This window comes from Vitis vinifera, chromosome 9, assembly GCF_030704535.1.
Source record: "Vitis vinifera cultivar Pinot Noir 40024 chromosome 9, ASM3070453v1".
Taxonomy (NCBI): domain Eukaryota; kingdom Viridiplantae; phylum Streptophyta; class Magnoliopsida; order Vitales; family Vitaceae; genus Vitis; species Vitis vinifera.
Window position 1 is genome coordinate 6,645,554 of NC_081813.1, and position 141,451 is coordinate 6,787,004.

General features: G+C 34.6%; 15 protein-coding genes, 1 long non-coding RNA gene, 1 other non-coding gene and 1 pseudogene across 25 annotated transcripts; 14 read left to right on the plus strand and 4 right to left on the minus strand.

Annotated features, from left to right (window-relative positions):
• Window positions 1-1,248: 1,248 nt before the first annotated feature.
• LOC100261053 (uncharacterized) lies at window positions 1,249-2,883 on the plus strand. Its single transcript, XM_002268199.5, has 2 exons — window positions 1,249-2,387; window positions 2,487-2,883. The coding sequence occupies exons 1-2, from the start codon at window positions 2,219-2,221 to the stop codon at window positions 2,714-2,716; spliced, it is 399 nt and encodes a 132-aa protein (XP_002268235.1). The 5' UTR covers window positions 1,249-2,218; the 3' UTR covers window positions 2,717-2,883.
• A 6,360-nt stretch (window positions 2,884-9,243) lies between these two features.
• LOC100250951 (uncharacterized) lies at window positions 9,244-12,800 on the plus strand. 4 transcript variants are annotated; one of them, XM_010656481.3, is made up of 7 exons: window positions 9,244-9,375; window positions 9,471-9,567; window positions 10,402-10,466; window positions 10,721-10,979; window positions 11,154-11,244; window positions 12,363-12,471; window positions 12,549-12,800. In XM_010656481.3, exons 3-7 carry the CDS (start codon window positions 10,410-10,412, stop codon window positions 12,600-12,602), a joined length of 570 nt encoding a protein of 189 aa, XP_010654783.1. In that variant the 5' UTR covers window positions 9,244-9,375; window positions 9,471-9,567; window positions 10,402-10,409; the 3' UTR covers window positions 12,603-12,800. The 4 variants fall into 4 exon arrangements, with proteins under 4 accessions (XP_010654783.1, XP_010654784.1, XP_010654785.1 ...); XM_010656482.3 differs by having other exon boundaries at window positions 9,245-9,375; window positions 12,405-12,471; XM_010656483.3 differs by lacking the exon at window positions 10,402-10,466 and having other exon boundaries at window positions 9,245-9,375; window positions 10,726-10,979.
• Window positions 12,801-17,713: 4,913 nt separating this feature from the next.
• LOC104880261 (uncharacterized) lies at window positions 17,714-21,697 on the minus strand. The gene is made up of 4 exons (XM_019222327.2): window positions 21,496-21,697; window positions 20,277-20,627; window positions 20,088-20,168; window positions 17,714-19,803 (listed from the first exon to the last, which is right to left on the minus strand). Exons 2-4 carry the CDS (start codon window positions 20,621-20,623, stop codon window positions 17,919-17,921), a joined length of 2,313 nt encoding a protein of 770 aa, XP_019077872.1. The 5' UTR covers window positions 20,624-20,627; window positions 21,496-21,697; the 3' UTR covers window positions 17,714-17,918.
• Window positions 21,698-24,644: 2,947 nt separating this feature from the next.
• LOC100266263 (26.5 kDa heat shock protein, mitochondrial) lies at window positions 24,645-26,074 on the plus strand. Its single transcript, XM_010656487.3, has 2 exons — window positions 24,645-25,093; window positions 25,188-26,074. Exons 1-2 carry the CDS (start codon window positions 24,799-24,801, stop codon window positions 25,592-25,594), a joined length of 702 nt encoding a protein of 233 aa, XP_010654789.1. The 5' UTR covers window positions 24,645-24,798; the 3' UTR covers window positions 25,595-26,074.
• Window positions 26,075-31,193: 5,119 nt separating this feature from the next.
• On the plus strand, window positions 31,194-32,203 carry LOC104880262 (EPIDERMAL PATTERNING FACTOR-like protein 8). The gene is made up of 2 exons (XM_010656488.3): window positions 31,194-31,533; window positions 31,670-32,203. Exons 1-2 carry the CDS (start codon window positions 31,431-31,433, stop codon window positions 31,903-31,905), a joined length of 339 nt encoding a protein of 112 aa, XP_010654790.1. The 5' UTR covers window positions 31,194-31,430; the 3' UTR covers window positions 31,906-32,203.
• Window positions 32,204-33,961: 1,758 nt separating this feature from the next.
• Window positions 33,962-37,193, plus strand: LOC100266397 (probable methyltransferase PMT11). The gene is made up of 2 exons (XM_002267798.4): window positions 33,962-34,255; window positions 36,857-37,193. The coding sequence occupies exons 1-2, from the start codon at window positions 33,988-33,990 to the stop codon at window positions 37,000-37,002; spliced, it is 414 nt and encodes a 137-aa protein (XP_002267834.1). The 5' UTR covers window positions 33,962-33,987; the 3' UTR covers window positions 37,003-37,193.
• An 836-nt stretch (window positions 37,194-38,029) lies between these two features.
• LOC100243938 (uncharacterized) lies at window positions 38,030-40,275 on the plus strand. The gene is made up of 3 exons (XM_002267703.4): window positions 38,030-39,048; window positions 39,442-39,614; window positions 39,860-40,275. The coding sequence occupies exons 1-3, from the start codon at window positions 38,458-38,460 to the stop codon at window positions 40,014-40,016; spliced, it is 921 nt and encodes a 306-aa protein (XP_002267739.1). The 5' UTR covers window positions 38,030-38,457; the 3' UTR covers window positions 40,017-40,275.
• Window positions 40,276-44,081: 3,806 nt separating this feature from the next.
• Window positions 44,082-45,976, plus strand: LOC100254327 (equilibrative nucleotide transporter 8). Its single transcript, XM_010656489.3, has 2 exons — window positions 44,082-44,654; window positions 45,058-45,976. Exons 1-2 carry the CDS (start codon window positions 44,156-44,158, stop codon window positions 45,819-45,821), a joined length of 1,263 nt encoding a protein of 420 aa, XP_010654791.1. The 5' UTR covers window positions 44,082-44,155; the 3' UTR covers window positions 45,822-45,976.
• A 478-nt stretch (window positions 45,977-46,454) lies between these two features.
• Window positions 46,455-49,837, minus strand: LOC100259444 (G-type lectin S-receptor-like serine/threonine-protein kinase SD2-5). 2 transcript variants are annotated; one of them, XM_019222407.2, is made up of 2 exons: window positions 49,618-49,837; window positions 46,455-48,854 (listed from the first exon to the last, which is right to left on the minus strand). In XM_019222407.2, the coding sequence occupies exon 2, from the start codon at window positions 48,826-48,828 to the stop codon at window positions 46,741-46,743; it is 2,088 nt and encodes a 695-aa protein (XP_019077952.1). In that variant the 5' UTR covers window positions 48,829-48,854; window positions 49,618-49,837; the 3' UTR covers window positions 46,455-46,740. The 2 variants fall into 2 exon arrangements, with proteins under 2 accessions (XP_019077952.1, XP_002265931.1); XM_002265895.5 differs by having other exon boundaries at window positions 46,455-49,837.
• A 4,376-nt stretch (window positions 49,838-54,213) lies between these two features.
• LOC104880263 (uncharacterized) lies at window positions 54,214-61,460 on the minus strand. Its single transcript, XM_059739550.1, has 4 exons — window positions 61,163-61,460; window positions 60,941-61,071; window positions 60,770-60,845; window positions 54,214-54,275 (listed from the first exon to the last, which is right to left on the minus strand). Exons 1-4 carry the CDS (start codon window positions 61,458-61,460, stop codon window positions 54,214-54,216), a joined length of 567 nt encoding a protein of 188 aa, XP_059595533.1.
• Window positions 61,461-69,450: 7,990 nt separating this feature from the next.
• LOC100264620 (uncharacterized) lies at window positions 69,451-74,405 on the plus strand. Its single transcript, XR_002030813.2, has 2 exons — window positions 69,451-70,009; window positions 73,920-74,405. It is a non-coding gene; the product is annotated as an uncharacterized LOC100264620 (transcript).
• Window positions 70,625-72,017, plus strand: LOC132254345 (putative ripening-related protein 2; annotated as a pseudogene).
• Window positions 74,406-79,683: 5,278 nt separating the features above from the next.
• Window positions 79,684-88,654, plus strand: LOC100249094 (methyl-CpG-binding domain-containing protein 11). Of its 3 annotated transcripts, none has more exons than XM_010656492.3 (3): window positions 79,684-79,922; window positions 80,088-80,156; window positions 87,491-88,654. In XM_010656492.3, exons 2-3 carry the CDS (start codon window positions 80,094-80,096, stop codon window positions 88,400-88,402), a joined length of 975 nt encoding a protein of 324 aa, XP_010654794.1. In that variant the 5' UTR covers window positions 79,684-79,922; window positions 80,088-80,093; the 3' UTR covers window positions 88,403-88,654. The 3 variants fall into 3 exon arrangements, with proteins under 3 accessions (XP_010654794.1, XP_002267149.1, XP_010654795.1); XM_010656493.3 differs by having other exon boundaries at window positions 79,757-79,956; XM_002267113.5 differs by having other exon boundaries at window positions 79,743-80,156.
• A 744-nt stretch (window positions 88,655-89,398) lies between these two features.
• LOC100252579 (glucan endo-1,3-beta-glucosidase 14) lies at window positions 89,399-91,712 on the plus strand. Of its 2 annotated transcripts, none has more exons than XM_010656494.3 (3): window positions 89,399-89,747; window positions 90,290-91,314; window positions 91,414-91,712. In XM_010656494.3, the coding sequence occupies exons 1-3, from the start codon at window positions 89,660-89,662 to the stop codon at window positions 91,501-91,503; spliced, it is 1,203 nt and encodes a 400-aa protein (XP_010654796.1). In that variant the 5' UTR covers window positions 89,399-89,659; the 3' UTR covers window positions 91,504-91,712. The 2 variants fall into 2 exon arrangements, with proteins under 2 accessions (XP_010654796.1, XP_002265779.3); XM_002265743.5 differs by having other exon boundaries at window positions 89,418-89,747; window positions 90,293-91,314.
• Window positions 91,713-119,733: 28,021 nt separating this feature from the next.
• Window positions 119,734-120,763, plus strand: LOC100254203 (cucumber peeling cupredoxin). Of its 2 annotated transcripts, none has more exons than XM_010656495.2 (2): window positions 119,734-120,058; window positions 120,268-120,763. In XM_010656495.2, the coding sequence occupies exons 1-2, from the start codon at window positions 119,908-119,910 to the stop codon at window positions 120,609-120,611; spliced, it is 495 nt and encodes a 164-aa protein (XP_010654797.1). In that variant the 5' UTR covers window positions 119,734-119,907; the 3' UTR covers window positions 120,612-120,763. The 2 variants fall into 2 exon arrangements, with proteins under 2 accessions (XP_010654797.1, XP_002266874.1); XM_002266838.5 differs by having other exon boundaries at window positions 119,745-120,088.
• Window positions 120,764-122,902: 2,139 nt separating this feature from the next.
• On the plus strand, window positions 122,903-123,963 carry LOC100245669 (cucumber peeling cupredoxin). The gene is made up of 2 exons (XM_002265607.4): window positions 122,903-123,176; window positions 123,356-123,963. The coding sequence occupies exons 1-2, from the start codon at window positions 122,996-122,998 to the stop codon at window positions 123,811-123,813; spliced, it is 639 nt and encodes a 212-aa protein (XP_002265643.1). The 5' UTR covers window positions 122,903-122,995; the 3' UTR covers window positions 123,814-123,963.
• Window positions 123,964-125,450: 1,487 nt separating this feature from the next.
• Window positions 125,451-126,889, plus strand: LOC100250809 (blue copper protein). The gene is made up of 2 exons (XM_002265568.4): window positions 125,451-125,838; window positions 125,929-126,889. The coding sequence occupies exons 1-2, from the start codon at window positions 125,649-125,651 to the stop codon at window positions 126,699-126,701; spliced, it is 963 nt and encodes a 320-aa protein (XP_002265604.2). The 5' UTR covers window positions 125,451-125,648; the 3' UTR covers window positions 126,702-126,889.
• Window positions 126,890-130,463: 3,574 nt separating this feature from the next.
• LOC109123114 (uncharacterized) lies at window positions 130,464-132,724 on the minus strand. The gene is made up of 2 exons (XR_002030787.2): window positions 132,514-132,724; window positions 130,464-131,519 (listed from the first exon to the last, which is right to left on the minus strand). It is a non-coding gene; the product is annotated as an uncharacterized LOC109123114 (long non-coding RNA).
• Window positions 132,725-141,451: the final 8,727 nt, after the last annotated feature.

Genomic DNA, 141,451 nt, shown 5'->3' on the forward strand with positions numbered 1-141,451 from the left:
TACCTCTTATCTGGTTTATGTAAGAATTATATTGTTTTGTATGGTGTTAATGTCAAATTTCTTCTGTTGTTGAATTAAAAGGCTTTCTTTCGAAAATTTCGGTTCTTCGGCTGTTGCTTTCAGGTGGTTAGGCCTTGGTCCACCCGCATTTGTGAAAAATAGTGTATAGTATGATCTCAACCTTCAACATGTCGGTGAATTATGATTGGAATTTGGAAATTGCAGGTATGTTAGGCGGAATGGGGCCCCGATCAAACAGGTCCTAACAACTAAGCCAAAACAGCGATCTCTGAACCATCCATGGTGCAAGCGCTGGAGTTGCTGGTTTGCTTTGGTGGAGGGAATCACATAAATGAGAGCATTGTTGACCCGCAAAACTAACCCGGATAGCGACATTGTCCTGGAGTATATCGTCCCATCTCCTCGTGGATAGGTGCTTTATATTTCAATTAAAGGGACAGTGACAGGAGATTTATTGAACACATGACCACTCGGTAGAGACACCCGTGGATTTCACATGCACACAACCCCAAAATAGTTGATCCGACGGCCCTCATTCTCTGATTCTGATTCGAACAGCGGCACCCATCTTCCGCGTGCACAACGCGTGTCTCTTTCCCCCCTGCCAGCTTCACTTTTCATTTTCATTAAGTCACAGGCGAGTTACGCTACCGGGGAGCTGAACGAGAATCACAACATTCACAGCCAGAAGAACAGGTGGCGGAAATCCAAGTGTGAATTCATGGTAACGTGCGAGGACGGATAAGGATATATTCATGTTCCCTGAGTTTTCGGATGACTGATAGAACACGTGGATGTCAGCAGTCGGCCTGTTATTTTCCACGTCCACGTCTTCAAAGCTCTAACGTCCACCTCCAAATTCCAATATAAGCTATAACTGAATTATATTAAAATAAATATAAATTATCTAAAAAAAATATAAATTAATTTAATATAAAATAAATATGTTTGTAAATAATAATTATAAATTATCATTTCATGCTTTACTTTAATATAAATTAATTTTATTATTAATATAACTAAATTATATTTCTAAAATTAAGCTATAAATGTCAGAACAAAAGGTATCTTCTAAAAAACTATATTTAAGGAAAAGTATATATAAAATAATTAATTTTAATTAATGCAATACTAAATAATAATTTTTAAATACGTGGTCAAGTGGACATTGTCTTTGTTTAGACGACTTGGTCTTCTCCTTCCTTCCTTGATTCTCTTTTTCTTTTTTTTGAATTGATAATATACGTGTTACTTGACTTTACGTTTGACCTATGAAATACCATAAGATTCCACCTTTTTTTTTTCTTCTCTCTTTTTTACCCATTACCAAATTAAAAAAATTGGTTTAAAAAACCCTAAATTTTAGGGTTGTGTTTAGTAAGTAAAATCGTTTTAAAAAATGGTTTTTAAAAACTATTTTTTTTAGAATTTGAAATATTTTTAAATATATTTAAAAATATTTTTTATGTTTAATACTTTATTTTTAGTGATTATATATTATTATTAATTTTAAAATAGCACTTAATAAATAAATAAATAAATAAAAATAATTAAAAAAAAGTTTTCTAAATTCTGCTTTTGAAAGCAAAAAATAGAAAATGGTTTTTGCCAAACGGGTCTTTTTTTCTTTTGAGAGAAAACCACTTTTCTTGAAGATAGTCGTCGAAATATAAGATAGAGTTTTTATTGATTTAAAATGAGAAAATTAGTAATAATGAAAAACAAATAAAGAAATAAATTAACCTCATTGCTGACGTCATCACTCCAAAAGCATCTTCTCCCTTCTTAATTCTTCCGTGAGGGCCCAATTCCCAAACTCAACTCACCCTCTTTCCAAAAAGTTTTCACCCATATCCCCATCCTTACCTCCTTCATTATTATTATTATTATTATTATTATTATTATTATTATTATTATTATTAAATTATTAAATTATTAAATTATAATAATAAATGTCTTGATTTTTTTCCTACATGTACTCAAATACCCATTAATTCTTCTACTAAAATGAAATTTCTGCCTCATAGACACATGTCCAATTCATGCTATGCTCATTAATTACAATTTATATTAATTACGGCATAATTAATCTCTCAATAGTCAATATATTTATCGTCATGCACCTCCCTCTTTTTCTCCCTCGCCAAACACCTTCTCCTCTGTTTTCTTTTCTTCTTCGACTTGCCTACACAGAAAAATGTCTTCTATTCTCTGCTCACAGGGGGTGGTCTTAGCAACGGCCATGGCAGTTTCTGGCATACTCTTTCTCGCTTTTTCCAGGCAAAAGAGTTTACCGTCTCCAGAATTTTCCGGGAATCCAAATTCCCAGGCCCCCAAGCAAATTCTACGCTCATGCCTAACCAACGGTACATATTTTCTCCGGCCTCTGTTTTTTTTTCTTTTCCTTTTCCTTTTCCTTTTCCTGGGAATTGTGAGTTCTGATATGTTCTTGTCGGGGTGTGTAGATGAAAAGAAAAGGGAGAGAAAGAAAAAGAGAGTTCAATTTGCAGAGAATGTGAAGGAGCCAAGTGGGAATGGCAAGGAATTCAGGCAAGAGCAGAGGAAAAAGTTTTCCAGAGTTCAAAGACCATGCAGAAATGAAATTCCCCAAATTCAAAAAGTGCCGGAAAATCAGGCCGCCTTGTACAATGGAATTCTCCGGGATCGCGTTCACCGGATGGCCTGCTCCTACTGATCGCTGCAGTTTTCGCCGCGGGCGGTGGCGGGGAGGGGCTCAAATGAAAGAAAATGTGAGAAATGTTGGTGGATTGTAAATATTTCGTATCTGTATAAATCTGTGGCTGTTAATTAATGAAAATTTGGGGCAAATTTTTTTTTGACCCAAATTTGTGTCCAGGCTAATTTGGATTCCAAAACTGGATGAATTTCTTGCCAATTTTTTTTTCTTAGACATTATTTAATTTGGATAATATTTTACATTTTCCCTGATTTGTTCCTCTGAATGGTTCTGGAATCATAGGAAAAAGAAAAAATCTAAAAATTTAGGCTATGTTTGGTTCCAGAAAATATGAGGGAAAAAAATATTGAGAAAAAGTAGAAGAAAATAAAAAAAAAATAAAAAATAAAAAATTTGAAAGCAATAAATTATTTTGTATGTTGCTTCAAATTTATTTATTTATTTATTTTTTTATATTTAAAGATTAAATAATTTTACAAAATATAAATTTTAATTATATTTTATTTTTATTTTTATTTTTTATGTTGAAATCAATGAGAAAATTAATATTTTTTTATTATTTTTTTATAACCAAACATAGCTTTAGAGTCAATTATTCTAAATTATTTGCCTTTAATTATTTTTTAAAAAATTGGTCAAGATAGGAGCAAGATACATGTGGAGTTTGATGTATGCTTATATGATGATGTTAGATGATGACCTTCTAGACACACCCACATGACAACTCACTCCATGCATCAAATTTCGAATTATTTGAGCCATGAAAATGAATGGACCACATCACATGTACATGTGATTTATGTGTCGCATCATGAAGAAATTCGTACATCATACATGGTCCAGTCAATAATTTTAATCACTCATAGAGATTTAAAATGGAGGACACGTGGCAAACAACGGTCAAAAGGCATAGAAGCAAAGAAGTAGTGTGGGTGAGTGAAATGTTCCAAGTAGATGCTTCTATGAAGAGGAAGAGGATGAGTGAACTCAAGTCAACTTATTGGCTATTTATATAATTATAAAAAAATGGTGGGCATACACTAATTTTCCTTTTTTTATTTTTATTTTTAAAATTATAATTATATACTTAATCCCCTCAATGGTTGCACAAGCACCCAACCAAACAAGACTTGGAAAGGAAGTTGACGCATGAGCAATATAGATATTTTTCTATTTAATATATTTTCTTTTAAGAAAAATATTTTTTTTTCCCCGATATTGGGTGTATTTTATATTTTATGCCGGCGCCCATTACGTATGCATTTTTCTATTTTTGTGCACTTTTTTTTTAATATTAATTTTTTTCATTTTGAATTTTTATTATTTTATTTTACTTTTTTGAAAAAATAAGTGGGAAGTGTGCTGTCCATCAATTTTTTATTTTTACTCTTTCTTGTTTGGTGACGTAAAAAGAAATCTAGAAAGTACTAGTCGTGGCCAAGTTCAACACAATTTTAAATTAATTATATGGAGTTAATTTGAATTTTGATAAATTATAATAAAAAAATGTGATTAAGAGTTAGAGTGATTTTAAGAAGCTTTTTAAGGTCAAAAGTGTTTTTGAAAAAAAAATCAAGTGTTTAACAAAATTTATAAAATGTTTTTAAAAATCTGAAAAATTATGTATAGTATTAAAAAAATTATTTTTGTATAAATACTTAATAAATGATTTTTTTAAAAGCACTTTCGAAGAAAACACTGTCACTAAAAATATTTCGAGTAAAATCACTATCAAACGGATTTTAAGAGAAAGATGGTAAGAGTCTACCTCCCTCTCCAAGACTAGACAAGATATATGAATTGAATAGATTTTCTTTCGTCAAAGTAAAAATGATCCAACAAATGAATATTTATAAAAAGACAAAAAATATGTTTTAAACTCGAACTTATGATATGTAACTCCAATATCAATTATCGAATCAAATTTTGATCATCTTATTTGAAAATTAAATTATATATATGGGTCAAAATTTTTATGATATTCAATATCACACACCATCTATCGTGGTCATATTTTAAACTCATCATTTGAGTGATCCATAGAAAATATTAGATCAAGTCACATAACCCTTAGTCATGACTTTTTGGGTGCACTGATTCGACAAGTCTAATAAAAAAAAATATGAAATTATGATAGGCAGAGCACATAACAAACACTCAATCATGACTTTTTTTGGTACTATCAATTTTTTTTTTCATTTTTCATTTTTATTATTTTAATTTACTTTTTTGGAAAGGTAAGTGGGAACTGGGAAGCATGCTGTCTATCAATTTTTTATTTTTACTCTTCCTTGTTCGGTGGTGTAAAAAGAAATCTAGAGAGTACTAATAGTTGCGGAATGATTCTAGGAAGCGTTACTAAGTAAGGGTGTTTTTTAAAAAAAAAATCAGGTGTTTAACAAAATTTGTGAAACACTTTTAAAAATTAAAAAAAATCATTTATAGTGTTGATAAATGATTTTTTTAAAAGCACTTTCATAAAAAACACCACCACTAAAAATACTTCAAGTAGAATCACTATTAGACGGGTTTTAAGAGAAAAATGGTAAGAGTCTTCCTTTCTTTCCAATAATTGACAAGATATGTGAGTTGATTGAATTTTCTTCCACTAAAAGTAAAAAATGATCGGACAAATGCGTATTTATAAAAAAAAAACAAAAAAAAAAAAAACGTTTTAAACTTGAACTTATGATATGCAACTCCAATATCAATTATTGAATCAAATTTTGACCGTCTTATTTAAAAATTAAATTATATATATCAACAATAAGTCAAATTTGTTATGATATTCAATATCACACACCATCCGTTGTAGTAGTAATTTAAACTCATCATTTGAGTGATCCATAGAAAATATTACATCGAGTCACGTAACCCTTAGTCATGACTTTTTGGGTGCACTGATTCGACAAGTCTGATAAAAAATATGAAATTATGATAGGCAGAGCACATAACAAACACTCAATCATGACTTTTTGGATGCATTGAGCCAATGAGACAGATGAAAAATATGAAATTATGATAAGCTCGTTGAAACCATTGGAAGGCAGTCGAGAGATGATATTTGTTGATTTCGCCTAGGCAAATGTCATTGTTGTAATAGACTTTGGTCCAATAATTGTACCATTGCCCAACTCTTTTTCTTTTATGGGTTATTTCAGAGTCTTTATGCTTAAAGTAATGTCTTTATCTACAAGTCTTAGAATACTCATTCTATTGCTTAAATTGAAAATCTACCATTCAAATTCAACAATGAAGCTTCGGCTTGACTCTCAAATTCTGGCTCATTTGTAAGATATTATTTTCAATATAATATGTTATTCACGAGACATGTTATGTTAGGTTTGTATTTGACTTTTTTTTTTTTAAAAAAAAAAAGGAAATGAAATGAAAACCTATTATATTTTAATATTTTATATTTATTTAAAATAAAAATTATATTATATTATAATATTTTTACAAAAAAAAATTAAATTTATCGCATGTTTAGAGATAGTAATGGGACATTTCAACATATTTCCATCCCACCCATTTAATTTTTTTTTTAAAAAAAAATTGTTTTCAATTTTTTAAAATGTTAATTACATTAAAAATAAATATTATAAATTTTTACAATTTATTTTCATGTAATAATTTTTAAAAACAAATTAAAATATTTTTTATTAATTACATGTATCTCTAACTTATTTATTATTTTCTCAAACTCATCCTATCGGGATAGGATGACAACTTGAAAAGACTCATCGCGATGACAACTTGAAAAGTCTCATCCCATTATCAATATTACTTATATTTAGTATTATTAAAAAATTGTTTAATAATTTAAAATTTAATAAATAATTTTTTTATTTGTTAATAATATTCATAATTAAAATATTTAAGTTTGCAAAATTATTTTTTATATTATATTATTCAATATATGATACGACCAACTTCGTTGCTTTTGTTTTGAGCATCTCACTTGAAATCCAATGCATTCTTTTCGATCTTGTACCTTATGTAGGTTTGCTTCGCATAGGCTACACAAGTTTCGGTGCGGTACACTGAACACCAATAAAACCGTAAAATCATTTGATTTAATTGATTTGAAGGGTGGTCGTAGATCAGGTTGATAGAAGACCAGAAGTGGTCGTAAAGAGGGCTGATCGAAGATTAAAAGTAGTTGTAGATAAGTGCTATTGCTTTTTAAAATATTTTAAATTACAAATTCAATTTTTTAATCAAAACTTTTTATTTTATCAAATAAATAATATTAAAATAGAAAAAAATATTTATTTATTCTTATTCCATCATATACTATTTCATGTCTTATCCAACCCATGTTCTATCAAACAATTTTATCCGCATAACCAAAGATGATAAATATTCTCAAGATTGTCTCCCTTTACATGGAAAGGGAGGATGATACACAACCCAATGAAATTCATTCTACTTCCTATGAGGGTTGGGAAGGTTCCAGTAGTAAAAATGGAAATTGATAGCCTATCCACTTTGTTGACTTTGAGTCTATGGTGGGACCTTTTGGGCTGCCGACAACTTCCTTCAACACATGGGCTATTGATGATCATCCAAATAGGCCTCTCTGCCCCCAAGCCTCCAACTTTAACCTTGGGCCCTGGCTCTAGTGTTTCACATGTTTCCTTCCAATTTCATTCCTTTTAACACCCTCCCTCTCTCTCTCTCTCTCTCCCTCTCCCTCTCTCCCTCTCTCTCTCTCTCTCTCACCACATTAGTATACAAATACTAAGTACCCTTGCATAAGAAGTAATTGAAAGAAGTTAGTTCAAGAAACTTAAACCTTTTCTAATTTTAAAAGGTAGAGTGTGTTCTTTCCATGGGGTTGCAGTGAGGGGTGAGGGGGAGAATGAAACATGTGCTCACACTAAAACTATGGGCACCAAACTTCCAACCAATCTTTCTTAAGTCCCACTGGATTATTAATAATTTATAGGTAAATCAATAAAAAATTATTCATCTTAATTTATGGGTTTCTCATAAATTATTGGCTTTTCCAATTTGGAAAAGGTAGATGGACTATTTGGCCTATAGTTGATATACTTGAACCATTGGAGATGATCAAGATATGGTGCACCTAAGTTTTAAGATAATAAATAATTAAAAATAAATTTATATATTTTTCTAGGAAAATGAAAAGGTTTATAATATAGTTATAATTTCATACTTTTCCTTGAAAGTTTAATAAATAAAATGAATATTATTATTAAAATAATATAAATTATAAAAATATTAACTTTGGGTACAAGTTAAGTTTATGTTGTCCAAATCTTGAACCAAGTTCAATTCAAGTTAAGGTTTAAATTCAAAAACTAGTCCAAGTTAAATTTAATTACTAAAAATGATTGTTTATAACATGGTCTAGTCTTGAAATGAATGAATATATTACATATTAATATATTATAAATAAAATCCGGACTAGTTGGGTCGAGTTAACCGTTAACCCAAGCTCAACCCATACAAAAAACTTATTTTTCCAAACCCAACATAGCATGAGGTTGAACCCAATTAGGCCCAACTCAAGCTTATTTTTCTAAGTGAACAATCAAAATTATGTGATATTTTCAAACTATTTCCAAGTGAACAATCAAATAAAATTAACACGTCTAAGATGTTTCTCAAAGTAACTTAAAGTTCACGACAAATCTTTTACATAATAGTAAAAGTACATATTAAAGTATAAATTAATTGTCCATAAAATCAAAATAATTAAAATCTTGGTTAATGCATCAACTATCTATGTTATGTCATTTATATTACATCATATTTGAATTAATTGCGGGTTGTCATTGTTTCGTCAAGCCTAATCCAAATCACATATTAAGTTATTTCAGTAAAAAAAAAAAAGTAGGTTGGGTTTGAGTTAGGTTAGTTTGAACTAATGTTTGTCTTAAATAAAATGTTTTAAACTTAATAATCATATTTGAACTAAGTTCAAGTTATCATTGTTTGGTTAAACTTAATCCAAATTACAAATTAAGTCAGAACTTAATAATTACATTTGAACTAAGTTCAAGTTGTCCTTGTTTGGTCAAACCTAATCCAAATTACAGATTAAGGGTGAGTTTGCGAGTAATTCTAAAAAGTGTTTATAGTATTTCTAATACTTGAATGATAAAAAAATTTAAGTGTTAAAAATATTAAAAATGCTTTCTAAAATCACTATTAAACAGGTTCTAAGTCACATACCCGATAAAAAATCAAGTTTAGATATAATTAGATTAGATAGAGTCGAAACCCTAATTTTAATATAATGTATGTGTTTCCTCGTGGTTAAAATGTTTTTGACTCCTCAATAATCGTAGTAAAGTTACTTAAATTGGACTTAAAGTTTAGACTCAATTTTTGAATTGAACTTTTAAAGTTGCTTAAATCAAGCTCCAACTTAAGTCAATTTTGTTGAGAACCGGGTTTGCTTTGAACAAGTCAAACCCTATCCACGAACCCACGGGAATTGGATCCGACCCATTGCCCCGTATGATTTCCATTCCCAATCATTTTACAATCCATTTGCCAATTTCCAGTAATTCCCAGAGAAGAAGGAAAGGACAACCCAAAAAAGGGCATAAAGAAAAGTTCGAGATAGGGAGGGCTATTGATTTCAGGAAGGAAAGGGGAAAGCCCTTGGAAGAGCTTCACAGGTCAGTAATTTTGGTGCCCTTGTCACAAAATGCCAATCTCCCCCTGATTTTCCTTCAATTTTCTAAGTTTTCTCGTTACGACTTTCCATTTTCAGGGGTTTTTGACATTTCCTTTCTGGAATCAGTTTTCCGTTGGATTTTTATTTTCCCGGGAAATCATTAGCCGAGGAGATCCGTACATTATTGGATGGGGTAAGTACTCCGGCTCCCGGTAGATTTTTCCGTTTGGTCCCCACAGAAAATGGAAGGGAAAAATAAAGAAGTTAGTGTTTTGGAAATTTGGGCTTTTCTTTCTGGTCAATTAAATGTAATGTAGTTGCTTTGTTTCAATGGATTTTTTTTTTTTTTTTTTTTCAATTTCTTGTCTTTTGTTTGTCTCTTTTTTCTTAGCGACCAAACGGAGGGTTAAAGGTTAGGAATTTCGAAAAGGTTTCGTGGGTGGATCTGTTTGTTAATATTAGTTTATTGCGTTTTTTTCCCTCTAAATTTGGTTGTATTTGAATTTAAGCTATATGGCTCGACTTGTAATTGAGCTGGAACGGTTTATTGCTCTGTTTGGTTGCTGAGAAAATATGGGGGAGATAAAAGAAAAAAAAAAAAGGAGTTTGAATTTTAGTTTTTCTACTATTTGGGACCTGAGAAAATGGCCAGTAATTTGGAATTCGGCCTTGATAATGAAAACAAAAGTAGTACTTCCCCATCTTTCTGGCAACTGTTTGTACTTTGGCCATAAGGAGCTCAAAATCTTGACTAAGATGCATAAATTTGTGTTTTTTGAATTTCCTAGTGAAATGCTTGAATTTATATTTCTTGAATTTTCCATTTTCTTGATTCTCTGATTATGTAAATGAGACCATGTTCACTTCATCCCCTCCATTCTCCACCATCAACCCGAAAAAAGGAAGGGCAGGCTGATACTTGTTTTTGTTCTTGGAAAGTATTTTCAATTTCCTCTTCTTTCATGTTGGTTTTTCAAATGCATTTCTTGTTGCCAATTTGCATATCCCTTTCCTTTCCATCTTGTAGCAAAGTTGATGGAGTGGCAGGACCTGCTTGTTCCCAGCTCTCTCCTCTCCTTTCCTTTGTTTATGGTATTCGGTTGTATCACATTGATCATGCTTTGAGTTTATGGTATCTCATCAAATAAGTAGAGATTGAAGTCGGTTTCGATTACCACTTATGTGAAGGATCATTTTTCCTTTTTAATGTTTTTGTAAAGGATTTTATGAGTAGTATGGAATGCAAAACTGGTGCTTGCAGTTTCGGTTCAAGGAGTAGGATTTTTTAAGCTATCACTTTTCAGTTAAATGATATTTGTAACAGAAGGATATGTGAATTGTAACAGAGCAGTAGTTTTCTTGCATGCTATCGTGAGCCCAAATTGATTAAGTCGCTGAATGAACCTTCAAAAGAATTGAGGATTCGAGGTCGGACATCAACTAAACCGAATATATCAGAAGACTTCTGGACCACGAGCGCTTGTGACATGGACAACAGTGCTATGCAGTCACAGGGAAGCATTTCATCGATTAGCACGTCAAACCAGATTCTAGTTCCTCATGGTGCTGCTGGTGCAAATGTTCCTTCTGAATTTGTAAACCATGGCAAGCTCTCGACCTACTTGGATTTTGGCTGACTATATCTGACAAAGCTTTAACATCTGAGGGGTGGTCACTGGTTTCTTATTGTATTATCTCATGTTTTCTTTGACATTGTATACTCTAAACCTAAAGTTGCGTTAATTAGGAATATGAATATCTTGGTTTTCATGGTTGCAGGTCTTCTTCTCTGGAATCAAACTAGACAGAATTGGATAAGGAATAAAAGGTCTGACAACCAGGCACAACAGATTCAAGAACCCAAAATAAAGTGAGTTTTCTGAATTAGTCAAACTAAAGAGGGCCTGTGAGTTGGACATGGGCATATAACCCTTAGACCTACTTACAATGCACGCAAGTTAACCTATCAGGTTTTAATCTAGGTGTCATTTTAGGCACAGCCGTCTTGTGCTGGCTTCCTTCAAATTCACTCTATCAATTGGGCACATGGCTTGCTTTAATAAGCAACACAACTAGTTCTTTGAATGTTTATTGTTTAGTAACCAAGAGACATGAAAAAAGGGAAAGTTTTATAAAGGAAAAGAAGTGTATTAGAAGCATGCGTTCATATTGTGTCATGTTGAACTGTGAATGATAAGACCAAGACATTCCAACCACCTTGGAGGGAGACAATCGCATGATTTGTATAGCAATACATCAGGCAGTAATATTATATTTCCCTTAGCCATTGGAATGGGAAAGATTAGACCAAGACAGTTTCTACTATTTTTGAGAGCTGGGCTATACTGTGATTCCATGCAAGCTAAAACATTTTTTTTTTTTTTTACTTTCTTCTGAACTTGATTATACAACCAAAGTGAGGTCTCTTGTGTACTTCTTCTTTTCTAGTTTTGCTTTTGCTTTTACTTCTCCCCTCCCACCCTCTCTGTGATGAATTCTTTCTTCTTCCACATTGGGCAACAAATCCAGAATGTTATGGACAATGAAATGAAAGGCTTCATTGTAATATTTGGAATGCTTTTTTCTAGTGCTTGAAATGAGTCCAATTTGTCATGTGTATGGAACCATTCTCTGGATTCCAAGAAATAACAACATTTTGAACTTACATTACCATTCCAAAGGCTATTCCTTTCTGATGACAATCCACTTTCTCCATTATCCTGAAACCTTGTATAGTCAGTCCTCTGTTAATCCATATTTATTGTGTTAGTTTGGCATCATGTGATTGCCATGTAATGAGGACTCTTGCCTTTGATGTCTAAATTCTTGGAATGAACCTTAATTTGGGCATGGCTGAGTACCTTTGTGATTAGGTTTCCTGGAAGCATTTGTGTGTAGAATCTAGGGAAATCATCTCCAAAACACATGCCTCTTCACCACAGAATTAAGCATTGTTTATTCATGAATTCGTTTCTTGTATCTTGTCAGAACTTATTGTCTCTCCATGGTTAAACATTTCTGGCTTTGCAGTTGGAATGCAACCTATGACAGTTTACTTGGAAGCAACAAGCCATTTCGCCAGCCGGTTCCTCTCTCTGTAAGTATCCCCACTGACAATAAGGTGGTTCGAATGAAACATTTTGCCTAACAGGAACCTGGTCTCAAATCTGACAGGAAATGGTAGATTTTCTGGTGGACGATTGGGATCGGGAGGGGCTGTATGATTGAGAATTTGAAGGCAAGCTGCATCAACTATTGTAACACGGGAAACTGCTTCTACAGAAAGAAGGCAATAAGGAAAGGAGGGGTTTGTATGTCAACTGTAACATCATTTTTCTAGTGCCTGCCCTATGGTTTTCAGTTCATAGGCCTCCAAGACATGTCTTGTATTGTTTTCAATGTTATATATACAGCAGCATTGGCTCAGAATTGTCTCAAACTGCACCCAAATTTCATATGAAAAAGGAACTCATGCATTATGAGAACCAATTCACTCAAGTCACAAATCTTTTTTCATTTGAAGACAACTAATTTGACTAAATAATATTTACCTAAAAAAATCATATTAAATTATGTTGCGGGGAACAAATGCATATGAGATACAAAAGGTGGAGAGGTTAGGTGAGAGGGGAATGGAGGCCTTTCTTACACTGCAATTATGCTTCTAATACTTTGCATAACCATGAAGCCACTAAATACAAGAAAGAATCAAATCTGCTCCATGCGTATCAATGGCTCGGTACAAACCATCCACATGGGGAAACCAAATAAACATCACTAACCAACAGGATAATAAGCTCAATTTGCTTGATAATCAGTGATTTCTCCTTTATTTGAATTCAATTGATCATAATACTGATATTGTACTATAATTACAATGAACCAGGAAAAAACAAAAGATGCTTGTCTATGAGTAGGTGTAAAAAAAACAAAATTGATACTCATAAATCATAACCAGCATATCGATTTGATTGTCGGTCTCTTCACAATAATTGAAGTCCAACAACAAGCAATTATTGGCAACCACATCCAGAAGATTGGATATGTCCAGTTAGGGACGTAGATGGGGATATACAATTTGAAATGAAAGGCATATATCATTCAAAGATCATGGTTCCATCCCTTTCGTCTACAATGAGAGTTATAATAATGAAAAAAGACAAATTGGGTCCACAAATTAATCAAAAGGGGATGGTTGATGTTGGCAATTCATTGAATGAATGAACCCTAAAGAACGGCCAGTCCAATTCCCAAAGGAGAATGCATGATAGGAATGTGGGTTACAGAATCCAATATTAACCCACCAAGCAAAACAACTGTTCAAATATGTATCTTATTGTACAGGTAATGCCTAAATTTTTCTTTCTATACACCCATCTCACACATTACCATAAGCTTTATCAGCAAAACAAAAACCACATTCAACACCTATAAATGATCAAACTAAATCTGTAGATGTAAAGCAGTTTTGTCATTATGTCTACGGGTCAGATTCAGTGTTGAAGGTCAAATTCAAGGTTAAATTATAATGAAATAAAACATATAAGGACATTTATAGAATGAGAACTCATCAACACCAAATAATACGTACTGATTTTGACTATTAAGAACCACTGCCAGCACTTCTTGTATTTACATCCAGTGAATACAGCATGCTCTGTTGCTCCTTTTTTTTCATATCTTTTTTATATGCGAATTTACCTCACATATTGCATCATGTTCAAATAGGAGGGAGTGAATGGTTTTTCGTCAGCCAAATGTTCCTCACCCAAACAGAGCAGTTGCATCTGGTTACAACCATTTCTGAAACAGATAATGTACCCATTTTTGGTATAACAATTCCAAATATTAGGATTATGTTGTTTCCAGCTAAAAATACAAAACAACCATAGATGTTAACCTAATATAAACCAAACTTACAAAGAAATGCCGAGAAAATTAAGACATTTTCTTTAGAAAATATATAAATGAAAATAAGGAGACAACAGAAAATGAAATAATAACAAATTTAAAATTTAAAGGAAGAAGAAAAAAACCCATCTCACTCTGTTATGGAAGGAAAACAAAGGATAAAATAATGATATATGAAAATTTTTGTTACTATTTTCCAGGCAACCAAACAGAAAAGAAGGAGAGTTTACCTCAAGTTATGGATCTATAGAGTTCAGTGTTGAGGAGAAGAGAGAACTGTTGGAACCAAATAAGGGTGAAGTAGGGGAGTCTAGCTCATACCGTGGAAAGTGGAGGAGGAGAGGATTGTGAAAAGGAAGGGGGCCTCGGAAGTCACTTTACAATTATTTTGGGTAATTTTAAATTTTTGAAAATTCATTTCTCACATGCTACTCCAAAAATCACTTCAAGTGATTTTTTAGATTTTCAAAAGTAATTTTTAAAATCTTACTAAATGTCTATTTTTTACCAAAAAAACGCTTTCAAGTACTAGAAAGGTTAAAAGCGCTTCTTAAAATCAATCTCTAAATATATTTCAAAACAAGGTATTGAAAAAAAAATGTTTTATGATGTATTTTTGTTGAAACTTTCAATTATGCACTTCTTAAATTCTGTTTTTTTTTTATAAGTAAAGAAAATTCATTTATAAAGAGACGCCAAAAGAGCGACTCTAGGTATACAACCTATGCAAGGTATACAAACCTATACACCCACCATCAAAAAAGCCAAAGACAAAGAAAGAGACCCAAGCACCCAAAAGGCCCAAAAACCTTACAATGATCCCAACCAATCTATAAAATTCACCAAAGTTTGAGGGCATTCTACTATAAACAGCTTTGCCTCAGACCAAAGAGAGCATAAAAAGGAATATTTCAATTTTTGTATTGATATTTTATCATCCTTGAAAGCTAATCGATTTCTCGCCTTCCACACCGTCCAAAAAATATGAAGGGGAGCCGCTCTCCTCACCTTCCTGTGTTTCTTGCCCACAGAAGAAATCTGCCAACTAAGCAGAGTCTCTCTAACTGAGCACGGCAATACCCAAGACACCCCAAATAAAGAAAAAAGCAACTCCCATAAGACCCTTATTTTTGAACAGTGAAGAAGCAGATGATTTATGGTCTCCTCCTTTTCCATACACATGAAGCATCTATTTGCCAATGACCATCCTCTTTTCTGAACAAGATCTAGGGTTAGCGCCTTACCCCATGCGGCCTCCCACGCAAAAAAGTTGATTTTGGGTTGTACCCACACCATCCAAATGCAACTAGATGGAAAAGAAGTAGGGCAGTCCGCTTCTAGAGCAAGATATAGAGACTTGGCCGAAAAAATGCCGCTCTTCGTTTCGGTCCAAACAACCGTATCATCTATGTCTCCAAGGACTCTCTTCCCGTGAAGATACCCCAAAAATAATTCCGCCTCCTCCACCTCCCAATCGTTTAGGGCTCTTGAAAAACAAGGGTTCCAACCCCCCTGCATCAAGGGATCCCAAACATCCGCCACCCAAGCTTCCTTTTCAATCGATAAGGCAAAGAGGGAAGGAAACGACTCACACAGAGGGGCATCCCCACACCATCTATCCCTCCAAAACCTCACCCTCCTCCCATTGCCGACACTAAAAGAAGTCCGCGCGCCCACCAAATCCCAACCCAACCTTATTCCTTTCCAAAGCCCGACGCCATGCGCCTCTCTCACTTCCTGAGTGCACCAACCCCTCTATCTTCCCCATACTTCCCTCTAATCACTTAATTCCACAAAGCCTCTCTCTCGTTTGCAAAACGCCAATTCCATTTAGAAAGGAGTACCTTATTGAGAATGGAAAGGCATTTGATCCCTAAGCCCCCGTTCTTCTTGTTTAAGCACACCACCTCCCATCTTACTAAATGTGGTTTTCGCTCCAAATTGCCACCGCCCCAAAGAAAATCCCTTTGGATTTGCTCTAGTCTTCGTCTAATTGAACTTGGTAATCTTAGGACAAACATAAAGTAAATGGGGAGATTTGACAAAGTACTTCGGATCAAGGTTGCTCTTCCTCCCTTAGATAAGTATTGTCTCTTCCACATAGTCAATCTTTTGCGGAAGTGCTCTTCCACTCCATCCCACACTGCCACTGACTTAAACAGAGCACCTAAAGGAAGACCCAAATAAGTGGACGGGAGACTACCCACTTTACATCCAAAGTCCAAGGCGAGATCATCAATATCCACTACCCTCCCTACTGGAATGAGTTCACTCTTCTCCAAGTTAATTCTCAGCCCCGAAACTGCCTCAAACCACATTAGCAGCCAACTTAGGTAAGTCAGCTGATCTTGGGAGGCTTGGCAAAACACCAAAGTGTCATCGGCAAACAACAAGTGTGAAATCTGAATCCCACCTTCATTCCTTCCCTTCACCTCGCAGCCCAAAATGTAACCATTATCCACAGCCCTTTTAAGGAATGAGCTGAAAACCTCCATGGCAATCACAAAGAGGTAAGGTGAGAGAGGATCACCTTGCCTTAAACCCCTTGAGCTTTGGAAAAAACCCTTAGGCGTTCCATTAATCAACACAGAGAAACTTGCAGTGGATATGCACCACTTGATCCACCCTAACCATTTCTCCCCAAAACCCATTTTCTGCATTAATGTAAGAAGAAAGGACCAATCCACATTGTCATATGCCTTCTCTATGTCAAGTTTGCACAAGATCCCATTTTCATTATTCTTTAGAATCGAGTCGATGGCTTCATTAGCTATTAGCACTGCATCTAGAATTTGTCTCCCCTCCACAAAAGCCTCTTGAGCCTTAGAAACCACCTTTCCAACCACCTTTTTAAGTCTATTAGCTAAAACCTTAGCCAACCACTTGTATAGGTTTCCCACTAAACTTATGGGCCTGAAATCCCTCAAATCCTCAGCCCCCATTTTTTTTGGGATTAAAACCAAAAAAGTTGTATTTAGCCTTTTAACAAATTTACTATGTTCATGAAACTCCCTAAAGAATCTCAACACATCTTCCTTCACAAAATCCCACGCAAACTGCCAGAAAGACATTGTAAATTCATATCAGTGATTCATAATGATAACAGTGGCACTTCTTTCTCCGTACCAGATCCTATTTCCCAACCCTCTAAGCAGCCCGCTATAGATTTATCCATACCCTATGTGAGATCATTTGATATACTGGATTTGAGTTTTCCGTAAAGTAAAATGGTGGAGTCAGAGGTATACATACACACATTCAATCTACCCAAGGAAAAAAAACACACACACACAGCATTTCAATTTCTGAATGCATACCTGGCAGTGAAGAATTTTAAGTTATTATCATTAAGAATCAAACCTCTGTAATGCACCTGAAATAAGTCATTTGATCAATCTTACAGTTGTTAGTCAAACACCAGTATCAGCTACACCAACTTCAAATTGTACCTAACCAAAACAGATTAATTTTGTACATTTCTATATCACTTTTGAGTACACAAAGTTGTAAGCAACTTAACAAACAAAAGGACCATACCAAAATGAGTTACCAATGACTGGAATGGAAGTTTGGAAAAGATAATCAACCCAGGTGTCCTCAACAGCTGGAATTCAAATCCTACAAATAATCCAATCAAGTAGTTGGATTCTTGCAGGTAGTACAATTGTGTCCAGCCCCGTTGCAGTGAGAACAAAATACAGTTCCTTTTTCCCTGAACTGGAATTTGTTTCGCTGGTGTGGGGGTCTCCCAATACGGCGTTTCATGGTAGGAGGATCAAGAGAAGCATATGTGACACCATTTTGGTCTTTCACATTTCCATCAGAATCAACTGTTGGCATGTTGTCAAAATCAAGTGGATGCAATATGCCAGAGTAAATCATTTCTTGCTTTGGCAAGTGGAACCACTCTTCAACAAATCCATAAACGTCTTGGTTCATCATCTGTATGACTGCACATGCATGTTCGCATGGGATTCCTAACATCTGCCAAGCTGAGCAAGTACAGGTATGTTGCTTCAAGTCAACACAATGACTTCTATCTCTAGTTTTGACCTTAAATGTATCTGTGTAGGGAATAACTGTAAATGCTTCAGCTTTGGCAATGTTTAGCAAGACTTTATCCTCAATTTTTGGGCTAATGAATCTCTTCCAACTCTGTGTTGCTGCTTTACATTCAATTAGCAAAGAGGCTAGCTTCTCCATGTGTTTGACAACAAAGTTAAATATGCTGTGATGCTGATCCTCATTGATCAAGTCATCAAACAATCCGGCAAGATTAGTATTCATTTTATCCCAACGCTTTTTAGAGAATTTAGACAATGCCCAATGTTCAGGACCGCTATCTTCAATCCACTTGGCCAAGTTAGCACTATATCTCCTCAAGTTCTCCATGGCACGAATGTAATCAATTTGTAACCTTGTATAGGCAATGGCATCAAGGAACATCAGTGCATCTTCTTTGCCTTTCCTTCCTTTAGTGTTCTTCTTTGTTAACTGGCAGCTGAAGCTCTCCTTTAGATGCTGATAGCAATATATATGATTTTCAACTCCAAACACCTCTGCAACACTCCTAACAATGTCAAGGTGCATATCAGAAATAATGACCACCTCCATTTTACCAACTAATTGCTTTAACTTTTGAAAGAACCATAACCAGTCATCATAAGTTTTTGAGCTTACAATGGCATATGCAATTAGAAACATATTGTCATCACCATCATATGCTGAGGCTGAAAGCAAAGTTCCCTTGTGTAGGCCACCCAATTCTGATGAATCAATAGATATAATTGGTCGACACCCTGTCAAAAACCCATGCACGCAAGCTCCATATGCAACGAACAATTGCATAAAATTGCCCTCATCCGAAGAAGTCCATTCTGCAATTGTCCCAGGATTAGATTTTGTTAACTGTGCGCACAACCATGGCAACAGCTTATATGAGTTGTCTGAAAGACCAAAGATTCTCTCTTTCACCTTCTCTCTATACTGCCAAGCTTGACCATAGGTCATTCTTATTCCATGTTGTCTTTCAAAGTCCTTACAGATTTGACGGGGCATACAATCAGGAGTAGCCTTTATCACGTCATTAGTTAGAACCGCCAGCTTGCATAATCGTACTGTAGGAAGTGGTGAAGAGTCCTCGTGTATAGAGTGGTTATGATTATTTTGAAATGTGTACACTCTCATCATTTTGGTACCCTTGACACCACAAGCAGCTATTTTCCAAGTGCATCCATCAACTGCACAACACACACTGACATAACGGGGACAATTCCTTTTAAATTTGTACCTGAATCGTCCAGCTAAGGACATAAGATATAATGCATTCCGGAATTCATCAGCATTTGCAAAGCTCTGCCCACTACCCAATATGGCATTCTCAGAGGTACTTGAAGCTGGTGGATCTGCTTCAAACTTTGTACATCTTGATGCCAACCCATGTTTCTGAATTGTATAATCATCATTCATGCCTTGAGATGATGATGGTGTTGATGCAGAATGATTTTCCACATTAACACTGCATAGTTAACAACTTCATGTCTGTCATCATAAAAATTAATACATAAAACTTATATGTAAATAAAGTCAATAGTGGAAGATAGTGTGCATGTGTGACTTATGGAGTGCTTTTTCTAGCTACAACTCCTTGTGCTGCTTCTTCTTTACAAGCTCTAAATACAAAAAGATTATCCACATTTACACTGCATAATTGACAAATTATTGTATGTCATCATAAAAAATAGATAAAGCTTAAAAATAAATAATGACAATAATGGGAGACAATGTGCACATGTGACTCACAGAGTGCTTTGTCCATCCACAACTCCTAGCTCTGTTTCCTCTCTACAAGCTCTAAGGACAGGATGACTTTCCACATTTGCACTGCATATAATAAACTCATGTTTTCCATTGTTAAAGAAGGAAGAAAAAAAGAAGGAATAGATAAAGCTAAATATAAATAATGAGGGATAGTGTGAATGTGTGACTTACGGAGTGCCTTGTCCATCTGCAACTCCTTGCTCTACTTCTGTACAAGCTCGAACTATATAGACACGCGAGAAACCATCACTAAAGAGGACCATGCTATTTACAGCATCATCATCGTCCAACGGTAGGAGTACAGATGGGTCAAATTTTAGGGTATACTTAAATGATAAACCGGATGGGTCAATTTGAAGTTTCGTACATGCCTTCAAGACAAATTCAGCATGTGATGTTCCTTGATTGACAATTATGCCACTAGTACATCCACCCTTGTAATCAATGGAACCATTAAAGCCATTTTCAATCTCCCCTCCAAAGTAAAGGTAACAATATATTGATCTGCTGCTTTCCATTTACCTAATACAAAACAACATGACTCATTTGATGGTTATGTCTTACACATGTCCAGGGAAACAAATACATTCAAATATGGTTGCACAAGATAAAAACCAGCTGCATTCCTGCTGTAGTTCACTCACATAAATCAAATTTCTTGTACAATGCAGCAAGGAAGCCATGTCTAATGGGCAAGAGTGCATCTGTTTTCATGGAAGAAGCTGTAATCCTACTTAGTCAAGCTATTTCAATTAGGCACCCCTACTTCCAACTAATGATCTTACTGCACACCATTTCTTCAAATAAAACTTAGCAGATAAAACTATAAATTCTTTTTCAGAAAAGGAAAAAAAGAACAACTGGAACAAGATAAACACCGAAATCCCACATTTGCATATATGCCAACTTTATATCAGAGATTACACTCCTTGGAAATTATAGATAAGATAAATTTTAGTACTCGCCCATTTCTTACACCCACAGCCTTACTCAAAACCAGGTTTCATATAGATTATTCATTGATTACGCAAAAAACTATATCTGAGTGAGAGAATAAGGTCTAAAAAAATTCCTTTTTTGACCATAAAATGCATTAAGCTTATGTTTTGACAAGTATAAACAGTACATTGTTTCAAAGATTCAAATGGCCAAAAGCTCTTCCCATCACAAAGAGAATTAACTCAAAGCATATGGAACTCTCATTCTCACAAAAAAACTAACACTAGCTTGTCACTCGCAGTCCCTTGAACCAAAACTCAAGAATAGGCATTTTGAGTTATTTGGAACAATAATCGCATGCCAATGTCAATAAGAACACAGTAACTACATTGCTCTAAGTTGTGTTTGGTTGCCGTGAAAAATGTGTAAAATGAAAATCTTATAATAGTACCTATAACCCAATACGTGGTTGAAGGCGTTGATGGGGTGATATCAGGGATGGGCGAGGAGAGGGCTTGGGTCTAGGGTTCCATCCAATTCATGGTGTTAGATCTGAAAGCACTGGCTCAAAAGATTCAGACTGAGAAAATTTTGCTGGTACTACGATGATTTTAGGGTTTTGATTCAGAGGGAACATCGAGAGGGAAAATTTTATGTTTTCGATTGCATACGTGGATAAATCCAGGTTACACACGTGTCATTGAGAGTTACAAAGTCGTGGGCCTCGTGGCTTTGAAAGAAGGAAGAATTATGTTTTGAAGGTAGATCGGTCCTCAAATTAACAAAAGGTCCATGTAACTCTTCAAATTTAACAAAAGGTCCATGTAACTCTTCAAATTGAGCCCAAAACCCAATGAAAATATGGAAATTGAGTTGAAAGATATCATCCTTTAGTATTTCCAAAAATGCCCTTTGTTGATTTTGAGAAAAAAAAATTAATATTTTTGAAAAATACTTTTATTTAATTTAATATTTTTTATTTAATTTAATATTTTAAAAAAATACTTTTATGTAATTTAATATTTTTTAAAATACTTTTATTTAATTTAATATTTTTTAAAAATAAATTAATTTAATTTAATATTTTTGAAAAAAAATATTTAATTTAATATTTTTGAAAACTACTTTTATTTAATTTAGTATTTTTGAAAAAAAATTATTTAACTTAATTTTATAAAATATTTTATATGTGTTCTTAAAGAGTATATTTGTTCGTTACTATTTCATATCCTTCAACTCAATTTGAAGACTTATATAAACCTTTTGTTAATTTTGGGGCCCATCTATCCACAAAAGATAATTCTCCCATGAAAGAAAGTATGGAAAAAAGCGAAGTAAATTTAATTAATAATAAATTCCTGATAATTTAATATTTATTTGAATACATTTTGTGTTTTTTATCTTTAGAATAATAATAACTAATTTTAAAAAATTTATACTAAAATTGTAATAAATTTTAAAATTTGATTAAAAAAAAGTGAAAGCGTGTTTTCATATACTCATATGAAAATAATTACAAAATACGAATACATTCGGTCTGATCATACATGGTAGCTGAGTTTCATTTTCGGCATAAATCACACTTATATAATCAGTCTCGTTAGTTTCCTATTTGAATTTCATCATAAACTACACATGATCAAATAGATCTCGATAATTCAAATTGAGTTTCGTTGTAGACCAAACCTATACGACTGGTCACATAATTATCCTATCTAGTTTTTGTCATAAATAGCACACGGTCTGATCGATCACAACAACTTAGTTTCGTTTTCTGCTTATGCCTCATTTGTACGATCAGTCATGTAGTTATCTTATCTTGTTTTCGTCATAGTTGACACCCAATCCAATCAATCATGAAAGTTCAGTATCGTTTTTGGTGTAGACCGCACCATTATGATCAATCACACTGTTTTCATCACAGACGGTACTCGATTCGATTGGTCATGATAACTTGGTTTCATTTTCAGCATAAATCACACATATCCGATCGGTCACGTTATTGTCATGTCTAGTTTTCCACTTAGACCACACCTAGTCATATAGGTCCTGACAATTCAGTTAAGAAATAAAATGGAATGATATTATGGATTGGGGAGTGTCTCAAATTCATAATTAGGGAAGTTTCTTCTTCTTTTTTTTTTGTAAAAAATATTGTATAGAATATTTTTTAAATTGATATATTATTATAATATCAGACTTCCTTATAAAATAAAGAAGGTTGTTATAAATATCTCTATAAATATTAGGGATAATTGTTTTTTGTACCCCGTTGGGCCCAAAAATTAAGATTTGGCCCATAAAAGTTGCATAATTGATGGGAATGATATAAAATGTGAAGAGATCAATATACCTTTCAAAACTATTTTGAGTATTTTCTACCACAATGTTTGACAAACTTTTTTATTTTAATTTTTTTTAATAATTATTTTGAAAATTTATTATTTTTAGAAAACTAATTTTTTTAAAAAATATATCTTTTAAAAAAAATAATTTTGACATGTTTTTAGTTATTTTTTACATATATAATTTTAAATATATATATATTTTCCAAGATGTTTGATTTTTAAATAATAATAATAATAATAATAATAATAATTTATTTTTATTTTTTTGGAAAATTGTGTATTTTTTTCCAAATCACTAAATTAAAATAAATTTTAATGAGGTTTACAAAAGGAATAAAATTTAAATTAATGTTTTTCTACTTTTTTATTTTTCATAATCAATAAATATCATTTTTGGAAAGATAAAAAAATTCATATTCTTCTTCTTAATTTTCACATTTCCTCTAAGTCTTGGGCTTAAATAGTGAACTTATATGGATCAAAACTTAATTTTTGGACCTAATTAGGTCCAAAACACAATTGTCCCTAAATATTATAGGTAATGAGAGGAAAAAATTATGAGACAAAAATTAACTTGTAAAGACCATATGAAGTAAATAGAGATATAAGGAATAACAACATATATATGATGGAACATGATGAGGAAGAACAACAAATACATGGTGGAGCAAGAGGACTCGTGATATGGTATAGATAAAAGGAGTGGATAAATATAAGATGTTTTAAGAACACAATAGTTATATATCATTCTATACTCTATAATGTTCTCTATTATATAATAGAAAAAAAAATTCTCATTCATTGATGTAGGCATGATTGGTTCTCTTCTCTATAATGTTTTCTACTATATAATGCAAATATTTTATCTCATTCGTAGATATAGGCATAGTTGGTCGAATCACGCAAAAATCTCGTGTATCATTTACGTGATTGTTTTATTTTTATGTTCTTTAATTAACCTTGTTTCCATTAAACCTTAAGCGGCGCAACACCATGTGTTAAAGAAATATTTTCTTCCTTTTTACCCTAATGAATAAACACATATTTATCAACTTATGTGACATGACATACATCATCATCAAATTTATCGACTTAATTCTATGAATAAACACATATGATATATAAATAGTGTTGTTTAATTTCCTTTTTGGTAAGTAAGGGATAAAAGATGAAAAGGTCATGAAAGAGAAAACAGACGTGGCATCAGATGCCTTGCATCTGGAACACTTGTCATGCAAATATGTCTCAGAAACACCCAGAACGATCCATTTTTGCCCCTTCCTAGACTTTTTCCTAGAACCCTTTGGAGACTTCTCCACCCTCCTTAAATTCTCCCAACATCATCACTATCAGCCCAGGAAGCATCACAAAGAAATTAATCCACCTCAAATTCAAAACCCATCAATATGGCCTTGGCTCGTTTGGCTTTGAGGAGTCTGCAGCAGAGGGTTCCCTCTTCTTCTTCTTCTTCTTTGCTGAGCCCTAGTCTCAGTGAGAGAGCTCTGACTGGACAGAGGTGGGGGCCGGAGATTGTGAAGAGGTTCTCGGCAACGCCTGATGCTGCCTCTGACAAGCCATCTGGTGAGAAAACAGAGGTTGCTGTTTCTGAAGGTGACAGAAAGCCCAAGCTCTTCCCCAGGAAGCAGAGGAAGAGGAGCCTTTGGAGGAACAATAGAAACGATTTTGTCCCTTCCCTGAATGGTACTTATTCTTTCTCTCATCACTAAATCAACCACTCCATTGAAAATTTTCTAGCTTGGAATAACTTAATTCTCCTTTTCTTTTTTGCCTTAAGAGTTGTTCCCTCCAAGCATAGGAAATGCCCTGATGCAAGCAACCCAACACATGAACAGGCTACTTGAGAATTTAGCACCTTCACGTCTGATAGGCAGATTAAAAGAGCAGGACCAGTGCTACAAACTCCGCTACGAAATGCCCGGATTGACCAAAGAGGATGTGAAGATCTCAGTTGAAGATGGGATCTTATCCATAAGAGGAGAGCACAAGGAGGAGGAGGAAGAAGGCTCAGATGATGAGCATTGGTCAGCTACAAGCTATGGGTACTATGACACGAGCCTCTTGTTGCCTACCGATGCCAAAATTGAAGAAATCAAAGCTGAGCTGAAGGATGGTGTCCTCACCATCATTATACCCAGGAATGAAAAGAAGGGGAAAGATGTGAAGGAGGTTCAGATCCAGTAATCCACTGATTCTGAGTGGGTGAATGTGACTCTTTGAAATGGGGTGTTTATAATGTAAGAGAGTGAGCAACTTTGGGGTGTTTGAAATTAAAATAAAGTTCGTTGGGTTTGGACTTTTCACTGTACAGCTCGTCATATGTTAATTGTCTGAATGCAATGTCTCAACCTTTGTATTTTCTGAGGGAAAAAACATGTAGTGTGTGATGGGTAAGAGGTAGGATTGATATATGATGATTAAAATTAAAAAAATTAAAAAATTGCTCAAAAAATGAAGACATGCTAAGAGTAGTGTTGGTCAAGACCCCAATGGTCCAGCCCATGAGAGTTGGGGAAGTTTGTTTTCTGAAAAGCTCTTGGAGCCCGTTCTAGAAGGGCTGGGTCTACTAGCTTTTTGAGCCCAATTGTGGGTCTTTATGGTCAGTTTTTGGGAGTCCATTTGCTGCGGCCTGGACAGCTTTGGAGGCCCATCTTACGAACTTTTTATTGTACAAACCGTAGCCTTGCACCCATATATGGACCAAAATGGCCATCATGAGGATTCTAGTTGTTAACAATTATAAAATACATGAATCATAAAATTTTCATTAAATCGGCTAAACTACCTTTCGAACAAAATAATGTTTACAAAATCAAGAAGCATTTATGTTGGAAAATTTTGAATTATCTTTTTGAAAAGCCCAATATAAAAAAAAAAAAAAATTTGTTATTTTACTGTTCAATTCTTGGTCTCAAGCCATAAATTGAACCACACTAAAACTACGAGGACTACTTTGTTTTATAGCATAAAAGTCTTTCAATTTCTACAAATAACTTTTTTTCCCGAGCTATCTTGATATTTCTTTTTCCAAAAGTAAAAAATTAAAAAAAAAGGTGAAAGAGATATTTTATTTATGTACTTATTAGGGTGGTTTTTGAGATGTTCAACTCTAAAAATCTGCTTCCCTTTATTTTTTATTATGTTGGATCAGGTTGAATCAGTCCGACTTAAACACCCACCCAACTCCAATAATTTACTATTTACAAGCAAATGTAGACGTAAAGAATAATGATTAGAGAGAGTTCTCATCATTTGCTTAACAAATCAAGTGTTCCTTTTAATTTATTCATTTTAGAGTTTATTTGATAGCAATTTTAAAAAACGTTTATAATATTTTTAATATTTAAAAATTTTTTATCGTTTCGATGAATGTTTTTAAAATTACTAACCGCATATGAATTTGATTTTGATTTATGATAAATGTGATTTTGTTGATTGAGTTGGATGTGATTTGTAACACTTTCTCAATTAAATAATTTTTCAAAAAATCTTAAAAAGAAAAAAAGAAAAAAAAAGTAGCAAACGAAACCATTACACAAATTGCTTAAATTAGTTTTTTAAAAATAAAAATAATTAATATAATGAGCACGCGTAATGAAAAATGAGATGAAGAAGGGTCCAGAGGAGTACTAAGGTGGGGGCAAGCAGTTTCTGACATTGAAAAGACGTCGGGCGAACTGACACATGCCTGTTTCAGAATTATGATTTTAACAGTAACGTAAACTTCACACTCGCGGTAAAAAAAAAAAAACAGTAAAAGGGAAGTAATGTCATTTTCAGATAAATTTACGGGGCTTTGAATGACGTTTGATTAGATGACCAACATGGGCATGTACGGACAATGACATGAAATCCGAACCGTTCTCACGTCCTTATCAGGAAAAATGAACCATCAGATGGCCATAAGATTCGGTGGTGTGGACAGGGATTCTACACTCCTTTAATCGCATTGCCGTCCGATTCTCCTTAGGATTTTTCATCAAGTGCTTACACGGCACTATTACTGGTGTGATGAGATATCCGTGTCTGATTTTTTGCACGTGCTGGTACATTTTCTCGTCAGTGACTCAGTGGGTTAGTTGTTGGATCCCACCGATGGGGACCATCCACAGCGTTGACCAACTCTTTTTGTACAAACAAAATGCTAAATTACCGATTTGAGTACCTAACATGAGATCTCGGCCGTTGAATTACCACGACAAACGAATTAGTCCGAGGTATTAACGACAAGATTTAAAAATCTATATATATATATATGACATGAATAGTGGTACCTGACCCTTTGTGTAACAGGACAGGAATGAGCCGGCTCGAGATATGTTGGTCTCACCCTAATTTAAAATAAAAAAATTAAATAGGGAGATATTTTTTTTTTCAAATTTTAAAAAATTAGTTATATTGAAAATAAATATATTTTAGAAATAAATAAAGCTTATAAAATTTTAACTTAAAAATTATTTTGTGTGCTAAAAGTAGGAAAACAAGAAAAGATTACATTAAAATATTTTTAAATTTAACCTTGATGAATTTATTTGTAACTCATTTATTTTAATTTCAAATACATCATATAAAAGACAAAATGAGTACAAATATTGATCGTCACATTGTTATCATATGCAAAAAGGAGATCGCAAATTATGATAAACATTTTATATATTTTGATTTTATTTTAATTTCAAATACATTACATAAAAGACGGAACAAGTACAAATATATCGTTCCTCACATTGTTATAAAGAATATTGCAAATTATGATAAATATCTTATATATTTTGATCTTATATACATATAAAAATGGAATTGTTAATTTCAATTTAATTATAATAAATATAAATATTTTATTTACTTTTTATTAAATTCAAAGAATATTAAAATTTAAAATAAATTTATCCAATGACTCTTCAAATCATTTATTTTATTTACAAATAAAGAAAATTAGCATTACAAATTGAATTTAGAAGGGGATAAATTTTATGGTGCTTGTATCTTATTTTTATATTTTTCTCTTTAGGGTTTATGACTTAAAACCATACGATATTGGTGGGTGGAAGAGTAGTGAAATTTGAAGTGTCAATCATCACATTTTGTAATGGGCATGGCCTAACCGTTGATAATGTCAATTATTATTCCTCCAAATGCTTAATAACGTAGAATTAGGAAAAATTTAATGTACAAAATCGAAGCTCATTGAAATTTAAACTTAAACCCTTTGGAGTGTAGGATAAAATTTGAAGGTTTATTTGATAATTATTTTCAAAAATAGTTTTTTATTATTTAGAAAAATTTAGGAAAACACATTTGATAATAAAAATTTATTTCTTATTTTTTATTTTTAAGAATAGAAAACAAATAGTCTACTTGGAAATTGTTTTGGAAAACAATTTTCTGTTCTCTAGAATTAAAAAAAAATAGGAAAAGACTTTTGATAATAAAAAATTGTTTTATGTTTTTTTTTTCTTAAAAACATAAAATATAATGTTTTGAAAGAATATTTTTAAATATTTTTAATTGTTTTTTAGGATGGATTTAAAAGATAATTATACAAACATGTAAAATAATTAAAAATAAGATAGTAAATATAAAAAATTATTTTTAAAATATTAAAAAATTTTAGGTTTTCAAGCAAATTTTTATTTCACAAAACATCAAAAAATATTTTTTAAAAACTATTATTCAAAATTGCCAAACAAACATAAGATGTTTTTAGAAATTATTTTTTAATTATTTTATATATTTTATACTTATTTTCTAAGAATTACTTTTAAAAAAATAATTATACAAACATATAAAATAATTAAAAATAAAACACTAGTCATACAAATTATTTTTAAAAATATAAAAAATATGTTAAATTTTTTTTAAGTTTTTTAATAGATTTTTTTAACAAAATATTAGATAATAAATTCTCAAAATCATTCTCAAAAGCTATTTTTAAAATATTAGGTTTTTGAAAACACTTATCGAGGAAACCTAATCCTTCTATTAATAGTAGTAAAATATGAAAATGAAGTTGGCTGAAGAGGAAAAATTGGTGCAGTTTCCAAAGGAAATAGTAAGATCGTGCTGCTTTTGAGAAATTAGTGCTTGGTTGGAGGCTTTGAAAGTCCAAACGAAACACTGAAAAAGGTAATACAGCCCCCACCCCCCCCCCCCCCATTTTCAACTCCTTCGTCCCAAAAAATCCCTGCAAAAGGGTGCAACTTTGACCTACACTCCCCTATCCCCTCTCTCCAATAATTTCATCTGCAGAAGGGTATTTTTGGTATATATTTTTAAGTTTCATTATTTATATACCCTCATATATTCTTGATTAATAATTTAAATTTCATCATATATATTTATTTATTTAATTTTTTGGTATTTTGAAAAAAATTAAATTCCATTACATATCTGAAGACTTCTTGGAAATTGATAAGCACTAGGTAAAACGACAAATGTATATAATATTTTTAAATTTTTATTAAAGAAAATAGAAGTTATGTCCCTTTCAAACTAAAAAGGCATTTCAAAGAATTATGATTTTCCTTCTTTTTATTTCTCCTTTTTGATCGTATAATTTCTCTGCAGAAGTGTCGACTAAAGTTTGAATAAAGGGAGTGAAAATGAGGGGGTAAAAACACAGTGGATACGAGGTAAAAAAAAAAAGGACAGGTGGCAAGTTGAAAAGTAATTTAGTTCAGAACCAAAAGAATAAGAGGACAAGTTGCATGTTCAAAAACTGCTTTTATTTATTTATTATTATTTTTAATTTGAAAACCTAAATTTTTTTAACATATTTTTAATATTTTTCAAATAATTTTTATATATAATATTTTATTTTTAATCATATTATGTATTTGTATAATTATTTCTTAAAATAATCTTTAAAAAATAAGTAAAAATAATAGAAAACTATTAAAAAATATTGTTTGAAAATACCCTAGAAAATAGTTTATGATTATTAAACATATTTTTTATAATTTTTTTAGAGAACAAAAAATTGTAATAAAAAACAATTCTTAAATAGACCAAATGTTTCTTCTACCTATCCTTTATATTGATTTCACTTGCGTTTGATTTGATATTTTTAATATTTTTAAATATGTTTTAAAAATAAAGTGTTTTATTTTTAATCATTTTATATGTTTGTATAATTATTTTATAAACTCAACTTTAAAAAAACAATTAAAAGATATTATTTGAAAATATTTTATTTTTTGTTATTTAAAATAGAAAATAAAAAACAATTTTTGGTTGTCAAACGTATTTTCTTATTTTTTCGAAAAAAATTACCAATAAAATTGGTTTTATACAAAATTAATCATATGTTACTAACTTGCAATGAAAAATATTTTTGAATTTAACAATTGTAAAAGATAAAAATGATTAAAAAAATATGGATACTTATAAAAATAATAAAATTATTTTCCATTTAAAAAGTCTAGTACTTAAATAATTCCCCAAAATTAATTTTACCATTTCAAAATTTGAAAATAATTTAAAAAAATATGAATTAAGTTGATATTTTATTTGTAAGTTATTATTACTTTTATTTTTAAAAATAGAAAAGAAAAAAAAAATGAAAGGGAGAGAAGTAGAGAGGAGGGAAGGAGAAGGGGTGATGGGGTTGGGCAGGAGGGTAATGGGATGATTCAAAGACCCTCTGAAGGATGGTCAAGTCATGCATAGCAAAAGTTCATCAAATGGTCACCTCTCCTCCCCCCCACCCACTAAATACCTAAAGTCAGGTGCACCAGTTCCCAAAAAGACTTCCCAAATGTTCATTAATTTTTCTACTGTGGGTGTCTGCTTCAGAGACATGTCCCTTCTTCAGGAAACACCCACAATCTTGTCCCAATCCTTTTCAATATAATACCCCATTGCCAATCACTCTCTCCTCACTCCTCCATTCTCAAAGAAACACTCAACCCTAACCCCCATTCCTTCAAACTCCAGAGAACAGTTCCCTTCTGATCTTCTCTCTTCTGAAATTATTAACATACATATATATAAGATCCATCACTGTGAAAAGGTCCACCCCATGCTGATGGCTTCTTCAACAACGCACCCACATGGCCTGAAAGTTGCAGTCATCGCTCTGATTCTCATCTCTTTTCTTACCTCTCTGCTGCCTTTCAAATCAGGTAAAACAACCAATCTCTTCTTACCTCTACTTCCTCACTGAGAATATGCAGCTTTTGGGTGTTTTCAATTTTCTTTTCTGAAGTAGTTACTAGTTCTAGTTCTGGACCTTTGCTTTTGTTTCTGCATGTGGGGCAGCTGGGTCAGAAGTCTCAAGTTACAGCGAGAGCCTGCAGCAGCGAAAGAAAATGGTGTTGGGGTCAAAGCCTCCTCGGTGTGTGAACAAGTGCTTGAATTGCAGGCCTTGCATGGCCACTCTGGTGATTCCTCCCCGTCAAAAGAAGGTTGTGGGAGCTTCCTCTCATGGAGAAGACGATAACTACTATCTCCTTTCATGGAAATGCAGATGTGGGGACAAACTCTTTCAACCTTGATCATCATTCTGATGATAACCCCACAGAGAAATTAGTCCACTCTTCCCTCCCTCAACTCTGATGATAACCCTTTTTTGTTCTGATATTTTACTACTATTTCATGAAAATTGCTGCATGATCTCTATCTCTCTCTCCCTGTAAACTCTCTGTGTGTTTTTACTTTTTATAAATACGTACAAGCAAACATGGGGCGTGTCATGGTTATTGTCTCCATAACTTAAATTATGGTGATTCAGAAACACAACCTGATCAGTCATTCTTTGATTTAATGGGTGTAAACAGGACAAACACCATTCAAAGGCAGGTGGGTTTTTCCCTTGAGTACCGTTTTCTTTGTCCTTTAGTACATCATGGGTTTCTTCAAAAGTCACCTATATATTATAGTTCTTTCTGATCATCAACCCTAGTTTATACATGGGGTATTTCCATACTTAGGATGAGGAACAGTTCTTATTTGTACAATTGCATTGTGGTTTTCAGAAGTTCAGTGTCATGGGTTTTGATTTTATAGAAAATTATAAGTGGGTGTTGCTGTACTTTTGGGAGTAAATTTTGGAATAATGTATCACACTTGTCTACTAGGGACTTAAAGTGCATAATAAGCTAAATATTGGAGCATGGATATTGCAATTGATGTTGGTGAATTTAGAAATTATATTAAGGATATGCTTGTTTTGGTAGAATTAAAGGAAAATGCAAAGAAAAGAAAATAGAAAGAAAAAAAATAAAGAAGAATAAAAAATTAAGAGTACGTCGTATGATTTAAAAACAATTTTTTTAAAATAAAAAACTATTTTTAAAAATTTCTAATACTATTTTGTTGTTGTTATTTGAAAATAATTTTTAAAAACAAAGTGAAATAGAGAATAATTTTTATAAAATAAGTAAGAATTGTTTTCACAAGTTTTTAAAAACAAAAGGAAAATATAGATCTATTTGACCATATTTTCTTAAACTTGTTTTTATAAGTTGTTTTTAAGTTAAAAAATAATTTTTTTTTTTTAAAAAACAAGTTTTAAGAAATATGGTCAAACGAAACAAAAATTCTTCGTTAAATAGAAAATATCAACTCATTATTTTTGCATTCAAAAATACTTTTCAAATACCATTTTTTTTGGCTTGACAAGTAGGTTTTCAAATCATTAAAATTTAATAGAGCTCTTTATAAATAAAAAAACTCTAATAAAATTAATCATATATATATATATATATATATATATATATATATATATGTACTTTTTTTAATTTAATTTAAAAAAGAGTTTTGATTCTGAATATATATATTTCAAGTTTAGTTCAAAATTTTGTCAAATTTATACTTGAAATGAGGAGTGATCCTAGAGTCTGGTAATGTGAAGGCTTGTTTGCCATATATTTTGAAACTTGTTTTTAAAAATGGGTTCATATTTTCCTTTTATTTTTAAAAATTGGTGAATTTTTTATTTATTTATTCTTTAAAAATTATTCTCTACATCATTTTTTTTTAAAAATTATTTTCAAAGAACAACGATCAACCGACGTTAGAAAATTTTAAAAATAGTTTTTTTTTTTTAAAAATCACACGGTCAAACAAACTCTAAGATTCAACTCTTTAGGTTACGTCTGTTTTTCATAAAAAAAATTGAGAGAAAATGTGAATGAAAGAAAATAGACAAGAAAAGTTAAAAAAGAAAAAGAAAAAAAAAATAATAAGTTATTTTTATATCATATTTTAACTCATTTAACACTCTTTTTAAATTTATTTTACATAAAGATTAAATAATTTAAAAATATATAAGTTTCTAATTATTTTTATTTATATTTAATTTTTCTTATATTTTCTATTGTAAAACAAACATAAAAAGTTAATTTTTATTAATATTAATTTTTATTTTGAGAGAAAGAAGATAGAGAGAAAAATGGTGGAGACCAACTTTTGTTTATTGTAAAATAAAATAAAATAAAATAAAATAGAATAGTTATTTTTATAAGGTTGGGCCTGCAACTAGGTTATAATCCACGGCCCAGCCCACTTGGTTTTGACCCAATTTGAGCCCCATCAAAAGCCAAGCTTTGAAGGAGGCAAGAAGAGATTCACAGAAAATGGCGACTTCTGTCTCTCCCACGGCCACGAGCACACACCACACCAGAGGTTTTCCACACACCCACTCATACCCTAATTCAAACCTTCAACCCTTCGTCCTCTCCTTTCCAATCTCATGCCATCGCTCCTCACCTTCTCCAATCCGTTTCCACCCTCCATCTTTACCTCCGCGCACCGCTTCTCTCCGCCGACGCGCCTCCACCCCCTCCCCACCCCCTCCGCCGGAATCCGACCCTCCCCCCCAAAATGACCCCGTGCCGCTGACAGGTACCGTGTCCTATTGCTTCTACATGTGCCTAGAATTAGTCTAGTTGTTGTTGTTGGTTTTTTGTTGGCTGAATTCTCTCCATTGGTTCGATGAATTGTACGGACTTAGGGTTTTCTATTTATTCATTCACTTTAACGTTGAATTCGATTCAAATATGAGTTGTTATCTTACTTAGGTGAAAATGTTTAAAGTTTCAAGCTCTATTTGGTTGTAGGGAAAATCGACAGTTTCTCCATTGTTCTTCCCTCCATTTTATCGGCAAACCAGACATGCTTTGTAAAAATGCACTTCTTTTTAGGAGTGCTGGATTATTATATATTGTTTTTCATTTTTCACAATGGTTATGGCCATGGTTAGCTATCGCACACAAATTGAACCAGTCCCTTATATTTTACATAGCGTTAGAAGGCATCATTTGAGAAATTTGGGGTTGTCATCACGTTTGATACAATGGGATTTGATGAAATGCTGCCATCTTGTATTTTTGCTGTTAATTGTGTTGATGGATGCTGTTCTCTTATACTGTCCTGTCCCCATTTCAGTTTGTACGTATGGCTCAAAATCCAATACAATTTAGCTTATTTGAATTGCATGTGATGGCAAACATGCCCAAGTGTTAAGTAGGATTGAAGTAAAGCTAATATATGAATAAGTACTTCTGAAATATTTATATTTGTTGGACTCCGAGTTTGTTGCTTCTTCATTCTTTTGCTTGCTTGACAGAAACTTCATGAGAATGTCTAAAATAGCCTGATGAAGCTAATCTTTCTCTGGGTTCCCTGTATAGAATAAAAACATCGGGGGTCACTTTGAATTTTAACCCCCCAAAAAAAAAAAAAAAAAACAAACGTGTAGGCCAAGGTGAGTATGAATTTCTTGTCCTGTTTCATTTAGAGCAATGGGAAATAAATGTCTATAAAAATTGTTGAGTGACAATGAAATATGGTTCTCTAGTAACTTGAAGAGCTTTTCAAATGTGAAAGGACTCTGGTTGAGAGGCTGAGTGACTCTAAATGCATGAATGAATTCCTCGTATAGATTCTTGGAGACACATGATTGGGGGGTTGTGTTATGCCAGAACATGAATTAAAAGAGATGGGAGTTCCTATAAGTTAGAAAGCAATTCTAGGCATCGAACTCCCTTGTGCTTGAGGACTTGGCAATCTTCAGGGTGAGGTAGGATGAGTTCTGTGCATTTTATGTTTCGGACAATAGTGACTATAGGCACTAGAATAGAGCTATAGCTTTTATCATAGAAAGTAACAACAAAAGGTGGATCTCCTTCAATTTGATTGTTTGCAGCAAGGGTTGAAGGAGTAGAAATTGATATAAAATTTTGGTGTGGAACATTTTTATTTATCAATTATTTCAATATTTACTTTATGATGCAGCTTTGATAACAGGTTCAATGTGTCAATTTATATACAAATGTAAAACATAATATCTATACAATGCCAAGAAGTTTGACTATAATATTTCTTAAGTGGATGAAAGTTATACATAGTTGCAATGCTAAATGTCACGTTTGGGCTTTTGTAAAGAAGTTCTTTCTTGCATTCCTTCATTGTCCTTTTTAATATGCAAAGCATTGTATTTGATGGTAAAGTGGTCAATGCCATTATTTTATATCATCAAACCTTCTCCCATACCTGTTGTTCTCTTGAAATGTAGAGAAGCCTTCTGGATCAGCTGTTCTTCGAAACTCCAATGAGTTTAGATCCATGAAGATCTTCTGTCCTAAAAGAAACTGAATTCCCAAGTTAGTGTGTAGGGTTCTATTTTTCTTCTTTGTCATCTTGCTTCCACACTTAACAGAGAAATAGATTAATATTCATTAAATGGGTTGCTATTTCCTTTATGCTTCACCTTTGGAGACATTGCTTGTGTTCTGGTTCATTGTCTTCAAAATTAATTTGTATAAGTTGAAAGCAATAGAAGAGGATACACCTTTCGATGAGTAGTTATATACAAGTTTTGGAGACCTTGTAAAACCTCATTCTTTAAGGGAATATGGATTTTGGCAGGCTAAAAATGGCAGATTAGGTATTGTTGATACCAAATATTGAACTAAGGGAGTTTTGCTTGATTGCTAATTGATTTCAGGCACATTTGGAAGTCCTGTGGAAATCTTAAGCTGTGGCTTGTATAGCATTTAAACTTGTAAAAGCTTACTACAGAAAGCAGTCTTTATTTCAAAGAGCAAACATAAAAGAAAAATGAAAAAAACGTCTTTTATACATATGATGACGAGAAATTGAAAACCCCATCATGTATTATGAGATCCTAAAAATGAGCTACATCACATCACATCACATCACCTCACATACACTCTCGCCTCCTAACTTTAAACTGAGTGATGAAGCTTGAAAAACTGGTGAACTTAACAAATACCTTCATTTTTTATTTGTTTATATACTTTTGTCTGGATCTGTACATATGAATCTAGACAGGTGTCAAGACAGCTTCATTAATCAATCAAGTCACACAGCTCATGACTCCTCCATTTCATTTTTCTTGACCATTCTTTTACCATGCTTCACTAGTCGAGGGCTTTGAAGTCGAGTTTTAACCTGACTGCCTTCATTCTGTTCCTGAAACAGGTCTCGTGGCAACTTTCTCTAGATTCCAAGACAGCATCCAGATCTTCTTTGCTGTTCTTTTTTGGCTGTCTCTGTTCTTCTGGGCTTCGGCATGGGATGGGAGGAACGGTGGTAGACCAAACAAGGGGTCTCGACTTAGAAGATGAGCAGTGAGCATTTGCTTTGTATATATGGTAGTATATATTCAGACGGAGGAGTGGTATTATCATATACACATGAAGATAATATTACAATTGTTCTTGTAGCTCATAAACAACAGACTTGATTCATTTTGTGGGAAAACATTCTGTGTAACATTTATGTTATAGCAGAAATAAAATATGTTGTGACACAGCAATAGTCAGCATTTCTGGAGATATTATTAAAGTGAAGCGGTTTAAACATACTGTGAAATCCCGATATTCGCTTACTTTTCCAACATCTTCTTCATGGGTCTCCCCAGAGCCAATAAAAAAATTCAAACAGTCTTGTCTCCTTGTGAATGTGGCCTTGGCTTGTTGGTGGAGATATTGGAATTGTGACTGAAAATAAATAATATGGGAAAAATGCTTGGCTCTGTTTAATTTTCTAGAAGAACTTTTAGATTCTCTGATTTTTCTTATGTGGCTGAAACAGCACGGCCGAGGGGAGAGTCTGTTTCAATTAGCCTCATTGGGAAAGGCTAGAAAAAAATCAAGTGGTACGTGGAGACGACTTTGACGACTGTTCATTGAAGCTTGAAATATAGCTCCACGTCTAGTCCTTTCCTTAGAAGGTGTGAGATTCATATACCTTATCATTGATGTATCAAATGAAATTCATTCATCCCATTTCTTGGAAGCTCTATGTCGTCTAAACAATGAGACTGTTCATTGGTATTGCATACATGTAGTGTATGCCCTTGATGTCCTTATCAATGGGCAAAAAACTTGGGTAACTAGGACTGAAATTCCTTTAAGTGCCTCATATTGACACGAAAAAGAAGAAACAAGAATTTTACTCCACTAAAAAATATCATACAATCATTGCAATGTTTTCACACATGGCACCGAGTTGAAGCTTGAAAAGTTACATTTTCCGTCTACTTGCCCTTCAAAATTGAAATTGATTTCATGTACTGTTAATTAAAATATGGAATCGGAAAGTAAAAAATGGTTTATTTAATGAACAAGTTGATATAAATTAGAATAAATTAGATGCGTATTCGTCTCTTTCCAAGATTGAGCCTAATTATTTTCAGTTGGATTCATCAGCTCCTTTAGGACACCCGGCTGTGACTAACTCTGCGGTCTGCACCGCACCCAGTCCCTACCCCAAACTTCACCAAAGCGATGGCCGTTTTCTGTGGAAACAGCAGGCGCCTCCATCCCACATCGAAAACCATTAGCAAGATTCGCAACCTGCCATTGGCTCTCCACGCGTCACGTGACCTTCCTTTTCTGGAACCCACATCACATGATCTGATGTCAAAACGCACGTTTTGATCACTCCGCTCGTTCGCATTCTCATCCAACGTCTCAGATTCTCTCTCCCCATCTTCCATTAAATTTATTAATAGCCCGCTGCACTTCGTCTCTTTACTATTTCCCACGCGGCGCTCTCTCTTTCTCTGGAAAAAAAAAATGCTTCTACGAAGCTCATCTACCCCAATCCTGAATTCATGGATACAACCCTATGGCAAAGATACCTCACCGGAGACCGATCTGGTACACCAGATCCCAAAAACCAAGTCCCTCTCCTTGTCGGCTTCGTTTCAGTCCCCACCCCACACCGCCCCCTCCATTACCACCTCTGCTGGCTCACTGCAGAAGATGGCCAGAGCCTTGTCGGAGACCGATCTCCGGGATCCTCCCAAGAGGAACACTCACGAAAAGTGGTTCTCACCGCCCACCGTTGATGAGGGCGAAGAGCAAGACTCGATACGGAGCCTGTTGTCGAGCTCTGGGTTGGGCGAGTCGGAGCGGTGTGGCGTTGAAGATGGTGGTCCGGCGACCCTTGAGATGGGTGGTGGGATCAGGGGCAATGGAGGTGGGATCTTTGGTGGCGGCGGCTATGGGAAAGGATCGAGCGGGGGGGACGGAGATGGACATGGTGGTGGCGCGTATGAGTCGAATTATGGGCATGAGAGTACTGACGTTTATTACCAGAAAATGATTGAAGCAAACCCAGAAAATGCTCTCTTTCTTGGGAATTATGCCAAGTTTCTCAAAGAGGTAAATGTTAAAACCATCGACTAGCACCTACTTTTCTGTTTGGTTCCCCAGAAATGGTGGGAAACTTAAAAAAAATAACTAGTTCGGTCCATTGGGTGTCTTTTATTTTTATTTTAGCTTGCTAGGTGCTTTTGTTTTGGAAATCATAATGACATAAAGAGTTAAGATTCGAATTCTCCTCTTCTTTTCTTGACAACCAAGCTGAGGCTTAGAAGAGTAGTAATGCCCAGAGCCAGAAGGGGAAAATCTTTGAACTTTCTGGGGATTCCTTGTTCCTCTTTTGGTTAAAGAATAGTTAGGAAGAAGAGAGGAGGAGAGGAAAAGAATCAAACTTTTGTGGTTTCTTCTTTCTTTACCATAAAAAATTGAATTGCAATTTTAATGATTTGATAGGTTCGCGGAGATTTGGTTAAAGCAGAAGAGTACTGTGGGAGAGCAATTTTGGTAAACCCAAGTGATGGAAACGTGCTTTCATTCTATGCTGATCTGATATGGAACAATCAGAAGGATGCTCAACGTGCTGAGACTTACTTCAATCAAGCTGTTAGAGTTGCTCCTGATGATTGGTATGAATATGATAAAACAACCCTATTTCAATCATACTTTTTCTCTTCATTTTTTTCGAACTGGGTTCTCCACAGTTCCCAAGTTTTTGGTATTTTGAAGTGGGGTTCTTTCCAATACAAAATTGGGTCCCTGTTTGATTCTCCTATGTGGGTTTGATTCAATTTGATCAAGCTTTCTACCTGTTTTCATCTTATAATTATGGTGTCTTCCTGCAACTAACGTATGAATTTGGGGTGTGGTGCAGTTATGTTCTAGCTTCATATGCTCACTTTCTTTGGGAGACTGAGGAGGAAGACGAGGAAGATAGCCGTTACGAAACTGCAACTGCAAACACCCATGGATTCTCTCCCAGTTTCTTCCCAGGAGGTCCTTTCCACTCCCCTTTGGCTGCAGCTTCCTAGGTTCTCTGTGTAGGCTGTGAGATTCCTCGAGTAATAACCCGGGGGGTTTTCCTAACTTGTTTAATTAACTCTACCCAGTTCGAAATAACGGGGGGAAAAAAAAAAAGCCCGAAAATAAAGGAGAGGACTTTCCATGAATTTGTGTTCGGGAAGTGATGGAGAATGTAAATAAACCGAGTATATAGTCTTGCTGTGTTTGGAGTGAAGGAAAATTGAGCTTGCTGTGTTTGGAAAGAAGGAAAATTGACCCTTTCTTTAATCTCTTCTTCATTTTCCCACGCGCTTTGGTCTCCCAGCGAATGGAACATGATACAAGCCGGCAAGAGGAAAGAAGTCTTCATTGAAGTTATCGATTTATTAGATTAAAAAAAGACTCGGGGAGAATTAAAATTTAGACAAAGTAAGAGGATTTGATGGGTCTGATTCTTTTATTATATAATATGGTAAGAAAATATTGGGTCATTTTTTGGAGACTATGTCCTAAATGAGCTATAAATCATGTCAAATTATTGTCATAGGCATGCCAAAATCAACTCAATCTTTTTCAAGATGGGTCTAGAACTTGCCAAATTATGGTTGAAATTAGTCCAATTTTGACTACGGCTGCCACCTCTATAAACTATTTGTCAAGAGGACATAAAGAAGAAGATAAGGTTTTAACCATTTGATTGTAAAGCAAGTGACAATGGTTGGTTTCTTCATCATTGCAGCTGAGTAGTGAATTTTTTATAAGGGTACGACAATTTTAAATAATGATTCATAAACTACCTTAATAGGAAAAATAATTTCAAATTTATCCGACTAGGTAAGAGAGAAATATATTTTTTTATTATATTAAAAAAATTGTCTTTTAAAAAGGTGAGAAATAGTCTTTTGAAAAGGTGATTTAATAAAAAAAGATAAAAAGTGAAAAATTGCAGTACAAGTTTCACAAAAAAAAAACATTAAAATCCATTTTTTCATTTCCTAAAAATAATATACTTATATAATAATATAATTATTATAAATATATATATATATTATAAAATTAATTAATTTTATTTACTAAATTTAATATATAAAATAATTATAATTATTAAGATTTTTATCAACAATAATATTTATAAAATATAAATTATATTTAATATTCCATATTTAAAAATTTTATATTAAATGAAATATTGAATTAAAAAATATTTTTTTCTTAACTTTCAATTTTTTCTTTAAATTAATTCAATTAATTATAATTAGTAAAATTAATTTAATTTGATATTGTTTTTTTATTTATAAGATAAATAATATTTATCTATTACTTTTTATTTTTTTTTTTCATTTTAGAATTAAAAAAATTATTATAAATTTTATGTGAAAAATGAGTTTATAAAAAACAAATTTATTAAATAATTATATGATTTTTGAAGTTTTTTTTTTTGAGAAAATTTCACTTTTTTGAGATTCTCATTTTGGTTTTGCCTTTTTTTTTTTAGCATCATCTTTTTAAGATATGGTTTCCATTTTTTGCTTTTTTATTTTTTATTTTTGAAAATTCTCACTTTTTTGAAATTCTTACATTTTATTTTTATTTTATTTCATTTTTCTAAAAATTGATATTTTTATTTTTATATAAACAAAATCTCCTTTTCAAAAGACGAATTTCTTATTTTTTTAAAACATTTTATCTAAGAAATCATTACTTTAAAAGACGATTTTAGTTAGATAATTTTTTTAAAGAAAATACATCTATCTTTTAACGATTTAAAAAAAATACATATTTTTCTTTTTCCTATATGTCCAAAACATATAAAATTATTTTTCCTTCATAGTTTTGGAATTGAAATTATCTTTTTAGACTACCTTTAAAATTCGTTGAGTAGTCTTCCTTCAATCCTTTAAACATATTCTAAGGCTAGCAAAATTTGACCGGACTTGTTAGAACAATAAAAGCCTAAGCATAAGTTGAGTTGTGAAGAGAAAGCAAAAATTGAAAAGAAAATCAGTTTTCAACGAGTTTAGAGAGAAGGAGATGGGAAATGGCAGCCAGCTATGTAATGGTAGCTTAAAAAATCAATTAGGCAACCACTGAACTCTCAAGATATTTTATAAAAGGTCGATGGGGAGAGGGGCCACCAACCTTTCAAGTCTGAACTGATTTGGTTCCAATAAGATCTGTCTTTTTCGTAAGTGGGTTAGCAGTATGAGCTCTTGAAGCCTTGCTTTTTGCGCAGCTATCATTTGGTTGGGACCACTGGCCCACCCTACCACCCTTGGGCATGGGTCATCTCATCTCATCTCATCTCATCTTTGTGTCAAGGAAAGCTTCCTCCAGATTTTTTTAATGTTTTCTCTTCTCGTCTGTTGTTATGATTAGGTTTGGAGCTGCTCGCCCATGCTGTTTTCCTTCACACTTCCCATGGCCCCCCACTGTACCCTGATATGCCCTTTTCATCTACACTTAATTATTCATCCAACTATTCTTTTCCCATCCCATTTAATCTTTTCTTGGGCCCGTTGGCCCAAAATTCAGTCTGGGATGGCCCGTTGAAAGTCCAAACAAAGGTCCAAGGACTGAGTGAAGGAGTCCTAAAGATGTAAATGGGGCGGACCGGCGTGGGGCGAGGGCCAAGGAAGGCTCCGTCCCGATCCCGTCTCCCCTTTAAAATTATTCCTCAGCCCCATCTCATCTTCCTCGTTTTGAATTGAGCGAAGAATATATTCCCTATCCCTACTTTTATCCCTGATTCGGGTTTATCCTCATTGTTATTCCCTGTACCCGATCCGACGGGTTTTTTTTGGCCATCCTAGTATTTTTATGCCGGTTGGCAATCAGGGATCTGCCCCCACGTTGCTTGAAATTGCAATGCTCCTAAAGAGCTTAATGGGATGGGCCAATACTGCCCAATATCAACTCCCATGGTGAAGCTAATAGAGGGCGGGCTCCCATGGACTTGTTTTAATTTTAGCTCTACCTCTAATAAAATAAAATCAAATCAATTGTTAGAAAATTAGTTAAAGGAAATTAACTTATCTAGCTAAATCAAACCAATCCATATGACGGTTGATTTCGGTTGTCTTGTTGATTGGTTTGAGACTATGGTGGTGTGTGTTTTTTTGTCCGACATTTGAATAAACTTAGATCTCCATCCGTAGTACTTTATTTTCAATCATTCATCGTATTTGTATAATTATTTTTCAAAACAACCGCTAAAAAACAATTAAACAAGTTCTCAAAACACTGTTTTCAAGTCTAGAAAAAAATTCCCAAACAGACTCTAAGGTTCACTTTCTTACTTCCAATCCAACTTCCTAATGGCCAAGTCTTTTAGAAGCAAATTCATCAATAAAGCAAGACCAGATTCAGGTCCCTTGGTCCAATATCAAGCTTCTTGCAGTAGCTACCTAAAACAAGTTGATTTCTTACATAGATATTGATTAAACATTGAAGGAAGAACATCCACTAAATAGAAAGTCTTGATTTCATATGGTGACAATTATGGCAAGAATGATTCTTACTGAATGTTGTTTCAAGTGAAGACATTGGAGGAGAAGCATCCCCTTCCAGCCCAGCAACTGGGGTGTTGGACATCTTCTCATTAGGTATCTTCCAGGGCCTACCAGAAAGGGAAAAATAGAAGGAACAAATGAAAATTCCAAAAAATCACTTCACTGATAATGCAAATTTGATTCCAAAGTGCTTTGGCATAGCGTAATATCTCAATAAAACATCAAGTGCACTACTAAGAATCTTGGAAAACAATACCATCCATTAAACTACCAATCAGTTGATACAATCCAATATTGTCTTACATGACTTTCAGTGGAGCCAACAACCAAAATTAATGATCCATATTACCTGTGGGAAAGTTGAGATCCTAGCAAGTTCCTGGGAAATCCTGAGTTTGCCAATGTGCTTACCATGTGTAATAGTACTAGAAGGAAAAGGAACTCTCCTAAAACCATCTCCATCCACCCACTGGTGTCCCCACATGCCACCATTTCTCCATTTACAGGAGCCCCATTGATTCCAAACTCCCTCACATCACTCAATTCAGGAAATAAGCATTTTCCCAATGCTAATTCCCACCTTTTGCTGACAAGACGGAACTCTGACTTGGCCTATAAGTTAACAGCGGCTCTGTCAGGGAAGCCCATCTCAGGCTGAGATGGAAGGCTCAAAGGGCTCAGGTGGTCCAAATGAGCTAAGAGACACCTACAATGCTGCATATCTAATCCATTTCTTGCTCGGGGCTGGGAATTTGCTTCCATGGAACGCTTTAATCACTGCTGTTGATTACTTTGGGTACCTTTATCCCAACAAGCATGTTGATAAGGCGTTCCCAGTGGCGTACATGGGTTCATCCCTTCTAGTTCTGGTTCTTTTGATGTGTTGCAGTAGCTGGAACAAGCTGCCCCGTTTCAGAACGAGGATGAACTTGGGATTTTCCTTGTTCATACTTGCATTGATGACTGCACCAATTATGGATTGGATTGGTCATAAAAACGAGCCAGGAGCAAACCTCAATGGAGCTTATGGTATTATCATTTTAGCAGTTACAATTTGTGGTTTGGCAGATGGATTGATAGGAGGAAGCTTGATAGGAGCAGCAGGGGAGCTACCAGGACGGTACATGCAGGCTGTTTTTGCAGGAACGGCGTCTTCAGGTACTATATCATTTATTGTTCACAGAGAAGAGTTTACATCTTTCCACAATGCATAATTGAGAAGTAAAAGCCATTCACCAAACAGAACTATGAGGCACAATATTGAACTAAGCAAATAGTATAACTCCATCAGTCCGTTTCTAGAAATCAAAATAACAAAGGCAAACACACAACATGATGAAACTGATCAATTGATAATAGCATGTAATTTGTCACATTTCACAGGCCGAGTTTGAGTTTATGAAAGGCTACCTCTGATTTGATCATAAAAAATAAACTTGCCATTTTTTATGATGACCTGAGATGCTCAGCGCATTATATGAGCCCACAAGCTCCAGCATGCACCATCTTTTCATATGCTTCTTTCCAACTGATCGAGGTATTGTTTGGACTCTGTATGCAGGGGTTCTAGTTTGCATCTTGAGAATCATAACAAAGGCGTCCCTTCCTCAGACCCCAAAAGGTCTCCAGACGAGCGCACACTTCTATTTTATCATCAGCACCTTTATTGTGGTCGTATGCATTATCTGCTGCAACATCTTGGACAAGTTGCCAGTCATTCAAAATTACCAGCAAAGGAGAACCATGGCCAGAAAAACCCAAGCCTCCAACTTCTTGGGTGGTATAAGGAATTCAATGAGCAGGGCCTATGACGCAATTGAACCCAATGGACATCCCAGATTCTGGAATGTGTTTATTAGAATTCGATGGGCAGCACTAGGGATTCTTGTGATTTACGCTGTAACTCTGTCAATCTTCCCAGGATACTTAGCTGAAAATGTGGAATCAAAGCTTCTTCAAGATTGGTACCCAATCTTGCTGATAACAACTTACAATGTTTCAGATTTGTTGGGGAAGTCTATGGCTGCCATATATGTTTTGAGGAGTATTGGCAAGGTCACATGGGGCTGCATAGCCAGGCTTTTATTCTATCCACTCTTTGCAGCTTGCCTCCATGGACCCAAGTGGTTGAGAAGTGAGTTCCCAGTGATATTTTTGACTGGCATGCTCGGGTTGACAAATGGTTATCTGACTAGCGTCCTCATGATCCTTGCTCCTAAATCAGTACCAGATGAGGAAGCAGAAACTGCTGGCTTTGTGATGGCTCTGTTCTTGGCAATTGGGTTAGCCACAGGTTCAGTTATAGGTTGGTTCTGGATCATCTGAACTAGCAAGCTTTCTGGTATGGTGTCCACAACTTTTCAAGCTCAAAACCTGAGAACATATCAAACATCTCTCTGTGGAAACCAGATCAAACTGGTCACATAAGCACCTGTAATAAGAATAGAGGAGCTTCCAAGCTGAACTTTCTTACTTTCCAGTTTCCTGGGCCCTTTTTCCATTCCATAAGGCAGGAGGAAAATAGGCAAAAATTCTAAAAAAAATAACAGCATACAATCCAATCTTAAATGGTCAAACTATTCCAACTTCAAATATATATAATAGGGTGCTAGCACCTCTCCTAAAAGCAATTGCTGTTAGGAAAGGTATGCGGCGAACACAAGGGGAGTTGATGCGGCTAACCTTCCGATCTGGCAACAATCTCCCCCCTAGCGACACCCCTGGGGTTCGAACCTGTGACCTTAGCTTTGATACCACTTGTAGGACCTCAGGTGCTACCAACTCTTTTAAAAACAATTATTGTTAGGAAATGCACATACCCTAACCTTATAGTGCATTCACCCAAGCGCCCACGGCGAACACAAAGGGAGTTGATGGATGCGGCCAACCCTCCAATTTGCCAACAATTAGTTCTATTCTGTTGCAAATGATGTAAAATACTCTTTACAGTATTCAGTAGTACTAAAAAAACTCAAAAGTTAAAGGTTTTCTTTTCCAGCATTACACTATTTTCAAACCTGAAAAACAAAAGCAAATAGACTTAGTACTTCACCAAAAAAAGTTCACAAAAAGCTAGAAAACTTTCTAATGCCCACTAGTGCAAAACTTGAGATTTTAAACATAATTAGGAAAGTACACAAAGGCATCACCAAAGTCTTGATTTTATGGCTTAAAAATGTACAAGGAGTCAAATATGAAGATTTTCATCTTAGGAAGCTCCAAACATCATCAACTATACCTTCTATCATCTAGGCCCTGATAGATCAACATTTGAGGGTGCTAGACTGTTCCAATCAATTGGTTCCAACAAATTTTGTTCTGATGAAGTACCCTCTTCACTGCTTGATTTGAGCAAAGTTGAGTAAATATGAAAAATCCTTTGAGAGGTGGTTGGTGGCTGAGGTACATCACAAACACCTTCAAGCATTTGGACTACCTTAGTCATCGGTGGCCTTCTGTCCATCTCTTCCTGTATACACAATAATGCAACTTTAATTGCATTGCTGACTTTTTCATAGTTTCCATCAATTTTTAGCTCTGGATCGAGGATCTCTCTCAAATTTCCTTCCTTCATCTTCTCAAAGGCGTAAGACGGAAAATGGGCTTTCTGTGCAGTCTCTTTCGGATCATAATTTTTCCTTCCCCCAATGATCTCAAGCAAGACCATACCAAAGCTGAAGACATCGCTCTTCTCTGATATGGCATGGTTTGCGATCCACTCAGGTGCAAGGTACCCTCTAGTACCCCTCACTGTTGTGAACACATGGCTCTGGTCCCGGTTCATTAACTTAGCTAAGCCAAAATCTGAGACTTTGGCAAGGTAATTATCATCAAGAAGAACATTTTCTGGTTTTATATCACAGTGGATGATCTTCGGATCACACTCCTCATGGAGATATGCTAATCCCTTTGCCGTACCCAATGCAATACTAAATCTTGTTTCCCAGTCTAACAGGAGATCCTTTCTATTGTTCTTGAAGATCAATTTATCTAAAGAGCCTTTTCCCAAGAACTCATAAACTAGAAGCCGGTGAGCCCCCTCATTGCAGAATCCTTTGAGCTTGACCAGATGAACATGGTGGATACTCCCTATGGTGCAAACTTCAGCTCTGAATTCCTTCTTCCCTTGCCCGACGCCCTCCAATTTTTTAACTGCCAATTGTGTTCCATCTGGGAGCACCCCTTTGTAGACAGATCCAAACCCACCTTGGCCAAGCTTCTCAGAGAAGTTGCTGGTGGCATTCTGAAGTTCCTTATAACGGAAGCGAATAGGCATCCCAGAAATACTATCCAAGAAATCATCTTCTTCCAAGTTATCAGGGGAACATTCTTGTATCTCCTTTTCGCGGCGGTACCTGAACCCTAGATAAACTACGCCAAAAATAACCAGTACTGTTGCAACAGCAATGAGCACAATAACTAGGATGATCTTCCCACCTTTTCTTTCCTCTCTTGAACGATTTTGCCCACCATCTAGATCTCCATTATTAGAGACCTTAACGTATGAAATGAAGCCAGAAGAATACCAATTAGAGCGTTGAAAGCTTCCTATCTGGTCAAACAGAAAGCAATTGCCTGAACTGTTCTCAAAGAAGAGCACAAGACATGAACAATTACCAAAGCAAGCTTCCCTGCAACCATTTAGATCTGATTTCAAAGAGGGTGCCACAAACCCAAGCGCAAAATAGTTAAGGCTGTCACCTACATGTAAAAGCTCTACTGAATTTTTTGAGACATTACAGACTGATGTGATCTGCGGCTTGCAGTTAACGCTAGAGTTGAGAGCTGAAGGACACTGGCATCTGTTGTCAACACTACAAACATAATATGGCTCACAAGGCTCGGGAACACTGCATGAATTTTGAGGAATCTTAGTTGACTCAGCAGGAGCTAAATTTCCCTTTTGGAGATCATAGAAAGAAATCGACCCTTCAGAGTCTAAAACACCAGCCCATGTGACATTTGGATCCAAATTCTCTGAGAAGTTAAACTGCCAAACCAAGGCTTGGTTTTGATCATAAAAATTCCATGAATTGGACATCATGGAAGCAGAGTGGACCTTGCCATGGCCCTTGTAAATGGTTTTCCGGCTCTCATTCGACATGGACCAATAGGTTTGTGGAGTTTGAAACCCTGCATACAAAATCAAATCCCCAGATTTCATTTCAAGATAATTAAACAAGTTATCACGGTTAGAAAAACCTTTAAGTTTCATTCCTTCCACAAATTCCTGGCCGGATAAAAGCGTATCGGTGGGATGACTGAAACTCTGCCAGAGAATTCTCCCATTCTCACCAAGTACTACCAAGTTTCCTGTATCCTGCAATTCCATGGCTGTAACACCTTGCCCTGCTGTATCTGTGGACCAAATTATTTTATCGCCACCTTTCAAGTAAGCATTCCCATTTTTCTCAAACACAAATTTATCGGAATTTTGAATCAAGAAGCTCCTATTAGCAGTCCAAACTGCTTTGGAACTAGCCACATGAATGACAACAAGTACAAACAACCCTTCAAGGGTATTCAAGAAGCCCAAAGCAAATGTTGAACTGTTGGAAAGCAGAAACATCCCTTTATTATCCTTCCACTCCATTTGAGACCCTTGAAACCCAGGATAAATCTGGCCAGTATTTTGAGTGCTGGCCATACAGATTTTCAACACAAGGATAAGGCACAAACAAAAGGTTCTAAGAAAACGGAACCAACCCATGGTTTCCCTAGCTGCCCCCATGTACTGATTTCTGCTGACAGAAACTACCCATTAAAAATTTCTGCAATCTGGTTGAACTAATCCTTTGAATTTGGCCAAATTTCTACAAGAATTTTGATAGAGAAGGGGGAAAAATGGATACCCAGCTACCGGAAAAGACAACTCACACTGGGAAATCCGAAGAAAAATAGCACATAATTGTCTAGATACCTCAATAACAAGTTCAAAGTAGGTCCAATGTTCTTGGAGTGATTACAAAGTAAGAAAAGAACACTGCAAGAAACTATAGTGGAAGTGTTTGGTGGGCTCAACAGTGGAGAAAACCATTTTCAGATCAAGAACACAAAAGGGTTGTGTAAAGGTATTGATGGAGCTCAAAAGAAGATGACAAATTACAACCACATAACTGACCTCGTTTCTTTGACTCTGATGCAGAAACAATTGGGTCTCCAGGGCTATTGGCTCTTGGCTCTTGGCTCTTTCTGGGTTCCAAGACATGGAAAGTGACTTAAATGGAAGCTAGAGTGACAAGTGAGAACAGGTTGGCAAGCCCAGGATTTCCATGGATTTCCAGGATTTCCACGTTTCCACTAGATTGAGTGTCTCGCTGCTCCTTTATTTTTTTCCTTTTTCTTTTCTTTTTTAATATTTCGTAATTATATTTTTGTGACTCAATGTTTGATGCATAAGGTCCTCTCTCTTTTGAATTTTTATTGGTGTGGTCCTTTCATGAGCTATTTTGTACATTTGCCCCACCTTTCTCTTCTTTAATGCAATCATACCCACATAAAGGTTAAATTTTGACTTAATCACCATCATTAATTTTTTTTTCTTTTTAACTATATGTATGATTTTTACACAAGTTGAGTTTACGTAGACAAAGAAAAATTAAAAACTTGCCAAAATTATATATCATATTTATAAGCATGGAAGTATCAAAACAAGAAAAGGATGAAGTAATGGGCTCAAATTCAAAATTTGCATATTAGAAGGCCATGGGCATTAAAAGTAAAAGAAAGCTATCAATTTCACTTCCAACTTTTGACTTCGACTTGCGCGTAGGTTTGGGTAGATTGAAAGTTTCCACCAAATTTCATTTTAATTTCTAATTTCCAACAAACATAGGCCGGCCCTTCCCAACAAAATCTAAAGCTAATGTATTAAATCTTAATTTGAATATAAAGTGTCAAGCATGAATTTGAATCTTCATTAACAATTCAAATTCAATTCATAAGTAGATTCTAATCTAATTCTCTTTAACTAAGTTATCCAATGATATGTTAGACTGTATTTAACAGCAATCATAGAAAACGTTTTCGATCATCTTAATATTTAAAAGATAAAAAATTTTAAATATTAAAAAAGTTTCTTATAATTATTATCAAACAGATTCTTATGTTGTATTTGTTTTTTGACTGAATAAAAAAAGTCAAAATATTTGAATTTTTCTATTCAATTAAAAATTACTCATTGACATCAATCAATATAATTAAATTAAACTTATTGATAACAAATTGATTTTAATTATATTAATTAATATTAATAAGTTACTTTTAGTTGAATAAAAAAATAAAATATTTTGATTTTTTTTATTTAATTAAAAAACAAACATCAACTTAGTATGATTAGTTTTTTTTAAGATTATATATACTTTAATTTAAATTATTTTATTTGTTTTTAATTTATAATTAATTCAATAATTTATAGATTGAAGTTTGAAGTTTGAACCCAAACCACCGTCACCTTTTCTTCCTCCCTCTTGTCAACACCGCGAGTACAACCACTTTTAATTAATAAATAATGCAATGCTTTTAATAATTGGGGTGGCAAAAAGTTTATACATTTTCAATTAGCCTTTAACCTAATCTAAACCACTTCCCATATTTTTTATTTTTATTGGAATAAAAATAAATTTGTAATAAATATCAACATCAGCTTTTGGTGAAGTTTCAACACTAAAATGATAATTATAGTTTTGCTTCTAAAAGGTCAAAATGGCGTGTGAAAACAAGCAAGGCAATGAGAATGGAAGGAGGGGGGTTGGTAAGGGGGTTATTGGAAAGATACCCTTTGGAATTTTTAAATCTTCCCCAACTGCCTCCGTTCTCTCTCTCTCCAAATTATTATAACTAGATTGGTGATAAATATTATTTTTTATTTTTTATTTAAATTTTTTTTATTAAATATGAAATAATTTTATTATAAAAGAGATTGTGGGTTGGTTTTGACTATTGTTTGTGAAAATAATTTTATGTTTTCTAAAATAAAACTTGAAAAACTCGTCTCATAATTAAAAATTATTTTTTATTTTTTGATTTTAACAATAGAAAATAAGATGTTTTCAGAAAATATTTTTTTAGTTGTTTTTACTTGGTTTTTTACGTTTGTTTTAAACATTAATTATACAAATATTTAAAAAAATTAAAAATAAAATTCTATACATAAATTTACTTTTAAAACATATTTAAAAATATTAAAAAATATGTTAAAAATATTTTAGGTTTTTAAATAAATTTTTATTATATAAAATATTAAAGAATAATTTTTAAAAACTATTCTTAAAGACTGTTTTTCTTAACGGTTTTTAAAAATATTCATCAAACAACCACTTTGATTTTTTATCAATAACGACAAACCAACTTTAATTGTAGTCAATGTTATAGGTTAAGATATGATAATTTTCTTTGTAGAAGTATAAAAAATTATTAATGGCTGCATAAGAAGTTTCTACCCTTGGGTGGCGATCTAAGTCTTGGATATAATCATACACTAAGTGATCATGACCTATGTAATAATAGCGACCTATTTAATAATATATATATATATATATATAGTTGCTAAAATACTATTGAGTTCATATTTTTATTTAAAATTTTCTTAATTCATTATTTGATTTTAAAGTCTTGTCTTTCCTTTATGTCGCTTCATGGCTTTATCTAGACTTGGCATTTACCATGTTAATATGGTCTTTTATGTGTATTATATATTTATGGATGTGAGACAAACAACTTCAAAGAATGAAAAAATAACAAATTATTGGCTCTCGTATTTACTTCGAAGATGATGTGAAGTCCTTGAAAAATCTTATCTTCAACTGGGAAAATGACCAGAATGAGATGGATGGGTGAATTTTAAAAATTATAATAAAAGGATCATAAAATTGAACCTAAATTAAAATATGTGAAATGAATTTAACCTATTTTAAATCAACTTAATCCTATGAGATAATTTGAATATTCAATGCAAACACAATCAGACAAAGGACACAATTTTATTACATGAAAAACCCTCACTCTAATTATGGTAATAAAAAACCATGGTACATAGATTTATTTGAAAGCTTAACGCTAATTAAAGATTTACTTTCTAGTATCTATACCTTGATCCATGTCCATCATGTAGTACCTCTAATGCTCCAGTGGATTTCTCTCAACCTCTAAGGCGATGCAGGTCTTTCCAACAACTAAAAATTCAAAATAATGAATCCTTGTTGAGAGTTTGGGAATGTTAAGGCAAGTTGGGTTGATTATTTCAATGTGTCAAATCCTAAAATGGGTTAAGAGAGGGTTTATATAGGTCTACAAACCTCAGGGATCGGTATATAGAATTTAACAAAAAGAATACTTGTGAATTTTCATCTATCATATTTTGTCATATTCGGGAAGACTGTTCAAGAGCACTTAACCACTGCTTGAGCACCTTTGGTGCTTTAGCGTTGGATAAGCACTTGAGCAGTTCCGATGCTTAAGTGTTGATTCCATCGCTCGAGTGTCTCCTATTTTTTCAAGACATAAATTCAAGCATTTTAGTTTAAAAAAGAGTAATCAATTCACTGTAACTCTTCAACCACATAACTTGCCACCAAACAAACCTTTTTAGACTTATCCATGACTTGTTGATTGAGCCAACGACAACCTCCTTTCAGTGAAAAGTAAGTCACTATCTGAAAAGTTTCCTAAATCAGGATGAATAGGAACAAAATTACCAACAAACAAAATACAAGACTTAATGTCTTGACAATCTCCCGTTTTTGCAATTTTGTAATCCCCCTAATACTCTTAAATGAAGTTTACATAACACTCAATCATGATAATCTAAACCTAAACATCCAAACACATGCTGAGAAGTGAAAAATGCATCATGATTTGGTACATTGTCCTAATACTTGTAATATGCACACATTGAAACACAAATACTTAGGGTAAAGCAATGTGTGTGAGAAAGAGACAAATATAATTGTGTAATCAAGAAACACTAATAGGGAAGAGAAATTAAGATGTGCTTCATGCATGCAAACACATATCAAATATGATTTAAGACATGAATGTGCAAATGTGTATGATATTAGTCGGCTTAGTATGTCAGAATTATCTAACTATGCTCAAAAGCCTCCTAAGTTTCATATTAATTGGTTAAGTATATTTGAATATGTCGACAACAGTTCCCAAGACCCCTTGAACTAACCATGTCTTACATTTTTTTGTGGCAAAATAGACAAAGATATGAACAATATAATCTAAGAAAGAAAGAAACATAATATCCATGTATAAATAAAGTAAGATCTAGAGAAAGAGGTTTTAGATACTACAAAATAAAGATAATAAAACAAGTATCCAAAAAAAAATGAATAATATAAAAAAAAACCGAGCCAAACTAGTTTCAGTGAATACAATAAGATATCCTAACACTAAAACTACATTGCATCATTCGATGGTGATAGTAGAGGACTAGAGCTCGAAGCACCCTAGAACAATGTGATAATGTGGGTGAATTGTCCCTTATGTCCTTAAAATTGAGAGTTTAACTCCCACTCCCACACATCCATACGAGTGGACATGAATCCATACGCAAGTAGAGTTGATCAAGGGAACCTATCATCTATTGGAGAGTTGAGGTATCAACTAGAGGAGCCAGGCAAGCTGTGGAGCGAGAAGGACCCCCTTGACCTCTAGTATGGCACCCACGAGGATTAGGTTCGGGAAAGTCAACCTTTAGGATAGGAAGATCTTACTCCATAACTCTGATCTCCTTCTTCTCAACTACAACCTCTTGAGTAGCCTTCTGTGCAGCTATAGCCGAATGAACAAAGGCTTGTTGAGTTGGTGTAGGGGTGTTAGGATTATAAAATTTGTTAAACTGTTAGTTTGTTGCTGTTAAGCTGTTAGTTTGTTATGTTGTTAGTTTGCTATAACATGTTGTTAGTGTTGTACACATGTAAGCAAGTTTGTTAGTGGGTAGAAACAATTGTGGTATATGTATTGAGGTTTGTTTTGTAAAGGAAACAAAGGATTTGATAAGAACTTCTTCCAGATTTCACTTGGGTCCTTTTATTCTCTTTCACTTATTTATCTCTTTATTCTCTCAATTCTAATACGGTATCAGAGCGCTCAACTTCATCAATGGAGAAATCTCAACAAACACTAGAATCTTCTTTCTCTACTCATTTTGTCCCTATTTCGTTCAATCATTCTACCTTAGTTAATCTCGAAAATGAAAATCATAATTTTCTGATATGGAGAAAATAGATTTTCTTAGCAATTCGTGGTCACAATCTTCAACATTTTGTCATTGGAGCTCGTGATCCACCGTTAAAATTTCGAAGTTCAGAAGATCGATATTGAGGAATAGTGAATCAAGATTTTCTTGATTGGGAACAACAAGATCATTTCTTGGTTTCTTGGCTTCTTTCATCAATGTTTGAATGAGTTCTTTCGAAGTGTGTAAATTGTGAATCTGTTTTTCAAATTTGGAAGACATTGGAAGTATATTTTGCTTCTCAAATACGTGCTAAAATCTCACGGTATAAAACCTTGCTTCAGATCACCAAAAGAGAATATCTGAGTATGAATGAATATCTGCTTAAAATTCGTGGTTTTGTTGATTTACTTGCTCTTGTTGGTATGAATCTCTCTGTAAATGATCACATTGATGCTATCATAGATGGACTGCCTAGTGAATACGACACATTCTTTCTCATAATTAATTGTTGAACTGAGGATTATTCAGTAGAGGAAATTAAGACTCTTTTATTAGCATAAGAGGCTAGGATTGAGAAACATAGTAAGAGTTTAGACTCTGAAACTGTTTTTGTTAATATTACACAAGGTTTGGGTAACTTTAGTAGAGAGAATTTTTCTCAAGGCAGAGGTTTTACTATGGTTTTAAAAACCGGACTGGACCGGCCGATCCGACCGGTCCAATTGTCGACCGGTCCAACCGTCGACCGGTGAACTATCCGGTTCGGTCCGCTCAATGAACCGTTTTGTTATTAAACTGGCATTGAACCTTCCAAACCGACGATTGAACCGTCGAACCGGACGACCCGTCCGGTCTTTTGCAAACCGGTCATAGCTTAAAAACAAGTATTTGTTTACTATGAAAAGGCCCATTCCAGGCCCAATGCTTACAAACTCAACCTAATAAACCATCTTTGGTCCAAGCCACTAGAGGCCTAGTCCAATGATAAGATTAAAACACTATCATTCGGGCCATGTCTACAAGCCCAATTTGCAGCATTTTTTATTTTAATATAACACTTGCAGTTGGGCCATGCTTCCAGGCCCAGCTTGCTGGCTTGTTTGGCTTAAAGGCAAGTTGGAAGGTATTTATAGAGCACATGGAGCACATAAAATTCTTGTGCTTCTGATGTGGGATTGGGAATGAGACTATTAGAGGAAAACATTGCCTCTAGAGGATTGGACGCATGGAACTTTGATTTTATTTCAAAATTTTATCATATAAAATCTTTAAAAAAATGTAAATATTTAAATTCCTATTTATTTGTATAATAATTATAAAAAATAATATAAATTAGTCAATAGAATAATTTAAAAACAATAAAATACAAAGACAAAAGGATAAAATTAAATATTTTAAATTTTTTCATCTTAAATATATTTTCTTTCTTAAATATTACATATTTCTATTTAATAAAATTTAAAATATTAAACTTTATCATTTAATTTAATATACCAAATATAAAAATCAAACATTATTAAAATTTGTAATTTTATATATTTTTAATTTTAATAATATATAAATGATATATTTATGACGTCACTGGTTCGATAGCGGTTCGACCGCCGGTCCGACCGGTGAACCGTGAACCGGTAACTTTTTTGGTTCGATCACCGGTCCGGTTCGATCACCGGTCCGGTTCTGAAAACATTGGGTTTTACTAGTAACAATCAGTTTAGCCCTAATTTTGGCGGAGGTAATTTTTCTCTTAGAGGAAGGGGTGGTTTTCAAGGTAGAAGTGGTTTTAACAATGGTGGTCGGAGATCCTGGAATACTTGGAATAATAATGCTACTGCTAATGCTGAAAAGTTGGTATGCCAAGTTTGCATGAAGTTTGGTCATTCTGTAGATAGGTGTTACTACAAATATGATTCTAGTTTTCAAGGTTCTCGTACTCCTGGTTTCACTCCTAGTTTTCAAAGGTCACCTTAAACACAGGTTCAGGGTGGAAACAAGCCTAACATGCAAGTCCTGATGGCTACACCAGAAAACATTTGTGACACCAATTGGTATTCAGACTCGAGTGCCTCGAACCATGTGATTGCAAATGCCAATAATCTGGTTGAACACACACCATATCATGGCAATGAGCAAGTTCATGTTGGCAATAGTATGAGACTCTTTATTAAACATATTGGTCTTTCACAGTTTTCCTCTCATTTCACTTCTCAGTTTTTGTCTTTAAATCATATTCTTCATGTTCCTAAAATCACAAAGAATTTGTTGAGTGTATCTAAATTTGCTAGAGAAAACAATGTATTATTTGAATTCCATCCTAATTTTTGTCTTATCAAAGATCAGGTTTCCGAAATTGTGGTTATGGAGGGAAAACTTAAAGATGGCCTATATGCATTTGATTCATCACAAATTCAACTTCAAAAATCTGCTCCATCTCAAGTTTCTCTTTCACAAAATGTCACTTCCCGTCAATCTAGTCCTAGTGCAAACTGTCAAGTGTTCGTACATGTTTTAGATCTCAAATCTCAGAATGGTAGCTCTATAGTTGGTCTTTGGCATGACAGACTTGGTCATCCATAATTCAAGATTGTACAAACTGTTATGAGTCTTTGCAAACTTTCCAAATTCAATAAAATTCTACCTGATTCTATGTGTAAAACTTGTTGTCTTGGCAAAATACATATGCTCCCCTTACTTTAGCAAAGACTATGGCTCCACTAGTGGGAGTCTTAGTTTTGCTAATATAGCCTAGGCCTTTCTTATCTCCATGGGACTTACATTTCTTAAGAATATTATTCAACACTTTAGTCCCATGATGGGAGACCTCATTGGAAGAAAATGAAGATTTTTTATTTTCGATTTCTCGAGTTAAAATATTTTTTTTTCTTATGGAGAGATTAATAATAAGACTTAATAAATCAAATTTTCTCAAGATGATTAATCTTTTCTTTACCAAGCAAATCAATCTTAGATTGTTGTGAGTAAAAAACATAATGAGTTTTCAAATATTTTTCAATTAGAATTTGATATTCAACAACAATATTCTCAAGAAAACTAGCATAAACTCATTGTCAGTCTCATGCTCAAAATTAACGGATGCAATCAAAGCCAAAAAATCATTATGTTCATACCTTGCATCCTTAGAAGTTGTGGAATCACTCACACCAGAATCAGTGTTGCTCCAAGTAGCTTGCATGGATTTTTTAAGGTCCTTGAGACTAAGATAGATAGTAGAAAGATGTCCCAAACCTCCACAATTAACACTTAACCTTTTTGCCTTTAAATAATCCTTTGTCTTTTTCTTTAGAGAACCTATCAAATCTTTTTCCATTTCCAAAGTCTTGGTTTTTATTGGATTTTTTTATTAAGTTTCAAGGCTTGTTTGACATATTTACCCATATGAGCAAGTTTTTCTTTATTTATCCCCTTAGGATATTCAACCTCTTTTTCTTCATTCTTAGAAGCCTTAAAAAATTTCATTTAGGTCTCTTAGTGGGGATGATTATTCCCATCAAAATATGGTGAACTATTTAGATGGGCACTAGACCCTGGTTGTTCCATGCTGGAATTATAGGATCAATAGAAATAAGATTTTTATTTAAAATGATGTATTCTTGTTGAGAATTTGGGAATATTAGGGCTAGTTAGATTGATTCTCTTAATATGTCTAACCTTAAAATGGGTTAAGACAAGGTTTATATAGGTCCACAAACCCAGGGGATCAATATTTATAATTTACCAAAAAGAATATTCGTGAATTTTCAAAAATGAAATCTATCATATTCTAGTACATTTGAGAAGATTGCTCAAGTTTACTTAACCATCGCTTGAGCACCTCGGGCACTTAAAGGTTGGATAAACGCTTGATGGTTCCAATGCTTGAGTACTAGTTTTACTGCTCAAGCATCCCCTATTTTTCCAACTCATAAATTCAAGCATTTTAGTTAAGAAAAAAGTAACCGATCCACTCTAACTTTTCAACCACTTAACTTTCCATAAAATAAACCTTTCTAAACTTACTTGTCACTTTTTGATTGAGCCAACAACAACCTTAAATCTTCAGTGAAGAGTAAGTCATTATCTAGAAAGTTTCCTAAGCTAGGATGAATAGAAACAAAATTGCCAACAAACAAAATACAAGATTCAATGTCCTAATAGTCTTTATTTAAATGTTATTGCATCATTTATACTTAGGTTTGAGAATGTGTGATCATAATTTTCTATCGAGCAATACATGATGCTAAAGAATACAACATTAATCATATTTTCTTAATTTTCTTAGGTCATGTTTGATTCTAAAAAAAAATAATCTATTTTTTTTCTAGTTAATATCAAGTATAATTTATTTTAAAATATATATATTTTTTAATTTATATTATTTTGTTTCTTCCTTTCCATCCCACCCACATTTTGAGTTAAGGATGATGTTTGGTACGATTTTTTATTTTTGAATTTTGAAAATCGAGATATAAGCAAGGATGAAAATATCGGTAATCACGGATATATCGGTAATTCGATTTTACGGATATATCGGATATATCGGAGATATATCGGTGGATATTATTGGTAGGCTTAAAATTGTTAAAAACTCATGGAAATGTAAGAAAAACCTCATAATAATATAATTAGAAGTATAATAGACATTTTAAAATTGTTTTATTGAAAAATTTGATATATATATGATATAATTTGCGATATTAGATGTAATTATATCATGTCTATCTATAAGAAATGTTAATTTCGTAATTGTTCTCATTATAAAGTCACATCAAATACTTCATTTCATTAAATAACAATAATTTGTACACATTACATTGCAATGTCCCTTTAGTACCAAAATGAGTTTCGATGTGGTTCAATGGGATTGATAGATGAAGGAACCCCGGCTTGCTGTTGGAGACAATATTGGTACCAAGTCAATGAGCCTCGATAATATTGGTTATAAATTCTAACATGCCATGCATATATCTCTTGAGTCCTGCCTACTGCTTCTACATGGATAGGATACTCAAAGTTCACCCATGTGTTAACGCCAAATCCTTTTTCCATCTGATATGGAATTTGGTATGGCATTTGTCTGGAAGGGGAATAATGCGACATACCATACTCTTCATCTGTTGAACTTGAAGGTTGACCATAACTCATCACATGAGGAGGGTAGACGTTAGCCTCATTCGAGGAGTCACTAAATTGAGTCCCTATACTCATAGATTCAAAACTCCCTGAAAGTAACTCCTCGTTATATGGTTCCATCATTCGTTCTCTTCCTCTATAAGGCTTCCCAATAGCTCCTATGCCTGGACCAGCTCTTCTAGAGCCATGGTCTTCATCCTGTGTGCAGTGTGTGAAATCATTTTCACAAGTAAATTGGTTGATTGGATATTGACTATGTCGACGTTCATCAATATCTCCTCCCCCATTATCACCTCCATCATCAGTTCCACCTCTTGAACCATCGTAACCAGAAGCAGAAGTACCTGCAGCACTAGGTCTACTACTATGGCCAGCACTTGTGGAGTCAATCTCTTGCTGGGAATATGTCGCATGAAGGGAATCATCAGTATCTTTGCTAAAACTTTCAGAGTGAACTTCTTCGGACAACACACGTTCAACATTAACTCCAAATTCTCGAGCATGAGCGGCAATTCATGGATCAGGATTTCCAACTTCGTCATCCAAGTGTATAGGCCTAACCCACTGGAACAACTGATTATCTTCTTCTTCACCCACCTCGGCTGAAATGTCAAGAAGATCAAGGTAATCTTTTTCAGCAACTCGATCATTTTCTGCCTCCATATCGCGTAACTTTAGCCTCATATTATAGTAACAAAACACTAATTGCTCCAATCGAGAGTAGGCCAAACGATTTCGTTGCTTTGTGTGGATGAGAGCAAACGTGCTCTAATTTCTCTCACATGCAGAAGATGACGCAGTTTGTGAGAGAACTTTGATGGCTAACTTTCTCAATGTAGGTGTTTGATTCCCATACATAAACCACCATTCAGCTGCAATGAATTTGATAATCATATAAATACTTATGTGGTGAACTTACAATAATAATAATCAATTTTTTCCTATAAAGACTCACCGGGCACCATGGTTGACCTTGATGCAATTGCCGCTCGATCACCGAATCCTCTTTTTGCATCTCGAAAAAGTACAAGCTATGTATTCAACATTTAATTTGTTAGTAAACGTTCAAATAAATTGATGAATGAAATTATTGTTTTATTGACAAAAATAACAATTTTTTATTCACCTCATTTCCAAATTGACCAAGCGATTCAGTAGTTGGATCTAATTTTGCAAAAACATCATGGACAGCTTGAAGTAGTTCCGGATCACTACCAACTCCACGCCTATATTGAAATCTTGGATTCAAGAAGTATGCTACAATAAAAATTAGTAGAGTTAGTATTTTTTTTTTAAAGAAACTTAAATACAAAGTAAAAACTTATAAAGATATATAGTATTTAAGTACCTGCTGCATGAAGTGGATGTTTTAGTGTTTTCTGCCAACGATCTTGTATTATTTTGAACATCCAATCTCCAGCTCCTTGACGAATAAGGTTCTCTTTCATCACGTGCATAAGCTCGTACACAAATGGCATTGTGGGAACAACTTCAGAATCCACAAGTCGAAGCACCACGTATAATGGCTCATATAATGAAACTATATTTGTCAATCTATCCCAATACGTATGGTCAAACAATAATTGCTCCAATTCTCGTCCAAGTTTTGTTCGACTGAGTTTGTGTTGTGCCCATTCATTACTCATAAACAATTTTTTCAAATCAGCCCTTTTTTTTAGAAGACTGTCAAGAGCAATATAATTGGTAGCAAACCTTGTAGCTCCTGGTCGAACAATGTTTCCACCACAATACTTTCTCATTTGTGCTAGTAACCAACCATGATTGTAAATGAAGTTAGTTATCTTGCGAGCATTGTTTATCACCTCGATAACATTGGGTCTTTTACCGATGTCTTCAAAGATTAAGTCGATGCAGTGTGCCGCACACGGAGTCCAATATAAGTTATACTTCTTCATCAATTGTTTCCCTGCTTTCATGAATGCCGACCCATTATCTGTGACAATTTGGACCACATTTTCCTTACCGACTTCTTTGATAATAGTCTTCAAAAGCTCATATATATACTTGTGGTCTTTGATATAGTTCGATGCATCGACTAACTTAAGGAACACCGTGGTCCCTTTAGAATAAACCATGAAATTAATAATACTTAATTTCGTGGGCCCTGTCCATCCATCTGACATTATTGTGCACCCATATGTCTTCCATTTTTCCCTTTGTTGGTTCACATAAGCTTCCATTTCTTTGTACTCCATTTCCAAGTATTTGTTCTTTATTTCATATGGAGATGGAGGTTCAATTCCCATTCCTGCACTTCATATGTAAAACATGTCACAAAATACTATACTTACTAAAAGTATAACACAATATAACATTTGATAAATTAGTAATTACCTGCTTGTTGTGCACCAATAATCATATTCTTGAAGTGATGAGACTTTGCTTTTGCGGGTGCGACACTCTCATAAATGAAGAATTTGCTGATTAAGCGTCCCATCGTTTCTTTAATTGCACCACCCTTGAATATATCTTTGATATTTTTTTGTTTTGCTGCAGAAGACTTGTAAAGCGAAGGGGCAATAGGGGGTGAATCGTGCGAATGTCGCATACTCTGTGATTTTCGCATCGTCGATGGTATACCAGTAGAAGACTCTCCCGATTTGCGTTTGCTTCCTACAATATTCTCATGTTGTTCACGTTCCCAATTAGATGCTTTCGAGGCACGAACTGCAGATCGATATGCATCTCACTCATCTGGGTGCATATCTGTCGGATACATATACACATCTTCATCCTCAGCATCTTCATCATCATCATCTTCGTTTACCAAATGTGTATGATGCGTCCCCATTGTGCCACGTAATTGACTACGAATTTCTTCAATATCAGCATTTTTCTTTGCTTTTGCTTTTTGTTTGTCATGCACCAACAATCGTATCTCTTCTTTCACTTCGGGCGGCACTCTTGGACACTTTTTGGTGTTGTTATGCGGGTCCTTATGCATTAAATGAGACTTGAATCGTGTGATGCCTCCACTTTTCATTACCAACCCACAAAAATTACAAATTGTTCCATTTCGATTACCCTCAATTGGTAAACAATACTTCCAAGCCGGATCTCGCCCTGGCACAGCAGAACCACCTTCACTAGCCATGCTAAATCTATTGCAAGAAAAATACACTTAAATTTAAATCTATGTTAATTAAACAAATTAAATAAATTACCTAAGTTAATTTTTAAAATCTAAATGTAATTTTATGACAAATTTACTAAATATTGAAATTAATCATAATTGAATATGAAAAAAAATCGCGATAATATAAAAAATTGAGCATATTTAATATTCCATATATAGTAGTTCATGTTAATTTAGCTAATTAAATAAATTACCTAAGTTAATTTTTAAAATCTAAATGTAATTTTATGACAAATTTACTAAATATTGAAATTAATCATAATTGAATATGAAAATAAATCGCGATAATATAAAAAATTGAGCATATTTAATATTCTATATATAGTAGTTCATGTTAATTTAGCTAATTAAATAAATTACCTAAGTTAATTTTTAAAATCTAAATGTAATTTTATGACAAATTTACTAAATATTGAAATTAATTATAATTGAATATGAAAATAAATCGCGATAATATAAAAAATTGAGCATATTTAATATTCCATATATAGTAGTTCATGTTAATTTAACTAATTAAATAAATTACCTAAGTTAATTTTTAAAATCTAAATGTAATTTGATGACAAATTTACTAAATATTGAAATTAATTATAATTGAATATGAAAAAAAAATCGCGATAATATAAAAAATTGAGCATATTTAATATTCCATAATTAACCATGTTAATTAAATTAATTACATAATTTACTATGTTAATTAAATTAATTAAACAATTTAGCTAAGTTAATTAGTTTAATGTAATTCTAAATACGAATTTAAATCACAAATAATCATCTAAAATAAATATATCATAACCTAAATTAATTCAATAAAAATATACAAAATAATTACAATTAAATGTAAACATACTAATTAATTAAAAATACATGAATTAATTATTGCAAACAAAATTAATTATAATTTCAAACAAACATACCTTAAAATGATTGAATAATTGAGCAATCTTGGAAAAAATTGGAGTAGTAAGAGAGGAAATGAAGAATCAAAGCAAAGATGGATGAAATTGATGCAAAATTGGCTATTTATAGATGAAATTTGGGCCAAAATAGCCGTTGGAACCTTAAGTTACCGTTTAAAATTAATTTTGGCCGTTGGATCTCTTTGTTAACATTGGGATTCAAATCTGGGCGTTGGATCAACACGGGCGTGATCTGGGCCGTCAGATCACGCTGGAGAGAGAGGGCCGATTTTTCGGAAAAAATCGCCAAAAAATCGGCGATAAATCGCCGATAAATCGGCGACACATGGGATTCTCAGGCGATTTTATCAAAAAATCGCCGATTTATCCTGTGTCGCCGATATATCGGCGATTTTTTCCGAAAAATCTGCCGGCCGACTTATCTCCTCCATTTGTCGTGTCGCCACCCGCCGACACGCGATATATCGACGATATTTCGCCGATTTTTGCCGATTTTTTCCTCCTTGGATATAAGAAGGTTTCTTATATAAAGAATTAGTGAATATATAATATACTTAAAAATAAAATTTTACTTTACATTAGAAAGTCACTTAACTTGATTGTATTATAAAGAATCAATTATACTATGTTTGATTCCATAAAATACTAAAAAAAGATTAAATATATTAAGTGAAATGATTATTATATTTGGTTTTATTATGAAAAATATGAAAGAAAATTAAATATAATTAAATTAATAAGAAACTTACATTTTTTAAATTATTTAATTTTTATGTAGAAGAGTTAAATAAGTGAAATAAATTTGATGTAGGATTTTAAATCTATTTAATTTTATTTTTTATTTTATTTTTCTCATATTTTCTTTCAAACTTTAATTGAGACAAATATAATCTTAGTATTTCCATGCAAGGATAAGTTATAATGCAAAAATAAAAACCAGAGGTGTAATTTACTTGGGCCACGGGTGTGAAGGGCATGGGTGAAGTCACCTGCCTTAATTATGAAAAAAATGAAGAAATTAAAAATGGGAAATAATATAAAGTGTCAAATATTCATATTTTAAATGAAATTTGAGGTGTGGAATCAAAGGAATTTTGAAAAAAAAAATGAAAAAATATTTTAAAATATGATAATTCAAAAAATATTTTAAATTTATGACAATGAGGAGAAATCCATTGTTTGAAATTATATTTTAAAAATACAATTTTTATAAAATAAAGTTTTTTTTCAAAAAAATTACTTTAAATTGATATCTTAAGAAATGTCGTAGATTTGAAAATAGTTTTAATAGAATAATATTTTATATCAATATAAAAAATGTTTTTTTTTTTTTGAAATATCGAGATTTGAATTCACTTGGTAGAAGGTTGAGTTGAATGTGGAACATTTAAAGTGTGTTTTATAATGATTTTAGAAAGTGTTTCTAATTTTTCTATACGAAAGTACCATAACCATCTAAATCTATGAATTTGGCTATCATTTGTGATTATTCTACTTCAAAATCTTAAATTTATCTTTCACCATCACGTCCTTATTCCTTATCTTGAATTTGATTCCATCTTCATCCACAAATGAGACTTCACCTTTACGTGTATGAGACTTTCTCTTCTTGAAAGTGAGTTGTTGAACAAGAGATTTTTTTCAAATGAACAAGATGCAGAGAAAGTGAACGTTACGAGTCTATTGACTTTTCATGAAATTCTTATTCTTTTGAAAAGGGATGAAAGTCGTAAGAAATGGGTTAAAGGCTTTATTGGTAGGGTTGGCAAATAAATTTTTTATTTTTCAAATATTAGAAAAATTTAAAACACATTTTAGAATCATTTTCAAACACTTCTTTTAGAAAATATTGAATTTTACTCCCATAAATGCCCATTTCAATGAGATTGTACGTTTTCAATCCAGGACAAGTCTTGTTTGGATGACTCATCCACTCACAATGCATCCATTTATAATGCCATGGCCCATGGTGCCTTGAATTCCACCTTTCCTTGGAAAAAAAAAATCATTAATAATTGTCATCTAACTCAATCACGTGTAACAAAGACTAGTAATAGAAATGCCGTTGCAACCAATAAATTTCTTAGCCAATATGCTTTAAAATTCAACCACCATGCTTTGAAAATAAAATTTATTTGATTTCTATGTTTAAATCACTTATTCAAAATATAAAAATTAATTATTATGAAAATAAAAGTTTACTCCTATTATGATTTCAATTTCCATTTTTTATGTGATATTTTCATTACTTTTGCTACCAAACATATTCTACAACATATGGATATTCTCATAAAATTTAAGAGTGTTTAGTTATCGAAAAACTACTAAAGAAAAAATATTAAAAAAAATATTTTTCTCTTAGTTTCACTATATATATAAATAGATATAATTAAAATTAGTTAAAAATTTATATAATTTAAAATGATTTAGTTTTTATATAATAAAGAAAAATAAATAAAATGAGTTTAAAAAAATATATGAAAATAATTTTTTAATTTTAATTTTAATTTTAATTTTTTTTTTCATTTTTTCCCTTTTATTTTTTTTCTCTACTTTTTTTCACACTTTTCCTCAATTTTTTCGGTAATCAAACTTAGCATTAAAAAAAAAAAAATTGATTTTAAGTATTGAAAATTACTTTCAAGTATTAAAAAAATCTTCTATTTTTTTTTTCTGCACTTTCCCTCATTTTTTTTCGGTAACCAAACGTAACATTAAAAAAAATTGATTTTAAGTATTGAAAAGTACTTTCAAGTATTAAAACAAATCTTCTATTTTTTTTTTCTTTATTTTTTTTCGTTTTATTTTTTTCTGCACTTTCCCTCAATTTTTTTCGGTAACCAAACGTAACATTAAAAAAAAAAAATTGATTTTAAGTATTGAAAAGTACTTTCAAGTATTACAAAGTTCTTCTAACCCTTCGAAAGAATCTTGTAGCCTATTATAAATTTATAAGAGTTTTTCAACAGTCTAAAAACTTTGACCACCCTCCCACGCAAGGAATAGAAGGATTGAGAGTATGGGAAGTCCCTCCATATATTTAGGTTGGGCCTAGACATGGGCTTCAACCCATATATTTTGGGTTAGGTTCGAGTTGTTCGAACTTTAACCTAAATCCAACCCAAATTGAGATTAGCTTGAAAAAACCTAACCTAAGACAATTCAAGTATTGAAAATGATTGCTCAAACTCATCCAAATGTTGGATTGGGTTCGAGTTGGGTGGGGTCAACTTACCCTAGTTACACTCTTAATGGATTCAAAAGCAAGCTTGTGTTTTTTTTTTTTTTTCTTTTATTTAGTTTTTATTAAACACTTTCACATCCATATTTTATTCTTATTTTTCTCAAATTAGGTTTTCTTTATTATAAGCAAATAATTAATCATTTTAACTAAAATAAATAAAACACATTAGTATTGATTCTAGAGACAACAACTCAGGTACTACAAGCCATGGTTAGGGGTGTAAGTGAAACCTTAAAAACAATCAAAATGATCCAATCTAACCTATTTGGTTTGGTTTTCATTTGCAAAATATTTGGTCCAATTTGAGAAATAAAAAAATCGATTAAGTTGGTTCAATCTTTTTTTATTTATTATTTTTAAATATTTGACAAATCCCATTAAATCGAAACTATATGCATCTCCACATCTACTTTCACTTCTCACTAGGTTATTTGTTGTCATTTACCCTCCACATAAAACTAGCAACACCATATGAAATGCCAAAAAAATAAATGATGGAGCCCTTTGTGAGGAAATGACAACCCGAACATAAAGTGGGTTGATGTTTACAAAAATTAGAAGGAAAATGGGTCCTTGTCTCAACTTCACCATTTTTAATAAAAGAAACCCGACAACCTCCCCACATTATCCACAAGTTAGCAACCAAAACTTTTTTTTTTCAATTTTCTTATTCTTTATTCTCCACCATTTCTTCCACTACAAGTTGTGATTTTTCTTCCATTATAAATTGAGTTGTGAATTTTTTTGGTTTGTGTTTAGTTTGGTCATTGTTAATGGAGGAGGTGTATGTGCAGGCCCTAGATTTCATAAGTAGATTTAAGTTTAGGTATTCTACTTTTTGATTTGTATAGTAGTGATTTATAAAGATAGACTTGTTTGAATGAACTTAGTCCATTTTCATTTTAATAGGTTTGCTTTTATGAGTTTGGATGGATTCCTTAAATGGGCATGTTTTATTTGTTTTCTTGGAGGTTGAAGTCTTAATTAGGCTTAAATTTATCCTTTTGAACCGAACCAAACTAATCTCAATGTGCTTGATTTGGTCAATTTGCTTTAGATACCAATTGATCAAATCGGTCGATTTGATCAAAATGTTGCTTAATAATTGACTAAACAGAGCCTCCTTACACCCTTAGCCACGGTAATTCTATCTCTAGTGGTTTTAATAGTTTTTATAACAAAGATTCATGATTAAGAAAGTGACAATGGAACTAGTATGATGAACAATCCTCCACACTTTGTCAAGTGAGTTGATTCCTACTAAAAAAGAGTATGTTTTTAGATAATAATTGTTATGGATTTCACATCTTTTGAGTGGTAAGTATGCCTTAAATACTCAATTAATATACTTGCACTCTTGCAACGCTACTAACAATTCTTTTGAGTTGTGGAAGTAATTTTAAGATACAATTGATGATAATTTGTACAAGGGAGATATGCTCATGAGAAGAATGAAAGTTAGGTGGATTATGTTGGCCATGATGCAAGAAGATGGTTAAGTGTGGAATTTACGAGGATAAGATGAAAACTCTATTTGAATGAAGAGAGTTTTTGCATGAACTAGTCAAGTTTGCATAGCTATGCAAACTAGCTAGATTGGCAATTGTGCACTTCTAGAGAGTTTTAGTAGTTCAATTCAAATGTTATATGAAGTTTTGCATAGCCATGCCAACCACACAGAAAGATATACTTAAAGTTGGTTTAAAAGGCATTTTCGCATGGAAAAGGTCAATTTAATTCGTATAGCCATGCGAACTTGACTAGATTGACATGCTTTAGTTGTTATTTGGCTTATAAAGTTGGTAGAGAGAAGTGAAGTTGGCATACTCACGCAAAAATGAACAACAAAGCGTAAAATGGTGCTAAAACCCATCTTCAACTTTGCATGCTCATGCGAATTATGAGAAAATCTAAGAAGATGGTGTGTTAATAATGATGACTACTAAAAGAGCAGATATGTTGGAGGCCTTTTTTATTTTCTTGTGATGGGTAGAAGATACTTTGTAGATTGGAGGTCCTCTAGGATACCAGATTCCCCATTTTGTGTCGACCAAGGAAAGAGACAGGGTCATGTCAAAAACTCCTGCATGATATATTACCATTACATTGAACTCTTTAGATTATGATGTTATGCCCACTCACAATTCTGTGAAATGGAATGCATAATTTGGAGTAGTATTTTGGACTTTTTCACTATTCAGCGTAGCAGTTATGCAGCTGAAATGTGGTCCAGACTCAATCTTTTCCCTATATATACCTACTTGAAAACTTGATTTGCATCAAGCATTCAAAAAAATTGCAGAGAGACAGAGAGAATGAAGACTTTTGGCTTAAAAGCAACTTTGCTCCTAATGGCCATTCTCTTTTTTACAGATTTTTTGAATGTTGAAGGCCAGGTTTGTCACCCAAGTGGCAAGATTAGGTAAGAAACCCCCTCCTGGAGAATGCAACCAAGGCAATGACTCTGATTGCTGTAAAGAAGGAAAGCTTTACACAACATACAAGTGTTCTCCAACAGTATCTAGTCATACCAAGGCATATCTTACTCTTAATGGCTTTGAGAAAGATGAAGATGGTGGTGCTCCGTCTGAATGTGACAATCAGTACCACTCTGATGACACACCGGTTGTGGCACTGTCAACTGGATGGTATAACAAAGGGAGCAGGTGCTTAAATAACATCACTATTACTGCTAATGGGAGGAGTGTGGTGGCTATGGTAGTCGATGAGTGTGACTCAACTATGGGATGTGACAGTGACCATGATTATCAGCCTCCATGTGCCAACAACATTGTTGATGCCTCAAGAGCTGTGTGGGAAGCCTTGGGGGTGCCTCGTGACCAATGGGGAGGGCTTGATATCACTTGGACCGATGCTTAATTTCATGCAGTCATCTATGTTTAAGAGTATTGTTGTTCTATTTCGTAGTATGTATCTTATGTAAGGTTGAATGTTGTCTTGATACCCCCTCCATCGTGTCAGATAATAGTAAAATCTATTGAACTTATCTAGTTGAAATCCTTTCTAGATGAATGAGGCACCAAGATTGTCTGCAATCTGTCATTACCTAACCAATATAAAAATCAATATTGGCCCAGTCTCAGAACCAAGGAAAACATACCCTAGACAGAGTAGGATCCCTTAAAAGAGTTACCATTATGATGGTATAACATAATTAGCTAATTAACAATTAGCTCAAATAATTAATCCGCTGGACTATCTACGTTCACTGCAATGATGGTGAAGGTGATGATGATGATCAAGAAAGAAAAAATAAAAGGAAATATACAAACAATAGCTTAGAATTTCGACAACAATTTTCAACAATTCATTGAAGGGAAGAACAACTTATTCTAGATGAAAAGAGAGCAAGAAATCCCCATATTTTATTTCATTTTTATCATTCTGAATTCTAAAGAAGTCCCAACTCATAATATCAGCATACTCATATCATATATTTGATTATTCTACCACTGCCTGAAAAAAACAATGAAAGTTGTCAGTCCGATTCCTGAAATCCGCATTCTGAAAGGTTTCTTATAAGTATTAAAGCTGAACAGACGTGAGCATGATTAAGGACCATGAATTGGTACCATCAGTTTAAATGATAAAAGAGTATTAGGGACTCATGATTATACCATTAGAGATATAAATCACTAAAACTGCGGATGCATTATTGCCTAATGAAATATTTTCTCACAGGAGTTCAAAGTATGTGGTTTCAGTTGTAGGCTTTTGAGTCACAGATTATGCATACTTGGATTCAGATGAAGGCCACATCTAAAATCCCTCTATACAGTTGTGCAGATCACAGTCCAAGTCCAAAGTGAAACTATGATGCAGAAAAGACAAACTATACATAGATATGTTATATTAATGTTAAATAAAGTCAACGATTCTTTTTTCTTTTCTTAATCTAAGACCAATCCTCTGTTCTTTTGTTAAGGGGGGAGTTGGAAGGGGTTCTTTTCAATAGTGGATCTAACTCCATTGTCCAAAACAGCTAACCAACAGGGTAATAAATTAAGCAATCCAACAAGAGGGTGATGTGATGTTATGACCTTTAACAGCAGCTGATTTGTTGGAGGCCTTCTTTGTTTTATTTATTGGCTGAAGGCACAATGGAAGTCCTCTAGGATACCAGCTTCCCCATTTTGTTTCAGACAAGGAAAGCGACTGGTACATGTAAAAGCATCTTCCATATTATATTACCATTATAGTTAATTATTCTAGATTATGATTCCAAGCCACCCACAAGTCTAAAAAAAGTATGCATAATTAGGATTGGTATTTTAAACTTTTAGTCCATTCAGCGTGTCAACTATGTTGATAGAGGGTACACATTGTTGCTGGCTGGAACATTGAGGTAATTCCAAACGTAATGATGCCTTCAATTGTCGTCTTTCCTAGCAAAACCAGTAGGACGTTCGGATTGCTGTGAAGAAGGCAAGCTTTACACAACATACAAGTGCTCTCCACCTGTCTCTAGCCATACCAAGGCATTCCTCACTCTTAATGGCTTTGAGAACAATGAAGATGGCGGGGCTCCATCTGAATGTGACGGCCAGTTCCACTCTGATGACATGCCGGTTATGGCACTGTCAACTGGGTGGTACAACAAAGGGAGCAGGTGCCTAAACAACATCACTATAACTGCTAATGGGAGAAGTGTGGTTGCCATGGTAGTTGATGAGTGTGACTCAACCATGGGATGTGATGGTGACCATGATTATCAGCCTCCCTGTGCTAACAACATTGTTGATGCCTCAACTCAAGAGCTGTGTGGAAAGCCTTGAGTGTGCCTCATGACCAATGGGGAGGGCTAGATATCACTTGGACTGAGGCCAAATTTCATGCAGTCATCTATGTTTCAGAGTGTTAGTCTGTCTTGCTGCTGTTGTTCTATTTCTTAGTATTTATTCTGTGTATGGTTGAATGTAGTCTCGATACTTCCTGCATTGCATCAGATAATACTAAATCTATTGAACTTATCTAGTTAAATCTGCAACCTATTACTGCCTAACCAATACAAAGATCAACATTGGCTACAAGATCTTCCTGGTCTGAAACAAACCTAAGACACAGTAGAGATCACTGAAAAGAGTTACCAAATAAAGCTGTGACATTGTGAGGTTTTCATATGATGGGGGCAACTCACAATTTTCTTATGTGTTCTGGAAGAATTTTCTCGGTTATAGTTATGATGGTCAAACATATGTAGCTCAAATAATTAATCTGACGGACTATATAACTAGATTACAATGAAGGTGATATAGATTTTTTGTGATGATCACTCAAAGGGAAAAGAGAAAAAAGAAAAGCAACCAATAGCTTAGCATCTCTGCTGCTCTGTGACAACAGTTTCATCAAGTCATAGAAATAAAGAATAGCATATTCTAGATGAGAAGAAGCCAAGAAATCATCACACTTTATTCATTATACGACTATGGTATAAACATACTGCCAATCACTAGGCCATAAGAGTTTCCTTCATAGAGGATTGCAATGAGACTCAAACACACAAATATACTGATATTTCACCACTGTATGAAAAATACAAACAAAATTGTCAGCTCAACTCTCGAAATTCACTTGTTCAAAGGTTTTTTCAGAGTTAATCTGAATAGATGTGAGCATGATCCAGGACCAGTTTCGTCAATATGAAGATTAAGGACTGAAAATTACACAACTAAAAGTACAAATTGCCACAAGTGCCGATTCATCATAGAGTAATGAAGTATTCTTTAATAGGAATTCCAAGAAGTATGTGGTTTCAGTTGCAGGCTTTGAAGTCAGATTATGCACAAATTTGAATCCCAAAATTTTTCATCTAATATTTAGATTCAGGGGGGAAGATCACATCCAATATTACTATACACAACTGTTCAAATCAAACTCCAATGCCAAACTAAAATTATTAGTGCAGAAAAGACGATTGTGCATAGATCGTTACGCTGATGATAGATAAAGCCAACAGAATTTTTTATCCAAGACCAATACTTTGTTTTCTTGTTCCTGTTAAAGGGGGAAGATGGAAGGGGTTCTTGTCAATAATGGATCTAACTCCATTTCCCAAAAATTCCAACCAACTGGGTTATAAATTAAGCAATCTAAGAAGAGGGTGATGTGATGTTATGACCATTAAAAGAAGCTGATATGTTGGAGGCCTTTTTTGTTTTCTTTATTGGCTGAAGACACAATGGAGGTCCTCTAGGATACAGGTTCCCAATTTTGTTTCAGACAAGGAAAGCAACAGATAAATGTAAAAGTGACTTCAAATTATCTTACCATTACATTTAATTATTCTAGATTATGATCTCAAGCTGCCCACAAGTCTGTAAAAAGGAATGTATAATAAGGACTAGTATTTTAAACTTTAGTCCATTCAGCGTGGCACTTGAGTTGATAGAAGATACGCATCATTGCCATATAGTGATGCCTTCAATTGTTTTCTTTCATAGCAAAACCAGTCGCACACTAGCTCTATATTTTATGTAGATTATCAGAATGCCCCTTCTTGGAACCATACCACTGCAATACACAGATAATAGATATTTACACAAGGTAGTTTTGTAAATCAAATGCCCCTTCTTGGTCATTTGATTTAGGCAATTTCTATATATATATATATCCACTTGGGAACTTGATTTGCATCAAGCATTGAACATAATTGCATAGAGAGAGGCAGAGAGAAACAGAAAGAATGGAGACTTTTGGCTTAAAAGCATCTTTGCTCTTAATAGCCATTCTCGTTTTCACAGATTGTTTGAATGTGGGAGGTCAGGTTTGTCACCCAAGTGGCAAGATCAGGGGTAAGAAGCCCCCTCCTGGAGAATGCAACCAAGGCAATGACTCTGATTGCTGTAAAGAAGGCAAGCTTTACACAACATACAAGTGTTCTCCAACAGTATCTAGTCATACCAAGGCATATCTCACTCTTAACGGCTTTGAAAAAGATGAAGATGGTGGTGCTCCATCTGAATGTGACAACCATTACCACTCTGATGACACCCCGGTTTTGGCACTGTCAACTGGATGGTATAACAAAGGGAGCAGGTGCTTAAACAACATCACTATAACTGCTAATGGGAGGAGTGTGGTGGCCATGGTAGTTGATGAGTGTGACTCAACCATGGGATGTGATAGCGACCATGATTATCAGCCTCCATGTGCCAACAACATTGTTGATGCCTCAAGAGCTGTGTGGAAAGCCTTGGGGGTGCCTCAAGATCAATGGGGAGGGCTAGATATCACTTGGACCGATGCCTAATTTCATGCAGTTATTTATGTTTCAGATGTTTTCTGTGTTACTGCCTTTGTTCCTATTTCCTACCATGTATTCTGTGTATGATCAAGCTTAGTCTTGACCGTTCCTACATTTTATTAGATAATACTAAATCTATCAGATTTCTCTATTAAAATCCTTTGTGAGTGAATGAGAAACTGGGACGTCAAATCTACAATCTATCACTGCCAAACCATTTATGTAATCTTCCTATAAATAGCAGTTGAAGATTCTCATTTAGAACATTTTTTACACTTTTTTTATTTTGGAATTTTCTAGAGATTCTATCTCTTAATATAATTATCTATTTTCTTTCATTTTCTTAGTATTCAAACATGCCTTGTGAGACCAAATCTCTAAGCATGAATGACTAAATCTCGTTTTCTCGGAAGAAAGAGGATCTAAAGACAAGATTTATGGTGAATTAGAGAAATGAAACTTAATTTTTCAAAGTAAATTGATCCAATTGATTGATTAATTGAACTTTAAGGAATTTTCTCTTCAATTTGTCTTAAATGACTACTATAATGCAAACTAGGTAGATTTATTAAATTCTTAAAGTTAGATTTAATGAGATCGAATAATTGCATTATACGAATTATTGGAAGATGATTTAAGATGAATTGAATATATATACGATTTGAGTTGATCTTTTGAATTAAATTACCTAATTTGAAGAAAAATAGTATCTAGTCGTAAAGCTAAATAAAAAATCAGTTTAGATGAGAATTTATATTTTCACTTTAACTTGACGAAGAATAGATCTCGATACCAAGTCACCATAGAGATTGTTTGGTATAAAATCCTAATTTCGAGAGTTTTTTTCTATTAATTTTCTTTCAAAATTTGATTGTATTACATTGAATTGTTTTTCCCAAAATTGAAATAATTGTTATTTTCATTTTCATCATGAATTGTTATTCCATTTTTACTTGATCACTTTCATTTCATTTCTTTTTATTTAAGTCTTAATCGTCGAAAATAATCCATTATAGTGAATGATGCCTAAAATCATTATACTACCATAACTTTTGCTAAAAACCATTTTTGATAAGACAAAAGTTACCATTACCATAGTGAATTAGGTTATAAATTGTGTTTTGATAGGATAATAACAAAACTTTCATCAATCATGAGCCCTTCTCAGTCTCCATAAGCCTTGAAACCATAACCGTTGGCTAGGTCTCATATATGTCTTTTCTACTATTCAAATATCTCCTCGAATCACTTCTTGGTCTAGGGATAGGTGTTGTTTATTTGTTTTTAGTTGAAAAATTAATTATTTGTTTTTAGGTTAGGTTATGTTTTTATATTTTCTTTTATTGGATTTTAGTTTTGTATTGAGATTTTTATTGAAATCAGGTTGCTAAAGTTCAAAATTGAAAGCTTATAATAGAGTACCAAAGCAATGGTTATTATGACTATATGAAAACACCATCCATGCTTGTATCAATTTACAAATCGGTAAGTGAGCTTCTAAATGTCAAACCTACATAAGAGTACAAGTCAATAAGAGCTTATTTAACTCTTTTTTTGAATCATCTTCTAACTCATTATGCCCAATCTACTAGTAAATTTATATTTTATTTTGACTTTGTTACTCAATCTAAATGACAAAACTTTTATCCTAATCTCTAGGTATAATCCTCCATGTAAGCCTCATTTTTATTAAAAGTATTTGCATATCTTAAACAATTTGAGAATGAAAGGATGGAATAATGTTGGGAAAGATACTCAAAGTTATTGCACTTTTTCCTACAACATGGATTTGAACTTTAGCAAGTCATTTCCTACTTTATAATGTTGTAACTAAAAAAACTTGTCATTGAGTGGGGAAAACTTTGTTGAGATGGAACCAACTATAACCATGATGGTACTTAATAATCTTATAGTAGGAGAAACCCATGAGCTAAGTTATAAAGATATTAATGAAATTTAAAATTCTTTGATATTAACTTTAGTTGGGAGGGAAATCTCCAATTTCTTTTAGTTACATCATCGTTTGCTAATTTTTTTAATGGTTCCATAAGATCAACAAAGCTTAGGGGATTTGCTTAAAAAATATATGAATAGTCAATTAGTTTTGATGAACAACTTAAAAGCAATCCATGCTAAGGTGAGAGCACTTAATTCTAATTTAAGTGAGTACACTAACTTAACAATTCACATTTTGGCTAAATTTGAGTACACTAAGTTTGAAGGCCAAACTCTTTAAACTTCTTATACTTGGATTTCAAGGTTCCAGTGAACCTGAACAAATTGTTCAAGTACTTAACCTACTTGAAGTCTTTTCTTTCACAATAAGTAAATAAGAAAGAATTTAATGCTTCCAATCCTAGAGACAAATTTAATTCACAATATAAATATAAGCTAAGATCGATTTAGAGGTGCACAAAAAAGATTTGCTAGTGAAGAAATCAATGTACTTTGAAGAAGAGTTTTGAGTGAGGAAAAAAATGTTTTTCCAATTGAATGCATTTGTTATATTATCAATAAATGCTTTAAAACTCTTCAATTTATAGGTTTCTGAGCTCAGTCGTTGATGTTAGGGGTGACAATTCATGTTGGTGGGTTGTGTTTGTATTGTGTCAAAGCCTAGATATTCTACTACATAGTTCAACACAAACCCAACATGAAAAATAATCGTGTAAAAAATATAAACCCAAATACTACCTAATTATTAAATAGGTAACACATGGTGTAACCCGTTTAACCTATTTAATAATCATGTCCTATTTAATTCTTAGGTTGAGTTAGAGTTTGCATATGTTTATATGATTAATATCTTAACAAAAAATGTTTATGACTCAATTGATCTATTTATTTAAAAACAAATTTAAAATGAGTTAAATATGTGTTAAATGGTTTAAAAATATAATTAGGTTAATAGTGGAATTATTAAATGGGTTAATTCAGGTCAAATTCATGTTATCCAGATTGACTAAAAAATGACTTATTTATTAAACAAATTATGTAGGTTGACACGAATGTGATCCAAACCCATTTATACTTAACTCAAACCTATGAAAAACGTGTTGGCGAATTGTATAGAGAGAGAAAGAGAGAGTACAAAAACACCCTCAATTGGCCGAGCCTAATGGGCTCAACCGATTCTTGACCCCCTTGATCGATAACATTGTAAAGTGCTTGAAAACCTCAGTTTAAGGTTTGAAACTTCTAGGAATTTGGGTAACCCTTCTTAAAATATTTTAGAAAAGGTTTAAAAATAATTTAGCTCAATGTTTTAATTGAAAACAATAATTTATCAATATCTTTAATAAAGACAACCAATTTAAGCTTAGGTAAAGATGAAAATAAACTTTTAAGTGCATAAGAAATTTTTTAAATTTAAATATATCAATAAATACCATCTTACAATATATCATAGGTCACTTTAAGTTTTCAAGGATCCCAAGTCTTCACTAAATTTATCTTCTTCCATAATTACTTCAATTTTCTTTGAAATTTAATAAATAAACCAAAAAAGCTTAAGTTGATTTGAATAATTGATATCATTAGTTGTTTTATTATCATTAAAACTCGATTAGGAGAACCTTTGGGCTAATAGAAGATTTCGTAAAATGAATAGAATCATGAGAACAATGATTTTTGGAAAGGAGTTGTGTGAATATATATTATTATCTTGATTCACATCAATAACTCAAAACAATTCATAATATCACATATAATGATTAGCTAGTAGACCGATAATTTTTCACTAAGAAAGTTTCAAGTCATAACTCATCATAATGTAATTACTTTGCAAATTATACTTTCTTAATTGTCCATTACATAGATCAAAGTTAATTTTCATTCATGTGAAGGCATATTGGAAAAATGGTTTTACTAAGATAACTCAAAACTATTTATGGGTGAATGAAAAGTGACACCTTTTTGAAAAAAAAGATTTAAAATAACCCTTTGAATAGACATATTTTGTATCTTAATTTCCAATGAACATGTCTTGTTTCTTAAAGATACGATATCTTTAATAGCCACCACTTACAACAACCCATAGTCATATTTTCAATTCATTCAATTTGTCCTTTCCATTCTTTTATCCATTTAGTCACTTATTATTTTAAGTTTTATCCAACAAGTAGCATTCTAGCATTCTAGAGTGAACATCTAATTAAATCTTCATTCAATCGAGGATTGAAAAGAGTACAAACCATCAAGTAATTTACTATTTTTTGTGATTTGGAGCATTACTGTCATAAATAATTGTTGCATTATGGACAATCAACTTTATATTATAAGCATGTGAAGTGAAAATTTTCAAGATATAGAATTAAAAAAATAGAAGTCAATGCATTTATTTGATCGGACGATAAATTATTGATATAAATTTTACTCATATAAATATAGATTAAATGGGTTTACATCGCAACTTAACTTTTCTTATATTTTGAGAAGAATATTATCAAATTTAAAGAATAATATTAGAATTTTTAATTTTATCGAACTTTTCTAAGCCAATAAAATCCATCTATCATGATTGAAAATATCATCAATTTTATAAAGAATTATTTAATATTTTATTATATTTATCAAATAAATAATTTGATTAAATACTTTAACAAATCAATCATTCTTTTAGAAGGAAAAAAAAAAAAAAGTCTAAATCAGCTTCTTGTTATTATTATTATAAATAATGACTTGATATAAGAAGAGGAAATATTTTTAAAAAAATAATAAAAATCACGCACGTGAAAATCTACCAAAATTGGGCAAAGGTTGGGATTTTTGTTGCTTCCAGAACGTGTCACGTGTTGGTGTCCACTAATCTGTCGATATACTTCGTGGAAGCAGACAAATTGACCCTGGCGGCAACGAATTCGGAAGCGAGATTGATATGAGTGGAGACGTGAGTTAAAAAATTGAAATAAATAAATAAAAGGTGGGTGGTGACGTCACGTGGTGTGTGACCTTCACCCTCGGACCCCAAACCTACATTTAAATTCAGTTAATAAACGTTATCCATTACTTTTGAAGCATCACCTCTTCGTTTCGCCACGTGGCCCCTTTGCCCCTCCCTCCAGACAGCACCACCTTCCCTGCTCTCCCTACTACTACGCGCGTGAGGCTTAGACGCTCATTATGACGAAGATATTTTATGGAACGAATGTGAAAATTTTAAGATAGATTCAAAAAATTTAGTGGGTATTGAAATTCACGCGTTGAGTTAGAGGTGGGAAATAACATCCCACGTTGACTTCGGTACCAGATCATTCGGATAGGAAACCAAAACTATGTTTGAGACACCGACACGTGTACTTTCACGAGGTTGTATACTACGAGGCGAATCAGCTTTAACGGACGAGTCTCCCCAATTTGAATGGACAGTTTAGAATCGTGGGCAGAGAAAACAGAAACTCTCTGTGCTCCCAAAGGTGAACTTATCAAACACCACCTCTGTGGAGGAGAGCGAGTAGCATTTTTGACAGTTTTGGGTAGGTTCTAGAGAGAGAAAGAAGAGAGAGAAAGTGCAGGATTGCAACGGTTCGTGACTCTCTTCTAACCACACGTACCTAGGGTTTAGATTTTCTCTACTTTTTTCTCAGAATTTTAGAGAGAGAAAGTGAGGGTTTTTAGTGAGCGAAGCTCTGGTATTTAAGCTCTGGCTTTGTTTTTGTTGTTTTCTATCTGGGCTATTTGAATTTGCAGGTCAAAATGGCTAGTCAAGACGAAGTGGTGTCCATGGAGCTGCCAGCTCCACCTTCTTGGAAGAAAATGGTTAATTTCTCTCTCTAAACTTCCTATGCTTTCTTTCTCCCGCTGTAATGTTCGGTTGTTGAAGCTTCATGTTTCTCTGTTTGAATTCTATGCTTTTGGTTTTGTGATTTGGGGCTTTGTTTCTACGAACTGCTTTCTGGGTTTTGTCTCTCTTTTTGTGAATATGTTTTGCTCTGTGCTAGGATTCGGATTATTGCTCACCCTATGATCCTAGGATTTGAGGCAAAAATTTTTGTGCATATGGATAATTTTAGTTTTATTTTTTGAACTTGCTCTGTTTTGGATGAAGGGTTTCCTTGGGAATTATATTGCAGGGACAATTTTCCCTTGAGCTAATGGGTCCTATACTCTGTTTGTTTGCTGGGAAAATGTAGGAAAAGGGAAGAAATGATAAGAAATCAAAATTTGAGTGTTAAATTTTATCCTTTTGGGATCTGAGCAATCAAAACATCTAATAAACATGCCAACGCCATAGAGGAATATTGGTTTCTTTTCTTTCATTAGCAGCCAACAACCAAAGGTTTTTTTACCCTATAACAGTTTTTCAGAAACTATTTTCCGTCAAAACAAACACAACCTTCTGTGTTATGCATTTTCTGCCTCTGCTACCTTAGATGATACCCCTGTCTCTGTCGGTTATTCACTTAAGTAAAAAAGATTTAGGTTCTTGGCCTTAATATAAAAAATACAGAGTCTGGTCTAATTGAAAAAATAAACTCAATGGAGCAAACCGGCAAGACACTTTTATATTTTATAAATGTTTTACACTTATCCAAATTTTTTTTTTTTTTTTTATAAATGTTTTATATTTATAGTTTTTAAACGGTAGAATTCACATAACCAAGATGCGGGTTCTTTTGTAATTTTAAATTAACATTGATTTTGAAAATTTAATTTATCCATACTAAAATATTTTTAATTTTTGTTTGGGTAGAAATGTTGAATTTTGTATCATCTATAATTTTGATTTTGATCATTTGAATTTATATCACCAATGTTTACCAAAACATTGATTTTGTAAAATTTTATTGATAATAAATTAAAAAATATTTTTAATTATTTTATAGGTTAGTTTTGATTTTAATCTAAAATTTAGGTAAATTTTGAATTTTAATATTATTTGTTGTGAGATAAAAATGAGATAAATATTCAATTTAACGTATCATATGTGGGTTGAAGACTAATTTGGAATGAACAAGATCTGGTTTTCACATTTTTTTTTCTAAAGAGGCTTAGTGGCTCCTAATTGCAAAAAAGTGCCCTTCAAATCTAAGATCTATGATATCTATCTTTGTTATGGTATTACATAGTACAATGAGCTAAATTCCCAGTCACCATAATCATATACATTACAAATCATATACCTTCAACTGTTTTCCATAATTTTTAAGAAAATAAAATTCAAAGAATTTTTGTGAAAAGAATTATTATATTAATTATTTAAAATATACAAAGTTTAAAAATTAATCATAAAATGGAGAGTTGGGTAAAGAAATCCTATATGAAAAGTTACATTCTTGTTGTCAAAGGCCATTGTAGAAGTTAAGTAAATTTAGGGCAAAATTTTCTGTTTCTACTCTGACAAACTTGGATGGGACTGTTGGCTGTGTAAAATTGAACTTCCAGTTAGTGGGCTAAATGTCTGTCAGGTACTACACCTTGGCAAGGTTCCATGAAAACCTGGGAATAGATTTAAAAGAAAAAGGAAATAACTGTAAAAATTGGAAAAGGATGTGCTTCTGTTTTCTAGGTGCTTAGCCTTTATCTGCTACTGATTTTTATCTGCTCTGAAGATGCGTTGAATGGTATGCCACTGATTTCCAGAAAGGATGTACTTCTGTTTTCTGGGTGCTTAGCCTTTTTCTGCTACTGATTTTTATCATCATTACTACTCCTGCTACTTCTACTACTACTTCTACTACCATGATTATTTTTAAATTTAGGTTACTGGGTTTGAAATCAAAATAGGTGATCAATCATGATCCATCTAAGTCCTTCCAGTCAGGTGACATTGACCCAATTAAATTATGTTTTTGGGTTCCGCAAAATGGAAAATGTTCCAAAGTTGCAGTATTCTGGATATTTTGGGGCCTTCATTCAAAGGCTGCATACCTGCAACATTTGCTATAAATCTACTCTTTAAATTATTTTGTTTTAGCAGTATGCGCATATTCCAAATTTCTTATTGGTATGATAGTTCAATTTTGTTTCTAAATTCTGGTTTATAACCTATTCTGGAGTCTAATTTCCCATTTTGGATGGAATAAAGCTGTGTAAATCCCTTCTCCCCCCAAGGCCCAAGCAATTGTAGAAGTAGCATTTTCATGCTTGTATTGTAATGAATTGAAAGGCAGAAGAAGAATTTCATTTGGAAACATTGGATTCTTGCAGACTTCTTTGTAGGAGCACCTGGCAAGGCCAGAAAAATAGGCCATAGTTTGTGAATTATTTGGTGCAGGAGATTGCCTTGGGATTTAAGAGCACGTTAGCAAGGATTTTAGGATAACAAGGAGAGAAATTCATGAATGTTTGGATTGGAGGACATCCTGGAGGAAGAAGCACATGCTTATCATTGGATTATGAGGAATAAGATTGGAATTCAAAGAGTGGTATAAAGGTACATTTTGATCAATAGAATGTAAGTCTGGAATGGGTGCCTGACTATTGGTTATGGGATACCTAGTAATTTGGGAACCACAGGTACATCATCAAGGATTGAAGAACATGGAAGAAATTCAAGAATATCTGAAGTGGAGGATTTGTTAGAAAAAAAAGCATGTTTTTGTCATTTCAGATCATGTGAAATAACGGAGTAGTTTCACAATTATGCATATGGGCACTCTTGATAAAAGAGAATGGAAACCAGGGAGTAGCTATCTGACTACAGGAAACATGATGCTATTGACGACGAATGAGATTATGTGTGCATTTCCCTTTGATTATGAAGAATATATATATATATCTAAAGAATATGAATCTAGAAAGTTTTCTAATTACCTAAAACCATAATCTAGAATATAACTAATTTATAGCAAATAGGTTGTTTACAAAAGGAAACAAATTAGTGATTGAAAGAGAATATGTTAACTTTCTTTATTAGATGCACCCTAATCAATTATACGGTAGTTCTTATTTCACAAATTCTGGGGCATGCTGTCATCTTGATAAAAGAGAATGGAAAACAGGGAGTAACTATCTGACTACTGGAAATATGATGCACTTTAATCAATTATACGGTAGTTCTTATTTCACAAATTCTGGGGCACACTGTCTTTTTGATTTATTGATAAGGAAACGTGCTCTGATAAAAAATAAGGAAACGTGCTCTGATAAAAAGTAAGGAAACATGCTGTCTTGGTATTTTCCATGAGAAACAGAGTTACTTGCATGGAAAAAAATGATCCTAGTGAGGTTAAGAACCTATTCTTTCCTCTCTTATGGGTAAAGTTTCAGTTCATAGTGCATCATATGAGTGTTGAGAAGTAGGGGTAAGAACTTATTCTTTCCTCTCAAAAAGGTAATGTTTGAGTTCATATTGCATCATATGAGTGTTGAAGTCATACCAAACGTTTTGAAGATATGTTTTTGCCCAACTAAGTTAAATCTAGTGAAGTGTGAAATGTACTCTCTTCCCAGCTTTTGTAATGTAAAATGATTTTATTAAGAGTTTTTTTTGTCCTTATAAATTGAATTCCAATCAAAGTTATACCCTCTTCTCCATTTCAGTTCTAATACAGTTGCCTCTGGAAATTGAAAAACTGTCCTTCCGGGTCTTTATCTGGTTTCAATTCACGAGAATTATACTTGAGTTTTGATGGAATCAAATGCTTTTTGATTTAGCTCTCTCCCTCCCCTTCCCCCTCTTTCTCCCTATCTAACTAAGTATCATCTATCTATCTATCTATCTATCTATCTATCTATATATATATAATTGTTACTAAGTGAAAGATTACTAAACTTTTTTTCTTTTGTCTTTGACATATGCACCCACATATAAATTAGAACTTACTGGTATGTAGTTTGCTTGTTTCAACTTATGTTGTAAAGGTCTAAACAGTTCAAAGAGGGTTCTTAGATAAGTAAAATATGTTGGATTTTAGAGAAGAAGAGCTTTAAATAGGCAATTAAACTTGATGGACATGTACGATGGAGCAGTAAGTTGCATGAGAAAAGTTGGTTGAGAGAACTAAATGTCTGATCACTTCAAATGTTAGCATAGGGTCCTTATCATTTTCTGTTGGGTATGCTATGGACTTGTTATATGCAGTTAGAGCCTAGAGGCTGGCTTCATGGCGCATGTCTTTGCTGATATGTAATGATATTGTTATTATGGAAATAGAGTAGGATTTAATTACCACTTACAAGATAGAACTGAATATATTGTTTTTAAATCTAAATGTTTTGGGCTATGTTACGATAATAGTGTAAATGGAGAATTTTTTTTTAGTAGTGGGAGTAGAACTGAGGAAATGGCTAAAATTGCTAGCCAGGAAATCCAAGAAGCTATCATTTCTGATGTGTTGGATTAATCATCCATCAGGAGGGGAAGATTGACAAGGACATGGCTCAGAAAATTAAAGCTAATTGGATGAGGTGGGGATGTGTTTCTTGTGTATGATTTTGGAATACCTACTAAGTTGAAGGGAAAAGTTTACGAAGAAGGTTACTATTACTTATGGCACAGAACGTTGCACATGAGGAAACATGCCCATAAAAGCCATGTAGCTAGACCAGGAATGTTGAGATGGATGAGGGGCAATTCCAGAAAGAGCAATTAGAAATGAATGCATTTGCGATAAGCTCCAGGTTGCATCACTTGATGAGAAGATGAGAGATGGTCATTTAAGATGGTTTGGTTGTGTGGAACAAACTGCACGGGTGGTCAGTTGTTGGGGGAGGGGGGTGATGGCTTGATGTATGTTGAAGGATTTACAAGGACAACAAGGAGCTGAAAGAAATTGTGGGTCAATGTGGTGATAAAGCTTATGATGTTACATGACTCAATGGAGACTATAAACCTTGATGAGCGAAATTCCAGAAAATTCTTTTGTATCTTTCCCCAAGTAGTTGGTCTCTAAGGGAATTGATGGACTGAGATTCATTCCTTCATGTTTTGCTTATGTTAGTTGTGGCAGTCATTTGTTCATGTATTTTTTCCCATCCATTTCTTATGGGTGGCAAAATGCACAGTTCTAGTATTATCATATTTGAACTAATGTTTTCTTTTTCTTTTTCCATTTTTGGTAGACAAAAAACAAAGTGCCTATGGAACCGAGGGGGTGTGACCCCTGCATACAGGGATATACAAGAATAAAAAAAATCAGGAGTATAGAATTTTATCTTCTCCTTCAGAAGATTTATGACCTAGAATGATCTCAAGTGGATGATCTGAGTAATTCATCAACTGCCATTTTTTAATACCTAGGATCAAAGGCCAATCTAGTCTAGGCTAAATATTAGATGTTTATCAGATTGATGAAGCATTGATAGGTTGACTCCATTAGCTGGAAAGTCTTGGTTATTATTATTCACCATATCTATTATATAGACTAGGTAATTTGATAGGTATTTACTTATCTGATTAGCTGGCGTTTCTTAGTTTTCCTATATGATGTATGATATTTGATGGACTAACATGATAACATCATTACAGAACTCCTATATTACTTATATCTGAAACAATGTATTTGATAAAAAAATTAACTGGTTCTGGTCCTGTGGATGAGTATGCTGAGGCTGCAAAGCTCATGCCTTGGACAGTATTTTATTTTATTGTTATTATTTTGTTTGGGATGGTGTGTGTTGGGGGGTGGGCTTTGTTGTTTATTTTTTCAGTCTTAATGAATAGTGGATAGGTGGATGGTCAAAAGAAGATTGTGTTTTGCTCTAAAATGGATTATCGTCAGGACTGCCTTTCCCATATACCATCTAGCTCCTTCTGTTTGGATTCATTTGCAATCTGTTGAATTTCTTTTGAGAGTTGGGGAAGCAGTTCTGGTTTTGCTTGATTTGATAATCAAATGTTGGTTACTTTTGCTGTATTGTTGAAGATTTCCTTTTCTCATATGGTGAATCTAGATTCTAGAATGCTTGAAGTTGAAGACTTGCCATCAAGTTTCTTCTTTTAATATGAAGTTAAATGGTAAGGATTCTAAATCTGGTTCCAATTTTATGCTGGTACTTAATAGTCTTGACTTGTTCTGTTGCTTCTGAGATTCTGAGATTATCTGTTTTTAGTTTTGTGTTTGGGGAAGATTTTCAGTACATGCTTGGAAGATAGAATATTGGGGCTATCACTCCACCTAGATTATCAATGAAGAAATATAGCGAGGAGATGATACATGATTTATATTGATGACATTTGTCTTGGTGGTACTACATGGATGAAATGAACTGGGAATGAATATATTGCCATCATTGTTGAGATGTATGCAAGAGCTAGTGTGAGAACAGTATCACAAGGAGAAATGAATTTTACTGGGTTGATGCCTAGGGGGAAATTATTCAGTTCCTAGTATGCGGTTTTTTTTTTTTTTTCAACTGTTATTTTTTTCAGCTAAGCTGTGATGCTTGGCTGAGCTAGATGGAGCACCTTATGTGAGATTTTTCATAGTGAGGATTTATTATCTAAGGCATAAACAATATCCTTCCTTACACATAAGGGATGACCTAGGTGAATGCCATCCATGTAAGTGGACTGTGTCTCTTCAGTAAACCATGGCTGGATGTTGTGATTGATGGACCGAATCAGTAAGAAATCTCAAAAGACAGCAATAATAATTATCCATGATTTTGAAGCATTGTCAAGAATTAAAGAAGACATGTTAAGATTTTCTAGTATAGGTGAGAGGTAGTTTTTACTGATTGATGAGAATAGCAACACTGAATGAGGCTGAGAAAAAAACCACCACCTAGAATTAGCTTCAGGTTTAAAAACAATTGAGAGTTGACAGATAATTTGATCATATATGAAAAAAAAAAAAACTGCTGCTGCTTTGTGCAAAATTTTTTTTACAATTGCTAGTGTATATCTGGATGATGATGTTTATGATGTGTCATTAGAATAGTTCCTTTTGATTCCATGATTCTAATACCTGAATATAGCGGACGATTTATCTAATATATATTTTTGTCTCCTTTTCTTATGTGTCTTAACTTTTTTTCTTGATTAAATTTAGCATTTATTTGTTTTTTAATAATGCTTCAAACTAAGAAGTATGTCTTTTAGATTCCTTCTGATTAATGTTTGATAGTTGACAAGGACAATTTTAAAGGATTGTAACTGTACTTCATAGATTTTATTTTATGACATGAATCTCTTTGTTCTTCTGCAGTTCATGCCCAAGAAAGGTACACCAAGGAAGAACGAGATTGTATTCATTGCTCCAACAGGGGAAGAGATTAACAGCCGAAAACAATTGGAGCAGTACCTAAAATCGCATCCTGGTAATCCTGCAATATCAGAATTTGACTGGGGCACTGGCGAAACCCCAAGGAGATCAGCAAGGATCAGTGAGAAGGCAAAGGCAACTCCACCAGCAGAAAGTGAGCCCCCTAAGAAACGAGGTCGAAAATCATCAGGTTCAAAGAAGGATGGGAAAGAAACAGAGGCTGCAACGGAAGAACAGGAGGGTAAGAAAGAAATTTCCATGCAAGATGCAGATGTAACTGAGAAGGCAAATGCAGAGTCAGAGGATGTTTCCAAAGAAATTCAAGTTGAGAATGGAGTTAAAACAGTGGCAGAAGCTGACCAAGTGAAGAATTTAGATGTTAATATGGAAGAAGCTGGTCCTGTGGAAGCTATAGATGGAAAAGATGAAAAGATCCAGAGTGACACTGGGGACTCCAAGGTTGCTGCTACAGAAACAGAAGTTGTCAATGCTGAAGAAGCCCAAGGTGAGAAGGAAGTTAAAAAGCAAGAAGTTGCAGAGGCAGTGGCAGTGGATGAACCAGCAAAGGAAGCTGGTGCTAAAGTAACTCAAAAAGAAGGGGACAAGCTGGAAACCTCCGCCACTGTGGAGCTAAATGAAGCAGTAAACAAAGACAAGCCCAACGGATTGGGTATTGCACCTGAGGAAGAAGTCAAAGAGAAACAGGAAGTACCAGACAACGATGGAAAATGCAAGTTTCAGGTGGAGGAGAACGGCAAAAAACTAGAAGGGGATGTGACTGAGAATGGCAAGGTCAACCAGATGCAGCGAGCTGAGACACCACAGCATCCAGCTCCCTCTCCTGTGAGCTGCTGAATGTGTTGTCCTCTTAGGTCCTGTGTAACAACCCAAAGCGTCTTCTTTTTTGTTCCTTTGAACTTTTGGTACCATCTCAGATGACTGTAATTTAATGTTAATCATGCTAGATTTAATTTTTAGTTTGGAAATCAACTTGTAACCCTGGTAGAGTAGGTCTCTAAAGCTGTTGCTGTTAAATTGTGGAGCAACTTATATTTTCTGGTGTAGACAATGTTCTTAACTTTATGATTGATACTGTTTGGATCCGTATCTTCATACGCAAACCCCCTGGAGTTCATGGTGACCAAAGGCCAAAGTGAGCATGATTAATTCCAGGAAAGTCCTCAAGAAATGCTGCTTTTTGGTTGATCAATGGAATTAACTTCGTTCTTAGTTCAAATGATTTAGTTTCTTATTCATATTGGACAGCCCAAAATTTGGAATATGTGAGAAAAGTGGTGAGAGAAAGGTACCTTCTCACTGTCTGGACAGCAAGAAAAGTGGAATTTCAGCATATGGAATTATGTTAATCATTGATTTTCAGCAGATGAGAACGGAGGGGCAGGCAGGCTCTTGTGGGGTTTGCCTCTAATGGTTGCTTTCCTTTATAATCACCTTTTGGATGTCATATTTATCTAGAATCTACAGGCCGGAAACATACAAGCATGAACTCAACTCGAGGTGAAGCTCTGAATGATGCTTTATTTTGATATAATTTTCTCACCGAAAGTGTATTATTCCAAATTTATCAAAAAGGCACCATGTATCTATCATTGAAAGGTACTATTTTCTTCTCAATCAGGGCTGAACTTGATATCTAGTTGATCATATTAATTATATTAGATGTCAAAAAGATAACCCATCAGCTGTGAGAAAAGCAGAATATGAAATCCACGTGAGACCCTAAAAATGTATGAAAAATCTAAAAAGAATTGGATTGGTACATGGTCCAAACACTTTCCTAATCCGTACACAAGAAAGGTATAAATCACAATGTAATCCCCAGAGATGAAAGGAGAATTGTAGAGGGAGAGAGTAGGAGGCAGAAAAACCACAAAAGAATGGAAAGAGAAAAAGGTATACTTTCAAGGAGAGAAAGTGAAAGCAGGAAGTGGAGAATCTATTCTAGCCCCCTCAAAACCTCTCCATTTTGATCTTTGAATTAAGGCTAAGAATCTTGGTCTATGGCATGCCTGCGGAGCAAGCTTTGCATCCTCAGGCTTGGTGTTATCATCTCCGGTCAAGTTACCCCATCTCATCATTTCTACAAATTGCATGCTGCTTCCTGTCCAATTTGCTTCCAACCAAATGGGGTTCTCTTCTCTCTTTTTCCTTCTCTTCCTCCTCCTCCTCTCTCCTATTGGTATGTAACAGTATCTTTTCTCTTTTTCTAAGTTGCATAGTAAGTGGCAGATTGGTCTTACCATACAAATGATTGTTCGTCTCATATGGGTCTCATCTCATATGGGTTTCTCTTCTCTGCCGGAATGTTGATGAGTAGATTGATATTGATGATGAGTTTATTGAAACTTGAAATATTTGCTTTTGGAATGCTCTCTGTATTATTATTATAATCTAATCTGCTGCTATTGCTTTGATCATAAAGTGATTCTGCAAAATAATTGTCTGAGAAATTTATATGAAAGTAGCTTTTTTGCCTTTGTGGGTTTTTTACTTGTCTCAAATGGAAGTATATATATCCATGTTCTCAGTGCCTTTTTCTGCAGAAGTAAAGAAACTGCTTTATACCATCTGATATGTTCTAGGTCTGAATTATCTTCTGTTCCTTGAAATTTAGCAAAATTGGAGTATGAACTTATGATGGGGTTATTTGTATTGCTCTGTATTCAAATTCTCTTTTGGAAGCAGCTGCTAATGGGGCTTTTTCTTTCTTTTTCTGTCCAGCAGATTTATCAGTCCATGCATTCACAGGAACATATGGAATAAACTATGGCAGGATTGCGGATAACATCCCTTCACCTGAAAGTGTAGTGACACTTCTGAAAGCAGCAAAAATCAAGAACGTTAGAATCTATGACGCCAATCATGATGTCCTCACGGCATTCAAAGGCTCTGGTATTGAAATAATTGTTGGACTTGGGAATGAGTTTTTGAAACAAATTAGTGTGGGGGAGGACCATGCCATCGATTGGATAAAAGAAAATGTCCAGCCATTCCTTCCTGGAACTAAAATTCGGGGAATTGCGGTGGGAAATGAAGTCTTGGGGAGCACTGATCCAGAGCTCTGGGAAGTTCTGCTGAATGCAGTAAAAAATGTCTACAGTGCTGTCTCTCGGTTGCATTTGGCCGATGATATTGAGGTCTCAAGTCCACACTCAGAGGCTGTGTTTGCCAATTCTTTCCCTCCATCTGCCTGTATTTTTAAGGAGACTCTTCTTCCATACATGAAACCACTTTTGCAGTTCTTTTCTCAGATTGGTTCTCCTTTCTACATAAATGCATACCCCTTTCTAGCATATATGAGTGACCCTGAACATATTGACCTTAACTATGCCCTTTTCCAATCAAACCCTGGGATCTATGATTCAAAGACCAACCTACACTATGACAACATGTTCGATGCTCAGGTTGATGCAGCTTATGCTGCTTTGGAAAAGGCTGGGTTTGCAAAGATGGAGGTCATAGTTTCTGAAACCGGTTGGGCTTCTAAAGGCGATGCGACTGAAGCAGGAGCCACTGTCAAAAACGCCAGGACTTACAATTATAATCTGCGCAAGCGCCTTATGAAAAAGAAGGGGACACCCTATAGGCCAAAGATCGCGGTGAAGGCATATATCTTTGCTTTGTTTAATGAGAATTTGAAGCCGGGGCCAACCTCTGAGAGGAATTTTGGACTGTTTAAAGCTGATGGGAGCATCTCATATGACATAGGGTTCACTGGGCTTACTTCAGCTGCCTCATCTCTCAAGGTATGGCTTCTTGCTTATCTCTGATATTTTCAGCCTCAAGAACAAATTATTCTGAGACCCTTTCTATCCATGAGCCATTTCAAATATGTTGTACTGCAGGTTACTGGAGCTGGAGGTTGGTTTCAATCCTCATACTTGGTGGTTTTCGCGACATGTGCTGCAGTTGTGCCTCTGGCTTTAACATCATGACAGTAGGGTTTGGTGCTGAAGCAGCTTCAAGACATTCTTGGTTTTATATATATTGATGTATTATCTCTCCATGTACCACCGATTCATTTATCTATTCTTGTATTCACAGTCGCTCTTGTAATACTTGGCTGAAGATCTGCTGACTGTTTTTAATTGATCTCAGCAATGTACTATACCATACAAAACTTTATGATATTATGTATTCTTGCGTGATCCTCTCTATCTACTTTGATGCACCATGCCATCTCTTATTTCTTGGATAATTATTCATTAATGGCCTTTCTGATGTCCAAAAATCCTGTTTGGCCCAAAAGAAAATTGATACCACAGGGTTGAAGTGTGCTTGTGTATTTGAGGAGGACAATACAAGGCCTTTGTAGTGGCTCTCTAAAATAAAGAATTCCTCACTAAGTAAATTATATATATAGAAACACAGGTTTAGAAAATCGTCTTTTAAGAGATAATTTCAATTTAAATATTGAAATTTGAAATTGTCTTTTAAACAAGGATGAAAATATCGGTAATCACGGATATATCGGTACTTCGATTTTACGAATATATCAGATATATCAAAGATATATCGGTGTATATTTTGGAAAAAAAATATTGATAAGCCTAAAATTGATCAAAATTTATAAAAATATAAGAAAAACTTCGTAAAAATGTAATTAAAAGTATAATGATATTTTAAAGTTGTTTTATTAAATAATTTGATATATGTATAATATGATTTATCATATTTGATAATAATATCGTATGCATTGATAAAAATATGAATTTTATAAGTGTACATTTATTATTAAATAACATCTAATATTATGATATTTGATTGTAATGTCTAATTTTAAAATATATATTAATATTAAAATTATGATCCATTTAATTCAATTGTATTAAACAATATAAAATAAATTATGATATATGTATAATTTTTTAATATTTAATTAATATTTAATTAATTATTAATGATATTAAAAACATTATGAAGAAAATTATAAAATTTTATATTTTTGGTAATCAATTAAAAGAAAATTTTGCATTTAATTATAAAATAATTATAATTAATTTGCTCTTTAAAATATTCTTTCAATATCTTCTTTATATAATGAGTTTAACTATATGTATGTTTAGTGTATATTATATATCAAGGGTAAGTTTGCCCGGATGGTAAGTAGGTTGAACCTCAAACCAAAAGGTTTGAGGTTCAAATCCCCTCGGCAACAAAGGAAGGGCCTTTTTTCAGACACTGTAGCACTTTGACCATGTGATATATCGGGAAAAATTGCCCACATATCGCGAGATATAGCCGATTTTGGGGATTTCTCCCAAAATTTCATCAGTATCGATACACAATATATTGCCGACATATCACGATATTTTCCCCTTTGCTTTTAAGAGACAACTTTCAATGGTATCTCACAATTGTTATAAATTTATATATATATAAGAGAGAGAGGTTGTGGGGAATTAGAAAATCGTCTTTTAAGAGATAATTTCAATTTAAATGTTGAAATTTGAAATTGTCTTTTAAGAGACAACTTCCAATGGTATCTCATAATTGCTATAAATTTATAAATATATATATTTTCGGTTTCTATAAATCCCAAATTATTTTCATGGCTATCATTTTTTTACAGATATTTTTCACAAAAAAATTAGTAAAGAAAAAAAAATAGTGGTAAAAGTAAATGGATATATTTTTGGTTTCTATAAATCCTAAATTATTTTTATGGCTATCATTTTTTTACAGATATTTTTCACAAGAAAATTAGTAAAGACAAAAAAATAGTGGCAAAAGTGGTGGTATGATTGACATTTTCCATAATTAATTAATGTAAATTCTAAAATTAATTAAGTTATATGATTAGATAAGGTAAGCATTAAGTGGTTGTTTGGTAAACCAACTTAATAACTTAAAGTGATTTAATAACTTAATTTAAGTCATAAAGTAAATTAAGTATGTTTGGTAAAATAATTTAATGGTATGACTTAAAATAAAAAACAACTTTAAGTAATAAATAAAAATAATTAATTTATTCTTAATTCCACACCTTCATTTTACCTTTTTACCCTAATTACCCCCATGATTTCTCATGCTACTCCACGACCTTTATTATTACTTAATCTCTTTTGTCTTAATTATAATTTATAAGAATAAATATGTTAATTTGATGATTTAGAACAAATTTTATATTAATTTTATGAAACAACCTTAATACTTAAAGTGAGAATTAAGTAATAAATTTTAAGTCAATAACTTAAAATAATTTAACTTAAATTCAACTTAAGTCATTAAGCAATAAGTATTAAGTTTTGTTAAATACCCTCAAAGTTTAAAATTCAGTATAAAGTCTTAAACATTCTTTAGGATTGTATGTTTTGTAGGGACCCCTCTCCACGTGTCACCTTCCCTTAATACTGCCCAGATAGTGGCTGCAGTGTCCGAAGTTTTCTATCGAACCATGAGGGCAGACAACAAGTACAACTGGACTCCCTAAACCAACGAAACCACCCAGTCATCCTTTAAGGCCCATTGACTTGTGTAATCATTCATATCTTACAGGGGAATGACTAATGAGACCTTCCTCAACCCTCAGGTTGATGTCAATTAATTACCTCACACAACCCCACACCTCTAGTAGGTTAAGGGGACGGGTAATTGCATGATCAAGCATCATACCATATCTTTTGACAACACCTGCCAATCGCCTAGAGTTGTAATGATTGCCCTGCCACCTACAAGATTGTCATCATTACAAGAAGGTCAAAGTGCTTAGCCAGCACTACAGTGACTTTCTCCTTAGCACTATAAAAACCATCCTAAAGCATAAACAAGTCACACACACTAAAATTGACCCACTCATTATCTCCCTAAAGGAGCTTGACCTATCTTTGCCTGACTTAAGCTTCGGAGGGGCGTGCTCAGACAACCTGTCCGGACATTCTTTGTGTGGGGAAAAGGCTCACCCAGTCTCCCATCATTGGGCAAGAGCTTGAAAGGCATAATGTAAGGAGGATCTGACTTTAGTTGACCTTGCATCAACATTGGCGCCATCTGTGGGAAAAGTTAAGGATGTCAACACCCTCTCGAAGCTGATCATCAGCCATGGGTAGCGAAGGCTACTTCGACTGACGTGAAAGCATGGAAAAATGACAATAAGAGAATGAATGATAGGTATAGTCCCTGCTCCACGAGATAAGGAGACTTAAATAAGAGAATGACGTGTTGAGTGCCCAAGTATCATCATTAGGCCTCTCTCACAGTCAACAACCTAAAAGCCAGCGAACAAACTCCATATTGAATGACGAGGTTCTCAGGAACACAAAGTTCCCCTTTAGTAGTCAAGAGATTTGGCCTGATGATAAATTTTCACTAGCTCGCCAAGCGCCGCTAGACGAAAGCTCTAGCTCTACATGCATATCAACAAAAAGGAGGCGTGACAGGAGGTCACAACTATTTGACGCGATGTGGGCCCGACTAGGACCTCAGACACCTAGCATGGAGGGAAGACCACGTGTAGCAGTGGCCTAGGAGGTTTGTCTTGGTCTCTCGGGCGCAACAGTTATGCTAGAGTGGCATTTCCGTCCTCTAACACAATAATAAGCAAGAGTTTTAACAGATCAAGCTCTTCCCGACTCTGTTAGCCGATGACTGGATGACGTGCTCTCTACGGCTTTTAGCCCTCACATCATCAACTACGAGCCCTCAAAAGGGTTCATGGTACCAAAATTCACGACATACGACAAAACAAGTGATTCATTTGATCATTTCATGCACTATAGACAGCTCATGACCCTTGACATAGGGAATGATGAGCTGTTATGCAAAGTCTTCCCAGCCAACCTACATGGTCAGGTTCTCTCGTGGTTCCACCGCCTCCCAAAGAACACCGTGAATAGTTTTCGAGATCTAGCGAAAGCCTTGGTGGGACACTACCTATGTTCAGCGTGATACAAACAGAACATAAGTGCCCTGCAAAACATTAAAATGCAGGAAAATGAATCCTTGAGAGAATTCGTGAAACAGTTTGGATAGGTTGTGCTTCAGGTAGAGTTTTGTAGCATGGACGTCATCCTACAAATCTTCAAGAGAAGCATTTGTTTGGGTATGCTGTTTTTCGAGTCTTTCGCTAAAAAACCGTCAGAAACAATGGATGACCTATTCAAACAAGCAAACAAATACTCCATGCTTGAGGATGATGTCCGCACGGCTACACAGCAGGTCCTGGTCACTAGTTGACCTACTAAAAATGACCATGTCGGAAACTCTAAGCCTTCAAACCAACTGAGGCAGGCTAGTAAGGGGTGAGACGACCAGTAGCAACCAAGCCAAGCTGGCCTAACCCCCTTCAACATTTCGTACGACAAACTCCTCCCCATGATCCATGATCTGTTCGATTTCAGATGGTCGGAGCCAATTAAGACAGATCCAGCAAAATGGGATCAAAGTCGAAAATGTCTTACCACAAAAATCATGGTCACACCACAGAATAATGCAAAAGTCTCCACTACTTAGTGGAAAGACTAATAAGGGTTGGACACCTAAAACAATACGTTCGCACAGTCGAGGAACAAAGGGAAACAACCTAGGATTTGGTCGTCCAAATCCCCACAACTTCAGCAACTTCTAGAGTTGTTATCAACTACATTCATGAAGGTCCCGTTGATGAAAAATACAATTCCAAATGGAAAAAACAAAGATTGCTCCACGTAGCCTTCGTAATGGAGTAGGTAAGCTTCATCCAACATAACTTGCCGGATAGGGGGTGTACGTCCAGTAGACGGCACAATCACCTTTACCCTAATAAACGCCAATCAAGTCCTACAGCCACACGAACACGCCTTGATCCTAACACTAGGGATAAGTGGGTTCGACGTAAGAAAAGTTTTGATCGATCCGGGTAGCTCAATTGACTTCTTACATATGTCAGCCTGTAGGTAAATGAGACTCCTACCATCGGCCCTGCAAAACCCGGAGCAAATACTATCCGGGTTCAATGGAGCCACAACGACTTCCCTTGAAGACGTCGTATTATCTATACAAGCTAGTTCAGTCACCTAGAACGTGCAATTCTTGGTAGTAGAGGATTTATCCTCTTTCAATGCCATCATGGGACGTGTCTGGCTTCATGATATGAAGACTATTCCCTTTACATATCATTAGATGGTGAGCTACCTCACCAAAGACGGACGAATCGACATTTTCAGTAGTCAACTGGCTACACGCCAGTGCTATCAAGTGGCATTTGAGTTCGGACTCCTAAACAGTAGTGAACCAGGCTCGTAACTAACAAATATAGAGAAACAATAGCAGTTACAGAACCCGGTGGAAAAAGATCCGCCAATGGTCGACCCATTCCAACCTTTGCATCTCTCATGCAATAGTGATTGTGTTACCTATGCCTGCTCCCTCCTTGCACCGGAAGAATTAAAAGTGCTCGAAAGCGTACTTCAGCAAAACAAAGACGTCTACGCCTAGACTCACTTTGACATGCCTGGAATCCATCCATCTATAGCCTCACATCGACTTAATGTCATACATTTCTCGCTACCCGTTCACCATAAGGTTCGACGCTTCCAGTTGGATAGGCAAAAGATCATCTAGTCCAAGGTGAACAAATTGCTAGCAGACGAGTTTATTAAGGAAATCAAATACCCGGATTGGTTAGCAAACCTAGTGGTTGTTCTGCAAGAAATGTGGAAAATGGCAAGTCTGTGTCGATTACACCAATCTAAACGACGCTTGCCCGAAGGATAGTTTTTCGTTGCCCCGAATAGATCAAATAGCTGACTCCACTGCCGAACATGGAATACTCTCCTTCATAGACGTATTCTCTAGGTACCACCAGATCCCCATGTTCCAACTAGACGAGGAGAAAACAGTCTTTGTGATGCCACATGAACTGTACTTCTATAGAGTCATGTCGTTTGGGCTCAATAATGCTAACGCTACTTACCAAAGACTGATGACAAAGATCTTCAAACCCTTGATCGGTAGGACCATGGAAGTCCATATCAATGATATTGTGGTTAAAAAAAAAACCCAGAGTGAACACACCCAATACTTAGAAGAAACATTTCAACTAATGAGGGTGTATAACATGAAGCTTAACCTAGCTAAATGCGCCTTTGGCATCGGTGCGGGTAAATTCCTAGGGCTTATGGTAACACAAAGAGGAATTGAAGTCAACCTGGATCAAATAAAAGTTATCCTTGAGACACATTCTCCAAGTAGCAAAAAGGAGTTGCAATACCTCATAGGTCGCTTAGCTGCACTGGGGCATTTCATAGCTCGTTTCATGGACAAGCTGAGACATTTTTTCCTCACATTTAAGAGAGCAAGTGTGATCGGTGAGACGGATGAATGCGGACAAGCATTCAACAAAATCAAACGTTATCTCACCTAACCACCCGTCCTGAGTAGCCCTCAATCTAGTGAACAACTTTACATGTATTTGGCCGTGTCTGACTATGCGTTCAATGCTATTCTATTTCATCACGTAAGTGACAAGGAACAAAGACATGTTTACTACGTGAGCAAAGAAATGGTGGACGTAGAAACCCAGTACTCCAAGATGGAGCAAATGACTCTAGCCTTGAAAAACGCTGCCCAAAATCTCTACCCATACTTTCAAGCCCATCAAGTGATTGTACTTACGAATCAACTACTCAGAAGCATTTTGAATAAACTGGACCTGTCTGAGAGAATCCTAAAGTGGGCTATAGAGCAAGTTGAGTATGAGGCGATCTTGGCTAGACTGGACCTTGCCTGTTCCTTAGCAACAATTAAGTTGAAAATATGCAGTGATTTTCAATGAGTCATTAGGTAAATCCAAAAAGAATATGAAGCTAAGGATCAATGCATGACTCACTATATTGCACTAGTACAAGATAACTTAGCAAAACTAGGCGAATGGGTTGTCAAGAATACTCGAATAGAAAACTTAAAGGTTGACGTGTTGGCCGGAATAGTCGCTACTCTCCCTATAAAAGAGGCCATGTTGCTGCCCATCTACCTCTAGGCCACATCATCAATTGTGCCAGCATCAATATGCAGTACCGTTGAAACCAACACCGACTGGATGCATGAAATTGTGGAGTATCTCAGAACAGGGGAACTACCTGGAGATGAAAAACATGCACACAAGATTCGAGTGCAGGTCGCCCGCCCCACTCTAATCGACGATAGTCTTTATATATGGTATTTTAGGGGGTCATACCTTAAATGTTTGAGCGATCCGGAAGCCCGGTATGTCATAGCCGAGCTCCACGAGGGTGTGTGCGGAAATCATGCAGACAAATGTACCTTAGCACATCGTGCTCACACACAGGGGTACTATTGACCCACTATGAGGCAAGATATTGAAAACTATGTCAGAAGATGCGATCAGTGTTAGAAGTACGCTTCCATTCCTCGTATGCCATTTGAAGTCTTCAATCCGGTCATAAGTCCTTGGTCGTTCGTACTATGGAGGATGGATATAGTTGGCCATTTACCTGTCGCAGCCGCACAAAAAAAGTTTCTACTCATAGCCATTGACTACTTCAACAAGTGGGTAGAAGCAGAAGCCTATGCTAGCATCAATGACAAAGATGTCTCCAAGTTTGTCTGGAAAAACATTGTCTATCGGTTTGGGATCTTGCAAGCAATTATAGTAGATAATGGGCCATAATTTGACAACATTGCTTTCAGAACCTTCTATTCAGAGCTAAAAATCAAGAATCCATATTCCACACCCCGTTATCCTTAAAGTAATGGACAAGTAGAGGCAACAAACAAAACCTTACTTACTATGTTGAAGAAAAAGTTAGAAGAAGCCAAAGGAAAGTGGGTAGACGAGTTGCCCGGAGTCTTGTGGGCATACCGGACTACCTCTAGACGACCCACAGGAACCACTCCTTTCGTCTTTGCCTATGAGATGTAAGCAGTCATTCCAACTAAGATAGGCATGCCCACGGCTAAAACAACCGTTCAATGTCAAATGAATGAAAATCAGGAGTTTGAAAGACACTTGGACTAGGCAAATGAAGTGAGAAGGAACGCAGCCATCCAGATGGCATCCTATCAACAAAGAGTTATTGCCCATTACAATAAAAAGTCTCGACCACACGTGTTCCCAACCGGGACCTTAGTCCTCAAAAGAGTCTTTGATAACATGACCAAGATAGAAACCGAAAAACTCTAGGCAAATTGGGAAAAACCCTATGTTGTGACTAAGGCTGGGGACTCGAGGGAATACCATCTGTAAACATTGGATGGAGTGTCTCTGCTCCGCCCTTGGAATGTATCCAACTTGAAGCAATGTTATCAGTAAGGTTGGCTTGTGAAAAGTGAAATGTGTACGGAAATGAGAAATGGAAAAAACAAGTATGTATTGAAAAATATAAGTGTTCATTACAAAGCCATCTCCGGCCAAGAAAAATGAAAAAATATAGATCATGGCTGCCCACCAAAGGGGCCAACTGCAACAATGTCTCCATTTTCTCGGGTAGGGTCGCCGGTTGTTGTGTCCTCATCATCTAAAAGATAGTTGGGGGTATCCTGGGTGATGCCATGTTTCTTCATGCAACATCGGTAGCCGAAGAAAAACATGTAATCCACCTACTTTTGGTACTTGCCCTCCAGTTCCTCGTTTTGAGCAGCAAACCCCGCTCAGAGTTCCTTCATCTCCTTCCTCAACTGCTCGTTTTCCTGTTTGACTTTCTTACACTTAGCCTCCGCTGCTTTCTCATCTCTCTCAACTAGCGTGCTTCAACATTGGTCGTTTCCCTATCATCTTCTATCTTCCTTAGCACATGGACGATAGTGAAGAATTCCTCAGCACATGGCCTTAGCAACCTCCAACCGTTTGAGGAGTAGAGCGCGCTGCCGCATTAGATTGAGAACGTAGGCCACCACCTGAACAATAGTAAGGAAGATGTTAAGCGATCAGAGGTAAATGTGTCATAAACTAGAGAGGGACAAGGCTTACCACTTTCGCCATCTCGACGGTTGTGTAATCTTGCATAGGCGGGATATGGGAGACGATGGACTCTAGGGTGCCGAATGAGAGTCGGGCCACAAAGGAGATGCTGGGGTCGCCGCCTAGGTCCATTAAGACTTGCCGGGTGGCCATGAAGTGGTCCCTTATATTATTCACAAGAGCCTCACTCTCTATAAAGCAGGGGACCTACTTCATCAATTCAACCATTTCTTCTTAGCTAGGAGTGCGAAATGCTTGAGGGCGTGGAGGGACAGAGGCCACACACTCAACGGAGTCATTGCTGAGTTAGGCCGGACCAGTGGAGGGCCCGCCTAGCTCTGGGCAAACATATTTTCTAGTAGAAGGCCTCATAGTAGGTGCATGACTGGGCCCTGCAGTATTAATTGAAGGCTTTGGCATCGAAAGAATGATCGAGACGAGCATTGGGAAGGGAACCTTCGTCCAGGGTTTCTTATTAGGAGAATGGACGACTGTGATAAACTCAGAGGCGCGTTTGCATTGCCTTTCCTTGAATCAAGTTCTCAAGTTTGTAGCCATGTCTTCCTCTCTTTCCTCATCACAGACAATGTGGGATACAACCGGCTCAATCTCCACTTGCAGCTCGGTTCCTACGAAAGATGAGTAAGCTGGCGAGTTTGGTTCAGTGCTGGCTGCGAATGAAGATGAAGCTGCAAAAGAAGTTGAAGCGAACGGAGAAGCGGATGGCGAGGTTGAAGCCTTCTTCTTGGTAGGAGGGTAGACAGTGGAGCTGAAAGTCAGACGGTTCCTTTCTGGAGCTTGCCTTAGCATTCCCTCTTGACGTTTTTTATCTCTCTGGTCTAGCCGGTCTTGGCATGCCTTTACGTCCCGTGTATGCACGACCTCGTAGAAAGAGGGGTCCTTCAACATGTGGTGCTCGCCGGGCACCAAGACCTTAGAGACCAGATGAGGAAGGATGGGCAGGACATACAACTTAGGTTCCCAAACCACAACCAACAGATTCTGATCGATCAAGAGGATCTGATGGTTCCACTCGTTTGCATTAATCTCGAACAGTTTGTTGAGATGGTCAAAGGAGGCCTTCTCCACCCATTCTACGAGTCGACCTCTTCTCTTATTGCCTGTACCATGCCAACAAAAACATCAATAACGAACTTATAGTCAATAAACTACAAAGGGCACACAAAGGAAGCTGCAACACATTCTACCCGGAATCTGCAACGAGCGGTGTGGGTGAAATTCTCGATCCGAACCTTTGTATAGGCCACCATAGGGCCCATAAACAAGGACATGCCCTCTAGCCCCACCCTTGTTGGAATTTGGAAGCCTCGTCACCAACTAGAGTGAGAGAATATGAGCAGACAGGCTGAAAATCCCTTTTCGGTTCATCTTGATTGTATAAACAAAAAAGACCTCTAATAGGGAGAGGTCCACGTGGAAAAACATGTCTAGGATGTTGCACCCCATCAGCACCCTAACAACATTCGAGTAAAGGAAGGCCGGAGGGATCTTGGTGTAGTGAAGAAATTGTTTGAAAATAGAGGGTAGAGGAAAACAAAGCCCGCATTGAACTACTTTTTGCTGAAATAGGTGGCATTGTGAGACTATTTCTCACTAGGTGTAGGTTTACCGTATACCAAAAATACGAAAACACCTTTCGAGATGCAAAAGCGTTCCTGAAACTCCCGTTCAAATAAAAGTTCGGTTGGAAGCTTCGTCTAAGTTTGTTCGGCGCCTGCACATTTTCGGCCACCTTTCTGGCCTTTACTATTTGTACTAGTGGAAGCAATGCCCCCTCTTGCTAACATACCGAGAAGTTCTGGGTCGTGTGAGACCTGTACGACATAACGCCGATCATTAGATAGCAGTCACCTGACCCTTCTGCCAATAACCAAAGCCTCAGATGTGCAACAAGCAACCTATGTGGGTTTAAAACCCACACTTGGGCAAGTTACCTAACCCAGCTCGCAAAGCAAGCCCTAACCAAGGACCCCCCTTGTTGTACCACCACAACAAATACAAGCCAGAACACTTGGGTGTACCCTCTAAGGGACCAACAGAAAAGAAGCTAAGAGAGAAAGATGCAAGAAGCCCTAAATCTAGCAAGCACTATTAGTCTTTCCCTCCAACAAAAATTGTCTCCTCCAGGAAAGCACTAAAGCCCTACATTCTGGACTTTGCAGCTCACGTTTTGCTTCTATAAAGTCATAGACTCCAAAAATGACCCCAATAACAAACAATTGAATAGTGAAAAATCAATGCAAAATAAGCACAACCGGACTCCCTGAAAGAACGGAACCACCCAGTCAGTCTTCAAGGCCCATTGACCTGTGTAATCATTCATATTTGACAGGGGAATGACTGATAAGACCTCCCTCAACCCTCAAGTCGATGTCAATTAATTATCGCATACAACCCCACACCTCCAACAAGTTGAAGGGACGGGTAACTGCACGATCAAGCATCATACCATATCTTTTGACAGCACCTACCAGCCACCTAGAGTTGTAATGATTGTCCTACCACCTACAAGATTGTCATCATTACAAGAAGGTCAAAGTGCTTAGCCAGCACTACAACGACCTCCTCTTAAGCACTATAAAAACTATCCTAAAGCATAAACAAGGTAAATGCACTAAAACTAGCCCACTCATTATCTCCTTAAGGAGCGTGACCTATCTTTGCCTGACTTAAGCTTCAGAGGGGATTGCTTGGACAACCTGTTTGGACATCCTTTGTACAGGTAAGAGGCTCACCTAGTCTCCCATCACTGGGCAAGAACTCTGAGAGGCACAATGTAAGAAGAATCCGACTCCAGTTGACTTTGCATCAAATGTTTAGTTCCAAAAATTTGTTAAGAAAAAAAAATGATAAGTAAAATGAGAGGTGAAAAAGCGGGTTTCTTTATAAAAGATAAGGAAAATTGGGAGAAAATATATTTTTCGATAATTTAATTTTTTTTTTCTTTTGTTTTCTCCATGGACAACTAAATGAAAGAAATTTTATAAAAATTTTCCTCATCTTTTTCTTTATTTTTTCCCTCAAACTTTCTAACAATAAAACATAATCTAAATTTCATAAATTTGTAGTTGTAAATTTATCTTAAAATTGGCTTATAAAATTAATTAAATTTCTATCAACTTAATAATGATCAAATTTAGAGATGATAGGTAACCTTAGTCAATTTAGACTATATTTGGTTCTCAGAAAAGAGTGGAGAGAGTAAATGAAGAGGAAAAATAGAAAGAAGCATAAAAGGGTAAGTAAAAAATATCTTGGATTTTATTAGTAAAGCTCCAAGCACAAAGACTTTTAAATTTGTAAAATCTAAGAAGCATTAGGTGTAAACAAGATAATTACACAAATATGGGTAGATTAATGTGGAAATGGTAATAGTAATGGAGCTTTATTTTTCAAAACAATAAGAAATGTCGTTTTATTAAAAAATTGAATAAAACAGAATAACAAAATACCAAGAGTTCAAATTGTTAACATCTCAGATCTAGTATAGTGGAAGACAAAACAATTCAAAAATTGGATTTTTAAACTTTAAAAATCATATTTTGGCTTTAAATGTTCCCAAATCCTATTTTTCCAAGTTGGTGAAGCTCTTGAAGAGCTCTTGTGTCTTTCACCCGATGGCTCCTAATCTTGACACTTAGGGAATAATGGTTTTTTCTCTTAAGGAATATGGAGGTTAGAGTTTTTTCTAGGAGGTGTAAGAGTAAAAGTTAGTCTAATACTAAACCTTAAAAGAGTTTTATATACTAAAGATGAGCTTAAGTAATTAGGGTCCAAGACATGACTAAGGTTACTTAATATAGCCCATTAGGTCCTATTTAATTAATTAGCCCATAATATGAAACTCCAATTAATTAAATATTATAAATAAAACCTAGAAGCCAATTAATTAAGTAGTCTAAATAAACTAAAAGTAACTTATTGATATCAACCAATATAACTAAATTGAACCTATTGATAACAAGTTCACTTTAATTATATTTATTGATATCAACATGTTACTTTCATTTGTATAGAAAAGTAAAATATTTTGGCTTTTTCTATTCAACCAAAAAACAAACACTATCTTATATATGTGCTAAACCATAGTACATTTTTGTTTACTTAGTTCTAGAAGAAAATCTAGATGGAGCTAATGTAGTATATTCTTGGATTTAAGGTCATGTAGCATATTTTTGTTTACCTAAGTGCATGATGCAAGACTCCAAGAAGGGTTTGATACCCTTAGGTTCAGAGTTGTCTTTCTCTAGATTAGTGTCCTTGGACATCTGAGAAGAAAAATCATATTAAAGTAGTATCCTATGTTTCTACTATGGGTAGCCTTATATATGCGATGCTATATATGTGCTAAACCGAATATTTGTTTTGCTATACGAATGGTGAGTAGATGTTAGTCCAATCCAAGATTAGAATTTTGGGCGGATGTTAAGCATATACTCAAGTATCTTAAGAGAACAAGATGATATATGCTTGTGAGTCTTTGCGATCAATTGGTACTCATTGGGTACCAAGAATTAAACTTTTAGTCTGATAAGGATCCTCGCAAGTCTACTTTTGGGTATGTGTACACTCTTAAGTGTTTTTATTGTTTTTGAAGCAACAAAGGAAGCTGTTTAGTTGAAGGGTAGTCCAATATCTTGTTTTTTATAACAATGAATGGTGGCATAGTCTTAAAGAACCAAGGTACCACTAGTAGAGAAAATGCATAAAAAAAAAATACTACTTGCTTTGTGAGATAATTAAGAGAGATGATGTGATTGTGGAGTAGATTCTTTCTACAGTGCTCAGTCTGCTTTTGGGGCTAGTGGGAGTTTGTTAGGATCGAGCCACTAAAAGCAAGACCTGATGTAGCAAGGTTAGACTTGACTGTTCACTGTCTATCCCTTTTATGCATTGACATTGATTTGATCATTTAGCCTATATCGTTTATATTGTACATGACTTGGGTGCATTAAGAGTTGTACAGAGGATACAAGTCATGAGTTCCTTATAAGTAGATAAGTTGTTTATAGTTAGTTCATAAATTTGCACAATTTAATAGGGATTGTAATGCACCACCTCCTAATTAGAGGGATGATTTGTCTTGGCCGTTAGGATGAGTTTCCCATGGTGAGTGTATTAGTGTATGTGATGCACATGGGATAGGACCTATGATGAATCATGATGTGAGGCTATCAATTGTGATAATGCATGAAACTACTATACTACATGGGCTCTCAACCTTGAAAGGATATTGAGTTTGTGATAGAATCAATAGGAGACTTTGACCTATGGGTAAAACCTTAAAACGGTCATATACCTTAAGGATTAAGTCATTATTGATGGAAGTTGGTGGTAATAGATATTCTTAATAATAGTACCATGATATCTCATGAGATTGAGACCCTTGGGTGATCCAAATGATATGTGATCATGAAATTTATGGTCGCAATAATTCCTCTAGTGGAATTTGACATATGTTCCTTTGAGCTAAAGTATGTTAGTTGATCACATAATAAGTGAGATCTATAACTCAAGGATTTAAGAGGTAATCTTAATAGGTGATAACACTACCTTGTTAGATTACGGACACTAATTCATGGGGAGTCTGCATGTAGTGGATTGTAGGTCATAGACCCGAGCTTCGTCTTGTTGTTATTTATATAGGGTATTGAAATGTAGTTGATTCTTTATAGTGAGATGTTAAATTAACCTCAAAAATGGATTTTGAGGGAGCCAGTACTCCTATGGGTCCCAATGGTTCCTGTTCTAAGCTCATCTACTATGATGACATGATTTATGAGGGTTAGATTGACTTCAAGTTCACTTTTTTGCATAAGAGCGTTTTGGTATCTACTATGATGACATGATTTATGAGGGTTAGATTGACTTCAAGTTCACTTTTTTGCATAAGAGCGTTTTGGTAATACACAAAGTTGCATAAGGAATAATGAATAAGTTCTCTAGAATAGGTTAATTGATTAATTAAATTACCTTGCATGGTTAATTAATTAATTAGAACCCATTTTAGGCTTGATTAAGTGACCCAAGCCCATATGGGCTCAAGTCACTTAAGCCTAGTAGGGGAACCTTATAAATACCCTCTTAGGGGAGTTTTGAGTTAGTCGTCTTCCACCTCTAGAAAAAGAGATAGATAGAGAGAGAGAGAGAAAAAAGTCATACCTTCCTCCTTACCAAAGCCCACATTTTGGAGTGTCAAGATCGTAATCAGAGTCATTGGGCGGAAGACTTTAGGTGTATGAGACCTTTATAAACTGTAGGCTTCATTTTTATTGAATGGATTTTGATCTATGAACATCCAAATCACATGTATGAGTACTATATCTCTAGATATATAGTTAATAATGATTTTTATTGTCATTTTATTCCACTATTATAGATTTAGAGATGCCTAGGAATATATGCATGCACCTTATAAGATCCATGGATAGATAACAGAGTAATCTAGGGTTCCCAACATATTTAAACCATTAGCATACTTAACCATGATTTGTTATCATCAAAACATACTTAGGAGAACCCTTGGGTTAAGAATACTTAAAGAGATTCCCATTAGTTATATACATGATATAAGGAAGATGATGTCAAAATAATCTTGTATTTAACAATTCATCTATCTTATGTTTTAGATGACCCTTGACATAATGAGGAATGATAAAAATTCCAAATCATGAATTGTGCAAGAATGTTGATGTAGAAAAAAATGACCAAAATGGAAGATGCAATACAAACAAGCTAGACTTGGTGACAAAATTAATGACAAGTATTTAGACATGTAATCTAGGCACTAGAAGACGTTGAGTCTATTAAATATAAATGGACTTGAAGTCTAACGTATGAAGATGAGAAAATTGTCTAATACTAATGAGTCATTATACAAAGTGTATTTAAGATAAAACAATAAATAAATAAATCAATTATAGCATAAGGTTTCTTGCAAAAATCTTGTATTAACTCTTATAATAACTCAATCATATTCCCAACTGTCAAAATTGATTGTCCTTGAAGGACTTAATATGTACTAGATAATGCATATGGATTGATGGATATGTTATAATATTTGAAGGATTCAAATGTGAAGGAACCAAGTCCTAGAAGGATTTAAAACGTTGAAGCAAATAAATCCTTAAAGAATGTAAAATGCCTGAAGTACATAATCTCAAACCTTGTAGCATGTATCCAATAAGCTACAAAGATCTTTATATGTTAAGCAATCTAAATGCATGTGGTACAATTGTCTCAGTGAGTATTTATTAAGGGAATGATATGTGTATAATCTTATTACCCATGCATATTCATTAGGAAATCAACAATTGAATTTGCATTTGTTATAATATAGGTAGACGATTTGAATCTCGTTGGAACTCTTGAAGAGCGTACAAAAATAGTTGACTATTTAAAAATGAAAGTTGAAATGAAAGATATAGGAAAACAAAATTTTGTCTTAACCTATAGATCGAGCACTTTCTAAATGAATTATTAGTCTATTAGTCAACATATACAGAGAAAGTCTTGAAGCGCTTTGATATGGACAAATTAGGTTCTCCCATGGAAGTTTGTTCATTTGAAATGAAAAATGACCCTTCAATTCTAAAGATGATAACAAAGAACTACTTGGTCTGAAAGTACCATATCTCAATGCTATTAGTGATGGGATAAACGCAAACAATGCACAACCAGATTTTATCCCCTCTTGTGAGAACCTAATAGGAATCAATTTAATAGAGTAACAACAATTCACCCAATGCAACAAGAATATGAACACCAACAATTTTTAGCGTGGAAAACCTTCCCAAATGTGAGAAGTAAAAACCACGGGACCCTTAGGCCACTTAAACCCTCCACTAATATAATCAATGGGTTACACAATTCTCTCTAGATGAAACTAGAGGTTTACATCAGCCATATCTCAAGACAATTAGTCTTGGCAAATACAAAACAACTTGCATAAAACAATAGAGAGATCTCACCAAAACAGAGTCACTGTTCCTGGACACAAATCACCACTGTTCCAAACTCCAAATCCAATTTCCACCGTTCAAAATGAAGATCAATGAGTTAAGAACGTGCTAGCCAAAAATAATCTCGATCAGACCACGGATTAATCTCGATCAAGGCTGAATATCAGAACTGCCCGGGTGAGAAGAAATCAGCGACAAAGATGCACTGTTCACGAACTGAAACAACAACCTTCCGGAACTCCAAATCCAATCTCCACCGTTCAGATTAGAGATCAATGAGTTGAGAATCTCTCCTTCAAATTTCAGGTCGATCGGACCACACACGAAGCGGGATCGGTCGTTTGATGAAATCTGGACAGTAAAGAGAAGAAAAGAAATCAACGTTTTTCTTCTCTCTAACTTCAAAAATTCAATGGCTCTGGTCCTTTTTCTCTCCAACTTTCTCTTCCTTTTTCTTCTTACTCTCCTCCTAGGGCTGCAAAGATGAAGAAGAAGAAGAGAAAATGGTTTCTTCTTCCCTTTTTATACATTAAGGCCTAAGAAGCCTTAAATGTTTGGGCTTTGAGCTTTCCTCCACAAGAAGGAAATAACCCAACCCAACAAATCTCCCCCTTTCCGACTATGTGGAGGGACTCACCATCCCAGCGATGGAACAACAAACTCCAAGCTTCTCCCTTGGTAGTGTCTTTGTCAACATATCCGAGCCATTGTTATCTGTATGTATCTTCTCAATTTCAAACAAGTTATCATTGAGAGCATCTCTCATCCAATGATACCTCACATCAATGTGTTTTGATCTTGCATGATAGGTAGAATTCTTACTGAGGTGAATAGCACTTTGGTTATCACAGTATACCACATAGCGCTGTTGTTTAAACCCGAGCTCTTGCATGAAACACTTCAACCACAACAACTCTTTACATGCTTCTGCTGCTGCAATGTACTCTGCCTCTGTTGTAGAAAGTGCAACACATTTCTGTAGTCTCGATTGCCAAGACACAGCACCTCCTGAGAATGTCATCAAATAGCCTGAAGTAGACCTTCTATTATCCACATCCCCTGCCATGTCTGAATCAGTGTATCCAACAAGTATTGGTTTCCCACTTCCAAAAGTGAGTTTCAACTTGGAAGTGCCTCGTAAATATCTCATAATCCACTTGACTGCTTCCCAATAATGTCTTCCTGGATTCGATAAAAACCGGCTAACAACACCAACTGCATAAGCTATGTCTGGTCTAGTACATACCATGGCATACATCAAACTTCCTACTGCTGAGGCATACGGAACTCTTCTCATGTCTTCCTTCTCCTTATCTGTAGAAGGGCTATGTCTGCTGCTTAGCTTAAAGTGACTAGCTAGAGGAGAACTAACCACTTTGGCTTTGCCCATGTTAAACCTCGCAAGCACTTTTTCGATATATTGCTCTTGTAACATACATAGCTTCTTGGATGCTCTATCCCGCTCAATTCTGATGCCAAGAATTCTCTTTACTGGCCCTAAATCCTTCATGGCAAAGGATTTGCTTAACTGCTTCTTCAAGTTATCAATTCTTGAAACATTCCTGCCAACAATCAAGATATCATCAACATAGAGCAACAATATAACAAAATCATCATCAGAGAATTTCTGCACAAATACACAATGGTCAGAAGTAGTTTTTCGGTAGCCTTGCTCCCCCATAACTGACTCAAACTTCTTATACCACTGCCTCGGTGCTTGCTTCAAGCCATAAAGACTTTTCTTCAGCTTACACACATAATCAAGACTAGCTGCCAAGCCCAAAACCACACGAATATATGACATCTTAACAACAGGAGAAAAAATCTCATCAAAATCAATACCTTTCTTTTGATTGAACCCTTTGACGACCAATCTAGCTTTGTAACGAGGTTGTGAAGTGTGTTCTTCTTGCTTCACTCTGTAAACCCACCTGTTCTTCAAAGCTCTTTTTCCTTTTGGCAACTTGACAAGCTCAAAAGAATGGTTCTCATGCAATGACTCCATCTCATCTCGCATAGCATCAACCCACTTCATCTTATTTTCATCTTTCATGGCTTCCACATAACTTTCAGGTTCTCCCCCGTCAGTTAGTAATACATAGTCATCAACAGAATACCGTGTGGAAGGATGTCGGTCTCTGGTAGACCTTCTAAGTGGAATATCTGATAGAGCCTCTGCTGCTGGTGACTGCTCATGAACATCATCATCCACCTCAACTTGTATGGGTATTTCAACATCACCCATGTCATGTTGGTCATCATGTGCTTCATCTTCAACTTGTGTGGGTGTTTCAACATCACCCATGTCATGTTGGTCATCATGTGCTTCATCTTCAACTTGTGTAGGAAGATTTGCCAAAGGGACTGGATCTAAATCAATCAAATCACTACTATGTTGAGACTCCATTGGATTAGTCTTCTCAATATCCTGTATAGTATGGTCTTCCATAAACACAACATCTCAACTTCTTACAAGTTTTTTCTGCACCGGATCATAAAACCTGTAACCAAGCTCATCCTGACCATAGCCAATAAATACACAAGGTCTTGTCTTAGCATCAAGCTTAGATCTCTCATCTTTAGGAATATGCACAAAAGCCTTGCATCCAAAGACACGCAAGTGATCATAAGAGATTTCATTATTTGACCAAATCCTATCCGGAACATCAAATTCTAAAGGAACACATGGTGTAAGATTGAGAACATGTACAACAGTATTCAAAGCCTCACCCCAAAAAGATATTGGCAACTGTGACTGCGAAAGTAAGCATCTTACTCTTTCAACCAGTGTCCTATTCATTCTCTCAGCCAACCCATTCAACTGAGGAGTCTTAGGAGGTGTCTTTTGATGTCGAATACCATGTTGTCTACAATACTCATCAAAAGGACCAGAATACTCACCCCCATTATCAGTTCGGATACATTTCAACTTTTCACCAGATTGTCTTTCAACAAGCGCATGAAACTGCTTAAACACGTCTAACACTTGGTTTTTTGTTTTCAAAGTATAAACCCAAATCTTTCTTGAATGATCATCTATAAAAGTCACAAAATATAGAGATCCACCAAGTGTTTTTGTTTTCATAGGGCCACACACATCAGAATACACTAAATCAAGCATACCTGGCTTCCTTGTATGGTGAAGTGTTTTGAATGCAACTCTGGTCTGCTTTCCTGCTAAGCAATGAGCACACCTCTTCAAAGATCCCTTCTTCATACCAGAAAGAAGATTCTTTTTAGCCAAAATCATCAAGCCCTTTTCACTCATGTGACCAAGCCTGTTGTGCCAAAGCTCAAATGTACTATCATCATCCACTGCATTGATACTGGAATCAATTACCCTTGCCTGCATCAAATACAATGAGGAACTCTTATTTCCTTTTGCTATCACCATAGAACCTCTAGTGAGCTTCCACTGACTATCACGGAAGGTGTTGCAGAACCCTTCATCATCAAGCTTTCCTGTGGAGATTAAATTCATGCGAATATCCGGAATGTGTTTAACATTCTTCAAAGTCAACATAGTACCATTACTAGTCTCCAAACGTACATCTCTCATACCAATGGCTTTAGCTGAGCCATCATTACCCATCCTAATATTTCCAAAATCACCGGATGTGTAGGATGTAAAGAAATCCTTCCGAGGTGTAGCATGGATGGAGGCACCACTGTCAATCACCCAACTGGTTTCCTGGCAAGCAAAATTAACAACATCACTATCATAAACAATAAGGAAATCTGAAGTGGTAGTAGCAACTTGATCATCTTCACCACCATTGTCATTCTTCTTTTCCTTCACTTTCCCTTGTTTCATATCTCTCTTCAATTGGTGACAATATTTTTTTATATGCCCTTTCAAATGGCAGTAGTGGCACTCAACATTGGCAAACTTGTTAGTTTTGCTTTTGCTTCTATCTCTGTTCTTCGGACCTCTACTCTTACTCCTCCCTCTCTTCTCAATAACTAGGACACTTGACTGTGAAGAAGAGCCCTGTGACTTTCTTCTCATTTCTTCATTTAGAACACAACTCTTAACTAAGTCCATATTCATAATACCATATGGGGCTGAGTTAGACAAAGAAGTTCTAAACGTCTCCCACGAGTCCGGCAATGTACCAAGAAGCCACAACCCTTGCACCTCCTCCTCAAACTTGATATTCATTCCAGCCAACTGATTAATAATACCTTGGAATGTATTCAAATGATCTGTCATAGGAGTTCCATCTTGATACTTCAAACTCATCATCTTCTTGATTAGAAACAATTTATTATTGCCAGTCTTTCGAGCATATAACTGTTCGATCTTATTCCATAGACTCCTTGCATGTTTCTCTTCACTAACATGATTGAGAACATTATCATCTACCCACTGTCTGATATAACCGCAAACCTGTCGATGAAGTAAATTCCATTCTGCATCAGTTTTATTTTCTGGCCTTTCAGAAGCAAACACAGGCAAATAATAATCCTTCACATAAAATAAGTCTTCCATTTTTCCTTTCCAAACATGATAATTGGAACCATTCAGAGTGATCATTCTACTTGTATTGCTTTCCATTGTTCTACACAAGGCACAAATTATTTTGAACCTGGCTCTGATACCACTTTGATGGGATAAACGTAAACAATGCACAACCAGATTTTATCCCCTCTTGTGAGAACCTAATAGGAATCAATTTAATAGAGTAACAACAATTCACCCAATGCAACAAGAATATGAACACCAACAATTTTTAGCGTGGAAAACCTTCCCAAATGTGAGAAGTAAAAACCACGGGACCCTTAGGCCACTTAAACCCTCCACTAATATAATCAATGGGTTACACAATTCTCTCTAGATGAAACTAGAGGTTTACATCAGCCATATCTCAAGACAATTAGTCTTGGCAAATACAAAACAACTTGCATAAAACAATAGAGAGATCTCACCAAAACAGAGTCACTGTTCCTAGACACAAATCACCACTGTTCCAAACTCCAAATCCAATCTCCACCGTTCAAAATGAAGATCAATGAGTTAAGAACGTGCTAGCCAAAAATCATCTCGATCAGACCACGGATTAATCTCGATCAAGGCTGAATATCATAACTGCCTAGGTGAGAAGAAATCAGCGACAAAGACGCACTGTTCACGGACTGAAACAACAACCTTCCGGAACTCCAAATCCGATCTCCACCGTTCAGATTAGAGATCAATGAGTTGAGAATCTCTCCTTCAAATTTCAGGTCGATCGGACCACACACGAAGCGGGATCGGTCGTTTGATGAAATCTGGACAGTAAAGAGAAGAAAAGAAATCAACGTTTTTCTTCTCTCTAACTTCAAAAATTCAATGGCTCTGGTCCTTTTTCTCTCCAACTTTCTCTTCCTTTTTCTTCTTACTCTCCTCCTAGGGCTGCAAAGATGAAGAAGAAGAAGAGAAAATGGTTTCTTCTTCCCTTTTTATACATTAAGGCCTAAGAAGCCTTAAATGTTTGAGCTTTGGGCTTTCCTCCACAAGAAGGAAATAACCCAACCCAACAATTAGTGCACTAATATATCTTGCAAATTGTACACGACCAGATATTACATTCTCTATTAACTTGCTTGCAAGATATAGTTCCATTGGAATAGAGTTAAACATGTACCAGATATCTTCATGGAACAACCTACATGGGTCTATTAATTTTATTCAAAAGGACCAAAATCTCAATTACTTAGATATGCTGATGATGGTCATCTTTCAAACCTTCACAAAGTTTTATCTCAAATGGAGTATGTATTTACCTGTGGTAGTATGTCGATATCATGGAGATTAAAGCAAACAATAGAAGTCACATCTTTAAATCATTTAGAGATTCTTGCAATTCATGAAGCAAGTCTTGAATATTTATAACTAAAGTCAATGATTCAACATATTCGAGAATCATGTGGATTACTCTCCATCAAGATACTGTTACCAAGTTGCATGAAAATAATATTGTTTATGTTGCAAAAATTAAAGGAGAATTTATAAAAAGTGATAGAACTTAACATATCTCCCTCAAATTCTTCTGTACTCACGAGCTCTAAGAGATTGATGTTTAGCAAATTCGGTCATATGATGATCTAACTGATCTATTCACAAAGACATTACCTTCAACTATATTGAAAAAAGTTAAGATACAACATCAAAATGTGAAGATTGAGAGATCTACTAGTTGAAGTGTTGAAAAAGTATAATCATATGAGAGAGAATATTGATAAGGATATACTTACTCTTTTTTTCTTAGTTTAGGTTTGTTTCACTGGGTTTTACTAATAATGTTTTTAATGAGACAATTCTAAATGGTAAAAACATTTAAAAGATATTGTACTCTTTTTCCTCCACTTAGGTTTTTCCCATTGGGTTTTTCTAAGTAAGGTTTTAATGAGACATATTATTATGATAATCCAAAGATGAGTGTTATAAAATATGAGAATTTGTCACATTGTGGGAACTTGTCGATAATCATCCATATTACTGTAAATATTTTTGTGACTCCCTATAAAAGGGGGAGACCACAAATGAAATATTGATTCCGTTTATTTCTTAACATTCTATTTTCTCCTTGGTTTCTTCTCTTTATGCTTTATTCTACAACATAAAAGACAGTATTATATTATTAAAATATATTACAATTTATTATCTATTATCACAATATATTTGATATATTTATTTATAAATACTATTTATGGATGAATATTGAATTTTTAACTAAATTATTGATATATTATGCTATTTTATGTATTATTTTAATTATTTAAAGGAAATAATTTATCACTAAATTATTCTTTTTGTAATAATGAATTTATATTAAAAAAATCCGAAATTTAATTTAAATTATCCTATGCGAAAAAATAATTCATAAAATTTTTTAAAATTTAAAATAATAATTAAAATAAAACCTTCATAATCATTCATTATCTATTTGAAGTGTTATCTTCTCCGATACAATGGACTTTATCTATGTGACCTTTAAAATTCATATTGGAAAAATCATTTCTTGGGAATGACAGGAATACGAAAAGTGATATGATACATCATTACTAAGTATTAAAAATTAATTTTACAATATGAAGGGATATTATACAAATCATTGCTATTTATTAAAAATTAATAACTAAAATTAATTTAAAAAAAATTAAATTATTGATATTCAACATCTCAATCTAGAATTATCATAATAATTTCGATTTAAGTTCTTTAAATGGAATAGTGATAAAACTAAAAGTTTAGATGATTTAAAAAAATATGAACTAGACATAAAAACTAAGTTAATCGCTTAATTATAAAAAAAAACATAAATAATTTAAAGAATTGTAAAAGATAGTCTTATATTATTATAATATATTATTTGATTTATCTATTTTCAATATTATTTATTAATTAATATCATGTATTTAATTTGTCATTTTATATTAAAGCAAATAATTTATTGTTAAACTACTATTTTTTAATAATGAATATATCACCACAACAAAGCACATGGTCATGATGAAATGTTTCTGTCTCCAACAATATGCCTTTTGTAGCCAAAAGGCTTTCTTAATGAAAAATTTAGTCTCGATCATTGTCTCTACAATTGTGTCATCCTATGTTTTTGGGGATGAATAATTAACGTTTGTTATGAAAACATATTTATGACAAAACAAAATATTGTGGCCGACACTATTTGGCAACGAGTATTTTTTGTGGCCTAAAATAAAATGTTTCATTTAGAATTAGATTTTCAAATATTTAGTAAACCATTTGGCAACAAAATATTTCATTTGGCAATAGACATTTTTTGTCACTACATGTTATTTCGTACATTAGGAGACGAAATATTTTCATCTCCATTGTGTTGACACATGGTTTCTACAACAAAATAATTTTATCTTCATATATTTCCACTTACATTTAAGGAGGAAATATTTTCGTCTCGAAATGTTGACAAATAGTTTGGGTAACAAACAAATTTTGTGTCTAAATGTTACTTCATATATTAGGAGACACAATTTTTTCATCTCCACTCCTCTTTAATGATTGACATATTTCTTAATGGTAAGAAATGCATAAGTTTGAGTAGCAATAAACAAAAATGAAACAAAATTAAAAAAAATATTGAAAAAAATATAAACGGAAGGGATAAAATAAATGTTACCAAAGATAAAAGGAAAAATCTATGGATGCTTGATTAGTCCAGCTTTGCTAGTCTTACATTGTTAGAATCAAAATTCTCTTTAATTAGTTGATGAATCAATGGGTGATGCAAATTATAAAAAAAAAAAAAAGAGGCTTGAATGTCTCTTCTACTTTTTTTCTCATATAGAAATCCTTGGTTAGATAGAAATTCATCACCCAAAATATCATTTCTTAGTTGAATAAAAAAATTTCACCCTAAATATTATTCCTTAGTTGATCGAGTAGAAATTCTTCACCCTAAATCCTTGGTCAAGGCATTGTCTTTATCTTCTTCTTAATTTCATTTTTTTTTAATTGGTCTCATCCTACGGTCAATAAATACCCTTATTTGAAAGGAAAGTCTTGGTCACCTCGTCATTATGCTTTTTGTCTATTACTAAATTTTGTCGTGCTATTTTATTCTTGCAATTTCTTTAGACTAACATAAGACTCTTCATGGCACTACTCCACCACCATAACTCTAGCTAAAATTTTCTTAATAATCAAGTTGTATAAGATTTTCACCTTTTTTCTCTTTATAGTTTACTTTTATTAATATTCCAAACTTAAATGAATAGTGCTTACTACTTTTGCTTTTAATTTTTCTTAATATTCATCCTTCATGTTTTACTTATTTATTTTTTAATGCTTTAAGAAGTCTTTATTGTACCAAAATATCTTTAAAAATATTCTATTAGATACTAAAATTACTCTTTCCCCAAGTGTTTAATGTCAAATTTTGTGCCAAATATTACCTTTAATTTTTTTTTCCCATGATTGTCATGACATGACTTTGATATCATTTGTTGGAAATATTTTAATACCAAAACATTGTAGAAAATAAAATAAAATGAAACATAGAAGACATATTCAAACTCTCTTCACTTCTTTCTACCCAAAACCCAATGCACTATTTGTAATTTCCTCTTAAGTCTTCTTATGACTCTAACACTTAGGATAGCTCAATTTTTAACTCTCACTATAAATCCAATACAAAACAACATATTTATGGAGTCCTAAGGGCTAACCCTAAATAGTAAGATTCTTAATCCTAGTCAAACTCAAAAATAGTAATTTACCTAAATTTAAACTTTATAAATATTGACTTCCAAAAAATAAACATAAATAATTTGATTTTAAAATTACCAACACTTCCTATAGTTGGAAGTTTGGAAAAAAATGGAAAAAATGTTACAAGCGGCAATGACAGGCACATTGATGTTCCTATTTTTAATAAAACAACATATGTATAATAAAATTTGTAAAATTAGACAATAATATAATTTGTATTGATAAGAAATATAAATTTTGAAAGTTTACAATTCAATTAGAATTCAATATTAATGACAAACATGAGCTTAAAAAGTAAATAAAAAATACTAATATCTAAAACATATTATTAAATTTCACAATTTAAAAACATATTATATTTTAATATCTAAAACACATCACAATTATATATATAAGGCTCTTCAATCGAGGACCCACCACTCCCTCTTCATTGCAAATGCCCATGCTTTGATTTGAAATTCGGCCAAAGGCAAAAAAATCCAACTTTCCTTGGTAGGGAAAACAACATCAATTTCATTAAGAAGTTTCAAGGAAATTGTTCTCCGTATTAGAAGAATAGGTTTCATCGACATGAGGTTGGACCCACAACCCTCTTGATTCTAAAAATAGAAGTAACAAATGGAATCCTAAGAATGAGAACAACTCCCTCTGATTTCATCCACCCGGAATGAAGTAATTAAAGGGTACGTAAGTTCCTTCCCCATTTGTACGGAGGCTCAAGATTCTGAACATCAACCCAAGGCAACCACATAAAATGTCACTTAACATCAATGGTTTTTCTTCATTTTTCCACAATGCCCCCTTTCTCAAGGGACTTAGGGGTCGAGATAGTAAAGTCATGGACGTTTTCTCAACTAAAAAATGTCAAAGAAGCATTATTGTGTAGGAGAAATAAAGCTTCCATGTCGCATTTTGAACAATGGAGTCTTGTTAATAAATCAAAGTCGACTCCCCTATGAGAAGAAAATGAGAGCTTAATGATCCAGAAGGTTTCAAAACATCCCAAAATTCCACAAGGTTGTTGAGAAATTTGAAAGGCTAGAAACTTTCCAATCAAGTAGGAGAATAGAGAATTTTCTCTGATCAAATTTTCCTCTTCTTTTGTCCAAGACTAATAAATAGTTTCACATGGAGGTTGCTTATTATTTGCCCATACTCATACGTTAACCCTACATCTTCTGACTGTCAATGGTGGAATCCATCTCAGATCTTTATCACAATTATGACCAAACAATTTCAGTGAATTTGATTAAATTTCATAACACAATTTAGTTGCCAAAATACTTTACAAAAATAAAGAAATAAGGCACAAAATTAAAATTGGCCAAGTCAACTGTACGTCTATTAATTTTTTCATTTTTTCTCTTTCCTTTTTTTTGCTGATATTCAGTTATGGTTGGTGGGTTTCTTTTGTGTATGAAGCCTGACTTGGCCCAAGGGCCAAGCTCCCTCCCCCTGCTTCCAAGAAGCTCATTGAAAAGTCTGTCTTCTTCCCGTTGTTGGTAAAGTAAGGGCACTATGGCATGAAAGTTGAAATATTTGATAAAATTTTGGAGAACTCTTCTGAAAAATAATGAATTTGACTGATATAACCTCATAAAATCTCAGCACCACATGGTTAATTAGCATCCAGCTATGCTCTTAATTAAGAAGACATAGTTGTAGCAAAGTCATACATAGTTGCACCATCTAAAATGAACCTCTCATTTTGAACCCCAAATTAATTATAAATCACAAGATAATCTGCCTCTACTTCTATGTTTGCATTCCAAGTCATTAAGTCTATCAAATCTTCATGGCCGTGGAGACACTTGAGGCCGCGTCAGCCAAGTCAAACACCAATTGAGTGGTTTACATGGAAGTGGACTCTCACCCCAATAAAGAAAAAAGATCAGAAAAACGTACAAGAAATTGTCTACATGGTGGCTTTTCCACTTTGGCGTAGGCCCTGCGTCAATATAAACAAGGACCGGCACCGAAACTCACCGTTTACGTCAACTCGAGGGTGACCCAGTCCCAATTCGTAACCACAAATAAGCCTTCTCAAGTCCTCACATCTATGCTCTCCCATAGCCTCTTTTTTCCTATAAATGACACTGCCCTGAAACACCTTTTCATCCATCCCCTTTTCTGCAGATACTTTTCTTAGAGAGAACATTAATTAGTTACTACTTGTAATTAACTACTTTTCATTCATCAGCACCTACACATTTTAGAAAGAAAGATGGCTAGGCTCATATCCATGGCTGTTATAGTTGCTGTTCTGGCAGCTATGCTGCATTACTCAGCAGCCCAGACGGTGCATGTGGTGGGAGACAACACTGGGTGGACGGTGCCACAAGGTGGTGCAGCCACGTACACCTCCTGGGCTTCTGGTAAGCAGTTCGTGGTTGGTGATACTCTAGGTAACAAGCTCTATGCTCTTTCCTTTCTTCTTTTTCATTTTCATCCACCCTTCCTAAGAACTTGAAATATACGCAATCTTATTTAAAATTTGTTTTGGCCAAATTGAGATTAAATCAGTCTTTCATAAGTACTGTTTGGATTTTGGAAAATGAATCAAGCATTTATCTGTGTTTTTCAGTTTTCAATTTCGCCACCAACGTTCATGACGTCGCAGAACTATCAAAAGAATCATTTGATGCATGCGACTTTTCCAGTACCATTGGAAGTATCATCACAACTGGTCCAGCCAACATCACTCTCGCCACCGCCGGCAACCACTACTACGTCTGCACCATTGGCAGCCACTGCACCTCCGGCCAGAAGCTAGCCATCTCAGTATCAGCCACTCCCGGCGCCTCCCCTCCTTCTTCATCTACTGCAACCCCACCACCAACCACACAGGGTGGTGATTCTTCATCATCAACTGTTTTTGCTAGTGTGTTTGTCTCCTTGGTGTCTCTTGTCATCAGTTTCTTTCTTTAGGTAGCAGAGAAGATTCATATTGGACGACATTTTTTTGTGGGGTGTTCTTCAATAAGTTTGAGATTGATTTTTATGTTGTTGAGTTTTGTGTGACAACATTTATGTATTGTTTTTTAGCATATGATCAATAAAATTATGCTGGTTTAGCTTAATTTCGTTGTACTTTCTATTGTTACACTTCCATTTTCTCATCAATGACTTGGACAACCTTAAAATTAAGGAGATGAAGTCTTTCTTTCAGCTATATAGAAAGAGATTTACTAAGAAATAAATAAATAAAAGAACTTAAACTTAAGTCTTTCTTTTCTTTTCAAATTAAAGATAATCATTTTAAGGTTAAGGGAAGGAGTCCAAAGAAGGATATTGTAAAGGGGATAACCAAGTTAAGCACATAAGTCTTAGATAAAAAGAACTAGACAAAATAGATCTTAAGAGTACAAAAGGGGATGCTAAACAAGGATGTATGCATATGTATAAGAGGATAAAGTGAGAAAACTAGGAGATTACCTACCTTGTGCCATTTTTCTAAATTCTAGAAAATGGATCACTTGAGTAGCTTATGTAATGAGAGAATTATATTGAGTTACTTTGCCTTCATGAATTGCATTAAAAAATATTTTATTCTCTTATTCTTTTTCTATGGATTAGCACAGTGTAGGTTAAAGGGGGTGATTGGATCCTAAATATGTGCTTTTAAGGCTCATAGTGACATAATTTATATGGACTTAAAGCTCAAATCATTCAACTTAACTCAAATGAGAGGTTTAAGCCTGTGAGGGTGACAAACCAAAAGTAATAGAACCAAGACACAAGCAAGAGAGAGAAGCAAAGCACCTTTTTGGAGGAGATGAAGAGTCATCTAATCAAGTTAAGACATAAGATGTTAAGACAAACTAAGGAAGGGAGAATTGATACAAAATTTACCTTGGAAGATGAAAGGAGTACTTTACTATTTCTCATATACAACTATATTTTTTGAATTTTGTTACTAGGTAAATAACTTATAAATTAAGTAAGAGATAATTAGTAATTTAAATTATTTAATAAATCTTTTAATTTTTAAAAATAATTTGGAATTCAAAAAACTAATCCAATTAATTGCCCATCAAATCAAACCATTCTAGAATATTTTATTCAAAATTGAGTACTAAATGTGTGCCTGTAATAAAAAAATTTGTCTCATTTATATGTTAAAAAATTGTTAAACTTGGTTCATTATTCATTTTAAATAAAATGTTATTAACAATTATTATTTTTAAGTTATTATTATTCATTATAAAAGGAAATTAAGAATATGTTATTATCCTTATGTTTCTAACATATACTAGTATATTTTTATTAAAAAAATACAATTTATGATTTTATTAATTATAATATTATTATTTATGTTTTAGTAAAATCTATTTATTTTAATTTATTAATTTGTAATTGCAAAACTATTTTCATTTTTAATGAGACTTGCATTAAATTTAACTAATATTATATAGATTGGATTTACAATACTTTTACAAAAGCAAAACAAAAAATTATTTTTAAAATAAGTTTTTAGTTTTTTATTTTTAAAAACTATTGTTGAAAACAACTTTTCAAACACCCTTATTTTTATAAAACATCAAAATCTGTTTTTGTTTCTTCAACTTAAAAATATATTTTAAAAACAAGTATTAAAAAACATGGCCCTAAATGATTTTTGAAACCAACTTTTATTTATAGTAATTGATTTTTTAAACAAGTATTAAAAAACATGCATGGCTAAACATGGCTAATCACTCGTTATGAACGAGATGCCTTTTACTGTTTAGCATTAAAATAATATCTTATATACATATATTTTTATAAATTAAGAAACTACTTTCTAGCAAGTCATTTTGAACTCCAAATTAAATCAAAACCTAATTATAAATCACCAAATAGTAACTGGTGTATGATTTGCCTCTAGCTACTTCTACATTTGTCTTTCAAATCATTTGAAGCCTGTCCTATCGCCATGGACTTGGCCCTTGGAGGCCTACGTCAGCCAAGTCAAGATCAATTGAGTGGTTTGCGTGGAAGCTGAGTCGCAGGCCAATGTAGCAAAAGTCCACAAAAACATACAAAGAATGGTCTACATTGTGACTTTTCCAGTTTCGCATTGGCCTTGTGTGAATATAAAACAATGACCGGCACCGAAACTCACCGTCTAAGGGAGTTGAAAGCAGACCCAGTCTCCATTATCAAAGCCAAATAAGCCTCCAAGTCCTCGCATCTATGCCCTCTCATACCCTTTTTTTCCTATAAATAACACTGCCCTCAAACACATTTTCATCCATCCCCTTTTCAGCAGATACTTTTCTTGTAATTAACTGCTTTCCAACCATCAGCTCCTACACGTTTTAGAAAGAAAGATGGCTAGGCTCATGTCCATGGCTGTTATAGTTGTTGTTCTGGCAGCTATGCTGCATTATTCAGCAGCCCAGACGGTGCATGTGGTGGGAGACAACACTGGGTGGACGGTACCACAAGGTGGAGCAGCCACATACACCTCCTGGGCTTCTGGTAGGCAGTTCGTTGTTGGTGATACTCTAGGTAATAAGCTCTATGCCCTTTCCTTTCTTCTTTTTCATTTTCATGTACTTTTCCTAAGAACTTCAAATATACGCACTCTTATTTAAAATTTGTTTTGGCCAAAATGAGATTAAATCAGTCTTTCATAAGTACTGTTTGGATTTTGGGAAATGAATTAACTACTTATCTGTGTTTTTCAGTTTTCAATTTCGCCACCAACGTTCATGACGTAGCAGAACTATCAAAAGAATCATTTGATGCATGCGACTTTTCCAGTACCATCGGAAACATTATCACAACTGGTCCAGCCAACATCACTCTCGCCACCGCGGGCAACCACTACTACGTCTGCACCATTGGCAGCCACTGCACCTCCGGCCAGAAGCTAGCCATCTCAGTATCAGCCACTCCCGGCGCCTCCCCTCCTTCTTCATCTACTGCACCCCCACCACCAACCACCACCAACACACCTCCATCAACACCATCTCCAACTGCTGAAGTTTGCCCTCCAACCACAGCACCGAGTCCTAAGATGAACACTCCCTCTCCTACAACTGCAACTCCACCATCCTCACAGGGCGGTGATTCTTCATCATCAACTGTTTTTGCCAGTGTGTTTGTCTCCTTGGTGTCTCTTGTCATGAGTTTCTTCCTTTAGGTAGAAGAGAAGATTCACATTGGACTGTCTTTCTGTGGGGTCTTATTCAATAAGTTTGAGAGTGATTATTGTGTAGTTCAGTTCTGTGCAACAACATTCATGTATTGTTTTTGAGCATATGACCAATAAAATTTTGCTGGTTTGGTTTAATTTCTTGCAAAAGGGGGGAATTAATTTCCTTGAACTGGTTCTAGCAATCTTGGAGGTTCTCTTCAATGACTTGGGACAATCTGAAAATTCAGTTCACAAACTACCCCTTAAATAACATTAAAAAAAAGTTTAAATTTATTAGTAAATATAGAAAAATTAATTAATAATATTTTTATTAATTTTATTGTTTTTCACTCTTCACAATCACACTACATCCGGTTCCATCAGCCACATACAAAAATTGCCCTAGCTGCTGCCTCAAATTGAGCTTGAAACCAGCCACAAGAGCAGCTCAAACATTGATGTGGGTTTCCAAAACAACATTCCCATGGGCTAAAATAATTTACAATCTGCATCTTAGGCTATAATTTAAACCTAAATGCCCTACTTTGTAAATAAGATGTAATGCATATTTTATGGGAAAAAATTAGGACACTGTTTGGTCAGTTTTCTTTTCTCCTGAACAAAAAAATAGGAAGCATATTTGATAATTAAAAAACAAAAAGTAGTTTTTTTAAAAAATAAATAAAAAAGATGTTATTTCCAAAAAAAACATCTTTTAGCTTTTTTTTAATTATTTTAAATTAATTTCTAATTATTATTTTAAAAAATAATACACAAATATAAAAAATAATTAAAAATAAAACACTGGATATGAAAGTTATTTTTCAAATATATTTAAAAATATTAAAAATATTTAAAGTTTCTAAAGAAATTCTTGTTCTATTAAATATTATAAACAGTTTTTTAAAAAATTTGTCGCTTTTAAATAGAAAAGACTATTTCTTTACGCAAATCCTATCAATAATTCAAGTTAATAAACTTGAAATTAGAGTTAGTTTTTCTTCAACCCTAGTAATGCTCTTTGACTTACCTCCTTAATTGACACCAACCCTCTTACAATCCTCTATCCATATAGTCCACAAAATTATTTCCAATTCCTAATGAAATTATAATAATACATAAATTAATCACAAAATACAATAATAAGACGGCATTATAAGAAAATGTCTTAAAATGCATTTGATAGTATTTTTACTTAAAATATTTTTAATAAAAATATTTTATTTAAAAATGTTTTTAATAAAAATATTTTATTTAAAAATGTTTTTAGGAGATTAGTGATTTTTCCACATCATAAGTATATTTTCATATTTCTAAAAGTGGTTCCAAATTCCAAGATTCAAGAATCACAGTTAAAACCTACTCTTAATTCCCATATTTTATACCCGTTCAAAAGAAGCCCGATCTCTCATCAACTGCCCAAGAAATTGCAACGGCTTTCTAGAACAAGTGTACTGTACTTACCCCATGGAATCAAAAGAAGAGTTGGAAAAACATGGAATAGTCTGTTGCAAGCTTTCTACTTTGGGTTATAGGGTTCCCATTGGGAGCCAAGTCTAGCATGAGCGTAGAAAATACCAAACCTTACCGTCTACGTCCATTTGCAGGGTCAAAACTCCAATATTTCCTCGTCAAGGCAGCGTCCAAGACCCTCCTCAAGGGAGCCTCACTCTTCACCTCCACGCCTCTCCAAAAGCCTCTTTTCAAGATGCTATAAATACACTACCTCTTACTCCTTCCCAGCCATCACCTTCTGAACATCTCTAGGGAGATCTAGAGACAGTACCACCTGTAATAATACCTTCTGGTTCATCAGCTACTAAACATTTTTATAGACACAAATGATGGCCAGGTTCATGTGCATGGTGGGTGTTATGATTGTTGTTGCTGCGACATTAACGGTGAATTTCGCAGCTGCCCAGACTGTGCATGTGGTGGGAGACAGCTTGGGTTGGACGGTGCCTCCAAATGGGGCTGCTGCATACACTAGCTGGGCTTCTAATAAGCAATTCATGGTTGGTGATATTCTAGGTAACAAACTCTCTTCTCTTTGATCTCTATCTTATTACTATGAATCGTTTGCTTGTGATGATAATCATGGTGTTTGACGTTGTTTTACAGTGTTCAATTTCGCCACCAACGAGCATGATGTGGTAGAACTATCAAAAGAATCGTTTGATGCGTGCAATTATTCGAATCCAATTGGAAGCATCATCACAACTGGTCCTGCAAACATCACTCTCAACGCCACCGGCAACCACTACTACATCTGCACTATTGGCCGGCACTGCACCTCTGGTCAGAAGCTAGCCATTACTGTCTCAGCCAATCCCGGCTCGAATCCCCCTTCTGCATCTCCAGCATCCCCACCGCCAACCACCATTGCCACACCTTCTCCGACTGCTACTCCTGATGATCGCACTCCCACTCCATCACCGAGTCTCATGACCGACGCCCCTCATGCTGCAACTCCAACTCAAACTCCGGCAGCCCCACCACCAACAGCCACTATACCACCTCCAGGGGCACCTTCTCCGACTGCCACTCCTGATGATTGCGCTCCCACTCCATCACCTAGTCTCATGACCGACGCACCTCCTGATGCAACTCCAACTCAAACTCCGGCAGCCCCATCTCCAACAGCCACTAAACTACCCCCAAGGACACCTTCTCCGACTGCTACTCCTGATGATTGCGCTCCCACTCCGTCACCGAGTCTCATGACCGACGCACCTCCTGCTGCAACCCCAACTCAAACTCCGGCAGCCCCACCACCAACAGCCACTAAACCACCTCCAGGGACACCTTCTCCCACTGGTAATCCTGATGATTGTGCTCCCACACCATCACCCAATCCCATGACTGGTTCACCAGCTCCTGCAACCCATCTCTAGATGCTTCCCTTTGCCTCCTTGGTGTCCGTGGCCATGAGTTTCTTTCTCTAGATAGAAGAGTAGACTCATATTTGACACTGTTTGAGGTCTGTGGTACAATATTACATTTGAGGTTGGAGTCTTGTACTAGACTACTACGTGTTGTTTAAGCATATGACATTCAATAAAACCTGACCTTGTTTGATCTATATATATGCACCAGAGTGCATCCCTGATGAATTATGAATATTTTTCATAACAAAATATATTTTATCAGAAATTTTATTTCACGGACCCTCATCATTCATATATATATATATATATGTATTTAATTTTTCAAATTTTACTTTTACTGTCCTTCTTTACAATATATCTATTTGTACTTAGTAACAATTTTTGTATCATAAAATCAATAAAAAAAAAATTATAATTTTTTAGCCCATTTAGATTTCTCTAAACGAAATAGATATAAGTTGATCTTTAATTCCATATTTTTCTTCGACCATATCATAAAAGGTCCCATAGAAAGTTTAATATTAATGAAAGTGTTGTTAAAGATAAATTTTTGAGGTTCGGAGTTTCAAGGATTTAGTCATCAACAAAAGTCATACGCCAAGGCTTTAATCAGGCGTAACTTAAGGAAAGTCAGAGACCCATTGAGTAGGTTGTAGGACAATTCTTGGAAGAAAACATGGAATAGTGCTTACTAGTCAACTTTCCCCTTAAGTTCTAACCCAGCTGGGGCAGGTCCTCTTGAATATATAGAAGAGAGGACCAGCACCACCGTTTACCGTGTTATAATCATCTTAAGAAGTATCTATCAAAAAAGGAATATATGAATATTTCAGTGTGCCCATGCATGTATTTTTATTAAGATATCAAAAATTGCATTGCATTTGTAATAGTTGCAATATACGTGATGATTTGAATCTTATGGTAACTTTTGAAGAACTCACAAAAAATGCTAATTATTTGAAAAAATAAATTTCAAATGAAAGATTATAGGGAAAAAAAATCATCTCGGCTTACGGACCAAACAATTTCCAAATAAAATTATAGTCTTATCAAAAGTCTTAAACCACTTTCATACCAGCAAATCAATCTACCATGAGTTCTTTAGTGGTGGGTCATTCAAGTGAAAAATGACTCATTTTGTCCTAAAGAAAAAGTACTTGATATAGAAGTACCTCATCTCAATGTTATTGTTACATTGACATATCTAGTAAATTGTACACGACCAAATATAATATCACATGTTAACTTACATGATATAATTTTGCACCAATTTGAAAACATTAGAATGAGGTCAAACATATACTACGGTACTTTTATGGAACAACCAGCATAGATTTATTTTATTTGAAATGATCAAAATTTAAGTTGCTTGATATGTGAATGTTAGTTATATTTCATGTCCTTGCAAAGTTTTATGATCTTAAATAGAGTACGTATTTACTTGTGATAGTATAACAATGTATAGAGATCAATTAAGTAAACAATAGTAGTCACTTCTTTAAATCATTTCGAGATACTCACATCAATTCATAAAATAAGCTATAAATGGACACAGTTAAGGTCAATGATCTAACATATTGGTGATTCAAAAATAAGGTACCCTTAGAATGGGATATCTAATCATAGTAAGTCCTCAAAAAGGGAAGATGTTAGGTAGTGTTTGTTTTTTGGCTGATTGGCTTTTTCTATTCAGTCAAAAGTAATATGTTGACATTATCCAACATAACTAAACTGAACCTATTGATAACAAATTCATTTTAGCTATGTTGGATGATGTTAACAAGTTGCTTTTAGCTGAATAGAAAAATCCAAAATACAAACACCGCCTTAGTCTGGTAGGAGGTATCTTCCAGACTAACTACCTCCGGATCAAGCCAAGCTAGCCCATGACCTGGCCACTAGCGGTGTCACCCTAACAAACCGTGTTGCCACTTAGCAAAAAGCCTGCAAATAGCCTACAAAAGCCTGCAAAAAAGTCAACCTCTTTACAAGGATAACCTGCTCCTTTACATGAAGGGTGGCTATAAAAATATACAGAAGGGGGACTCCTTCTCCTAAGGAAAACCACACTTTATAAGAAATTGCACAAAAAAAAATGTATCTTTGTATCCAAAAAATTGTTAAATAAACTCTTCCACTTTTTCATTTTATTTTGCATGAAGATTTTACGCATCTTCACATATAAATTCGAAAATCATGTCAACTATACTCCATCAAAGATAACTTATCGAGTTAAAGAAAAATTTATAAAAAAAGAGTTATAAAACTAAGCATATCCCCTAAGTTTTTTTATATTCATAAGCTTCAAGATAATGATAAAATTGATCTTCAATATATTCGATCATATAATAACCTAATAAATCTATTCATAAAGAATATTGAAGATAAAAAAATTGATGTTCAATTGAAGTCCAACATTAGAATATGGAGATTGAGAGAGATACAAATTGAAGCATTGAAAATAACATAATTATGTCTATACTAGAGAGAGAATACTAATGGAGATATATTGTACTCCTTATTTCTTCATACTTGGTTTGTCCAAGTAGTTTCTACTAATAAGGTTTTTAATAATACAATCTTAATAGTCAAATCACACTACAAGGAAAAAAAAAAAGGAATCAATGACACTTTTTAAGTGTCAATAAAGGTATAAAATAACGCTTCACTAAAATGTTATCTCCTTGCATATCATTATATGTTATAGTCAATAAGATCATTTAAAAAGCATTTTACTTTTTGTTCCTTTAATAGAGTTTTTTTCACTAAGGCCAAAATGATAGTTCGATAGGGTTGGAACATCCCGACCATCATTATATTTACAAAAAAAAAAAAATTCCTTTCATTCAAATCTGCACAAGATCAAAGGATTTGGTAAAGGTGTGTTTCATACTGTGGACCCCGCATTTTCGTGCTCAATGCATTTCCCACTCAAATGGCGAGCTCGATTTTTATTTTTAAAAAATTGATTTTTATTTGATTAAGAAAACTGACTTGGAGTCGCCACTTATTTTTGTTTTATTTTTAAAGGGTAAACAAAATAAGAAAGAAAACTCTAAGTGCGACTCCTGATTTTTGGAAAAGATGATCTGTGAAAAACCGGGTTGGGTTCAGGGGTCAGGTTACTTATCGGGAAGGTATGGTATGGGCCGTAGCACCCCTCTAAGTCCCTAAAATCGGGTCTCTACTAATAGAATGAAATTAACGTGGCAATCCATATGAAAGTCAATGGATACTCAAGTCAATCATGCACATATGAGAATCAGAAAACGTATAGGGAATGTTCAAAATGAGTAAATACATACTTTTGCCATGAGCCACAGTGCGCTATCATGGAATAGGGTTAGTGAATAAACACATAGGGATTATATGCATATCATAGAATAGAACAAATCAATCATGCATGGAAAGCAAATCAATCAGTCAATCGATTAGTCATGAAATCTTATATGTAGGGCCTCCACTAAAGCCCGATTTAATTTTGCATGAATCAATTCCATAAATCCCATCACCTGAGAATTACGAAATTTGATTCTTGGCTTACTTTAAGACGTTTTAAAATCAGGGAAGTTATGAAAATTGCATACCGAAGAGAGATGACAGCAAATTTTATTAAAAACAGAATTTTGGAACCTAAAAAAATCTGAAAGATGGAAAATATATAAATTATTTGAAAACCAATATTTAAAAAGTTATTTGCAAGAACGGTGTCAGAAAATTATTTTTTAAGCCAAAAGATTGATGGAATGGGAGGTGACACGCGGCATAGGAGTGACTAAGCAAGCCATGCAGACTAGAAGCATAAACTTGGGGCACCTTGGGCACTGAATGCATAATATTCCACCTCTGCCTGTGAAGAGGATCTCTTGTAATTTCCTGTATGTCCCTAACACCCTTTCCCAAACATGAACACATGAATAACTCGATCTGCTGCGAATATTGCTGGAGAACTGTGGCGACCATCCTTCCTTTGCATCAACATCTCAGCCATGTAGAGGTAGAATGGTGTTCTCTTCACTCAGCTTCTTCAATATCGAGAAAATCATCATCATCATCGCTATCATCTTCACTCTCTGCATCCGGATGTCTAGCAGGTTTTAGGTCTTTCTTAATGACACGCAACATCCGAAGCAGTCCATCATCCGTGACATCATCACAGAAATATTAAAAAAAAAAACCTGCTCAATGGCGGATCGCATTGGAGCTGATGACTCTGGCAACAATGAGAGTAATGTATCTACAAGGACATCCATTAACTTATGTGTTTCATCACCATATAACTCGTCTTCACCAGAGGATTCAAGGAGATCCGAAGGAGAGAAGGCTTTCTTACAACATAGAATAAGTTCAGAGGCAGCTTCAGAGAATTCCCCAGGTCGAAGGAGTATTTGCAGCAGCAACTGGATGAGCAAGTATGTCACGACCCAAATTCCGGGCGACCCAAAATTTGACCCGTGACCCCAGGTCAAAGGTTTGACCCTAAGGGTTCCTCCTATTCCATGTTGGCAGTCAACCAAAACACTCTGGATTTTTTTTTTTTTTATACATCTCACTAGAATTCTCATAAATTACAATATCCCAAAACTACTCAAAACAACAAGATTAAATAAATATTCATTATAGTCCACAATAAAAGTTCACAATTAACAACTTAATCAAATAAAGCTTCATAGCAAATCCATGAGTCATAATTGCTAAAACAAATCCCCAAAATCCAAAAAGGAACACAATAACAAATAAATGTCACGCTCCACTAGGCCGCTCCAGGAGCATCCTGAAGTCCTCCCTGTCCCACCTGTGGATCCTCAGGAGAGATATTTGCATCTAAAAATGTGTAACAAGGAAGGGGTGAACATTTCCACATTGCTCAGTAGGGTGCCTAACACCCAAGGGGTTAAAGGGATTACTAAGTTCAAAGAATACGAAAAGAACACTTCAACACCACAGGAACAATTCAACAGTGTCAATCAAACCACATAGTTTAATATATATAATTTTATACCCAATTTCACAATATTCAACAATTACATGAATGCACATGAACGTGTGGCACACAGTCATACAATGCACTATTGTTCTCGGGCTTTCACCGAAGGATACGCGTCCGCACCCAAATACACTCCCCATTCGGAGTCTTCCCGGGGTAAACTTTTGGGTCTTTCACCCTAGGGATCTCTCTCCCTTCTTAATTCGCCTCACACGGGCTTCCACTTCTCATCTCTATTTCATTTTTTCCATTTCATACACTTTTCACAATCTTCATGATTTTATTTATTTATTTATTTATTCACATAACCATGATGCAATGAATGCCACAATTCCAATATTCCTCAATAATTCAACAATCTCAACATTCCCCAATAATCCAATCAAACAATTTCACACATTACAATTTCCGATAATATCCCAAATAAATATTAAAAAAATTGCATATCAACAATCTTGAGATTTTACCACACTTACAAAATTTTTCAACCATTATAATAATTTCTAATATCCAAAATTAACTAACTATTTACCCTAAAATTTTCGAAAATATTCTAACCAATGCCTAAAAATTCACAAATCATTATATTTAAAATTTAACCCAAATTTTGGAATTTTCCAACCCATCTAATAATTTTTAACCTTTCAAAACAATTAATTATCAATCAAAATCAATTTCCCGAAATTCCAAAAATTCCAAACAAACTCCAAATATTCTAGAAAAATTCACACAACATCCATAATTCCTAATTAACTCATAGTGACAATATTTACAATTTTTTTTTCAAGGGAAAAACATAAAAATTTGAGTTTTAGGGTTAGGGTCCCCTACCTCAGATCTGAAAATTTGACCGTTAAAAACAAAATCAGCCACCGCAGGCTTGTTCGTCTAGTCGAATAGAGTATTTCCTCCGAATTTGGGCCAAAACGGAGATCGTTTGGCCGTCCAAACGTCCGATCAAAATTCCGGCAAGTGCCCTAATTTGCACAGTGCCCTTTTCTGTTTCTCTCTCCCGCGTGCGTGCTACCGCCAGTTCTCTCCCTTTTCCCCCCCTTTTTTTTTTTTTTTTTTACTAACAGCCCAGCCCACTTCACATGGCTTTTTTAAAAAAAAAACCCACCATTCCACTTGCTCCAAGCCCAACTCAAAAACTAAGCCCAATCCATTATTATTGTTATTATTTCTTTTCTTTTATTTTATTTTCTTTTCTTTATTCTAATTGTTTTATTTAATTTCCAATTCATTTTTCATTCATTTTTTTTTCATTTTAACACACAATTTTATTTATTAACACCAAATAAAAACTAATTTTCTCAATATTATTATTCATCAATTTAATTTAATTAATTAATTAATTTTTCTTAATTAATTCTAATTAATCTTAATTTATTTATTTTTCATTTTTCGTTTTCGTAAATTTCCAATTTCTAAAATCCTAAGAATTTTCTATCCTAAGGCTGACATGGCATAAAGTTTCAACTCGTTTAATTGACCGACGCAATAAAACGAAATTAACCAATCCGAAATTGACACGTGTTCTCCAAACGCTTTTCTTTTTTACTTTTCAACCATCACATAAATTAAGACTTTTCAAACTAAAATTTCTAACGTGGCATAAAATACCCGGTCATTACAAAGTACCTGAGAGCATGCAGTTTATTTGCTGTTGCTCTGAGCCTAAAGTTTCTTTCCTGAAGACAGTTTATTTCCTCTCTACAGAACCTACTTTCCATAGCTTGCAATTTAGTGAATGCCTTCTCATTACCATTGCCTTGAGTTGGAACGAAGTAGGGTAAAGTCTATAACAATTGACTTGTAGCTTCAAATGTTGTGAGTGGCTCCTTGATGCTTGCATGTGACTTCCAGGCTCGAGTTGTTCCCTACTGGTCTTATATGAACACCCTCTCATCTCTCTTTCTAACAGTGAGTATTAGACCCCTGCATGCATGAGAATCAAGGTGCGGGTATGGATGATTGGCCTAAGAGAGCCTGGTGAGTAGAGGTGTAAGTGATGGGTATATATTGGAGGCATGTATGATTAAGGATTGAATGAAGTGGAGCAAAATGATGGGGAATAGGCTTAAAATACACTTAGGAAATGGGTATGAGGGTTAGAGAGAGAAAAGGTGGTGAAGAAATGGGTGTGAAGAGTGGAAACATGAGCGTGATGAGATATTTCCACTCCTGAACGTGGTCCATGTTATAATCAGAATCAAAACACTTCCTTCTCAACCTTTGAACCCTTTTGGAGTCGCCAAACCTTGTAGGGTTGACAAATAGCGTCATCAATTCCAACTTTATTTGCAATTCCCACATTTGTACCCACAAACTGCCTGTAACCTCTCCTCTCTAATATCATCCTTCTACAATGACTGCAAGGCTGAATTAAAGTTCTCAAGGCCATATGGGGAAGCAGCCTCAGCTAAAGCAGCCAGTGACAGAGCAATGAGAATTCTCACCTTGCAATTCTCATCATTGAACCCATGCTGCACAATCTAATCGGCACCTCTCTTTGCCAAAAGATATTTCAGGTAAATGAATATAACAACAGCAATTTCATGGCTTCTTACATTATGGCTGTGGAGGATGAGTCGCACCAAGTTGGCCAATGGAGTGAACAAGGCTATCAGGGATTCATCCATGCATCAGACCGCTACTGGAAATTCTATGTGGAAGCAACGTATTTGAAATGAATGGTCATCACGGACAGAATACACGAGAGAGAAACAAGTATATGGACGCACTTAGCTCCACGACTTAATTGCTCTTACTGCAGCTGCAATAGATAAATTGCAGCCACCAGCTCCCATAAAAGCCAGATTATATAATAATGGGCAGCACTGCATTGAATCTCGTCATGTCATCACATTAGCAGAGAAGCAGAAAGAACCTCTCTGAATCCTACCCATACTCATCCCAGCACAGATAATGATAAAATATCTTCGTGCAATGGGTCATTTGACCAAGTCTTTAATAAATTGTTTTATGTTGAGTCTTATATTTGTTATGTTGTCTTGGTCTATAGGAAATTGTTTATTGAGTCTCTTTATTATCTCCTGATTTTTGGTGATGGTGGTAGCAGATTTATTGAAACATGGTTTCATGGTCCTATTTTTATGCCTTTGTTGTTATGGCTTTGTCAAGCCAGTTGATTGTATTGCCTATTTATTGGTTGTCTCAGTACAAATAAAGTGTGGAATTGTTTTCTCTGTTCTGGTTTTACTTTTGCTCAGTTTATTTTATCAGTGGTATCAGAGCCCGGTTAACGTTAGAAAAGTGGGTTAAAACCAGAAAGTGAGAATTGAGAGTGCCAAAACAGAGACAGAGAGTTTGTGAGACAGAGAGTCATATAGCAGCATCTTTGTTTATTTTCTTTCAGTAGTAGAAAAAAAAACAATGGCCTCTGAAAATTTTGTGCAACCTGCAATTCCACGTTTTGATGGTCACTATGACTATTGGAGCATGTTGATGGAGAATTTCTTACGATCTAAAGAGTACTAGCAAGTAGTCTCTGGAGGGATAGCAGAACCAGCAACGAACTCACCAATGATGGATGCGCAGAAAACAGAGATTGAAGGACAAAGATTAAAAGATCTAAAGGCAAAGAATTATTTGTTCCAAGCTATTGATCGCTCAATCTTGGAAACTATTCTGTGCAAGGACACCTCCCAGCAGATTTGGGACTCCATGAAGAAGAAGTACCAGGGATCAACGAGGACTAAGAGGCAGCAGCTTCAAGCACTTCGATCTGAGTTCGAAACACTTCGAATGAAACCGGGGGAATCAGTTTCTGATTACTTCTCAAGAACAATGGCAATCATCAACAAAATGCGAATTCATGGCGAGAAGATGGAGGACGTGATTGTTATTGAGAAAATTCTTCGGTCAATGACGCCAAAATTTAACTATGTTGTTTGTTCTATTGAGGAATCGAAAGACCTTGATGAACTATCAATTGACGAGTTGCAAGGATCTTTGTTAGTTCATGAGCAGAAAATCATCCAGGAGGACAAGGAGGAGCAAGCTTTAAAGGCTTCAACTAACAACAACGCTTTGACAATGAATAGATCAGCAGATCGAGGTAGAGGCAAAGGAAGAGGAGTTCAAGGAGTTAGAGATGGAGGTAGAGGAAGAGGTGGACGAGGCAATTTTAGAGTTGATGAAGATCAACCAGATTTCCAAAATAGAGGCAGAGGCCGAAATCAACAATTTGACAAATCCAAGGTAGAGTGTTTTAGATGTCATAAATTTGGCCATTACCGTTCTGAATGTTATACTAAATTACCTAACGACAAAGAAAAATGAGAGAAATCTAATTATGCAGAAAAGAAAGAAGTTGAAACCTTGTTGATGGCTGCTCAAGTCAATGAACAACCTCAGGCAGAAGTGTGGTATGTGGACACAGGCTGCAGCAACCACATGTGTGGTAGTAAGTCTTCTTTTTGTTTTCTAAATGAAGGTTTTCGTTCTTCAGTGAGCTTTGGTGATTGTTCTACTGTGAATGTAATGGGAAAGGGTGATATTAATATTAGAACCAAGAATGGTTTTGTAGAAACAATTTCCAATGTTTTTTATGTACCAGACTTGAAAAGTAATTTGTTAAGTGCTGGTCAATTGCAAGAAAAGGGTTACATAATAACAATTCAGAAGGGTGCTTGTGAGATATATGATCCTTCGAGATGTGCTATTGTTGTTGTTCAAATGGCTTCAAACAGGTTGTTTCCATTGAAGATTGATAGTGTCCAGTCTTTCTTAATGGCTGAAGTGAAAGATTTTTCATGGCTTTGGCATTTACGCTATGGCCATTTGAATTTTGGTGGATTAAAAACTCTCCAACAGAAACATATGGTGACAGGTTTTCCTCAAATTTCCATTCCTTCTCAAGTTTGTGAAGAATGTGTTGTTGGCAAACAACATCGTTCTCAATTCCCTCAAGGAAAGTCGCGAAGAGCAAAGAATGTCTTGGAACTGGTTCACTCTGACATTTGTGGTCCAATTAATCCAACTTCTAATGGGGGTAAAAAATATCTAATTATCTTTATTGATGATTATAGTCGAAAAACGTGGGTTTCTTTTTTGCAGGAAAAATCAGAAGCTTTTAGTGCATTTAAAAGCTTCAAGGCACGCGTTGAAAAAGAAACAGGAAGATCCATCAAAATTCTCCGTACTGATCGTGGTGGAGAATATTGTTCAAATGAATTTGAACATTTTTGTGATGATCAAGGCATACGAAGAGAACTCACGGCTGCTTATACACCGCAACAGAATGGTGTATCGGAGAGAAAAAATAGAACCATCCTCAACATGGTGAGGAGCTTGCTTGTAAGGGGCAAAATTCCAAAGAGTTTTTGGCCGGAGGCAGTGAATAGAAGTATCCATGTGTTGAACAGAAGTCCTACATTTTCTGTTCAAAACATGACACCGGAGGAGGCTTGGAGTGGATGGAAACCAGCTGTAGATCACTTCAAAATTTTCGGTTGCATCGCCTATGCACATGTCCCAGATGAGAAAAGGAAGAAACTTGATGATAAGGGTGAAAAATGTGTTTTTTCTTGGCATAAGTGAAGCATCCAAAGGATATAAATTGTTCAATCCACTCACGAAGAAGATTGTGACCAGTAGAGATGTTATTTTTTATGAGGAGAGCACCTGGAATTGGAATGGGCAGCAGCCTACTCAAGTCATTTTTGACAATGATGCTGAAGAAGAAAGGCAGCAGCTTCTACAACAACAAATTCCTACGGTTTCTATACCTGAAAGTCCACCAAATGATGCTCCAACAGCCGCTGAAACTTCATCAACAGCAACAGAGAGTAATGTAGTTGCTGAATCACAACTTCGCCGTGTTCGAAAAAGGCCCGCATGGATGCAAGATTTTGAGGTAACTGGAGTTCAATCTGATAACTATGATACAATTGCTGATTATGCTTTGTTATCAGATTGTGATCCCATTACATTCCAAGAAGCTATCAAGGATTTAAAGTGGCATAAGGCTATGAATGAGGAGATCGGGTCTATAGAGAAAAATAATAGTTGGGAGCTAGTTGAACTTCCAAAAGGGCAGAAATCCATTGGTGTTAAATGGGTTTATAAAACGAAGTTGAACAAAGATGGTGGAGTTGATAAGTACAAAGCTCGGCTTGTTGCAAAGGGGTACAAGCAAGAATTCGGAGTGGATTACAAAGAGGTGTTTGCTCCATTAGCAAAGCTTGACACTTTTCGCTTGGTGTTATCCATGGCTGCCCAAAACTCATGGTCTATCCATCAGTTAGATGTGAAGTCAGCATTTTTGCATGGAGAGTTGGAAGAAGAAGTTTATATTGATCAACCCCCTGGGTATGTGAAGCAAGGTTATGAGAATCAGGTATATAAGTTAAAGAAAGCACTATACGGACTGAAACAAGCACCAAGAGCTTGGTACAGTCGTATAGATGCTTATTTTACTGAGGAAGGTTTTATTAAATGTCCATATGAGCACACTCTTTACACTAAATATGGTGTTGATAAGAAGATTTTAATTGTGTGTTTATATGTTGATGATCTCATTTATACTAGTAATAATAAAACCATGCTTGCTGATTTTAAGAAGTCTATGATGAAAGAATTTGATATGATTGATATGGGATTAATGCACTATTTTCTTGGCATTGAGGTAGTGCAATCATCTGCTGGTGTTTTCATTTCTCAAAAGAAATATGCTCTAGAGATTTTGGACAAGTTTATGTTGAAGGATTGTAATTCAGTCATCACCCCAAGTGAAGTTGGTCTGAAACTCTCAAAGAGTGGAGCAGGAAAGAGGGTGGATAGTACTCTTTACAAGCAGATCGTTGGAAGTCTTATGTATCTGACATCTACAAGACCAGACATTATGCACGCAGTCAATTTAATCAGTAGATACATGGAGAATCCAATTGAAGTTCATCTTTTGGCTGCAAAAAGAATTTTTCGCTATTTGAAAGGTACTGTAGACTTTGGGATTCTATACAAAAGGGGTGAAAGATCAAGTTTGATTGGTTTTTCAGATAGTGATTATGCTGGAGATCTTGATGATAGAAAGAGCACTTCTGGAGCAGTGTTTATGTTGAATTCTGGAGCTATTACTTGGTCATCAAAGAAGCAATAGATTGTGACTTTGTCAACTACGGAAGCTGAGTTCGTTGCTGCAGCATCAAGCTCATGTCAAGCTATTTGGCTGAGAAGGTTACTTGAAGTTTTGTACAACCAGCAACAAGGTCCAACAGTGATTTACTGTGATAACCTCTCTGCAATAAAACTCTCAAAGAATCTAGTCTTACATGGGAGAAGCAAACACATTGATGTGAGGTACCACTTCTTGCGTGATTTATGTATAGATGGAGTTATTGATTTGGTGTTTTGCAAAAGTGAAGATCAAATTGCAGATATCTTGACTAAGCCCCTCAAGCCTGCTGTTTTTATGAAACTTCGAAGTATGCTTGGAGTTTGTTCTTCAAAGGAGGTTGTGGCTGCTTCAGGAAAGGTTTTGCAAATTGATTCCTAAACTGATTTCTGCAGATATCAGTTTAAGGAAGGGTGATAAAATATCTTCGTGCAATGGGTCATTTGACCAAGTCTTTAATAAATTGTTTTATGTTGAGTCTTATATTTGTTATGTTGTCCTGGTCTATAGGAAATTGTTTATTGAGTCTCTTTATTATCTCCTGATTTTTGGTGATGGTGGTAGCAGATTTAATGAAACATGGTTTCATGGTCCTATTTTTATGCCTTTGTTGTTATGGCTTTGTCAAGCCAGTTGATTGTATTGCCTATTTATTGGTTGTCTCAGTACAAATAAAGTGTGGAATTGTTTTCTCTGTTCTGGTTTTACTTTTGCTCAGTTTATTTTATCAGATAAGCCATTTCCAGAATATTTCAAGCTACCTTTCTAGGTGATTGAGGTTTCAGTTCAGTAACGAGATCAAAACCCCCTCAATTAACATTTGGAGTTTATATAAATGAATTATCACGCCAACTTCCCTCTTGCCATGCAGCTCTGCCTTCGTGTCACTTGTATCATGATTTCCTCTTTGAAATCTGATACATGTCACGGATGGGTACTAGGAACAGGGAAGGGTGAAGAAACAGAGCATAAAATGGAAAGAATAAATAAAGAAAGCTTTAGAAAATTCACTTCATGGGTCATCAGTGAACCTTTAGAGCAGGTGAGCAAGACACATCAAATGCATGCATGATTCTTGAGCATTTCATAACCACAATAGGAGCAGAGAAAATTAAAAACGGGCAAATCCACACAAATGCAGGCATATATATCAACAAACGGATCAGTGGCCTTCAACATCCACCCCAAACAGCATTATGTTAAGGAAAATCAATGAATAATGAGAGACGAAAGAAAAATTGTGCACATACCGGATTCCTTAAGCAACGAGAATCAAATTTTAGCTCTCTTAGTGAACTTTCCCTGTTTCCTCTCCTCTCTGAGAATATCCCTCTCTGCAGCCACCAGCCTCCAAAATGCACCTCTCCTTCTGAAACTCAGAACTCTCTGAAAAACCCCGCTAGGAACCCTCACTCTCTGCAGCTGAAAAAAAAAAAAAAAAAAACCCCTCTCCCTCCTCTCTCACTCTCCTCCAGCAATGGAAAACTCCTCCCCTCACCTAGCTTCTCTCTCTCTCTACAGCTTCTCCAATATCTCGTCTCCCATACAGCAATGGAAAACTCCTCCCCTCACCTAGCTTCTCTCTCTCTAAATATCTCTAACGGCCTCCTCCCAGACCATCCTCCAGCAGCCCAGGCACCTCACCCAGCTGGCAGCCTCCACTACTCCACTCAAAAAGCATCCCCTTAACAGAAAAAAATCCTCTCAAAATATCTCTCAGCCGGCAGAAAAAGCACCCCTCTCCTACGCTCCTCTCAACAGCCAAATATTCTTCTGATTCACTTTTTCCAGGTGTCAATCTCTGATTGGCCTTCAAAAACACTATTCTGATTCCATGATGGCCAATCAGGGATTGACACATGGCTGTCTAGGGACGCGACACTTGGCTGAAAAATTAGATGCAAGAATGTTTAAAATTCATCCCAATTTGGGGGTCTACACATACATTCATATAAAATTTCCATAAAATAAAATTTTAAATTTATAAAATACAAATTTCAAATATTCATCTAAAAATAATTAATATTTCATTTTTATTTTTTTTGTCAAAAGTATTGCATTTGATCATCTAAGTGATACTTTTAACCAGTAAATCGATGAAACTTAAATTATTTTTAGATGATTAGTATTTTATAATTTATGACTGAGGAATAGAAAAATAATGTGGACACATTTCCCCTTTCGGTGGATAAGACCAAAAGTAGCAAAAAAAATTCCCACTATATTGGCAAAACCCAACATCAAAATCTTTAAAGTTGATCCAAACATTTTTGAGGCTCCAAATTGTCTAGGCCCACTCTAAAAATCTCTTGTCACTACTTTATAATAAATAAATAAATCCCTGAGACATCACTTTCTATCAAATTTAGGCATATGCGTCACCGGCCATTTATAACAACTTAGCAACTTTTTATTTTTATGATGAGACTTTTTTTTTAATTTATATAACCTTTGACCTTTTCATATAATATAATTTAATTTTTATGGGGGGTTGAAAACAAGAAATAAATAACACTTGATAATTAAAATATCAATCATATTTATTATTTACATAATATATGAATAATATTTGTAATAGTTTTAAAAACTAATTTAAAAATGTTAAAATATTAAAAAAATTACTATATCCAA

What these genes read in the sequence shown, in the direction of transcription:
- LOC100250951 (XM_010656481.3), top strand. Translation starts at nt 10,410, where the DNA reads ATGGAGTGGCAGGACCTGCTTGTTCCCAGCTCTCTCCTCTCCTTTCCT. An exon ending in TTCTGAATTTGTAAACCATG is followed by an intron (nt 10,980 to 11,153) that starts GCAAGCTCTCGA and finishes TCATGGTTGCAG; the next exon opens with GTCTTCTTCTCTGGAATCAA. An exon ending in GCCAGCCGGTTCCTCTCTCT is followed by an intron (nt 12,472 to 12,548) that starts GTAAGTATCCCC and finishes CAAATCTGACAG; the next exon opens with GAAATGGTAGATTTTCTGGT.
- LOC100266397 (XM_002267798.4), top strand. Translation starts at nt 33,988, where the DNA reads ATGGCGACTTCTGTCTCTCCCACGGCCACGAGCACACACCACACCAGA. An exon ending in TGACCCCGTGCCGCTGACAG is followed by an intron (nt 34,256 to 36,856) that starts GTACCGTGTCCT and finishes TTCCTGAAACAG; the next exon opens with GTCTCGTGGCAACTTTCTCT.
- LOC104880263 (XM_059739550.1), bottom strand. Translation starts at nt 61,460, where the DNA reads ATGAGTAATGAATGGGCACAACACAAACTCAGTCGAACAAAACTTGGA. An exon ending in ACATCCACTTCATGCAGCAG is followed by an intron (nt 61,072 to 61,162) that starts GTACTTAAATAC and finishes TTTTTATTGTAG; the next exon opens with CATACTTCTTGAATCCAAGA. An exon ending in TTGGTCAATTTGGAAATGAG is followed by an intron (nt 60,846 to 60,940) that starts GTGAATAAAAAA and finishes TTGAATACATAG; the next exon opens with CTTGTACTTTTTCGAGATGC.
- LOC100250809 (XM_002265568.4), top strand. Translation starts at nt 125,649, where the DNA reads ATGATGGCCAGGTTCATGTGCATGGTGGGTGTTATGATTGTTGTTGCT. An exon ending in CATGGTTGGTGATATTCTAG is followed by an intron (nt 125,839 to 125,928) that starts GTAACAAACTCT and finishes GTTGTTTTACAG; the next exon opens with TGTTCAATTTCGCCACCAAC.
- LOC104880261 (XM_019222327.2), bottom strand. Translation starts at nt 20,623, where the DNA reads ATGGAAAGCAGCAGATCAATATATTGTTACCTTTACTTTGGAGGGGAG. An exon ending in GCAGATGGACAAGGCACTCC is followed by an intron (nt 20,169 to 20,276) that starts GTAAGTCACACA and finishes TATTATATGCAG; the next exon opens with TGCAAATGTGGAAAGTCATC. An exon ending in GTGGATGGACAAAGCACTCT is followed by an intron (nt 19,804 to 20,087) that starts GTGAGTCACATG and finishes TTAACTATGCAG; the next exon opens with TGTTAATGTGGAAAATCATT.
- LOC100254327 (XM_010656489.3), top strand. Translation starts at nt 44,156, where the DNA reads ATGGAAGGCTCAAAGGGCTCAGGTGGTCCAAATGAGCTAAGAGACACC. An exon ending in TGCAGGAACGGCGTCTTCAG is followed by an intron (nt 44,655 to 45,057) that starts GTACTATATCAT and finishes CTCTGTATGCAG; the next exon opens with GGGTTCTAGTTTGCATCTTG.
- LOC104880262 (XM_010656488.3), top strand. Translation starts at nt 31,431, where the DNA reads ATGCTGATGGCTTCTTCAACAACGCACCCACATGGCCTGAAAGTTGCA. An exon ending in TCTGCTGCCTTTCAAATCAG is followed by an intron (nt 31,534 to 31,669) that starts GTAAAACAACCA and finishes CATGTGGGGCAG; the next exon opens with CTGGGTCAGAAGTCTCAAGT.
- LOC100259444 (XM_002265895.5), bottom strand. Translation starts at nt 49,227, where the DNA reads ATGGGGGCAGCTAGGGAAACCATGGGTTGGTTCCGTTTTCTTAGAACC.
- LOC100249094 (XM_010656492.3), top strand. Translation starts at nt 80,094, where the DNA reads ATGGCTAGTCAAGACGAAGTGGTGTCCATGGAGCTGCCAGCTCCACCT. An exon ending in CACCTTCTTGGAAGAAAATG is followed by an intron (nt 80,157 to 87,490) that starts GTTAATTTCTCT and finishes GTTCTTCTGCAG; the next exon opens with TTCATGCCCAAGAAAGGTAC.
- LOC100254203 (XM_002266838.5), top strand. Translation starts at nt 119,908, where the DNA reads ATGGCTAGGCTCATATCCATGGCTGTTATAGTTGCTGTTCTGGCAGCT. An exon ending in CGTGGTTGGTGATACTCTAG is followed by an intron (nt 120,089 to 120,267) that starts GTAACAAGCTCT and finishes TGTGTTTTTCAG; the next exon opens with TTTTCAATTTCGCCACCAAC.
- LOC100245669 (XM_002265607.4), top strand. Translation starts at nt 122,996, where the DNA reads ATGGCTAGGCTCATGTCCATGGCTGTTATAGTTGTTGTTCTGGCAGCT. An exon ending in CGTTGTTGGTGATACTCTAG is followed by an intron (nt 123,177 to 123,355) that starts GTAATAAGCTCT and finishes TGTGTTTTTCAG; the next exon opens with TTTTCAATTTCGCCACCAAC.
- LOC100252579 (XM_010656494.3), top strand. Translation starts at nt 89,660, where the DNA reads ATGCTGCTTCCTGTCCAATTTGCTTCCAACCAAATGGGGTTCTCTTCT. An exon ending in CCTCCTCCTCTCTCCTATTG is followed by an intron (nt 89,748 to 90,289) that starts GTATGTAACAGT and finishes TTTTCTGTCCAG; the next exon opens with CAGATTTATCAGTCCATGCA. An exon ending in CAGCTGCCTCATCTCTCAAG is followed by an intron (nt 91,315 to 91,413) that starts GTATGGCTTCTT and finishes GTTGTACTGCAG; the next exon opens with GTTACTGGAGCTGGAGGTTG.
- LOC100261053 (XM_002268199.5), top strand. Translation starts at nt 2,219, where the DNA reads ATGTCTTCTATTCTCTGCTCACAGGGGGTGGTCTTAGCAACGGCCATG. An exon ending in ACGCTCATGCCTAACCAACG is followed by an intron (nt 2,388 to 2,486) that starts GTACATATTTTC and finishes CGGGGTGTGTAG; the next exon opens with ATGAAAAGAAAAGGGAGAGA.
- LOC100243938 (XM_002267703.4), top strand. Translation starts at nt 38,458, where the DNA reads ATGCTTCTACGAAGCTCATCTACCCCAATCCTGAATTCATGGATACAA. An exon ending in ATGCCAAGTTTCTCAAAGAG is followed by an intron (nt 39,049 to 39,441) that starts GTAAATGTTAAA and finishes ATGATTTGATAG; the next exon opens with GTTCGCGGAGATTTGGTTAA. An exon ending in AGAGTTGCTCCTGATGATTG is followed by an intron (nt 39,615 to 39,859) that starts GTATGAATATGA and finishes GGTGTGGTGCAG; the next exon opens with TTATGTTCTAGCTTCATATG.
- LOC100266263 (XM_010656487.3), top strand. Translation starts at nt 24,799, where the DNA reads ATGGCCTTGGCTCGTTTGGCTTTGAGGAGTCTGCAGCAGAGGGTTCCC. An exon ending in TTTTGTCCCTTCCCTGAATG is followed by an intron (nt 25,094 to 25,187) that starts GTACTTATTCTT and finishes TTTTGCCTTAAG; the next exon opens with AGTTGTTCCCTCCAAGCATA.